This window comes from Vulpes vulpes, chromosome 10, assembly GCF_048418805.1.
Source record: "Vulpes vulpes isolate BD-2025 chromosome 10, VulVul3, whole genome shotgun sequence".
NCBI lineage: Eukaryota > Metazoa > Chordata > Mammalia > Carnivora > Canidae > Vulpes > Vulpes vulpes.
In genome coordinates this window covers 7,434,018-7,556,828 of record NC_132789.1, presented here as the reverse complement: position 1 = coordinate 7,556,828, position 122,811 = coordinate 7,434,018, and the positions used below count along the sequence as shown (strand labels likewise).

Sequence of the window (122,811 nt, the reverse complement as noted above, 5' to 3'; positions counted from 1 at the left end):
GACCTGAGCTGAAGGCAGACACCCAACAGAGTGAACCATGCAGGTGCCCCTGAGATAAATCTTTATGATCGTGGGTTTCATTTTACATGGCCAAGTCCTAGATCTCTGTAGGACACAAGTGAACTCAGTGCTGCATGCTGGTCTCACCCTGCTATGTGGGGTCCTACTGATCATATTTTGCTCTAAAGATGCTTTGGGGGGCACCTGGATGGCTCAGTCAGTTAAGCATCTGCCTTCGGTTCAGGTCATGATCTCAGGGTCCTGGGATCAAGCCTTGTGGCAGGGTCCTGCTCAGTGGGAAGCCTCCTTCTCCCTTTCCCTCTGCTGCTCCTCCTGCTTAAACTCCCACTCTCTGTCAAATAAATAAATATAATCTTTAAAAAAATTTAAAAATATAAAATGGGGATGCATAGGTGGATCAGTGGTTGAGCATCTGCCTTCTGTTTGGTTTGTGCTCCTGGAGTCCTGGGATTGAGTTCTGCATCAGGCTCCCCACAGGGAGCCTACTTCTCCCTCTGTCTGTGTCTCTGTCTCCTAGGAATAAATAAATAAAATATTTTTAAAAATATATAAAATGAATAAATACATCTGTTTTAAAAAAGAATTATTCTTTTATTGTGGTATACCACATAATATAATATTTACCATTAGTGACTTTCAGTACCTGCACAGTATTGCTCAAACTGTATCTTCTCCCAGAGCATTCCCAATTCTCCCCCCCCACCTAAAAAAAAAATCCCACAACCTTTAGCTGTCACTCCTCTGTTCTCCTGTCTTCCTCCTAGCCCTGGCAACCACTAATCTGCTTCCTGACTCTGTAGATTTGCCTGTTCTGGACATTTCATGGAAATGGAGTCGTGCAACATGTAGCTGTGTGCCTGACTTCTTTCATTTAGCATGAGGTTTTCAAGGTTCATCCACGTTGTAGAATGTGTCATTCCTTTTCATGGCCCAATATTGCATCATACACATATAATTTATCTGTTACTATCAGTTGATGGGTTGTTTTCCACTTATGGGCTACTATGAATAATCTGCTGTGGATGTGTGCATATAAGTCTTTGTGTGGGCGTATGTTCTCACTTCTCTTGGGTAGACACCTAGGAGTGGAATTGCTGGGTCATATGGTCACTCTCTCTTTAACATTTAGAAACCTCGCCAAACTGTTTTCCACAGTGGCTGTGCCATTTACATTCCCACCAAAAAGCAGGAGAGTTCTAGTTTTTCCCTCATCTTTACTAAGAGCTGTTGGCTCTCATTTTGTTGTTGTTGTTGTTGTTTGTTTTTTTAAAGCTTTTATTTATTTATTCATGAGAGACACAGAGAGAGAGAGGCAGAGACATAGGCAGGAGGAGAAGCAAGCTCCTTCCTGGGAGCCTGATGCGGGAGTCAATCCCAGGACCCCGGGATCAGGACCTAAGCCAAAGGCAGATGCTCAACCACTGAGCCACCCAGGCATCCCTCATCATCCTCATATTACAGATGGGAAAATAGGGGCTCAGAGAGGAGTCCAAGGATACACAGCTAAAAAGTGACAGAACTGAGAATTGAATCCAGGCCTGATTCTCTCCAAAGTCTATATGCTAGCTAATTCCAGCCATGTTGTCATTGCTCAGATATTTTGGGAAATGCTGTAGGAATGACCTCAGAGCCCACCAGCCTCCTGCTTTAACTCTTTAAGACCCTGGAGAAATTCCTCTTCATTTGGCCTGTGGCTAAGTGGGAAGGGCAGACTTGGCAGGGGCCAGCATGGGCCAAGGAAGGAAGTAGGAGCCCTGCAGGCTGGCACAGGGGCTCTGTGGACAGGCTAGAGAGGAGGAAAAGCCTTTGTGCAGGCGGAGATGGGTGCTCCATCACCGACTAGCTGAGAATCTTGGTAAGTCCCTTCTCCTGAGCCCAGTTTCTGTGGGGCACCCCATTTGGGTGGGTGCCAGCAGCATAAGCTGTGAAAGAACTGGCCCAAGGCAGAACAAAGGAGATAGAAGTTTACTGAATACACTGCAAGGGAACAGTGGGCAGGACAGTAGAGGAGAGACGCTCTACCACGAGTAGTGGTGAGGGGCCACAGTTCTAGGGTGGGGTGAGGACATATGGGAATACATGGGCTTGTCCCTTTTTTGGTAACTGTGCCTGGTTGTGAGTAGCCTGGTGGTTATTAAGTCCTATGGCTGGGGCGCCTGGGTGGCTCAGTGGTGGAGCACCTGCCTTCGGCTCAGGGCATGATCCCGGGGTCCTGGGATGGAGTCCCACATCAAGTTCCCAAGAAGGAGCCTCCTTCTCCCTCTGCCTATATCTCTGCCTCTCTCTGTGTGTCTCTCATGAATAAATAAATAGAAGCTTTAAGAAAAAAAAAAGTTGACCCAAATCCAGGAATTTAACCAGTCTGAGTATTCATGTCTTCTAGAAGAACCCTATCATATTTTGTGGTAATCTGAAGTATATGCATAACATTCTCTTTTTAGTAAAGCAGAGGATCCTCCTTGACTTGCACTCAGGATATCAAGGGCCATTAGGTTTTGGAGCACCACTTTGTTTTGTTTTGTTTTTGTTTTTGTTTTTGTTTTTTTTTTAAGGATTTTGTTTATTTATTCATGAGAGACACACAGAGAGAGGCAGAGACACAGGCAGAGAGAGAAGCAGGCTCCTCGCAGGGAGCCCAATGTGGGGCTCAAACCTGGACCCTGGGATCATGCCCTGAGCCAAAGGCAGACACTCAAATGCTGAGCCACCCATGTATCCCTGGAGTACCACTTTTTGAATTTGTGGGTGAGTATATGTTGGGCTGGATTAAAGGTGGTCACTGTATGATGCTTGGGTCACACTTCAACCTGCAGTTTTACCTCAACAGAGGCAGCTCCTGAGAGAAATATGGCTATGGGATAAAACCATCAAGAAGCCCTGTTTGTTTGGTGTCTAGCCTTAACAATATTCTAATTATACAGAATTGCTGACAAGTGGGAGAAAACTTGTCTGGGGGATATGAGCATCCCCAAGTGAGTCCTCTATCTAATGCTAAGGAAAGTGGGGCCATCCATTATCTCTATAAGTCCACAGTTAACCCTATGGAGTGCAGTATGCTCTGGCTTTTTTAGGAGTGAGTTTGTCATCCCAGCCATACAGAATTCGTCAAGGTGATAGTTGAGTTATACAATTGTTAGGGGAGTCCATCCAGTTTTCCAAATAATCATATGCCCATGGGGTCCTGTTATTATCTCTGCAGAGTAACAAGCACAAAGATTGTCTCTACATGAGCTATTGTGGCAATTTCTCTGAAGTTCCCTTCAAGTTGTCTAACGAGGCAAACAACAAACATTCAAAGACAATCAGAACTAGAATTTGACATCCACAAAGTAGTGTTATTGGAACATAATTTTCTTTAAATTCACCCTTATTTCCAGAGATAGCCAAATCAGGACTAATTGGTTTGGAAAACTAGTCCAGTTTTTAAGATTTTTTAAAAATTCATTTGAGAGAGAGAGAGAAAAAGTGAGCAAGAGTGAGAACATAATTGAGAGCATGAGCAGGGGAGAGGGCCAGAGGGAGAAGGAGACAGGGAGAAGTAGGCTCCCTGCTGAGGAGGGAGCCAGAGATGAGGCTCCATCCCAGGACCCTAGGATCATGACCTGAGTGAAGACGCTTCAGTGACTGAGCCTCCCAGGCCCCTCCAGCAAGCAGATTTTAAAGGATCTATATGATCAGAGATGCCTGGGTGACTCAGTCCGTTTAGCTCTCAGGGTCATGAGATTGACCTGCACCTTTGGCTGTACAAATTGGACGTGGAGCCTGCTTGGGGTTCACTCTCTCCCTCTCTGCTCCTCTACCCTTACCCCTACTCTCTCTCTCAAAAAAAAAAAAAAAAAGAAAGAAAGATCTATATCATCAATCGCTATTCTTGCTGAGCTTAGGTAAATGATTAGGCCACATTTGTTAAAACCAGACTTGTTTTCGGGGTGCCTGGGTGGCTCATCAGGCTCTGTGCTCAGTTGAGAGTCAGTTTCTCCCTCTTCTTCTTCCCCTCTGCCCTTCCCCCTGCTTGTGCTCCCTTTCTCTCTTCTCTCAAACAAATACAATTTTTTAAAAAAAAACTGCTTTGCTGGAACTTTTCATAAGGAATGTGTAGATTGCACTGTTTTTTTATTTTTTTAGATTGAACTTTTATTTTTTTTTAAAGATTTTATTTATTTATTTATTTATTCATGAGAGACAGAGAGAGAGAGAGAGAGAGAGAGAGAGAGAGAGAGAGAGGCAGAGACACAGGCAGAGGGAGAAGCAGGCTCCATGAAGGGAGCCAGACATGGGACTCTATCCCAGGACCCCAGGATCATACCTTGGGCCAAAGGCAGTGCTAAACCACTGAGCCACCCGGGCTGCCCTAGATCGAACTTTTAATAGCCTCTTGAGGCCAAATACCTGCCATCAGACATGTCTGCAATATCTGTAGATTTGGGCAAACTCCTCTAGGTACCTAAAATGTCCTGAGGTTCCTGCACCTGCCAGGAAGTGATGTTCTTTACTCATCTGGTAAGGCTACTGGGAACTCTATAAACAAGGAATCAGACCAACATTTCCCATAGGTTCCATTGGCTCCATAAAGTCAACCTTAGTTCCTTAGAGCTATCTGATCATATCTGAGTCAATGCCTATCTGTCTCAAATATGACATTCCAGTCAAAGCCTTGGTAATATAATCAATGTTTCCAATGGTGTCCTGTTACAAGAACAGATTCTTACTGAATCTGCAAATAATTATAATTGCCATGGAAAAAAGAATACTCACTGAGAGTTTCTGAATTTTAAGGGTTCAGGTAGAGAGAAAAGTGAAATGTTTCAATTTGTTCATGAAGGAGTATTTTATTTTACTATGGATATCTTAAGAGAAAGTTTCCTTCTGGAAGAGCAAACATTAGAGAGCCAGCAATGTTTCAAACAAGAGTCATAAAAACTATAATCATCTTCTTTAATTCAGTCCTACATTATTAATTTTTGTCCTGTTTGAATGCAGCTTTCCCATTAGTTCTGGAAATTCTATTAATCCAAAAAAAAAAAAAAAAAAAAAAGTCCTGTTCATGAATTCCTTGAAGACCAAACTCATTTTGCAAAAGCATCTGAACAATAACTATAAATGACCAAAAAACTCAGAAATGGACATGGTTAAAGATCTAATATGAGAGTTCATTATAATGTAGCTGACAAGCAAATCCAGTTATTTCTGTGACACCTCGCATTTTATTTTATTTAAGATTTTATTTATTCATTCATGAGAGACAGAGGCAGAGACACAGGCAGAGGGAGAAGCAGGCTCCATGCAGGAAGCCTGATTTGGGACTCAGTCCCGGGTCTCCAGGATCATGCCCTGGGCCAAAGGCAGGCACTAAACCACTGAGCCACCCAGGGATCCCGGCACCTCTCATTTTAATGATCAGAATGTCAAGTGATGATCTTATACCAGAACATATTAAAACCTTAGGGGTTTTGGGATCCTTGGGTGGCGCAGCGGTTTGGCGCCTGCCTTTGGCCCAGGGCGCGATCCTGGAGACCCGGGATCGAATCCCACATCAGGCTCCCGGTGCATGGAGCCTGCTTCTCCCTCCGCCTGTGTCTCTGCCTCTCTCTCTCTCTCTGTGACTATCATAAATAAATAAAAAATTTAAAAAAAATTTTAAAACCTTAGGGGTTTTATGTGATTTTTTAAAAAATATTTTATTTATTTGAAAGAGGATGCATGGGGGAGAGAGACAGCACAAGGAAGGGGAGGAGGAGGGGCTGAAAGAGAAGCAGATTTCCTGAGGAGCAGGGAGGTGGATGCAGGGTTCAATCCCAGTATCCCAGGATCATGACCTGAGCTGAAGGCAGGCACTTAACCAACTGAGCCACCCAGGTGCCCCATGTAATTTCTGAAACAATTATAGCATTTTCCCAAACAATACAATTTAAGGTGTACTATTTGTTTGACAAGTAGTTTAACATACCAAATAAGCAAGCCTAATCAGTCAAAAAGACTTCATTTACAATTCAAAATCTCAGAAAATTTTGTCAGAAACCTTAGAAAGTTTTAAAGTATGTATCTAAACAGGATTACAGATCATTATAAAATTTGAGAAGTTCTAACTTTAATCAAAGACCCGATAAAGACAAAACCTAGAAACTTTTGTTTTCTGGGCAGATAAAAGAAAAAACATTTGTTTACACTTTCTTATCAAGAGCAGACCCATAATCCCAAAATTTTGTCTTTTTAACAGAGACTAAAGTAGAACTTCAGTCTTATATATCAGTATACCTTTAAAATCTTTTCATTTCAATCTTAATCTATCCTGACAGCAATAAAATTCTTTTCTAAAGCTTTTCCTTCACAAACCTTCTCCAACTTTCTTTATCTTCAGATTTTGTCCTAAGCCTTTTCTGTCTAACTAGCCAGTCCCACTTTAGGACAAAATTATTTTATTTTTCCCTCAACAAAATGTATGCTTATTTTTTATACCTTTTTTTTCCTTGTACCTTTCTTACACATCTCCTACTTTCCTACATACAGAATTGCTTCCTTATTATTTCCACAAGTCTTTTTCTAATTTATTTTTAATTCTTATTTTTAAGAAGATTTTTATTTATTTGAGAGAAAGAGATAGAGAGAGCATTAGGGTGGGGAGAGGCAGAGGGGAGGGGAGAAGCCGAGCCCCCTACTGAGCAGGAGCCCAATGGGGGGGGGGGGGCTTGACTCCAGGATCCTGAGATCATGACCTGAGCTGATGTCAGACACTTAATTGACTGAGCCATCTAGGCACCCCATTTCCATCCGTTTTAATTACGTTCAGCAGAATTTTAACTCTTAGAAACCTTAGTCTCCAGTGAAAATGAAGTAGTAACCAATTGTGAACTATTACAGCAAGATTCTGTAGATCGGCAAATTTATGAATACAGTTCATAAGTTTTAGGAACATGCATTTTCCTAGTAAAATGTCTCAAGAAGGCACAAAGCATGTTTTCCAACAGACCCAAGTATCTTTAGTTTCTCTGCAATAAGAAGCCAAAAGCAGGACGCTCAGGTGGCTCAGCTGAGTCCCACATCAGGTTCCCTGCAGGGAGCCTGCTTCTCCCTCTGCCTATGTCTCTGTTTCTCTCCTTGTGTCTCTCATGAATAAATAAAGTAAAATCTCATGAAAGGGTTCCATGGAGGGGGCCATACCTCTTGATTTGAGAGTTTGTACCAAGGCCAGGAAACATTACATACAACGATGGGACATATTTCCTTAGGCCTTGAAGATCACATTTGTCCCAGTTTTAAAAACACAGCCCCAGGGTGAATCCGAAGGAATAGAGGGGATTTGTAAAGACCAGCTGCGATTACCCAAAGGGGCATCCCATCAGGGGGAATAGAGTTTCCACAAGTGGTCCTGATTTCAGGCAGGGCGTCCCACTCGATGGAAGAAAACGAACTTTACTGTGACTCGTATTCTCCAGGAAGGATTCCTGAGGTCTACGAATCATAACACTCCTGTAACTCCCTCAAGAACTTCCTTGAGTGCTTTACCACCATAGCTTTGTGTTTTTTGGTATAACTTTCCTCTCCTAACTGTAACCCCCTCCCCACCCCCACACTTGACATAAGGTAGCAATCACCTTTCAAACACACCGGCTGCTGATACACATTTAAGGGTCTCGTGACTAATGTTTTACTAAACCATGAATGCAACCTTATCTTAACAAGAGCTACCCCTCCAAGGTCCTGGAGACCTTGCTTTTAACATGCACGAATTCCTTAGAGACTTACGCTATCCCTAACCGTCACTAACTGAAAAGTCTATCATGGGTCACTCCTCACAATCCCAGTGAGGCTCTTTCTGCCCACGGGTCCTGCCCCTGGATGTTATATAATAAAAGCACCTTTTGGCAACAAAAAACATCTCAAGAATTCTTTCTTGACCATTTGTTCCTCCTGGCCCCACATCACCCCTGTCCTGAGAAAGAACCAGACATTATATAGGACAACTGACTCTCCCGGGGTGTCCCACCAAGGAGAGGGGCCTGCCAAATGGCAATAGCAATCCTGCAGGGTCCCCGCAGGTAGCCTGATGTGGGACTTGATCCCAGGACCCTGGGATCACGACCTGAGTCAAAGGCAGACGCTCAACCATGAGCCACTCAGGCGTCCCACAGTAGACCCTTTCCTAATGCTGGCTGACCCTCAGCTGCCTTGCTTCTTTTAGCCACCCTTCCCCCTTTCCCTTTAGTCTCAAGGATCCAGCCACCATCTTGATCTACTGGCAAAACACGTTCCTTTGCGTCTAGGTGGTGAGTCCCCTTCCTTCTTTTTCTGACCTGGTGTCCAGCTTTCCCTGTTGCAGGCAACTCTTGTATGAGCCATCAAATGTGGGGCATCCTGGTCGGGTGGGAGCCAGTGACTCAGGAGGTGAAAGAATTCACTCAAGGCAGAACAAAGGAGATAGAAGTTTATTGAATACACTGCAAGGGAGCAGTGGGCAGGACAGCAGAGGAGAGACACGCTGCCACGTGGCAGTGGTGAGCGGTCATAGTTCTAGGGTGGGGTGAGGACGTATGGGAATACATGGGATTGTCCCTTTTTTGGTAACTCTATCTGGTTGTGAGTAGCCCAGTGGTTATGAAGTCCAAGGACTGTTTCAAGGTGAGTTGCTTAGTGAGCTGCTTGCATTCAGCCGGGTGGTGTGGTTACTGTAGATCCTTTTACCTTGCTCATGTTTCCATTGCTCAAGCCTGTTGCCTACAAGTAAGTGGCCTCTCCAGATCCCTTCTCTATAAAATAGGAATTATAATAGTACCTCCTTCATATTGTTGTTAGGAGGATCATCTGATCTGATGTACATAGAATGCTTTGCTTGATACCTGGCCCGTAGTAAGACTTAGTTAATGGTTACTGATTATGCTGAAGATTATTAGGAATGTGGGAGGATCTCAAATGTCAAGTTAGAGTATTTGGGTTTTATCTCTGAGGTAGTGGGGGGCTTTTGAGAGTTTTATAGTTATAACATTATCAGGACTTTAAAGGTTCCTCCTCTTTTCAAGGTCAACGTAGAGAAGAAAGCTGAGCAGAAAACTCAGCTGTTCATAGCTGCTGTGCTTGGACTAGATTGGCCCAGTGGCCTATTTGTGATTCTTTATTATATTTAGAGAACATAAATAAACCAAAAGGCTTTAGTTACATTTTAAAATTGGACCTAAAAACAGCAAACAGTTCTGTGCTCTGCTTGCTAGAATCTACAGCTACAGAGCCCCTCCAAAGAAGGGAATGAGGATTCAAAGGCACATGGATGGAACTTCCCCATTCTGCACCAGGGCCTCACAGTCCTGCCAACAAAAGCAGACAGCAGTTTGGGAGCAGGTGGGGGCTGGCCAGGGGGCTTGGCTGTTATCAGGGTAGTGCAGTGGGGCAGGGGCAGCTGGGTGTGGCTAGTCTTTATCTCTAGGGTCACAGAGTCCACGTGCCTGACTGCTTTGGGGGGACAGGCAGCTGTATCACCAGGCATCAGCAATGGCCTGGAGGGCCAAGAGAGTTGCTGGCAAGGGATACAGGATCCTTGGGCTCTGGAGACCATGAACTTGGGCTACTCCCAGCTCCTCTATGAGTCTCAGTGTTCCAAGCAGTGAAAGCGATGTTGGATGAGGGATGTCTTCTGGGCTTGGCTCTGGAAGCACTGAGGAATGTCCTGGATATTTGCTGCCAGCATCCATTCCTACTCTGTCATTGCAGCATCTCACTTTTCATTTTCTTCTTTTCAAGATTTTATTTATTTATTTGGCAGAGAGAGAGAGAGAGAGAGAGCGCGAGAAAGAGAGAGCACAAGCAGGGGTAGCTGTAGGCAGAGGGAGAAGCAGGTTCCGTGCTGAGCAGGGAGTCTGTATCATGACCTGAGACGAAGGCAGATGCTTAACTGACTGAGCCACCCAGGCACCCCTACAGCATCTCACTTTTCCTTTGGAGAACCATCCTTTCCCCTTCCTGTCCATGTGGTTTGGGGGGCAGGTGAGCCAGGACCAGCCAGTGAGAAGCACTGTAATTGCTTCAGGGATGGGAGCCTGACGAGAGCTGGCCAATGTGGATTTGCTCTGGGACTTTTGCTTGAGAAAGAACCTCTCTCTGAGCTCTGTATTTGTTAAGCTTATTGAACGGTGCCTTGGGGGCCACCTGCCTCCACAGAGGGAAGACGTGCCTGTGTATAAAGTCAGCACAGGGAAAGTAGGGATAGGAAAGAAATAGGCAGACTCCTAACATCTGAGCATCTTGTTCCAGACTTGCTTCTGGGTGGGCCAGAATCTTCCCTCCTTTGCTTCAGCTGGTTTGAGTTGGGTTTCTGGTCTTTACAACCAGGAATCCTGACAAACACTGGGAGAACATTCATAATACTGTCTAGAACACTAAGAGCATTTATCCAGCATCATGTACCAAGGTGGGGGGAGTGGGAGCTGTCCACTTCAGCAAGTGGAGTGGCACAAGAAACAGCAAGTTTCTGGTGCAAAATGGTACAATAAAGTTGACAGGCCTTAGCAGTTTTTATTATTTTAAAAAAGTTCTCGGGATCCCTGGGTGGCGCAGCGGTTTGGCACTTGCCTTTGGCCCAGGGCGCGATCCTGGAGACCCGGAATCGAATCCCACATCGGGCTCCCGGTGCATGGAGCCTGTTTCTCCCTCTGCCTGTGTCTCTGCCTCTCTCTCTCTCTCTCTTTCTGTGACTATCATAAATAAATAAAAAAATAAAAATAAAAAGAAGTTTAAAAAAAAAAGCTCTCTATGGACAGTGGTACACTGCAGTAGGCAGAAAGATATGCTGTTCCATCTCCTTTTGAGGAAGTAACTGCTGCCCAGGTGCAAGGAGACTGGCTGGCCAGAAGCTCCCAAAGGACCTGCTGCAGCTGCAGAGACTTTTCCCAAAGTGGGGTGACTGAGCGCAGGAGGGTTGGAAGGTTGGGCAATTTCAGCCCAATGGGGAAAACTGGCAAACTCTCCAGGACTTCTGATGGGGCTGGCCAAGACCTTGTTGTCTTCCACCACCTATCCTCCTTCCCAATCTGTTTTCCCCCCTTCCATCACTGAAGTGGATCCCTAAGAACTTCTTGAACTCCGGCTCTGTTTCGAGTGTCTGCTTCTGGAGAACCCGTCCCATGATAACATCCTCACGACACTACATCTTCCCCACGTGATGTCCACTGCCAAGCATTGGGCCTATTTTGTCCTCTTAACTTAATATTATGTCTTCTGGAGGCACCTGGGTGGCTCAGGGGTTGAGTGTCTACTTTTGGCTCAGGTCGTGATCCTGGGGTCCTGGGATCGAGTTCCACATCAGGCTCTCCACAGCGAGCCTGCTTCTCCCTCTGCTATGTCTGTGCCTCTCTCTGTGTGTCTCTCATGAATAAATAAATAAAATATTTTAAAATACATCATTTCTTCTGTTTTACCAATAAAGAAACTGAGACTCAAGAGACTTGCCCAAATAATTTATCTGTTTTGGTCATAAAAATGCCAAGCCAGTGGGCACCTGGCTGGCTCTGTCGGTAGAGCATGCAACTCTCAAGCTCAGGGTCATGAGTTCAAGCCCATATTGGTCATGGAGTCTACTTAAAAAAAAAGTAAAAAAAAAAAAAAAAAGTAAAAACAAAGGTAATAAATGCTCAGCTTTCACCACTTCCTTTTTTTTTTTTAAGATTTATTTGTTTTTTAATAGAGTTGAAGTTGTAGGTTTATATTATTTAAATTTTTGCAGTTTTAAGATTTAATTTTTAGTAATTTAATTTTAGGTCATTCTGGTATTAAAAAGAAAAATGGCTTACACATTTCCTGAAGAATCCATAATGGGCTTTCCTGGGCCTGTAGGAGCTGTTCCACCCTTTAGTTGCCTGAGGTTAGGGAGTGGGAGGCCCTCATGACCAGGAGTGGGCAGAGGAGAGCAGTGGCCTGGAGGCTGAACAACTGCTCTGGCAGGAGGCCCAGGGCACATCAAAGGGGTTTTCTCTTTCCTCTCAGATGAAACCACTATCACGTCAGTAGCTCCATCATTGCATAAGCCAAGGGCGAGGCTGCTCAAGGTCAACCACTGATGCCTTCCAGGCTGAACCTGTGTCCCCATCATCCAAAGTCCCCAAGCTTTCAAACATCACCCCCACCCTTCAGTTCAGACTACTGACTTTCATTCTTCAAGGGCAATAAAGAAGTTAGCTTTGGCCTATGAGTTGCTGAGCTGCTGCCAATACACTGCTTAATCTCTTTAAACCCTATTTTCTCATTTCTGAATATTAGGGAGAGCTTTATGAGTCTCTAATACCTGCAGATATAGGAGTGACTTTGTGTCTAATGCTATGCATTTAACATAACAGCCCTCTAAGATAGGTATTATTATTATTACACCCATTTCACAGTTCAGGAAACTGAGGCTCAGAGAAGCTAAATGGTTCATACTAGCAAGTGGTAGAGTTGAGATTCATTCCCTTTATTCTCAGTCTTATTTTCTCATTTTTCCTGGTGCGTCCTACTGTTTCTGAAGAACCTTAGGATTTTTACATATGAAAAGGGTCTGAGAGGCCATTTATCTAGAGATGTTCAGAGAGTGTCATGAAAGAGAGAAGAGTTGCTTGGGGTTGTGGAATTGCATACTCATGTTTTGTCCATTAGGTGATGACTACTTAGCTTTAGCAGTTGTTGCCTGTGGGGATGTGGGCCAAGTTTGGCCAGATTTTGTTCAAATGAAACTAGAAATTTGAATTTGTATACGAAATCCATTGATTTAAAATTCATATATATATATATATTTTTTTTTTTTAATTTTTTGTTAACTTTTTTATTTATTTATGATAGTCACAGAGAGAGAGAGAGAGAGAGAGGCAGAGACACAGGCAGAGGGAGAAGCAGGCTCCATGCACCGGGAGCCCGACGTGGGATTCGATCCCGGGTCTCCAGGATCGCGCCCTGGGCCAAAGGCAGGCGCCAAACCGCTGCGCCACCCAGGGATCCCAAATTCATATATATTTTTAAAGATTTTATTTATTTGAAAGAGAAAAGAGAGAGAGTGCATTCATGCATGTGCACACACAAGAATAGAGGACAGAGGGAGAGAGAGAAGCAGGCTCCCCACCAAGCAGGGAGCCCAATGCAGGGCTCAATCCCAGGACCCTGGGATCATGACCTGAGCCAAAGGCAGATGCTTAACCAACTGAACCACCAAGCACCCCAAAAAGTAGTATTTTTATTAAAGATTCATACACATGGAAAAGTGCAAAAAGTATACACCCTCTGAATTTTCACAAACTGAACACACCCATTTAACCAGCTCAGATATGTGTTTTGTTGTATTCTTTATCAAAATTAATGCAAGTTAATTTAGGGGGAAAAAGAGAAGATCCACCTAATTTAAAGTTAAAAAAAAAGGAGGGGGGGAAAGAAAATACAGAAGACAAGCCCCCCGAGTATCCTTCATCCATAGACTATAAACAATCACCAAGACTGATTTGGGCATAACCATCGAGATATACATAGATAACATAGATGTGGATATAGGTATAGATATACTTTTCTGTAACAACTATTTAAACACATGCTTTGTAAACACTTTTCATGGTAATAAACACCTATGTTCATTGTATATGTGTGTGTTTCACTGAAAGGCTATATCATAATTACTTTAATCAACCCCTAGAAGCAAAATCTTGTCATTAGAAACATCATCTACAGTGATCTATCTTGCTTGGATGTGCAGTTTCTTTAATAATTATTTTCTTTATTAAATTACCCTGAATTCATATGAATAAATATCCTATTTTTTCTTTTTTCTTTTTTTCTATTTTTTCAATTGTCTTCTCTCCTGCTCCACGTTCTGCCTGGGTACTAAATATTAACAATCTTACATGTCTAATCCCCTGCCTTTCTCCCATCTCATGCAATCAATTTTATATATATGTACTGCCAATATGAGCACAAAGATCTTTTTTTCTTTTAAGTAATCTCTACACCCCAACACAGGGCTCAAACTCATGACCCCGAGATCGAGAGTTGTGTGCTCTACCAGCTGAGCCAGCCAGGCGCCCCTCACTCTTCCATGCAGTCATATACAAGCATTTATATATATATATATATAGAGAGAGAGAGAGAGAGAGAGAGAGAGAGAATATGGAGAATATATATATATATATATATATATATATATATATATATATATGGGAGAATTGACTTTGTTGTATAAAAATAGGATCATATATTCTGTGGGGCTCTGCATCTTAATTTCCCAAGTGTTTAAATATTGGCAACCCTTCTAGATATTCCTTTGTCCCTCCAAGTCTCTTCCCTCCCTGCCCTATTCTGTATCCCAAACCCCTTTGCCCTCAGCTTATCAGAGGCTCTGGCAGGAGAGAGGAGGGATATGAGGGAAATTTACTCCAGATATTTTAGCAGCAGCTGTGTTCCGCTGAACACCACACTTCTGCTGGTCCTAAAACTGTTTTCTCCCCTTGCCCCTTTAGGTCTGGCAGGTAACTGACCTCCATGGTTGCCAGTCGTACAGTTTCATTATTCCTGATTTCTCCCTTAAGTTTGCCCATGACTCTGTAAACAGACCTTTCATCAAATACCCCTTAAATATCCTATTGAGTGTGCCAGCTATATCAGTAACTAATTTAAAATTTTTTAAAACTCTTAGTGAACCAGGTTGCTTGGCTGGCTCTGTCAGAAGAGCATGTGACTCTTGATCTCAGGATTGTGAGTTCAAGCCCCATGTTGGGTGTGAAGCCTACTTTATTTTTATTTTTTTTAAATGCCTTTTTAAAAAGATTTATTTATGTATTTGAGAGAGGGAGGGAGGGAGGGGCAGAGGGAGAGAGGGAGAGAGAGAGAATCTCGAGCACACTCCCTGCTGAGTGCACAGCCTGAGTCAGACTCCAATCCTATGAGCCCCAGATCATGCCTAAGCCAAAATCAGGAGTCAGATGCCCAACAGACTGAGCGACCTAGGCGCCCCTGGAGTCTACTTTAAAAAAGAAATGAACAAACAACTCTCAGTGAACCAACTCATACAAACACAATTCACACAATTCGTACCCTGAAGTCCAGCCCTGTGGTTTACAGCTGCAGGACTGAAGGCAATTGACTTGCCAGCTTGTCTGACTCCCTAGAGGCAGGAAGGGAAATAAGGAAAATTTGCTGAGTCCCGAAGGCAGGCCATACGAAGGATGACCAACTAGGTCTTCCTGGGGTAGCTCTAGCTTCCGGGCTCTATTTCCCAATTCCTTATCTCTTGGCCTCCTTGTTCTGGAATAAAAATGAGTACAATGTGGATGTTTGGAAGAGACAAACAATTTAGATTCTCCTAGATTGTGGCAGCTTTCTAGAACAAAGGCTTTGTGGGCTGTCCGTGGCCAGTGTAGATAAGATGAACCAGAACAAGAAGGAGCAGATTGTCCTCTCAGCCTGGTCCCTTTGCATCCTCTATTAAACACTCACTCAGACATTTGAAGGTAAACAAGCTTCGGCCCACACACTCTCAGAGTCCTTAGTGCATGGGGTACACAGGTAAACACACATTTACAATACTAGCTGCGAAGTGCAGTAAGCAGTGCCCCTAGCCTTGGGGTGGACCAAAGAATGATTTCCAGGGGATGTAATGTTTGAGCTGGATCTTTGAAAGAGGAGCTGGAATCAGCCTGGCCTGAGATGGTGTTTTTTGTTTTTATTTTTAAGATTTATTTATCTAATTTTATTTTTTAAAAGACATTTTATTTACTTACTTGAGAGAGAGATCATGCATGAGTGAGGGGATGAGAAGAGGGAGAGGGATAAGGAGACTCCATGCTGAGGGCATAGCCCAACTTGGGACTCAATCCCAGGACCCTGAGATCATGACCTGAGCCAAAGTCAAGAGTCAGGCACTTAGCCAGCTGACCCCACCAAGCGCCTCCTGAGATGGTGTTCTAGAGGAGGAATGAGCAGGTGCTAAGACCCAGTGCTGAGAGACTGAGCAGTTAATGTGCCAGAAACTGCTAGAAGTTCAGTGTGACTGGAAAATAAGTTGTGTATGTGCTGGTGTGTGTGTGTGTGTGTGTGTGTGTGTGTGTGTGTCCAAAGGCAAGCAGGAATTAGAAGGGTCATGAAAGCCAAGAGAAGCACAATGGAAAGCCATTGAAAGCTTTTAAGCAGCGGAGTGACAATGCTACTCTTTGGAGAGGTTATTCTGGCTATTACATGGAGAATGGATGGGGTGACTTAGAAGCTAAGACCATGTCAGATGCTGCTGCAATCTGGAAAAAGATTGGGATGTTGGGATGAGAGTGGAGGAGGGGGTAATGGATGGCTTTGGGAGCTATGAAGGCTGTAGAAGGCACTGGATCTAGGTTTATAATAATGACAATATTGACAATAACATCATATAGTGACTTAAACAATAGCTCTGGTTTCAGATAAGTGGAAAACTTCCCACATATACAGCACATGAGGCATGGGTAGGAATCTTCACTCTGCACTTTTTATTTGGAAAAATTTTAAACCTCAAGAATTGCAAGATAGTTTCTGTAAACTTCCATATATTCTTCACTCACTTGTTACATTTTGCCTTTCCCTCAATCTATTTCTGTCTGTCTGTCTGTCTCTCTCTCACCTTATTCTCCCCCACCTTTATATTTAGGTGTGTGTATGTACAGCTTTTTTCCTGAACCACTTGCAAGTTAGTTGCAGAAATTAGGACACTACATCTCTAAATACTTCAGCATTCATTTCTTTGAATAAGGAGATTCTCTTATATAATTACAATACCATTAACTTACTGAAGAATTTACCATAGATACAATACTATAATATAAAGTTCATATTAAACATTTCAACAATTGTCTCAATAATGTGTTTTTTTAAAGATTTTATTTATTTATTTATTCATGAGATACACACAGAGAGAGGCAGAGACACAGGTAGAGGGAGAAGCAGGCTCCCTGCAGGGAGCCTGATGCAGGACTTGATCCCAGGACTCCAGGATCACAACCGGAGCAGAAGGCAGATGCTCAACTACTGAGCCACCTAGGCACTCCCTAATAATGTCTTTTAAAGCTGCTGTTTTAAATTTAATTTAATTTTCTCCTCCTCCTCCTCCTTCTTTTTTGTAATCTCTGCGCCAAATGTGGGACTGGAACTCACACCCTGAGATCAGGAGTCATATGAGTCTCCAACTGAGCCAGCCAGGCATCCCTGCTGCTTTTATTTTTTATTTTTTTAGAGATTTTATTTATTAATTTGAGAGAGAGTGTGCACCAGTAGGGGATTGGAGTGGAAGAGGAGGGAGCAGACTTCCCACTGAGCAGGGAGCCTGAGGCGGGGCTCCATCCCAGGACCCTGAGATCATGACCTGAGCCAAAGGCAGACGCTTAACCAACTAAGCCACCTAGGCACCCTTCAATTATCTTTTTAAAATAAACTAACGTTTCTAACATTGACCACCCCCCCCCCCCAAAAAAAAAAGAAAAGAGAGAGACATAACTAAATACTTGCACAATCCCTAATTGGATATTAGATTTTTTTAAAAAACAAAAATCAGGGGTGTGTGGGTGGCTCAGTTAGTTAAACGTCTGCCTTTGGCTCAGGTCTTGATCTCAGGGTCCTGGGATAGAGCCCCGCCTCAGGCCCCCTGCTCAGTGGGGAGTCTGCTTCTCCCTCTCCCTCTCCTCCTCCTGCTTGTGCTCTCTCTCTCTCAAATAAATAAAATCTTAAGAAAAAAGAAAAAGGATAATTGAACAAAATATAGGAGGCTGAATGTAATTAATTATACTTTTTTTCTGTATAAGGATTACTTTTGTAACTTTTTATTTTAAAAGAATTTCAAACTTACAGAAAAGTAGCAAAGATAGTAAGAATGTTTGTATATGTTTCACGCAGAATCACTATTTACACATTATCACATTTACCTTACCATTCTCTTGTCCACAAATATATATTTGTTCTTTTTTCCTGAACCATTTGTGTTTTTTTAAAGATTTTTAACAAAGATGTTATTTATTTATTCATGAGAGACACACACACACACACACACAGAGAGAGAGAGAGAGAGAGAGAGAGAGAGGCAGAGACACAGGCAGGGGGAGAAGCAGGCTCCATGCAGGGAGCCCGACGTGGGACTTGATCCCAGGTCTCCAGGATCAGGCCCTGGGCTGAAGGTGGGGCCAAACCGCTGAGCCACTGGCGCTGCCCTTTTTAAAGATTTTTAAAATTTATTTTCTCACGAGAGACACACACACACACACACACACACACAGAGAGAGAGAGAGAGAGAGAGAGAGAGGCAGAGGGAGAAGCAGGCCCCATGCAGGGAGCCCAACTTGGACTTGATCTTGGGTCTCCAGGATTAGGCCCTGGGCTGAAGGGGGCGCTAAACCGCTAAGCCACCAGGGCTGCCCTTCCTGAACCATTTGAAAGTAAGTTGCCTCTCTTGTCCCTAAATAGTCTTTAAGCTAGGCAATAGCCTAGCTTGTATATATGTATTTCACAACACTGACCTTTTTTGAAGAGTTCAAGGCAGTTGTTTTGAAGAGTGTTCTTTAATTTGAATTTATTTACCATGATTAGATTCAGGACAAACCTTTTTGCATAATACACGGGTGTGGCGTATCCTTTTAGTGCAATATATTAGGGGGCACATGTTTAAATGTTGTTTCATCATTTGGATAGGCTAGGTTGAAAATTTGGAAGCTTATTCTGCTGTTTGGGCAAGTTGGTTATTGAAAGGGTTTTCTCAGTTGTCACATGAGAACAGTAATAACCCTGATTTCACAAGGCTGTTTTTTTAAAAATATTTTATTTATTTATCTGACAGAGAAAGAGAGCAAGCACAAGCTGGGGGAGCAGCAGAGGGAGAGGGAGAAGCAGACTCGCCATTGATCAGGGAGCCTGATGTGGGGCTCCATCCCAGAATCCCGGGATCATAACCAGAGCAGAAGGGAGATACTTACTTAACCAAATGAGCCACCCAGACGCCCCCAGAAGGCTGTTGAATTGATACACATAAGGCATTTAGAACAGTGTCTGGCACATTGTATGAATTTGATAAGTTATTATCATCACTATTTTTGCCAAAATTTAAAGAGGCCTTAGTACATAAGAGGCATTGAGTAGTAACTCAGTTCTTTATCTTTCCAGCTCCTGGGACAGTGTATGACATATAGGAGACATTCAATAAATAGCTGTTAGCAAAATCACAGCCCTGAGATATCTGTCAATATCCAATGATTTTATAGATGAGGAAATAGGCTCAGGGCAGTGAAGGAATTTACCTAAGGTCATGTAGGTTGCATTAAGTGGCCAGAACCAGACTTGAACCTGAGCTTGTAGGGTCTGTAAAATGGGGGATAAGGGGAGCATCTGGCTGGCTCAGCCAGTGAAGCTTGCAACTCTGGATCTCTGGGGTTGTGTGTTCCAGCCCCATGTTGGGTTTGGAGGTTACTTAAAAATAATAAAATCTTAGGGGGCACCTGGATGGCTCAGTGGTTGAGCGTCTGCCTTTGGCTCAGGGTGTGACCCTGGGGTCATGGGCTCTCCGCAGAGAGCCTACTTCTTCCTCTGCCTGTGTCTCTGCCTCTCTCTGTGTGTCTCTCATGAATAAATAAAACCGGGCAGCCCCGGTGGTGCAGCGGTTTAGCGCCGCCTGCAGCCCAGGGCGCGATCCTGGAGACCCGGGATCGAGTCCCACATCGGGCTCCCGGTGCATGGGGCCTGCTTCTCCCTCTGCCTGTGTCCCTGCCTCTCTCTCTGTGTCTCTATGAATAAATAAATAAAATCTTAAAAAAAATAAAATCTTTATAAAAGAAAAAAATAAGATATTTTAAAAATGGGGGATAAGGAATCTGAATGTGTTTCGTTATCTCTCAAGGGCTGGGTAGATTTGAGGAGCTGAACTGGAGCGCCTCGCACAGCCTTTGGCACAAACATATGGTAGGCGCTCAGTACACGTCTACTGATGAATGTGGAAAGCAAATGAGTCATCGAGGGAGAGATCATCCTGTGCTGGCTGGTGACAGACCTGGAACCCATTCCTCCCCAGACTGGTCTTCCCTAGTCACCACACTTGTCCCAGAGGGGTGTGGCTTCCGGGCGCCCCGCCCCCAGCAGGCCCCTCCCCCAAGTCAGGCCGGCTGTTCCTCGAGGAAGTTTGGCCCGCGGGCGGAGCAGTAGCCACAGTCTCTTCCGGCGGCCGCATCCCGGAAGCCGGGGAGCCTGGTGTCCCGCATCCCGCGCCGAGGTCCAGGATGTCGGAGGGGGAAGCCAGGCAGGGCGAAGGCTCCCCGCAGGCCGGCGGGGTGACTGTCAGTGACATCCAGGAGCTCATACGGCGCAAGGAGGAGATCGAGGCGCAGATCAAAGCCAATTATGATGTACTGGAGAGTGTGAGTGGGGGCTCGGGGCTCCTGAGCGGGCGTGGGGGGCAGCCTGGGAGAATGGGGAGGCCGGGGCGGCCTGGGTTTGAGCGCTCAGCGGTGGAGCTCTCGCTCCCTGGGAGGCCCAAAGCGCGGCAACTGCGGCCTCTGTCGGCAGTAGGCGGTCAGCAACTAACGCTAGCACCTGAGACGACGGCCTATCACCGCAAGCGTTCCTGGAGCGCCTACCGAGTGTTGGGCGCTTGGGGGCGGTTTTATTTTTTTTTATTTATTTTTTATTTTTTATTTTTTGGGGGGGGGCGGTTTTAATTGCTTTACGTGGTTAGCTCCTTTAACCCTCGCAGCAACTTTTTGAGGTGAGTTTTACTATTCCCCCCATTTTAGGGATGGGGAAACAGAGGCGTTACTTCAACCTGCCTCAGGCCACAGAGCTAATAAATTGTGATAATCACCACCGTCGTTGGTGCTTGTTGAATGTGTACCAGAAGATCTGTGCTTTGCTAACTCACTTTACGTCAGAACTTCGTAAACTTTCATTATGTTTGGCAAGCACCTGGGGATCTTGTTAAAATTCAGTTTCCGATGAGGACGGGGCGCGGAGGTGCAGATGATCTATTTCTAGCAAATTCCCAGCGATGCTGATGATACTACTCTAAAGACCGAGCTTTGAGTGACAAGTAAGGGGACTGAGGCTCAGGGTGAGGCAAACCCTTGTCTAGGGTCATGTAACCAGAAGTGGCTGTGGTGGGGTTATTCCCAGGTCGACAGCCCCCAAACTGGTAGTTTTTCTTATGCCAATTAGTGTAGAACCACAAATCAATTTGCAGAGGAAGAATAAATTAAATACATCCTATATAGGGTGAATGGATGCAATGCATTTTAGGTGATGAGAGTAAAATCCAAGCATCAAAAGACCAGGGTATCATTTTGCAGGGTGCTGATTATTATGCCTGAAGGGTGCTGGTTTGTGTGTATGTTATATCATGAAATCCACAACCACCTTGTGAAGTTTGTATGTTACCCAGCTCAGAAAAGAGAAGTCACTTGCTTAGAGTCACAAAATGAGATTCAGATCTCAGGCCCGTTGAATCCAGAACTTGTGTTTTCAAGCATTATGCTAACAATTTTCCAAACTTTACTTTTTACCTCAAGCAGGATGCTATATCCATAATATCTCTTGTACTACTATTCCCTTGGTATTTTTCTTTATATTGATTCACCTTTTTACTTAAGTGTGTTTGTCTTAAATGAGAATTTTGTAACTTTACAGCATATGAGAAAGGGATTTTTTTCCCTCCCTTTAGCATAAGGTAAAAATGCATACCAAGGTGATATGTTTGTTCCTTTTTACCAGCTACAGTTATAGGCTGAAAGCTTTTAAGCCTGAAGCCCTCCTCTGTGATTGTTTTTTTAAAAAGGAGGGAGGAGCTAAAACCATAAATCTTATAGAATAAAGCATAGGAGTAAATTTTTGTGATCTTGGGTCAGGCAAAACCTCCTTAGATGTGATGCCAAAATCACAAGCAATGAAAGAAAAAGTAGATAAAATTTATCAGAATTTAAAACGTGTATCTCAAAAGACATATGTCATATGTCATCAGAGAAATGCCAATTAAAACAGCCATGAGGTACTACTACTACACATGTGTCTAAGTGGCCAGTATTCATCACAGTTCAACTCCGGATGCTGTTGAGGATGTGGGGGAACTCTTGATTCAGAGCTAGTAGGAATATGAAAGTTTCTTGCAAAGCTAAACATTTTCTTACCATACCATCCAGCAGTTGTGCTCCATGGTATTTACCCAAAGGAGTTTAAAACACGTCTACGCAAAAATCCTCATGATGTTTCCAGCAGCTTATTTCGCAATTGCCAAGACTTGAAGCAACCAAGATGTCTTTAACTAGGTGGATAGGTAAATAAAATGAACCTCTAAACAGTAGACTATATTACTGCTAAAAATAAATGGGCTAGTGAGCAATGAAAAGACCTGGAGGAACCCCAAATGCTTATCAGTAACTGAAAGAAGCCAGTCTGAGAAGACTGCATCAGTAGGATTTCAACCAGAATCCGGAAGGGGCAAAACTGTGGAGACATTAAAAAGATCAGTGGTTGCAGGGATCCAAAGTGATGGAAGGGATGAATAGATGGAGCACAGAGGATTTGTAGGGCAGTGTAGGTATCCCATATAGGATTGTAATGATGGGTACATGCCATTATACATTTGTTCAAACCTGTAGAATATAAAACTAAGAGTGAAGCCTAAGGTAAACTATGGGCTTCAATAGGAAATGGTAGGTGTAACCCAGTGGCTTCCAGAAAGAAAGGGAGAGAAGTGAATGGAATCCCTCATCCCAGTACATATATTCCCTGGGCAGCTTTCCTCTATGCTGACTAATAATTCAGCCATGATTTATTACTTTTACATGTATTAATTTCCTGGAGTCCCCATAACAAATTACTACAAACTGGGTGACCAGAGTGATGGAAAGTCATTCTCTCACAGTTGTGAAGGCCAGAAGTCTGAAATCTAAGCTGTCGGCAGGGTTGGTTTCTCCTGGGGGATCTGAGGGAGAATCTGTTCAGTGCCTCTGTCTTATTTTCTGGCGGTCACTGGCCATCCCTGGCTTTTGGTGGTCTAATTCCTCTGCCCCTGGTCACATGATCTTCTCTGTGTCATGGATCTCCCTCTGGAGAGGGGAGATCTCAACTAAGGGCACCCGGATTGTACACGGCACGACTGAGATTCAAATCAAAGTCTGACTGGAAACCCTCTGCCCTCCATCACAGGACGAGTTTCATTGCCATTGTGCACCATCCTCTGACTTAATGTAGGAAAAGACTTTAAAATGTTAAATGTGTCATTTTAGATAGGGAATACGTGTGCATGATCAAAATTCAAAAAGACTACAAAAAAATAGAAAATGAAGTCCCTCTGCCTTCCTTTCCCCTAGCCACCCAATTCCTTCTCCCAATGGCAGTTGATAACAGTATGCCCTTCGAGGGATGAAAACCTCTTTGAAATCCCTTTTAGATCCCTTTTTACTTTCAGGAAGAACCAAAGTCCTGCCACAGCTGGATGCTCTTTGGGGCTTTCACTCCCCTCTGGGTTTGAAGGCCACCAGCCAGGTGTCAGCTGCTTTTGGAAGGAGGGTTTGGAGGAGTCCAAGAGTCTGGCCTTGGGGATGAAGCTCAAAAGAGTCTTTAGTTTTATCTGCACTGTCTGACTTAAAAAGAGGAGCACAGATTGATGTGTTACTTGTGTTATTAAAAGTCAGTAAAAAGAAAAATAGTGTGTCGTCCCCCTGACCACAGAGGGTGGTTGTGGGAGCATTTGGGGAAAGTATGTGGCCTGTACTGTGTGATCAGTATGTGGCAGCTTTCATTCCTGTCGCCTTTATGATGGCTGCAAGGGAAAAAGTGTCTTGAGGACTTCATACCTGTGAAATCTTAACCATGTTTCTTCCCTCCAGCAAAAGGGTGTGGGGATGAATGAGCCACTGGTGGACTGCGAGGGCTACCCTCGGTCAGACGTGGACCTGTACCAAGTCCGAACTGCCAGGCACAACATCGTCTGTGAGTGGTGTGCGTGCAGCCAATCCCCAGCCTTCCAGCAAGGGAGGCTGAAGGCACATAAGCATGATCTCACTATTCCATATTCTCTGCTTCCTTCTCTTCTCCCCTGATGGGATTAGCTCACTGTCCGCATCCAGGGACTGAGTGGGGAAATGGGTTGGCCTCTAGGCTTCTAAATTTATGGTTTCATTTTTCATTTTGTTCTTAAAGACTTGACTTCACTGTGGAAACTTTTTCAAAGTGGTGATAGAAACTGGAGTCAAAAATTTGGAACTCCTCGGTGGCTCAGCGGTTGAGTGTCTACCTTTGGCTCAGGGCGTGATCCTGGGATCGAGTCCCACATCGGACTCCCTGTGAGGAGCCTGCTTCTCCCTCTGCCTATGTCTCTGCCTCTTTCTGTGTTTCTCATGAGTATATAAATAAAATCTTAAAAAAAAATTGCTTGCAATCCTGATCAAACTAGTTATGTGTTAGGAAATGCATCTAGCTGGTAAGGATAGTGCCCTGACTGCGGTCACTCACACAGGAGCCTTCAGTGCCTCAGTATAGACATTTGGAGGGAAGCAGAGCAGGGCTGGCCGTCAGATCTCAGGCTGTGCCATCCTTTGGACATGTTTTCCAACTTTAGGGTCACCATGTCCATGCGCCAAGCAGGAATGAAGGGAAGGACGAAGGTGGGAAGGGGAGAAGGTCCTTTGCTGCCCAGGACTCTCCCTTTAAGGAACTCTCCTGCAGATCCCACCCCCGCCTTGTTGCACTGCTTTCTGCTTTCACTTCCTAGGCCCCTCTGCCTGCAAGACATGTTGGGGTATGTACTCCATGGTGGTCATATCACTATCCTAAATAAAATCATTTATTTGTTTATAGTTGAGGAATAAGTTGTACGTAGCAGTTGGGTAGTATATTAGTTTTCTGGTCCTATTGTAACAAATACCCTAGACTAGTGGTTTCAAGTGTCACAAATTTATTGCCTTATAATAATCAGAGATCCAAATGGGTATCACTGGACTAAGATCAAAGTGTTGGCAGGGCTGTGTCCCTCTGGAGGCTCTGATAAAGAGCCCATTTCTTTATCTTTCCCAGCTTCTGGAGGTGCCTGTGTCCCGTGGCTCGTAGTTCCTCCCATTTCCAAAGCCAGCAGCTGTACCTCCCAACTCTGGTCCCACCATCTCACCTCTTTCTCTCACTGTCTCACTCCTGCTTTCACTTACAAAGACCCTTGTGATGGCATTTGGCCCCCTACCTGGGTAATCCAGGATGATCTCCCCAATCAGTGCGCTGGACTTAACCACATCTGTAAAGCCCCCTTTGCCATGGAAAGTAACATTGACAGGTTCTGGTGGCTACCACAAGAACATGTTTGGGGGCTTTATTCACCTCTGCCATGGGTGGGCAGCTGGCAGCCTCTACCACAAAGTCTTATTAGAGGGGAATTTATCATGCACATTTTTCCCTCATTGACCTCTGTTTTATGTGTTTGAATCTTGATTCCATCTGCAGCATGTTTTGATTATAAGGCCGAGCTTCCTTCTGGAGGCATAAGTAGTTACCACAGGAGTGAGATACCTCTTGAGGTGCCAAATGTTCCGCAAAGTTGCAATATAATCATAGAACAACATCTTAGAGCATCACTTTTCCTTGAAGATTTTGGGAAAAGAAGCATACCATTTTTCTATTGAAACAAGTGGAAGATACAGAGTAGGGAAGAACCATGTCAAGACTGGAGGGAAATTTGGGGGCTTTTGGTTTAACCCTCAGACTCCCCAGGGATGTAGCCTGCTTTCTTTGCGATTTAGGATTCTGGGGGAAATTTGAGAAGCAGAGCCTAACATGTGAGAGAGAGCACTGGCTTATTTTCTTCCAGATGTTTACCCTGATGTTCCAACACCATTTATTAAGTAGCCTATTTTTTCTCCATTAATTTGAAATGCTAGCAGTATTACATAGGAAATTTTCAGACATATTTAGGTCTCTTAGTTTTTTTGCATTGTTCTGTTGATACATCTCCTTGCTAATCACACTTTTTTTTAAAGTTTATTTAGTAATCTATACACCCAACATGGGGCTCGAACTCACAACCCTGAGATCAAGTCTCATGCTCTTCCAACTAAGCCAGCCAGGTGCCCCAATATCACACTATCTTAATGACTTTATTATATTTAAGAACCTGGTTGAGCAATTCTTATTGATCTTCTTTTTGTTTTTTTTTTTTAAGTGAACTCATGAGCCCGAGATCAAGAGTTGCACACTCTGCTGACTGGGCCAACCAGGCACCTCTCTTGTATTTTTAAAAATGGATTCTATTTTTTAGAACAGTTTTAGGTTTACAGAAAAATTGGAAAAATAATACAGAGAGGTCCCACATAGTCTGGACCCAGCTTTTCCTTATTATTAATATCTTACATTAATAGACTGCATTTGTTACAGTTGCAAGTTCGTTTTTTGAAATAGGCTTTGAAAACATTTTGTTTAGGAAAATAAATTTTTAAAAAAATTTTGGTTAGAATTGCAGTATATTGAAAGTAAAGTCATTCATCCTATCACTGGCAGCTGTGTGTTGGGTGCTTCCTGTGTGCCAGGCATTGTGGAAGGTTCTGAGGGTTCTCATGGAGCTTACTATCCAGAGGAACTTTTCTAGTCAAAGAGTGACTATATATTATACATCGACACCATTTTAAGTCTTCCTGCCCAGTCAGATGTCTCTACCTATTCAAGTTTGGGGGTTTTGTTTGTTTGTTTGTTTGTTTAAAGTAATCTCTATATACAATGTGGGGCCTGAACTTAACAATCTCGAGATCAGGAGTCAGTGTGCTCTGCCAACCATGGGCCCAGATCTGGGTTCTTTTCTTGCATCTGCTCCTGTGGGTTGAGTACCAGAGTCCCATTATATCTGAGGGCTTCACCTTTGCTCCAAGATGATAGGGGCAGAGGAACCAGGTCAGGTAGCTGTGCATGCCCACAGTCAGGGCATCTGGAAAGTCCGAAAGTCTGTGCCCCACAAACATTGGACATGGATTGGCAGGTAGTTTCAGTCAACAGCTCTGGCCTCTGAAACTCATCAAAAATGAAGCTTGTGAGTGACCTAGCTTGAATAGAGGTGTGGGATCCACAGCAATAAAGAAAATTGTTTTTAGGTTTAGAAAGTTGTCAAAATTCCAGCCACTGTGCTAGACTGGCCTGCAGCAATAACTTACTGGACTGGTGTGATTCTCGACTTTTTTTTTTTTTTTTTTTTTTTAGTAATCCGTACACCCATCATGGGGCTTGAACTCACAATCCCAGAGATTAAGACTCGCATGCTCTTCCTACTGAGCCAGCAAGGGGCCCCAGTTTGCTACATTTTGAATTAGCTATCAGAACGGAAACAAAGAGAATTTTACCCCCAGATTCCTAATTTCCAGCTCTTCTCCTGTTCTTCCAGACCAAACATCACCTGCCATGTGTTAGTGGACTTAGGCATCATTTTTCCTTGTGGGGCTGTTAGGAGAAAAGTGAAGTCCTTCTTACACGCAGCTCACTTCACTGATTTGCATGGCCACCACACTTGCCCCTTGTATGCATCTGAGGTGGTGGCTGTGGATTCACCACAGCAATTTCTTGCTTCTGTTTACCTTTTCCTTCCTTCCTTCCTCCCTCCCTCCCTTCCTCCCTCCCTTATTTCTTTCAAGATTTTATTTATTCATGAGAGACACACAGAGAGAGGCAGAGGGAGAAGCAGGCTCCCTATGGGGAGCCTGATGCAGGACTTGATCCCAGGATCCCGGGATCACCACCCGAGCTGAAGGCAGACACTCAACCACTGAACCACCCAGGTGGCCTTCTGCTCACCTTTTCAAGTCTCAGTGTTGCCTTTGGGAAGTCTTTCCTGATCTCCTAGACTAGCAAGGTCCTGTCCTGGCTGTCTAGCCCTTGGCAACAGTAATCAGATGTTAGTAATTACTTGTTCCTGACCTCTTTCCCTAACTAGACTTTGAGCTTCGTGACGGTGGCCCCCGTCTCGGCCACAGGTTTGTCCTCAGCCTCTAGTCCAGTGCGATCGAATGTGGGAGTCCTGAATTTGGGAGTCCTGTGTCTTCAGCTGGCTTCCTTGTTCCCTAATGTGGCATTCTCCCAGGCTTACAGAATGATCACAAGGCAGTCATGAAGCAGGTGGAAGAGGCCCTACACCAGCTGCATGCTCGAGACAAGGAGAAGCAGGCTCGGGACATGGCTGAGGCCCATGAAGAGGCCATGAGCCGCAACTTGGGCCAGAGTGAGGGCCGCAGCCCCCCTCAGGCCTTTGCCAAAGTGAACAGCATCAGTCCTGGCTCCCCTGCCAGTATTGCGGTAAGCCAGAACTCCACAACCTAAATCTACACCTGGAGGGTGCTATGGGTCTGGTAGCCTTGGGGTGGGGTGGGTGGGGCAGGACCGTGGATAGACAGACCCAGTGTCTGTCCATGCTGCAACTTGACTTTACCCACTTATTTAGCAAATACTGACTGAGCCCTGGGCTTCCCAGCCCTGTGCTGGGGCCAGGTTTTAGAGAGGAGTCAGCCCCTGCTGCCCACTAACCTGGTCAGAGAGAGGCCTGAGAGCCAAGGGAGAAGGTGATAAATATCCGACAGGGGGAAAGGATCTCTTCTTGACTTATTTTAGCCAGGCACTGAGTACTAGACAGGAGAAGGACAACTGTAGCTGCCATTTACTGCGTCTTTGCTTTGCACTGGCTGTATTGCCGAATGAATTCTAGACCTTACCTGGCATGTTTTTAAGTTCTAAGCAGCTTTATTGAGATATAGTTCACACACTATAAAATTTACCCATTTGAAGCATGCAATTCCATGGTTTTTAGTGTCTTCACAGAGCTGTGCATCACTATAAGCAATTTTAGAACATTTTCATTATTCTTTTTTTTTTTTAAGATTTTATTTATTTATTCATGAGAGACCTGAGAGAGAGGGGGTGGGGGCAGAGACACAGGCAGAGGGAAAAGCAGGCTCCATGCAGAGAACCTGACGTGGGACTCGATCCCAGGTCTCTAGGATCACACCCTGGGCTGAAGGTGGCGCTAAACCGCTGAGCCACCTGGGCTACCCCTTTTTCTTTTTTTAAAGATTTTATTTATTTATTTATTTATTCATGAGAGACACACAAAGAGGCAGAGACACAGGCAGAGGGAGAGGCTTCCTGCAAGGAGCCTGACACGGGACTCAATCCCAGATCCCAGAATCACACCCTGGACCAAAGGCATACGCTCAACTGCTGAGCCCCCCAGGCGTCCCCATTTTCATTATTCTAAAAAGAAACTTTACTGATTAGCCATCACTCCCCCCCAAGCCATCTCCCCAGCCCCTTGCAACCACCAGTCTGCTTTCTGCTTCATATAAATAGAATCCTATATGACCCTTATGACTAGCTTTTTCCACTTAGTATCATGTATAATAGAACATGTATCTCTATTTCTTTCTTTCTTTTTTATGGCTGAGTAATATTCCATTGTGTGGATATATCACATTGTTTTTTTATTTTTTATTTATTTTTTTTATTTATTCATGAGAGACACGAGAGAGAGAGAGGCAGAGACACAGGCAGAGGGAGAAGCAGGCTCCATGCAGAGAACCCAATGTGGGACTCGATCCCAGGTCTCCAGGATCACACCCTGGGCTAAAGGCAGGCACCAAACTGCTGAGCCACCCAGGGATCCCCTATCATATTCTTTTTATCCATTCATCACTTAATGAACATTTGGTTTCTGTTTTTGGCCATTATGAATAATGCTACTCTGAACATCATGATCAAGTTTTTATGTGAATATGTAGTTGATATTTAATCACAGCTCTAGCACAGAGCTGTAATAGGCCCATGACAAATATTAGTTGAAGGAATGAATGATTGTGATCTGTGTTCTTAGGATGAAAGGGTCATACTATTCCTGGATCAGCCTGGTATCTGTGCATGTGGAGACTTATAGAGCAAAATTGCCTAAATTCTGACCCCTGAACAAAATAGGCCCAGATTAGCCTGTCTCTTTTCGCCCCTGACCCCAGAAGATAGCATTTGGCTTTTCCCCACATTCTTTAAGGCCTGTACACCTGCCAGCTTTTATCAGACATCAGATAGATCTGGCCCCCTTTTACTAGATCGTCCTAGAAGGAATCCCTGGGAGAAAGTGACCCAATTATCCACCACCTCCTCCTGTGTGAGGTAGCTAAATCCCTGACCTCTTTGCTTTGTGCCTACCACTCTTCCCAGTAGAAAACAAGCTGTTGGCCTGGACGTTAAATTGGATATGAAAGGGTAAAGAACACCAGCAGCACATTTAACCCCTCTACCCTGATTTTCTGTTTTTCTTCTCTCTTTAGGGTCTGCAAGTGGATGATGAGATTGTGGAGTTTGGCTCTGTGAACACCCAAAACTTCCAGTCTCTGCATAACATTAGCAGTGTGGTACAGCACAGTGAGGGGGTGAGTTGGAGGTCACATCTGGTCAGTAACCCTAGAATTGCCAATGCCAGGAATTGTCTCTGGGGTCTTTCTTTGCTGCCTTCAGAGAGTTGTTGCTCAGGCACAGGGCCTTTGCACTTGCTGTTCTCTCTGTCTGGAATGCTTTTTCTCCTTTATGTGTATCCCTCATCTTGTACAAATGACACCTGGGCTAGGCCTTTGCAGCCACCCTATATAAATACCCTTTTCCTACTTCCTATCCCTTCTTTCATTCAACAGTATTTCTCAGGGAATCTTTTCACTTTCACATGCCTTGATCTTTTGTCCTGCTGCATGGCACTCCGTTGTAGGAATGGATTCCAGTTTGTCCATCCCCTGCCTTATCAGTGGACATTTTGGTTATTTATGGTTTTATTCTAGCATGAACAGTCATATATCCTTGTTCACAGATGACTTTTTTTTTTTTTTTTAAGATTTTATTCATTTATTCGTGAGAGACAGAGAGAGAGAGGCAGAGACGTAGGCAGAGGGAGAAACATGCAGGGAGCCCCATGCGGGACTCGATCCCAGGACTCCAGGATTACGCCCTGAGCCAAAGGCAGACGTTCAACCACTGAGCCACCCAGATGTCTCTACGGGCAACTTCTTGATATAAATACCAGAAAGTAGAACAAACAAACAAACAAACAGACAAAAAAAAAAAAAACCCAGAAAGTAGAATTATAGGCTCTCAGTGTATTATGCACACTTATAATAGGTAGTTCAAAAAAGTTTTGCTAATTTGTGTCCCGACCAACATTATGAGTGTACCATATCATCAGTAGTACTCTGTATTACTGATCTTTTAACATTTTTGCTAAAATGACATCTTAAATTAATTTTGTATTTTTCTGATTACCAGTGAGGTTGAGTATCTTTATTTTATATTTGGATTAATGTTCATATTTTTGTTTCTGTGGATTGTCTGTTTATATTTTTTCCATTTTTTTAATTGGGCTATTTGTACCTTTTAAAAAAATTGATTTGTTGGAATTTTTGAAAAAGGATTTTTTAAATTTATCTGAGAGAGAAGGGGAGAGAGAGAGAGCTTGAGTACAGAGGGAGAGGGAGAAGCAGACTCCCCACTGAGCAGGGAGCCGGCAGTGGGGCTCTATCACAGGACCCTGAGATCATGACCTGAGTCGAAGGCAAATGCTTAATCAACTGAGCCACCCAGGCACCCAAATTTGTAGGAATTTTTTTTTAACATACTCCAGATACTAAACCTTTGCCTGTTTTCATGATATATATGTTTCTCCTGATTATCTCCTTGTCTTTTAACTTATTTTATGGTGACTTTGAAAGTTTTTTTTTTTTTTTTAAGTTAACCATTTTGTTACATTTGTTAATATAACAACGTCTTCCCAGCCAAAACCATACCTGAGAATTTAAAGAAAGAAGGGACAGTGCACAGTAGCAAAGCACTATTCACACAGTAGTACCTTAGAACATGATTCATGTGCAGTTTGACAATTTCAATCCTTGGAAATATAATAAGGGTTGGGATTCAAAATTGGCTGCAATCCACCAGTTTCTGGAATAGTATGCCTTTAAATAGCATTTCTACCTGATCACCTCAGCTCTTGGCTCAGGAATGTAACTTTCACAAAAGTTATCTTGGCAAAGATCCACACTTTGCAGGAGAAACAGGGACTCAAAGTCCATAGAAATTATCTACAAAAGTTTTTCATTCCCAAATGAAGTATTCAGTTTGACAGTAATTCTTGGTTTGTCTTGCGCCTGCTCAGCTGTTTGGCTGCGTTGCTCATCCATGTGTAACTCTTTGGAAGGCAGGCATTAGGCTGAAACATAGCCGGCTGGTACCTGTGCCCCAGCCAGTTGTCAGGCCTTCATTCTCACACTGACACCTTCACCAAGTCTGCACTTGCATGGAGGAGGTTCAAGAGTTTGATTTTGCCAAAATCATCAGTTTTTTGCTTTATGGTTTTTGCATTTTGTGTCTGCTTAAAGAACTTCTCATGCTTTTATGGATTTGTTTTTAGTTTTTCTTTAATCCATGTGGAATTGATCTATTTATTTTTATTTTTTTAGTGAAGGGAAGAGAGAGAGGCAGGGAGAAGGGCAGAAGGAGAGAGAATCTTAGGCAGGCTCCATGCCCAGCATGGAGCCCAACACAGGGCTTGATTCACAACCCTGACATCATGACTAGAACCAAAATCAAGAGTCAGCCGCTTAACCAACTGAGACAGCCAGGTGCCCCAGTCTTTGATTATTTCTTAAACAACAGTTTTGAGGTATAATTCACATACCGTACAGTTTCCCCATTTGGAGTGTCTAGCTCAGGGCACCGGGCTGGCTCAGTCTGTGGAGCATGTGACTCTTGAGGAGTGAGTTTGAGCCCCATGTTGGGTGTAGAGATTACTTAGAAAAATAAAATCTTAAAAAAAACCCTGCATAGCTCAGTCGTTTTTAGTATATTCATAGAGTTGTAAATCTATTACCACAATCAGTTTTAGAAACATTTTCATGATTTCAGAAAGCAGCTCCATGCCCATTAGTGATCACTGCCCCTTCCCCCTACCCACCAACCCCTTAAGCACTAAACTACTCTTGGTCTGTATGGATCTGCTTATTCTGGACATTTCATATAAATGGAATCACATAATACACGATATTTTGTGATTAACTTCCTTTGCTCAACATCATGTTTTCAGGGTTTGTCTATGTTGTAGCAGGTGTCAGTACCTCATTCCTTTTTATGGCTGGGTCATATCATATTGTACGAATACACATTTTACTTATCCATTCATCAGTTGGTGGATATTTGGTTTGGTTCCACTTTTTGGCTATTGTGAATACTTTTGTGTACATTTATATACAAGATACTATGTAGACATTTGTTGTATATACAACAACTTAGTATATACCTCATCTGGAATTAATTTTGTGAATGGTATAAGGTAGGGTACCCCCCCCACAAATGGATAGTAGTTGTCCAGATACTATTTAGTGAATAGTTAATACTTTACCCACTTATTTATATCGCCACCTCTATTATCTCTCAGATTCCTATAAGTGGAAGTCTTTATTCTGTTCCATTGGTCTGTTTGTACTAAACCTTCCTGGGGTTCTCTGGAACAAATCCATTTGTTCTTTGTCAGCTTCTTTTTAACCTGTTGCCATAAAGGGTGTATTAGTTATTTATTGGTAAGTAAAAAAATAAACTTACTGTAAACTTCGCAGCGTAAATTTATTATGCCTCACGGTTTCTGAGGCTTGGACATCCAGGAGTGGGTTTTAGCTGGGTGGTTCTGGCTCGTGGTCTCAATGAGGGTGTAGTCAAGGTGTTGGCAGCGGCTGCCATTATCTGAGAGCCTGACTGAGGTTAGAAAATCTGTTTCCGAGATGCCTCACTCACATGGCTGTTGGTGCATCAATTCCTCGTGGCTCGGGCCCCTCTGTACTGCTGCTGGAGTGCACTTGCAGCATGGTGGCCACTTCCCCCAGAGCGAGCAGTCCAAGCGAGAGCACAGAGGAGGCAGTGGTGCCTTCTTGACCAGGTCTCTGAAGACATGCATTATCACTTCTACTTCATTCTGTTCATTAGAGGCGACTCACCAAGTCCAGCCCACGTTCAAAAGCAAGGGAATCATTAGCCTTTACATCTTGAAGGAATATCAAAGAATTTATGGGCATTTTCTAGAACCACTACACAGGGTGTCTATTTTCTCTACTTGCTCAGTTACCACTTGTCCACTTTCTGTTGGCTTTTTATTTTGGTGCCCTCTTTCGTCTTTGCAGTCTCCTGCCATGTTATTTATTCGTCCTGTGGTGGTGGTCTTTTGTTTCCCCTTGGCTGTCCTGTCATCATGTTAGTGAGATTTGTAGAAGCAGGTTGATTCTGTTATGTTTACCCAGAGTCTCGATTTTTCACTCTTTTTCCCTGGACTTCCTAGTGTAGTGGTTTGCTCGTGTGTCTTGTGTACTGTGGTGCACATACTTTTAAACTTGGCAGTTGTCTGGGCTCATTGTTATGGATTTGTTTTGTAAATATGTCTCTAGTTTTTTTGGGAGAGGTAATACACAGACACGTTTAAGACAGAACCAAAGAACATGTAATGAAAAGTCTCATGTCCTTCTGGGGTCAGTCTGTCCATATACCAGCATATAGAGCTATTGGCTATTAAAGTGTGATTTACCTATAGCAAAATTCACCCTTTTCAGTGTACAGTATTGTGAATTTTGACACATGTACATAGTCTGAGAACTGCCACTGTAATGAAGATATGGAGCAATTCTGTCATCCTCCCCCAAATGGCCTCATATCTTTTCATGGTTAACCCCTCCCCCAGCCTCCACCCCACCCAACCACCAATCTGTGCTCCATCCCTACAGTTTTATCTTTTCAAGAATGTCCTATAAATGGAACTGCACAATATGTATGGCCTTTTATTTTTTTAAAGATTTTATTTATTTATTTATTCATGAAAGACCCAGAGAGAGAGAGAGAGAGAGGCAGAGACACAGGCAGAGGGAGAAGCAGGCTCCACTCAGGGAGCCCGAGGCAGGACCCGATCCTGGGACTCCAGGATCACGCCCTGGGCCAAAGGCAGGTGCTAAACCGCTGAGCCACTAGGGATCTCTGTATGGCCGTTTAAATCTGGCTTCTTTCACTTGGCATCTTACATCTGAGATTCTTCCACATTGTTGTGTGTATCTGTAGTTCACTCCTTTTTACTGCTCTGTAGTGATCCACTGTGTAGATAAATGTCATATTGTTTACCCATTTACCAGTGAGGGACATTTAGGTTTTTTCCAGTTTTTGGTGATTAGTGATAACATCTACTGGTTTTTAGTCTGTCTTGTCTTGTCTTTTTTTTTTTTTTTTTTAAGATTTTATTTATTTATTTGAGAGAAAGAGAGGAGGGGCAGAGGGAGAAGCAGATTCCCTGTCAAGGAGGGAGCCCTATGTGGGGCTCGATCCCAGGATTCCAGGATTCCAGGATTCCAGGATCATGACCTGAGCAGAAGGCAGACGCTTAACCAACTGAACCACGCCAGTGCTGCTAGTCTGTCTTTTCTTTTTAAAAAGATTTTATTTATTTATTCTTGACAGACACACACACACACACACACACACACACACACACAGAGGCACAGGGAGAAGCAGGCTCCATGCAGGGAGCCGGATGTGGGACTCCATCCCAGGACTCCAGGATCATGCCCTGGGCTGAATGTGGCACTAAACCGCTGGGACACTGGGGCTACCCCGAGTCTGTCTTTTCTAGTTAAATAGATTATTAAGCTCTTCAGTGATCATGAATCCTTCTTTTTTTTTCTTATTGAGGTATAATTGACATGTAACATTATATTAGTTATGGGCGTACAGCATAATGATTCATTATCTATATATGTTACAAAATGATCCTCTCAGTAAGTCTAGTTAATATCCATCACCATAGTTACAGTTTTTTTTCCTTGTAATGAGAACTTTTAAGATTTACTGTTAGCAACTTTCAAATAGGCAATACAACATTATTATGAACTCTCATGTACAGCATGGTGACTGTAGTTAATAACATGAATCCTTCTTCACAAAAGTAGTTATTGAACATTTAAGCAACAGCACCTTTCCTTCCAATGGAATTTCTTGGGGAATTCCAATGTATCAAACAGATAAAACTTGAGCTGCTGAGGTGGGGAGACCTTACCCCCTCAGGGCCTTGGATCCTCCCAGAAACAGAGTCCAACTTGAGAATCAAGGGTCCGCTTTGTGACTTGAGAAAAATGGTAAAAAAACAAAGCAAAACAAAACAAAAGAAACCCCACCATGTTCTGTTGTTAGACGTTTAGGTAGTTTCCAATTTTATGGAAACCTGGAAATTAATACTCTGGTAGATGAATCTCTTGTAAATCTTCAATTAAAAAAAGTCTTCTTTATTATAAACAAAAGTTTTTGAAGAAAAGAACAGAAGTCCTAGGTCTCTTCCTTCTATGTACCTTCCCTGCTCTGTTTAAGTGCTGGGCAAGGTGCAGGCACTAGGGTGGCAATAGCACAGATAAACAGAAGGCCCCTTACCTCGCAAACACTTCAGCGAGGGAGACAAGTACTAATCAAACGTAATTATACACCCTCATGAGTATTATGAAGGAAAAGTTTGAGGAGGCTAGGAAGGCAATGGCTGCAGTTAGGATAACATTCCCGAGGATGTGACCTGTGAGTGTTAGGAGTTGATCAAGGCCTGGGGTTGCCTGGCTGGCTCCGTCAATGGAGCATGCAACTCTTGATCTCAGGGCTGTGAGTGAGCCCTGAGTTGGGTGTGGAGATTACTTAAAAAGATAAAATCTTAAAAAAAAAAAAAAGGTTGATCAAGCCTAGAGACTGGTAGCGAGATAAGGAGAGGAACCTTCCAGCAGAGTTGTGTCCCTGAGGGGAGAGGGCCAGAGAAGATGATTGGAGCCCAGAGTAAGGAGGGAAGGGGTAGGTGGGGAGGAGGTAGATCTGGGAAGTTGGCAGGGAACACACCGTGTGAGGCCTTGTGGTACTGTCAAGATTTCATTCTTTTTTTTACTGAGGAGCAGTAGAGAGCCATGCACACTTCCAAACTGAGGGTAACAGATGTAAGCAGCCTTGTGTCTTGGAAAGATGTCTCCAGATGCTAGGTAGAAAGCTGACTGGAAGGCTGACAGTTTTAGCACCCTGGTCAAGGGGTGATGGTGGCTTTGGTGAGTGGGCAGCAGGAAGTGGGTAAATTAGAGAGACCTTTAGGATATTAGTATATGGGCTTTAATATGACACCCAGCCCATGTCAAGCGTGACCTCTGGGTTTCTAGCTTGTCTAGGGATATCATTTTTAAAACCAGAATCACATCAGTGTATCTCTCACATATTTCTTTTCTTTTCTTTTCTTTTCTTTTCTTTTCTTTTCTTTTCTTTTCTTTTCTTTTCTTTTCTTTTCTTTTCTTTTCTTTTTTTTTTTTTTAAGATTGTATTTATTTATTCATGAGAGAGAGAGAGGCAGAGACACAGGCAGAGGGAGAAGCAGGCTCCATGCAGGGAGCCTGATGTGGGACTTGATCCCGGGTCTCCAGGATCACGCCCTGCCCCAAAGGCAGGCACTAAACCACTGAGCCACCCAGGGATCCCCCTCTCACACATTTTTTAAGTGTGGATGAATATGTCTATAGTGATTGCTTTTTGAAAAAGAAGACAAACAAGACCTACTTTACATAGCATTCTGGATTCTGTCCCCCTTGAGGGGATTTCCAGGTGGGGTACCTTCTTCATTGTATTCCATTTAGCTTGGTCTGCCATCTTTTATGTGACTAGCCCTCCATACCAGACATTGAGGTTTTATTTTATTTATTTATTTATTTTAAACTAAGCGATTTTCTCTTTCTCTCTCTCTCTCTCTTTCTTTTTCTTTCTTTCTTTCTTTTTCTTTCTTTCCTTTCTTGACAAACAAGACCTACTTTACATAGCATTCTGGATTCCGTCCCCCTTGAGGGGATTTTCAGGTGGGGTACCTTCTTCATTGTATTCCATTTTGCTTGGTCTGCCATCTTTTATGTAACTAGCCCTCCATACCAGACATTGAGGTTTTATTTTATTTATTTATTTATTTTAAATTAAGCGATTTTCTTTCTTTCTTTAAGATGTTTTATTTTATTTTTTATTTTTTTTTCTTTTAAAGATTTTTTAATTTATTTATTCATGAGAGACACACACACACACACACACACACAGAGAGAGAGAGAGAGAGAGAGAGAGAGAGAGAGAGAGAGAGGCAGAGACACAGGCAGAGGGAGAAGCAGGCTCCATGCAGGTAGTCTGACGTGGGACTCGATCCTGGGTCTCCAGGATCAGGCCCAGGGCTGAAGGCAGTGCTAAACTGCTGAGCCACCCGGGCTGCCCATTTTTTAAAAGATTTTATTTATTTATTCATGAGAGACAGAAGCAGAGGCACAGACAGAGGGAGAAGCAGTCTCCCTACAGGGAGCCCAGTGTGGGACTCAATCCCTGGATCCAGAATCATACCCTGAGCAGAAGGCAGATGCTCAACTGCTGAGCCACCCAGGCGTCCCGACATTGAGGTTTTACCCTATGTTTGGTCATCACCAACAATGGAGTAGTGAATATTCTTGTCTTACATGAGGCTTTCTGTCAGAGAGATTTCTGGAGGTGGAATTACTGGGTCAAATGCAATGCACATTTACAGATAGATGTTGTCAGGGTACCCTCCAAAAAGTTTGAATTAGTTCACATTTTCTTGAGCAGTGTATACGAGGGCTTGTTTCTTGACTCCTCTTGCCCATGCTATTGGCAGTCTTATTCTTTGACCATCTAGGTGAAAAGTGGCATCTTTTTGTTTTTTTCTTACTGCTTTACTTTGTCAGATTTAGAGATTACATTGATAGATCTGCCACAATTTTTAAAAATTGTGATAAGATATACATAACATAAAATTTAACACTTGAACCATTTCTGTATGCAGTTCTCTGGCATTAAGTACATTCATATTATTCTGCAGCCCCCTCCTCCATCCCTCAGCAGAACTTTTTCAACTTTCCAAACTGGAACTCTATACCTATTAAACACCAACTTCCCATTCTCCTCTCCCCAAGCCTCTGGTGATCACTAATCTGCTTTCTGCCTCTTTGAATTCACTTTCCGTAGAATCAGATGATATTTCTCCATTTGTGGCTGATGGATTTCACTTAGCATAATGTCTTCATGGTCTGTCCATTTTGTGTGTGTCAGAATTTCCTTCTTCCTAAGGCTAAATAATACTCCATTTTGTTTATTCGTTCATCCGTTGATGAACACTTGGTTGGCTTCCATCTTTTGGCTATTATAATGAACAGGGGTGTACAAATATCTGTTTGAGTCCCCACTTTCAACTCTTGGGGTGTATACCAAGAGGTTTAATTGCAGGATTATGTGGGGACACCCGGGTGGCACAGTTGTTTAGACATCTGACTCTTGGTTTTGGCTCACATTGTGATCTTGGGGTCATGAGATCAGGCCTGCTTGGGGCTCCACACTTAGTGTGGAGTCTGCTTAGGACTCCCTTTGCCCCTCCCCTGCATGCTCTCTTTCTCTCCCTCAAATAAATCTGTGAAAAAAAATAATTGCAGGATTATGTGATATTTCTGTTAGCAGTTTTTTGAGGAATAGCTATCCTGTTTTCCACAGTGATTACACCATTTTTCATTCCCCTGTAGCAGTGTACAATGTTCCAGTTTCTCCATATTCTTGCCAACTCTTGTCATTTCCTGTTTTTGGATAGTAGCCATCCTAATGGATGTGCAGTGATACCTCATTGTGGTTTCTGATTTGCATTTCTTTAATGATTAGGGATGTGGAGCATCTTTTCACGTGTATTTTGGCCATTTGTTTATCTTTTTTGGAGAAATGTCCACTCTAGAATTTTTTGCTTATTTTTTAATTGGATTGTTTGCTGTTGTGAGTTGTAGGAGTTCTTTATATATTCTGGATATTAATCCCTTATCAGATATATAATTTGCCAATATTTTCTCCCATTCTCTGAGTTTTCACTCTGTTGATAGTATCCTGTGATGGACAAAAGTTCTAAATTTTAATGCACCTTGTTATTTTTAAGTTTCCTTGGTATATATTCTATTTTATTTTTTTACATTAAAGTAATACATACACATGGTACAAAGTATATAAGTATATAAGTACAAAGTATATAAATATATATATATATATAAATATATATTTTATATAAAATATAAAAATATAAAATATAAAGTAATACATACACATGGTACAAAGAAATATAAAAACATAAAGCCTGGGTGGCTCAGTTGGTTAAGCGTCTGCCTTCAGCTCAGGTCATGATCTCAGAGTCCTGGGATGGGACCCCATGTTGGGTGCCCTGCTCAGTGGAGAAGCCTGCTTCTCGCTCTACCTCTGCCCCTGCCCCCTGTTTGTGCTCTCTTGCTCTCTCAAATAAATACATAAAGTCTTAAAAAAAAAAAAAAAGATATAAAAATAAATGTCATCTTTTTTTTTTTTCATTCCAAACTCCTGGTGCTTCTCTCTGCAAGTAACCATTGTTAACAGTTTTTTTGGATATCTTCCAGAAAGCTTTGTATACGTGAAGCAACAAATATGCCCTTTTAGAAGGTATATTCAGGAGTGCCTGGCTGGCTCAATTGGTAGCATGCAACTCTTGATCTCAGGGTCGAGAGTTCAAGCCTCACATTGGGCATGGAGCCTACTTAAAAAAAAGAGCATAAAAAATAAATGAATAAAATTAAACAAAAAATGTATATTCAGATGGGTTCATACTTTGCTCGTTTTGTTTTTACTAAAACGGCTTCATTCACTATCCTATATTTGACTAATACCTTATCAAGGGATGTTTTGGGTGTTTTCAGTTTTTGAATTTATAAACAGTCCCAGAAGTAACACTTTGTTCATATATTATCTTGTACTTTTGTAAAATGTATCTTAGGCGCCTTTTTAAAAAATTTTTTTGGAGAGATGTGTTTGTCCATGAGGATATTACCAATTCACAGCCCCATTGGGGGGGGGTGTCATGTCCCCCACACTGTTGACAACTGCAGGATTACGCTTATTAATATAAGCATACTTACCACTCTGACATGCAAAAAAATCAGTATCTTGGCATTTTAGTTTGAATCTCTTTTGAATACTAAACAGGTTGACTATAAAATGAGCTTATTTTCCTTTCAGAAACCCCTCAATGTGACGGTGATCCGCAGAGGGGAGAAACATCAGCTTAGACTTGTCCCGACCCGCTGGGCAGGAAAAGGACTGCTGGGGTAAAGTATCATTTCTGCTCACTTACACGATGCCCTGTCAGTTTTCACTTGAGTGTTTGTCAGCCATAAAGCTCTGGGGAGGAGGTAGGGTGGCTACTGGGAAATGATGGTATTCCCCAGATCGCCTGTAGAAACTCCTGATAAGTACTTGAAGCACGAATGAGATTGCAGGTGTGGAGGTAGAAGGAGCCCTGGTCACTGATTCTTTCACTAACTGGGCATTTGATTTAAAAGACATAGAATGCAGGTGAATCACTCAGAGGGCTCACTTTTTGGTCTTCTGATTGGAGCCACCAAACTTATGTCATTTCTTTTCTTTTCTTTTCTTTTTTTTTTTTTTTCTTTCAGCTGCAACATTATTCCTTTGCAAAGATGATTGTTCCCAGGGAACAGTAATAGGAAACCATCTTCCCTTGCCCTGGATGTGGGTCTGGTGGGAATTTCTTCCTTCTCTTCTCTCCCGGAAGCTTAAGGATTTGGAGGAGGCTGGAAGCCTGGACTTTTTTGGGTGATGGAAACGGTGTGGCCTTCCAGTGTAACCTCTTGGGATTAAGGCATTGTTAACTTGATTTGTGCTTGGCATCTTTTGCGAATTAGGCGATGGCCGAAAATGGTAGTTTTCTGGGTTGTGGGGAAGTGGGTGGGAGTTATTCTGGCAGGTGTTGATAGGACGTTATTCTTTAGGATTTTTCCTCCTGAATAAACACAGGTTTCAGTGCTGATATGAAGATGTTATCACCCCAACCGAATTCCCTTTAAAAAAATTTTTTTATGTAAATTAAATTTAGTTAACGTACGGTGCCAACTGAATTTCTTGTGAACCTCCAAACCAAAGCTCTGAGAGGAGTTAGAACATTCTTATAGAGAGTTGGACAGGGACACCTAGCTGGCTCAGTCAGTGGAGCATGTGACTTTTGATTTTGGAGTTGTAAGTTCAAGCCCCATGTTGGGCGTAGAGATTACTTAAATAAAATCTTGAAAAAAAGAAAAAGTTATACAGAACAGGGGCACCTGGCTGGCTCAGTGGGTAGAACATGCAACTCTTGATCTTGGGGTTCTGAGTTCAAGCCCCATCCAGGGTGTAGAGCTTACTTTAAAAAAAAATTTGGACAGAACAAACCAACAGTAGTTCTGAAGTCAGGATTTGACCAACACTTCAAGAACATCATCCGTTAGTGAGTGGGGTTTGCAGCATCTGCATTTTGCATTATGGCACTGCTGCTCTGGATACAGAAATTACATCCTCAGCAGCTCTACCTCCCGGGCACATCGCTCCCTTGAAGAATAGGGAAAGCCAGGAGGCTCCCCAGGTAGCCCCCTGAGGTGTCAGCTTCCTCCTCTATAACCCACAGGAGAGCAGCAAGCTCCCTTTGCTTCTGGAATAAAAAACATTGCAAATTATCTTCTAATTTGACCTTTTTAGTTGAACCTCCTGGTCATCCCCTCAAATCAACAGTAGTTTGTAAACTGCCAAGGTGTGTTTGATTGCTGATGGGACCAGCAGAGTGTGCATACCTGACTCCTTGAAAATGCTGATTCCTTCTTCCTTCCTTTTATTTTCTCTTTCACAGGGCCACATGGGTTTCAGTGATTCTTAGTGACCCTGTGTTTTACTTTCTCCCTTCACCTTATCACTATTTTTTCCCACATTTCTTGCACATCACTTTCTATTTCAGAGGAAGGATGGCCCGTTCTGCTGAGGCATGCCAGTGTTCCTTGGGAATGGATTTGCTTAGGTTGAATACAGAAACTAGGTTGTCTTGACAGGAATCAATACTTGGGCTCTTGCTTCCAGCCATGGATTCTCATGCTCAACTGGAAAGCCTTCATATTGAGTGTCTTCCCCAAAACTCTACCCTAGCAGTGCATCCACATGCATTCCCCTCTTACAGACACAGACATGCCATGCGTACCACTGTTTGCTGTTTAAATTGTGTGTGTGCGCGTTCTGATTCCAAGTATTTTCAAGTCTCTTTTTATAAGCCCCAGATTATAATAAACACAGCTTGTATCATCCAGTTTGATCCTTTTTTTTTTTAAGATGTATGCTTATTAATCAACCAGCACTGGGGCTTGGGGGTGGAGGGCAGGGAGAATCATTGACATTCTCCTAAAATGAGAGCACCAGAGTTTTCTGCATCAGTGCCCTTGGCTGCTTTCCTGCAGGTTTAAAGAAGCCTCAGGATGGCGGCGTGTGCCGTCTTCTGTGAGATTGTAGCTGAGAGTCACTTTGAAGTGATGCTAATAGGCTGAACCAAGCTGGTTTTGCAGAAGCATTTTGTGATGAGAACAGCAAGATAATGTAACCTAAATAGTGTGTAATCCCAGCTAGCGAAAATACTGCACACAGCATGTAGCGCCCGTGGGGAAAGCGTGGAGGGCCGATCTGTGTGCCGCGCTGAGACCGGGAAATGAAGTGCGCTTTCGGCAAGGAGACCTTTACCAAACAGCCCGTACTTCATCTCGTCAAGCCTTCGGAGAGTCAGAACTGCCAAGTATGCACCACTTCAGCTTCTCGGACTTCAGCGCCTTTTGGGGTGGGGGGGCGTTGGGGGAGATGAAGAAAGAGTCCCCTGGCAAGGAAGGCTAATTTCGTCCGGGGGCGGGGCAGTGGCGCGCGCGTCCCTCTGGGGACCGCCAGGGGGCGTGAGCCTTGGGCACGTGGCCACCGTCCCGCCCTTCAGCTTCACGGCGGGTAGCTTGGGGACGGAGCTTGGGTGGCAACCGTAGCTAAGCAGCGCGTGGAGGAGAAAACCGTGGCCTCTGGAGGCTGGGGAGGTGACAGAGGGGCCCAGGCGGCGGGAGGGCGCGCTCTGTGAGTCGGGGCCGGGGTCCTGCTGTGGGAGGGCCTGGTGCCCCGCGGGGGTGGGGGGCGCTCGCCCCATCTGGCGGCGGGGCGGGGGGGGGGGGGGGGGGGGGGAGGCAGGGGGGCAGCCCCAGAGATGGAGGAAAGAGCCCGCCTGGGCGTTGTGCACCCCCGCCACTGACCTCCTATACCGTCCGCCCCTACCCCTGGACCCCAGTATTAAGATCTGCCGGCAAAGTTTGCAGTCTGAGCAGGCCCCGTGCTGGGGGGGGGCTAGCAATGCTTGGTGTCCTAGCAATGCTTTTTTCAGAGGGAGGAACCAAGCGTCACAGTCTGCCTCTTTCTAGCGGTGTGACCTGAATAAGTTACTTCAACCCTCAGAGTTACTTCAACCCTCAAACTCAAGTTTGTCAGAAGGAATAAATGAGAGACCCTGTTAGACGGCCACTAAACTTTATAAACGATTGCTGCCTTTCAAGCACCCTGCAGCAGCTGTGTTGAGCATTTTACATCTGTCATCTCAACCCCAGAATTTAGGGTTCTCACTTTTATTCTGCCTGTGAGCAAATTTGGACTCTGAGGGGTTCAGTGACTCGCCCAAGGTCACAGAGCTAGTGAGTGGTAGAACTGGGATTCAGTGCCAGGAGAGGCTGACTGTAAAGCCCAGGATTTTAATCACTAAGCCACTGCTTCTGCCCTTGTTTACATTATTAGGATTGTTGTTAATGCCTGGGTTATCACTTTGCTGCCTGTGGGAATATGAATATATATAAAGTGAGTTAGAGGGCTCTAAAGTTATTCCTAGAAAGATGAGAGGCCCTGACATCAATATGTTTAAAATTTGGGACAGGCTTTCCCAGGTGTATGAAATTCTTTTTTTTTTTTTCTTGTGGGAAAGGAACAAGAGCTAGTATTGCACACTTCATCAATAGGTTAGTGCACCAGGAAATTAAAATGGGAAACAAAGGGAACTGCTGATTGTTATGGTCAAAATTTCTCTAAAGGAAAGTCCACAAAAAATAATGTCGGATGCAGGAGAACAGCCACTAGAAGAAACAGAAGAAGATGGGGAAACAGAGATGGAAGAAGATTATAATTATAGAGGAATGGAAAGTATGCAACAGGAATTAAAAGAAGATGACATATTAGTATGGAGAGAGCTTCAGCAGGAGGGGGAGCAGGAGGAGGAAGGAGAGGAGGAAGGGGAAGAGAAGGAAGGAATGGAAGAAGAAGGGGAAGAGGGAGAGGAATGGGAAAAGGAGAGGAGGGAGGAAGAAGGGGAGGAAGGGGAAGAAGGAGAGGGAGAAGGGGAAGAGGCAGAGGAATGGGAAAAGGAGAAGGAGGAGGTAGAAGGGAAGGAGGTGGAGGAAGGGGAAAATGAGGGAGAGGTAGGGGAGGAGGGGGAGGAATGGGAAAAGAGGGGAAAGGAAGAAGGAGTGGAGGAGGAAGGGGAAGAGGAAGAAGGAGAGGAAGAAGGGGAAGAGGGAGATGAGGAAGAGGGGGAGAAATGGGAAAAGGAGGGGAAAAAGGAAGAAGGGGAAGAATGGGAAAAGGAGGGGGAGGAGGAGGAAGGGGGAAAGGAGGAGGGGGAAGGGCAGGAGGAAGAAGGAGAGGAGGAAGGGGAACAGGGAGAGGAGGAAGAGGGGGAGGAAAGGGAAGAGGAAGAAGAGAAGGAGGAGGAAGAAGAGGGGAAAGAATATGGGAAGGAGGAGGAGGCTGCAGGAGTACAGGAAGAAACCACCATGAAGCTCCGAGAAATCACCAAGTCCATGGTCAATTTGGAGAGACTTACATCAACTCGCTCCCAGTCAGTCATGTCTGGAACTTTCCTAGTAAGTAGTAATTTTAAGTCATTCATTCATTGTCATTAACTGAATACTTACCATCTGCCGGGCTGTGGGGAAAATACAAATAAGATACAATCCATTCTCTTAAGGAGCTCTTAAGGTGTGTAGGGAGGCCGATTGATACCTGAACTCTGTAGAACAGTATGCTAAGTGCAGTGCTTGAGAGATGCAAGGACACTTAACCCAGCTAGGAGGATGGTCAGGGAGAGCTTCCTGGAGGAAGTGTGCAGCAGAACTGATGTAAAGAGCTGGTTGGGGTTCACTGGAGTGTGTTTGTCTTAAAGCAAAGTCTGTGTTATAACAGTAATGTAGGCTTTCCACAGACTCTTCCTGGCGCAGAGCTCACTGTGGTCCAAGAAGTGACTCCATGACTCGTCCATCCTTGGAGACGATCTGTGCCTCTTAGAAGAATGGTTTTGCTGTGTGGTTCTGCTAGTAGGCCAAGAACAAACCTGGCACATGATTCATGTTGTTTAAGTACAAAATGTCCCAGGCTCCTTTTATAAAACACTCCATGGCTCCAGTGTGAGGCAAACACCAAGGCTGGCTGATCAGGAGCTGAAAGGAGAGTGAAGGAGACAACAAACCACACACACTGTATTTGGAATACAGAAAACCCTTAGTCTAAGAGTCAAAGCATTCAATAGGATCAAAGCATTCAGAAACAAGTGAGCTTTTAAGGGACTGGAGCTCAAAACTAAGATTTCTTGATTTGGATCAAACCAGTTTTGAGCAACAACAGATTCATTTCCCTGAAACACAGCCCTCAAGCGAGCCTACAGAGAAAATTGACCAGATGCCCCAAGACGAACTGGGACAAGAAAGGAGAGACTTGGAACCGGGAAAGGAAGAAAAAAGATTATCATCCCTAAGTGAGAAAGAAGAAAAAGAATTCCAGCCCAAAGCAGAGATCCCGGAGAGTTCACTGGTATCCACCAGTGAGGACATTTTGTTCCAAAAGGATTACAGTGCCAATGTTTACCCTTTGGTAAGTGTAACATCCTTTTTAATTTCCTCCAGTGCTTTGAGAGCATGGTGAAATAAGACAATTTTATGCATTGGGGAAAAAATATCACCAGAAAGGTCCCTTTTGAACTAATAATAAACCCATACGGGTTTTTTTTTTTATTTTTATCTTTTTAAAGATTTTATTTATTTATTCATGAGAGACAGAGAGAGAGAGAGAGAGAGAGAGAGAGAGAGAGGCAGAGACACAGGCAGAGGGAGGAGCAGGCTCCATGCAGAGATCCCGGGTCTCTAGGACCACGCCCTGGGCTGAAGGCGGAGCTAAACTGCTGGGCCACTGGGGCTGCCCAAACCCATGTTTTAAAATTCAGTTCAGGGCTCTGGCTGGACATGTGTGACAGGATACAGACAAGAACGCTGCATTTGAGTCCAGTAGTGTTGCTCTGCAGGCAGGAAATTCCTTTTTTTTTTTTTTAATTTTTATTTATTTATGATAGTCACAGGGAGAGAAAGAGAGAGAGGCAGAGACATAGGCAGAGGGAGAAGCAGGCTCCATGCACCGGGAGCCTGACGCAGGCAGGAAATTCCTGGACGTGGTGTGTCTGTTGCACAGGGTGCTGTTCCTTGTGGGAATCTCAAGCTGCAACTCTCCTCCTCTTCCTCCTCCTCCCCTTCCTCTTCTATTCCTTTCCCCTTTCCCTCCTCTTTTCACCTCTTCTGCCTTAATTTGCTTAATACCTTTACAAACTCCTAAAATCATCACGGGCTCCTAAAATTATCCATTCTAAGATGGGCCGCCAGAAAGCGAAAGGTATGGAAAAAGTGAAAGCTGCTGAGAAAAGTACCAGGCGGTCCAAAGGAATCTGCTTTTGCTGCTATGACAATATTCCAGAGCACCACCATCTTTGAGAATTACAAATATTATCACGTACCAAGAGGAGGAAGAGGAGAGTGTTTTCCCTTCTTTCTCCATCTGCTACTGAAAATGCTTTCTAGGATTCATCTCTGGGTTTTCCCCTGTAGATTCTGCCTTTGAAAGATTTGTAAATGATTGAGCATAAAACATTTAATGTAGCTCCTGACACAGAGTGAGCACTTGACGAGTGTTAACATCTAGACGATGATGATGATCGTCGTGGTGGTAAGGATGGTAATGATGATGAGGATGATGGAAAATGCCTGGTGGGAGATGCAGACAACCAACAGCCTCCTTTCTGTAGACTGGGCTTACTCCGAGCAGTGGAGTTCAAGGTCAAAACTTGTGCTTGCTCAGTCTGAAAGGAAGAATAAGTTTTAGAGCCCATGAAGACTTTTGTCTTGTTTAGCCAGCTAACAAGACATCAGGTAATGTCACTAATGAGAGCAAGTGACCTTTGTGCCAGGGTTTGGGTCCCCTGTTAGCCTTGGGCTCACTGCAGAACCCAACTATTCTAGACCACCTCCCTCTGCAAATTTGTTTAGCTCTTTGAGTACACTTCTTTTCTTTTCCTGTTCCTCCATTGTTTTTTCTTTCTGCTAAAATTAATAGATGCTCTTTAAAAAAAAATTTTTTTAAAGCAGGGGCACCTGGGTGGCTCACTTGGTTAACCGTCTGAGCCTTGATGTTGGCTCAGGTCATGATCTCAGGTTCATGAGATCCAGCCAGCCCCGCTGAGTGTGGAGCCTACTTGGGATTCTCTCTGCTCCTCCCCCTGTCTAAAAATAAATGAAAATAAAAAATAAAAAAAATTCAAGCAGATTTCTCTTTTCACACAGGCCATGCCAAATCCATTTCCCTAAAGTGACTACTGTTACAGTTTAGCATAACTGTATATCTTTCCAGACCTTTTCCTGAGCATCTACAGACTTGGTATCTGTGCGCATGCACACACACCACGACACACATTAGTTTTTGTTTTCTCCACCAGTAAGATCTTTTGCCTTACTGCAAAATATTTTTCCACTTAATATGTCTTGGAGTATTTTCTGTATTGGTCCTTGTAGATCCACTTCCTTATTTTACATTCAACCGTTTCCCTGTTATTGATGGCCATTTATGTTGCTTCTGATTTGTCCTCACCAGAGGGGCTTCAGCAAGTGTGTTTCTGCATCTCTCTCCTTTCTCTTTGGGGTCCCCTGCCTTATCCCAAATGTCTCCAGCCAAGAAAACAAGGTATCATGCATTTGTGAGAAGGAATATTAAGATTGTCAAGTATAGTGAAGTCTGGTTTTGACATAACGTTTTGTGTTCATGCTTTAGAAGATTGCTGAAAGAGATGGCTGCCACCATGATCATTCACCACAAATGGTAAAACTGGTGGAAAATGCAATTACTACTTCTGTGGTTTCAATTAATGGGAGTGCTGCTTGAGCAAGGATATTCTGTTAGTACTGAGTGAATTACTTACCAAAAAATCTCTAATCACTTAGCCATCACTTTAGCCACTACCACAAGCAATTAATTCACCATAGCTAATTTTCTGAACGGACTGTTTTTTTGTTTTTAAGTAATCTCTTACACCCAGTGTGGGGCTACAACACTTGGAGATCAGGAGTCATAGGCTTTACTGACTGAGTCAGCCACACACTGCTAAATGGACTTTTTTTTTTTGAGCAGTTTAGATTTATAGCAAACTGAGCAAAAGTACAGAGTTCCCATATACTCCCTTGTGCCCACCCCTAGATATCCCTTCTATTAATATCTTGCATTAGTGCGGGGCATTTGTTACAGTTGAAGGACCAATATTGATCATTACTATTAACTAAAGTCCATCATTTACCTTAGGGGTCACTCCTGATGGTGTAATGTTCTCTGGGCTCTAAGGTATAATGAGGTGTGTCCACCATTGCAATGCCCTACAGAGTAGCATCACTGCCTTCAAATCCCTCATGCCCCACTATCCATCCTTCTCTTCACTCCCTCTCTCTCCAGCAATAATTGTGGTATGTTTGTTTGTTTGTTTGTTTTACTGTCTCCATAATTTTGTCTTTTCCAGAATGTCATGTGGTTGGAATCATACAATGTGAAGTCTTTTCAGGTTGGCTCCTTTCACTTAGCAAAATGCATTTAAGATTTCTCCATGACTTTTCCTGGCTTGCTAGTTCATTTTCTTTTTATTGCTGAATAATACTCCCTTGTATGAATGTACCATGGTTTGCTTATCCGTGATTTTTATAAAAAAACTTGGAACCCAAAATATATGCATAAGTAAACTGCTATTGGATTCAAAGCAGTGGAGAGATTTATAGTACCTCTAATTTTTCATTTCAGAAAATTTTTATTTTGGATTTATTCCTGGCAGTATGGAATCTTTAATCATAATGAGGGAATTTTGTCTCTTTATGCTTTATTCTTCCAGGGAAAATGGTGTATGAGGTCCACATATTCCTGGCTCAATAACTGCCTTTCTTATGAAGTTCCTTAGTGACTGTACTACAACTTGTCCATTCCACATATTTTCATGAAGCAAATTGAATTTCACAATATCATTGCTTACTATGTGTCAGGTACTGAGCAGTTTAGGTCCTAGGGACTAGAAGGATAGGATGTTCTTTCTGTTACTGTTGTCTTTTATTTTTTTAAAGATTTTATTTATCTATTTATGAGAGATACAGAGATAGGTAGAGGGAGAAGCAGGTTCCCTGTGGGGAGCCTGATAGGGGATTCGATCACCAGACCCCGGGATCATGACCTAAACCAAAGGTAGAGCCACCCAGGTGTCCCTCTTTTCTCTTTTAAGCAAGGTATTATTCACATAGCATTAAATTCACCCTCCTAAAATATAAAATTGTGATAAAATACACATAAAGTAAAATTTACCATTTTTAGAAAGATTTATTTATTTATTGAGAGAGAGCATGAGTATGCATACAGTGGCTGATGGGGAGGGGCAGAGAAAGTCTTTAAGCAGACTATGTGTGGAGCCTGCCTTGGGGCTGGATTCCGCAACCCTGGGAACACAACCTGAGCCAAAACCAGAGTCAGTCGCTTATCCAACTGTGCCACCCAGGCGCCCCTAAAATTTACCATCTTAACCATTTTTAAGTGTACAATGTGTAGTAGTAAGTACATTTGCATTGTGGTGCAACCAAAGCCTGAAACTCCCTACCCACTGAGCAGTTCCCCATTCCCCAGCCCAGCCCCTGGCACCCACCACTCTACTTTGTGTGTCTATGGCTCTGAGTCCTCTAGGGACCTCATATAAGTGGAGTCACATAGTATTTGTCTTGTTGTGACTGGTGAATTTCACATGTTGTCCTCAAGGCTCATCCATGTGGTTGAGTGGCTGGATCTCCTTTTTGAAGACTGAATAATCCTCACATTTTATTTATCCGTTCATCTGTCGAAACTTGGGTTTCTTTTTTTTTTATATATATATTTTTTAATTTTTATTTATTTATGATAGTCATACAGAGAGAGAGAGAGAGAGAGGCAGAGACACAGGCAGAGGGAGAAGCAGGCTCCATGCACCGGGAGCCCGATGTGGGATTCGATCCTGCGTCTCCAGGATCGCGCCCTGGGCCAAAGGCAGGCGCCAAACTGCTGCGCCACCCAAGGATCCCAGAAACTTGGGTTTCTTCTACCTTTTGACTTTGTGAAATATGCTGCTACAAATATGGGTGTACGAGTGTCTCTTTGAGACCCTGCTTTCAGTTCTTTTAGGTGTATACTTGGAAGTATAATTCCTGCATTATATAGTAATTATGTTTTCAATTTTTTGAGAAATCTCCATGTCATTTCCCACTACAGCAGCGCCATTTCATGTTCCCACCAAGAGTGCAAAGGGGTTCTGATTTCTCCACATCCTTGTAAAATTTACCCTTTTAAAGTATATGATTCATTAGTTTTTAGCATGTTTGCAAGGTTGGGCAATCATTACCACTGATTCCAGAACATTTTCATCCCCTACAAAAGAAATCTATATCCCTTAGCAGTCATTTCCTACCCATCCCCCTGATCTCCCCAACTCCCCCAAACCCCCCAACCCTCCCCCTGCAGCCACTGATCTACTTTCTGCCTTTATGGATTTGACTCTTCTGGGCACTTCATAGAGATGGAATCATGCACTGTGTAGTCCTCCATGTCTCGCCTTTCACTCAGCATCATGGTTTCAAGGGTCATCCACATGCTAGCATGCTGTTGAGGACCTTCTTGAAGTGATTTCTCTTCTTTGGATCGATGATGTGAATCCTCCTCCTCCAGAGACTGTGCCGGGGTGCCTGGCATCACAGCCCTGGGCTTGGCACAATTAGTATCTCACTGGATTTGTCTTTGTCTTCCAGACCATGACTTGGTCTTTCGGATGGAACAGTTCTCTTCCGGTTTACTATATTCGAGACGAAAACCAGAGAGTTCTTCTTTATGTCTGTGCTCACACTGCAGTCATCTACAATGTTTTCAAGAATACTCAGCACCATCTTCAGGTACGCAAGGTTTTTTTTTTTTTTTTCCATAACAAAAGAGGCTGTCTTTCACTGGAATGTAGCATTTTCTTTTTTTATTCTAAGAACTGACTTCATTATGTCACTATCGTGTTTTCCTACCTCTCTTCTGGACTATAGTAAGTCTTGTCTTTAGAAACACATTTTTAAAAAAGATTTACCTACATATTGTTAGAGAAACAGCGAGAGAGTAAGGGAGTGGAGCAGAGGCAGAGGAAGAGGGAGAAAAAGAGGGAGAGAAGCAGACTCCACACTGAGCACAGAGCCTGAAGTGGGGCTCAATCCCACAACCCTGAGATTGTGACCTGAGCTGAAATTAAGTCAGACACTAATCTGACTGAGCCACACAGGTGCCCCAGAAACACACTGTATTGTTCGTTGTCTCTAATTCTAATCAGAATCAATTTACAAACCACAGCAATTGATTTTTATTTTACAGCAACAGGAATTTAAAGCATTTGTAATTTTTTTTTACATTTCCATAAAGATGTGGTCAGGATATATCATGTTGCCGCCACAGAACCATGGGGAACATAAAAGGCTTTAGCATGGATTCAGACCTAATTAATATTTAGAGGGCTTTGCAGGTGCAAAAGGGCTTTGATCCTCATAATTGTACTGAGAAGTGGGTGGTAATACCCCCATTTTACTAGAAGAAAAAACTGAGGCTCAGAGAGGTTTAGCTGACTTACCCAAGATTGCACTGGTACATGGTGAAGCCAGGTCTTTCTTGAATGTAGGTCCCCTGACATCAAAGTGTTGAGTAGGTTGGTTGTCATCCTATGCCTTCCTCTCCCGTGTCCTCTGTGTTTGCCCTCCCCACACCACTCTGCTTCCTTTATTCCTGATCATTTACCTGATCCACTGTCCTCTTTTCTTGGTGTCTGACTTTTCACTAGTTAACCTAGTAAATAAACGTTCCAGATTACCCTTTTCAATGGGCATATATTTTAATAAGGATCTTCCTCAGTCAATGCCTACGTCAGAAACATCACAAAGGGTTTTTCAAGGAATCCACGCTGTGTGGGTGCAGCTGGAGGTATTTGCTCTCTAGGAGTCCAGAAACATACACAAAAGCAGCACGCAGCCCTTCTTGGAACTTAGTTGAATGTGCAGCACTGAACACAGGGGTAACAACAGAGGGAGATGGGAGCATTTGTGTCTGCAGAGTTGGGAAGGGGTAGGAGCGGGCAGAGGGGCTGAGAAATAGGGACTATGCCAGGCAGGTGTCCAGCCTCCCTCATAGTCACATGGCTGGGAATAGCCTTGACCATTCACCATTCATTCATTCATTCCTTTATTCCACAGATACTTGTCATCACCTCTTTGTTTAGAGTCTGTGTCTGTAGTGGTGAACGAAACAGGTCTGGTCCCCCCCCCCCCGCCTTTGTATAGCTTACAATCTCATAAATACATAATTACAAATGGTAACAAGCACTCCAAAGGAAACGTGGGCTGCTGTAGGAGAGAGACCAAGAGTGAGAGATGGACCTCTGACCGGTGGGCTGGCAATGCGGATGTGCCCTTTATGGGGAGATCTGATGGACTGAGGAAAATGAACCAACCAGGGGCAGTTTGGGGAGGAGCATTCTAGCCCAGATAGCTCCGGGTTTGCAGGCCTGTGCATCGGGCCCAGTATGGCTGGCACTGAGTGAGCAACAGGAGATGAAGAAGGGAGGAAACGGTCTGTTTCCTGGCAGGGAACAGTGCCATCTTGTTTGTGTTTCCAGGAGATTCCTAAGTTACTGGGAAAGGATTATAGGGGGATGGGAACGAAAGCAGAGACAAGTGAGGAGGCTCTTGCCCCAGAATTGCTCAGTGACCTGATGTGGACACATTTTTAGGGAGATGAAGGGGCTGGGGGCTGGGCAGAAGCCCAACATTTATTCTCAACCTGGGTTCAGAGTTGGGTACATGACTTGACCTGTAGGGAGCCCCTGTCCTTGTGAGTGTGGCTATCCTTCAGGTATGTTGAGGGAGAGAAAATCTGAAAACCACTGGCTATGGGAAATGCCAGGGAAGGCCTATAGGAGTGGAATTTTCAGCCAGATGGACCTGGAAGGAGAGCTTTGTTCTCTCTTTGGGGCTCCAGCCTCTCCTACTGTTCTTGATGTTTCAAAGCATTTTCTCTGCATTTCTGCAGGGCCACCTTAATGTGATCTCCTGCCTTTGCATCAGTGAAGATAGGCGGTGGATTGCCACGGCTGACAAAGGGCCCAAATGCCTAATAATTATATGGGATTCCTTCACAGGGTAAGCTTCGTGCAGTCATGTTTTTTTCCTACTTCATACAGTGGATCTGCTACTGTGACCAGCAACAAATGAGTAATGCTGGTGTGGACGTTACAGAAACTAGTGATGGGACGCAGGATGAGGGGTGAAGTGGCCTGGGAGGCTGGCCATCTTGTTGCCTTGAGGCCTGATTGAGTGACATTACCTTGGTGAATTTCCCGTTTATAATACTTGGCTCTTTAGACCCAGAGACTTGGTTTGGCAGTGTGCCCGAGTAGATGGGGCTGAGGGAGGTTAACCCACCCTGACCCAGCTTGGAGGCCCAGAGAAGCACCTCACCTTCTCCTCACCTGCAAAAAAAAAAAAAAAAAAAAGGAGGGCTAATCATACCTACTGTTTTGGTTTCCTTGGGCTGCTCTAAGAAATTACCACACACTGAGGGGCTTAAAAAATAGAGAGTTGGGCAGCCCAGGTGGCTCAGTAGTTTAGCGCCGCCTTCAGTCCAGGGCATAATCCTGGAGACCCGGGATCGAGTCCCACGTCGGGCTCCCTGCATGAGCCTGCTTCTCCCTCTGCCTGTGTCTCTGCCTCTCTCTCTGTGTCTCTCATGAATAAATAAATAAAATCTTAAAAAAAAAAAAAAAAAAAACAGAAAGTTATGCCACAGTTCACGAGGCTGGAAGTCTGAAATCAGGATGCCCAAAGGGGTGGTTCCTTCTGGGGCTGTGAGGGAACCTGTTCCAGGCCTCTCTCCCAGCTGCTGATGGTGGCTGGCAGCCCTTGGCATTCCTTAGCTGGTAGACTAATCACTCTAGTCTCTGCCTTTGTCTTCAGGTGGCATTGTCCCCTGTGTGTCTCTTTGTGCCTTCTCTTCTGTGAGTTCAGTAGTCATTGGATTTAGGATCCATCCTAATCCAGCATGACCTCTTCTGAATTAAGTACATCTGCAAAGACTCTATTCCCATATAACACTCACATTCTGAGGCTCTGGGTGGACATGACTTTTGAGAAGGCCCTCAGTTCACTACACTTACTTCATAGGACTATCATGAAGACCGGTAAAGCACAGTACACGGCCCATGATAGATGCTCATATGTGAGTTTTCTTTCTCAATTCCTGGTCTTAGAGGCAGAGTGCAGTGCTAGGTTAATTGATAAGATTGTAAGGCCCCGGTTCAGTTGCGGGCGGGCACTGACATGGGGGGTGGATGAGTCCAGTAGGACACAATTAGGAAGAAGTTGTGTTTAATGCTCAGGTATTCTGGAAAGTTATGTTGGATATTCTAAGATACAGGTCCTCCAGGTGACTGGTGATCTCCATAGGGCCATGTTTCCTAATCTTGGTCCTTATCTTACTGGACATCTCAGTAGCATTTGACACCTTTCATTTCCTTGGCTTCTCTGATACCACATCCCCTTGGTTTTCATCTGACTTCTGAGACTCTGCTTCCTGTGGCCTGAGCTGGTGAGGACCTGGTTGGTACTATTCTCCAACCAGGAGGGAGCAGACCTGGGGTTTTAAGCCACATCTCAGTAATCACTTCGTATTTCATCTTTTCACAAATGAGGAAGCTGCTGGAGAATATTCTACCTGGATGCCCCATGTGTATCTCCTGCTAAAATGTCTCAAAGCCCTGTTGCATTTCCTCCCAGATTCCTTCTGAATCTGGTGCCCCTGCCCATCCTCTTTCACCTGGGCCCTCACCTGACAGGGCTCCTCCTCTGCAGCTTCACTCTGCCGCCCAACCCCCAGGATGTTGATTTTGTTTTATTATAGTGAAATATACATCACAAAATTGACCATCTTCACAATTTTTTTTCCATCGTCAAAATTTTTAAGAAGATTTATTTATTTATTTGAGAGAGCGAGTTAGAGACCATGAGTGGGAGGATGAGCAGAGGGAGAGAGAATCCTCCAGCAGACTCCTTGCTGAGCACAGAGCCCAATGTAGCGCTCAATCCCAGGACCCTGAGATCATGACCTGAGCTGAAACCAAGAGCCAGCCACTTTTCTGACTGAGCCACCCAGGCACCCCATCTCCATGATCTTTAAGCATATAATTCAGTGGCATTAATTACATTCATGATGTTGTACAACCATCGGCACTATTTCCAGAACATTTTTATCACCCCCAAACCGAAACTCTATGCCAGTAAGCTCCCTGTTCTCCCTCCCCTGGGCCCCTTCTCTAATTTCTGTCTTTGTAGGTGCCTATTGTTTTATGTGTGTGGAGTTGTATGTGACTTTTTGTGCCTGGCTCTTCGCTCAGCATGGTGTTTCCAGAGTACTCCCGTGTTGTGGCATGAAACAGTGCTTCCTTTCTTTTCAAGATTCCATTGCACGGATAGACCAACTTTGTTTATCCATCTGTTGATTTTTAAAAATCTTTTAACTGAAAGCTAATATCTCCTCTGGCTACCACCACCAATCTTCATCTTCTTCCTAGAGGTAGTTCATTTGGTATGTTTCCTTCCAGAACATTTGCTGTTGTCTTAAACACAGGTACATGGACATCATCATGTACAACCACATAGTTTTTCTCCATGGCATTTTGAGTGTGATCTTCTCCCAAACCCAAAATCTGATTATGTTGCTTCCCTGCTTAACACCCTTCAGAGGCTGCCTGTCACCAACCCAGCCTGTGTTAGAGGAAGTACACATCTTGCATCATAGCCGCGGGAACATGTCCCCCAGAAAGTGAGACACACACACACATACACACACATACCATACTGCCTAGCTGCAGCTGTGGCTATCTTATGCTTTCAGCTGCAAGACTTACCCATGAGGGAAAGTTAATATAACCTGTGACAGGAAGTCTGTAAGCAGGAAGAGTGGGCCCCTCACGTGTGTTCCTTCTCTGACACTGTTGCTTATAGCTCTCCTTCTCCAGGCACAGGTGGCCCCTATATAAAGTGTTTATTCTTTGCTTCTTTCTTGCTTGTGAAGCTGTCTCCCCTACCAGACTGGGGATGACACTGTCAGTGATTTTTCTTTTTTTAATTACAAATTACAGTGCATCTGTGGTTAACAATTCAACATGTTGATATGAGTTTTATGATATAGCAAATGATGACTTTGGGATCCAGAAAAGATTATTTGGTTTTAGAATTAACATTCACTTTCAAGTTATAAACTAACAAGGATAGTTTTTCCTTAAGCTTTTCATTCAATTTATAAATCTTACTTCTTTTATAAATCTAGCATATTTTTCCAATTGCCTTTAAGGGGGTTTTGAATAATGTTTGGCCCCACTTACAAATTTGATTATTAATTCATTTAAAACATTTTTAAACTTCACTTAGAAATTGAATATATTTGGTTTTATCTTTAAGTTCTTGAGTAGTCTGATTAAAAAATAAACCCTTCACCCATACTTAAGTAATTCTTGTAAATCTAATAAATTAGACATAACTATGGCAAATCTTAAGTTCTCATAAGTATTCTAATATTGTTTATAAACCAATGCAATTTGAAATTAAAATTACAAGTCTAAAAAAAAATTACAAGTCTAAATTAAGTACAGGCTTTAAATTAGAATCACAAATTGAATCTATCAGAGGCTCTGATATGTTAAATTCTCTTAAACATCACCCATTCCTAAACAAAATAAACAAATTCTCTTTCCACCAATACGTTTATAGTACAAGCCCAACTGACATCATCATCTTTATATTTAATTCTGAATAGCCACAGGGATAAATAAGATGCTTTTCCCAGGACACCTGGGTAGTTCAGCAGTTAAGCATCTGCCTTCAGCTCAGGGCATGATCCTGGAGTCCTGGGATTGAATCCCACATTGGGCTCCCTGCATGGAGCCTGCTTTTCCCTCTACCTATGTCTCTGCCTCTGTCTCTCTCTGTGTTTCTCTCTGGGCCCAGCCAGGTATGGCCCTGAAGTGACATGTTTGCTATAACAAGGGCTCCATAATGAAAAACAGTGTTCCTGGACTATGTTCCTGGATTATGACTACTACCTGCTCTTTACCTCCAGTATAGGTCAGGGACTCCCCCCACCCCATGCTACTGTTTACTCACTTCCTTGCTTCTGCCATCTCCTGAATTTCTTTAGCTCTCTTAGATATTTAAATATCTAATTTAGGGGCAGCTGGGTGGCTTAGTGGTTGAGCGTCTGCCTTTGGCGCAGGTCGTGATCCTGGAGTCCTGGGATCAAGTCCTGCATCGGGCTCTCTGCAGGAGCCTGTTTCTCCCTCTGCCTGTGTCTCTGTGTCTCTCATGAATAAATTAATAAAATCTTTTAGAAAATTAATTCTGCATGTGACAAGGCTTTGCCTGCTTCTTACAGTTCGAGTCTTGCCAGTAACAAGTATAGAAGTAATGAAGAGAGGGGCTGAGTGGTTCAGTCAGTTAAGCATCTGTCTGCCTTTGGCTCAGATCATGATCCTGGGGTCCTGGGATTGAGCCCCATACTGGCTCCCCACTCAGTGGGAGTCTACTTCTCCCTCTGCCCCTCACTTCACTCTTGCTCTCTCTCTCTCAAATAAATAAATAAAAATCTTAAAAAAAAAAAAAAAAAAAAGAAGTGCATGAGGACAAAAAAGTGAAAGTCCTTCTCCACCCAGACACATCTCCACAGTCACCTTAGCTTACTGTGGAGTCCATTCCTCTAGCCTCTTCTCTGCACAGAAATGTGTGCACTTTCTTTCCTTCATCCAGGATGATGCTACATACACTCTTTTGTAATTTGCTTTTTTCACAAAATTTTGGTCACCTTCCAATATCTTCCTCATTCTTTTTGAAAGTAGCATAGTTTTTCATTATATGGTTATGTTCTAATATTTTTTAACATCTCTCACATCCATGGATATTTGTGTTGTTTCCAGATTTTTTTGCCATTAAAGCAATTCTATAAAAACATGAATTAATATTTATGTTTATTTTTGCTATTATTTTTCTGGGAACAAGCTGTAGAAGAGGAATTGTTGGGTCATAGGGTATATACATTTACAATTTTGATTGATGTAGCTAAGTTGCTGTCTAGAAAGCTTGTGCTTATTTACATTCCCACTTAGGTAGGAGGGTGCTCGTTTTCCTAAGAGCTTGGGTATTGTCCTAGGAGTCTTTTTTCATATTTCCATCCTTTGTGCCTGGCACCGAATCAGCGCTCAATAATGAGTGACACTAGACTTCACGAAGACAACAAAAAGCCCATTTGCATGATGCCAAGTTAATTTTGTTTTTTTAAATTGGGGTAAAATTTACATAACATACAATTCACCATTATAAAGTGTGCATTCAATGGCATTTAGCACAGTTACATTGTTATGTGATCCCCACCTATAGCTAGTTCCAAAATACTTTTTCTTTAAAAGATTTTAAGTAATCTCTACACCCAACATCGGGCCTGAACTCACAACCCTGAGATCAGAAGTCACATACTCCACTGACTGATCCAGCTAGGCACTCCTACTTCCAAAATATTTTCAACTCCCCAAAAGGAAAATCTGAAACCATCAGCCATCATTCTCATTCCCTCCTCCCCCATCCCCTAGCAGCCTCCAATCTGCTTTCTATCCCTGCGAATTTTCTAATTATGGACACTTCATTAAAAAAATATTTTATTTGTTTATTTGAGAGAAAGAGAGAAGGAGCAGGGTTGGGGGCAGAGGGAGAAGCAGACTCCTTGCTGAGCAGGGAGCCTGATGTGGGGATCCATCCTGAGCCTCCAGGATCATGACCTGAGCCAAAGGCAAATGCTTCACCAACTAAGCCACCCAGCCACCTCAAACTCTGGACATTTCATACCAATGGACTCATACAACAGGCTCCTTTCACTTCATGTGGTGTTTTCAGGGTTCACCCATGGCAGAGTAGCTTTCACTGCCTATTCCTTTCTATGGCTGAATCATAGTCCATCATATGGATGGACCACATTTGGTTCCTCCATAACTGTGATGCTTTTGAAGTGAATCCCTCTGGGAAGCAAGGAGACCTCAGCAAACAGTTGTTCCCCTGGCCTGTTTTGCAGCATTCCTGTGCACACAATATTTGACAGCTGTCCAGAAGGCAATGGCATTGGGTCCATAGCCATCACCCGGGACGCCAAGTATCTGGCAACCATCTCAGATGCTGAAATCCAGGTACAGGGCCCTTGGAATTGGCCTCAGCAGGCTGGCCAGCCTGTCAGGTGTGTCCCAGTGAGCAGCTCTGCTCTGGCCACGTGGCATCTGTGATGCTCTCAGGGAATGACCAGACCCTTTGGCACATTGGTGGGAGTTCTCTGCCTGGAGCTTTGCTTACAGTGCGGTGCTCCATTAGCCGAAGTTACAGCGTTACCACGAGAGGTGTAGGGGACTTCAGCAGCCTTCAGAAACCTTCTTCTTATCCTCCTCTGTCTGCTGTCACTCACAGAAAGTTTGCATCTGGAGGTGGACCTTAGCAGTGGAAACGCCAGCATGTACTCTTGACCTTCCCAAAGAGTATGGCTTTCAGGTGAGCTCAATTTGGGTCTGTAAAGTGATGGCGTACAGTTATACTGAGCCCAGGTCAAAACCTACTTTTGGCTTTACTGGAGTTTTGTTATGGTGCTCTAGCACTTGTTAAAAAACATTTTCATATCCATGATTTCATTTTTATTTTTGATGATAGTTAGCAATTTTTTGAGCATTTATTATGTGCCAGATTCTGCTAAGTTCTTTATATACAGTATCTCACACAATCCATGCAAACATGTTGGGAAGGAGTTATTTAGTAACATCTATGGAATGCTATTAATTACAGATAATTTGTCTGAAGTCAGAGGCTAGCAGCCTTTCTTATTCTGGAAGTATGCTCTTAACTGCTCCTAATATCTGGAAGTTATTAGTCCCAGTTTGCTTGAAGTTACTTGCCAAGGACACCCACAAAGTTTACTCTGCTGTTCTGCATCGTCTTATTCATTCTTGCATCCTCATTCATCATTCGCTTGCTGAGTACCTACTCATGTGCTAAGACACTATGGAAAGTACATACCTGGATGCCGGACCTAGAACCCAGTCAGAGGGTCTGGGTGATTGGGCTCAGCCAATCATAAAGCTGTACAGCTTTATGTCCATGTCTCTTCTGGCCCCCAGCATTTCTCTAGGTCTCTGAAAAAAATTTCCTTACGGCTTTGTAAGCTGACCTGATAGAATAGCCACCAGCCATAGTAGGTTTTTCTATTGCTGCCAAAAGCTCCTCTGGGATTTTGATAGAGATTGCATTGAATCTACGATCACTTGGGATAGTTGTCCTCTTAACAATCCATGGGCACAGGATGTCTTTCCATATACTTAGGTCTTCTTGAATTTCCTTCAGCAGTGTTTTATAGTTTGCAGTGTACAATCTTTCACCCAAGATTTTATTCCTAGGTATTTTTATGCTATTGTAAGTAGATTCGTGTTCTTAATTTCCTTCTCAGATTGTTTATTGCTAATATATAGAAACTCAACTGATTTTTGTGTGATTTTGCACCATGAAACTTTGCTGAATACATGTGGCTACTTAGATTTGAATAGATTGAAATAAGATAAAACTACAAATTCATTTCCTCAGCATCTCTACATTTCAGGTACTCACTAGCCACCTGTGACTGACTGCGGCCATGTTTGACAGCACAGATGAGTGAACATCTCCATCATAACAGAAAGTGCCGTTAGCACTGCATATGCCCCACATCTGGAAGGACTCTGCCATTAGTGTGCTCTGTGCTCTTGCCCACCCAACTGAGCAGGTTTCTTTGATCTGGCATGGAGTCACAAATGACAACTGAGCTTTCAGCATTGACTGGCTTTAGTGCTAGTAGGTTGTCTATTTTGCTTCTAGAGACACTTATCTCACACCTTCTCCTCATACGTCCCCAGTCCTTCCTCTTACTCTCAGCAGATGACCTCTCATTTTGCATTGGGGGAATGGAGGCCATCAGATACAAACACTGGCCTGTTCTCATTCCCAGGCCTACAGCTTACTTTCAACCTCCCCACCTTCTCTTTCCCCTCTAATTATGAGAGAACCAGTGCACTAGATCCCATCCCTCTCACACACTCAAGGCCCTCTCCTGCAGTGACCAGTCTATTCCTCTAATGGATGATTATCCCCTCAGCAAGTACACATGCTTTAGCTTCACCTATCTTTAGAGATCGCCATTGATGGGCCATCGTCCAGCTCTTGCCCCCTGTGCCTCTTCACAGTAATGTCTCTGAAGAGCCATCTGCATTTGCTTTCTTACTTTGTCATCTTTCTTTTACTTTTTTGTGCACAAGATATTTGATCTCTTTATGTTGTCATTGCTAAATAAGGCATACATGCAAAATGTGTACATTTTAAGGAAGGAAACAAAATGTACCTGTGTACTTACTGCTGGGTCAAGAAAGAACATCACCCTTTGTTCCCCTTCCCCAATCTCATCCTTAGCCTTGCTTCCTAAAATTAACTAGTGTCCCAGACTTTGTGTTACACATTCCCTTGCTTTCCTTTATATTTTTTTTCCAGCAATGTATATATCCCTCAGTACTCTCCTTTAAAAAAAAAAAAAAGACTTTATTTATTCATAGACACAGAGAGAGAGAGAGGCAGAGACACAGGCAGAAGGAGTAGCAGGCTCCATGCAGGGAGCCGGACGTGGGACTCCATCCCGGGTCTGCAGGATCACAACCCAGGCTGCAGGTGGCGCCAAACCGCTGTTCCACCGGGGCTGCCCTTTTTTTTTTTTTTTTTTTTTTTTTTTAAGAAAGAGAGTATATGTGCACAAGTAGGAGAGGCCGAGGGAGAGGGAGAGAGACTCTCAAGCAGACTCCATGCTGCGTGCAAAGCCCGATGTAGGGCTTGATCTCACAACCCTAATATCATGACCTGAGCCAAAATCAGGAGTTGGATGCTTAACCAACTGAGCCACCCAGGTGCCACTCCTTCAGTACTATCCTATTTTGTTTTATTTTTTTTTTTAAGATTTTATTTATTTATGCGAGAGAGAGAGAGAGAGAGAGAGAGAGAGAGAGAGGCAGAGACACAGACAGAGGAAGAAGCAGGCTCCACTCCATGCAGGTAGCCTGACATGGGACTCGATCCCAGGTCTCCAGGATCCCACCCTGGACTGAAGGCGGCGCTAAACCGCTGAGCCACCAGGGCTGCCCCTATTTTGTTTTAACTGTTTTGTTTGATACATATTTGGAATCATAACTGCTTCATCTTCTCTACCTTGTTTTTGAGATACATCCACGTTGATTTTTTTTTTAATTTTTATTTATTTATGATAGTCACGGGGGGGGGGGTGGCAGAGACACAGGCAGAGGGAGAAGCAGGCTCCATGCACCGGGAGCCCGATGTGGGATTCGATCCCGGGTCTCCAAGATCGCGCCCTGGGCCAAAGGCAGGCGCCAAACCACTGCACCACCCAGGGATCCCCCATACACGTTGATTATTGAGCTAGAATTCATTAATTTTCATTGCTATATAGTCTCTCCTTGTTTGAGTACAATACAGCTCATTTATCTATCCTACTGATGATGAACATTTTGATTCTTTTGCTCTGCCTTCTACCCCCCCCCCCATGGCTTTACCAAATCTGTGCTTATCACAGTTACTAGTGTTTCCAAGTCAAATGGACACTATTAAGTCAGTAGCACCTCTCCCAATTGGGGGTTCAAGACACCTTTTCTGCTGGCTCATTGATCTTTCCTGGGCTCCTTTTGTGAGCTCTTCCTCTTTCATTGCACACCTTTTAAATATGGGCAGTCCTCAGGGTTTAGTTATAGGAGCTCCTCTTCCTGCTATACCTTCTTCCTGGGTATTCTTATCCATTCCTGTGACTTTTAAGTGTACTCCCAAGAAGCATCCTGAAATCCTACTTCCTCTCTCTGTTTTCACTGCCACCACATCTGCCTGTGTGACATCCTCCCAGCTGATGTGTTCACTCTTGTCACAATGGACCTTCCTGCTGTAGTTAGAGCAATAATTCTCAAACAAGCAAAACAGATTATATCACTCTCTCAAAGTCTTTCAGTGAATTTCCATTATAATGGGAGTAAACCTAAACTCCCCCTCCGCCCATGTCCCAACAATTACCCTCCTGTTTATTGTTTATTAGTTTGCATACTCCAGAATTTTACAGAAATTGACTCCTTTTGTGGAGGGCTCTGGCTTCTTTCACTCAATTTAATTTTGAGATTCATCCATGTTGTTGCATGTATCAATTGCTTATTCCCTTATATTATTCTTTACGTTTCCTTTATAAACTTAATGCTGAATAGTCGTACATTGAGTGGATATGTCACAATTTGTTTATTCACTATTAAAAAGACATTGGTACTGTTCCCTGTTTGTGGCTGTTGAAAACAAAGGTGCATGAACTTTCATGCACCAATCTTTGTAGGGATATATGTTCTCATTTCTCTTGGTAATTATCTTTGCTTTTGAAGGCTATTTTCCCAAACTATAGGACTGTAGGTTGGTAGTTACCTTATTTCGTACTTTGAACATATTCCATTGTCTTCAGACTTAACACCATTTCTGTTCAGATGTCAGCTATCAATCTTACTGTTTCCTCTTTTGAAAGTTATGTATTTTTTCCCTCCCACCCCATTCTGACTACTTTTAAGATTTTCTGTTGGTTTTTAGCAGTTTTTGTTGGTGTGTCTGTATGTATATGGGTATATTATTGATTTTTAAAAAACCCAAAACTGGGTACCTGGCTGACTCAATCAGTGGAGCACATGACTCTTGATCTTGGGTCTTGCGTTTGAGCCCCACATTAGGTATAGAGATTACTTACGAAAAAGGGTAAATAAGTAAAAATTAAAAGTTTTTAAAAAACCGAAACATGTATTTTGGGGTTTTTTGAACTTGGGATGTCATGTCTTTCCTCAGTTTTGGAAAATCCTCCACCACTACCTTTCAAACATTACTTCTACCATATTTATTTCTTTCCTCTCTGTACTACAATTATGCATACATTAGACCCTTCTTGTCCTAAATGTCTTATATTGTCTTTTTTTTTAAGATTTTATTTATTCATAGAGACACAGAGAGAGAGAGAGAGAGAATGAGAGAGAGAGGGAGAAGCAGGCTCCACACAGGGAGCCTGACGTGGGACTGGATCCTAGGTCTCCAGGATCACACCCCAGTCTGCAGGTGGCGCCAAACTGCTGCGCCACCAGGACTGCCCTCTTAAATTGTCTTGTCCATAGTTTCTGTTCTTTTTGTCTTTATCCTTCAGTTTGGATATTTTCTCTTATAGTTTATCTTCCTTCTCTACTGACTAATCATTTCTTTGGCTATATTAAATTTTCTGTTAAATCCTAATCTGAGGGTTTTTTATTTTTTATTTTTTTTATTTTTTTTTTCTGAGGGTTTTTTAAAATCATTTTTTTCAGATCTAGAATTTCCATTTGATTCTTTTTAAAAAAAGAATGATCTGCTGAGATTACTTGTCTTGCCCTCTACTTCCTTGCACATACTGACCATAGATAGTTATTGTCAAGTCTGGGTGTGTTGATGTTACGACCGCATGTCCCGATGTCTCTCTCTGCTAATTGCTTTCCCCCTCTGTTATCCATCATTTGGATATGTCTCTTTCATGTGCCTGGTTATATTTTATTGAATGCCCAACATTGTGCTTTTAAAAGTATAGAAATAATTTGAGGCTCAGGATGATAACTTCCTCCAAGGAAGACTTACTATTGCTTCTTATCAAATCACGGGTTGTGGTGATTTGAGGTTGGTTTCCAGCCTTTGTGAGAGCTTGTCCACACACTTGCTTTCATCACTTTTTCATCACCCCTCCCTGCCCCCCAGGCCTTTGAGCTGCCCTGGAATTACTTCTCAAACATTGGCATTGGTCCTTTACATTCCTGGAGTAGGCAAGGACTAGGCAATGGGGTGGAAGTGGCAGGAATGGAACTTCAGACATCTTTCTGGAACCTGTCTTCCAGGGCTGCCTTCCAAAGCCCCTCCCATCCACACACCATGGCAGGGCACAGGTGAAGCCTCCCCAGGGATCTCCACTGCGTTGTTGCTGTTGTTTACCTTCTGTATTTTGTGGTTTCCTCACTTCCATAGGGTTGATTTTTGGGAAGGGAGCCAGGCAGCCCATGCTATTCACCATCTTGGAAGGAATCAGAAACTCTTTCCAGTATTTGGCATTCATTCCAAGTTCCCTTGTGGCCTTGTCAAATTTAGAAATGTTTATGCAGCAGTTTTTGTCCAAAAGGACACAGAGTAAAGGTTATTAGTGAATTTTGTGCTACTTTTGCTTGTTCCAATTTATAGATGAAAAATTATAATAAATAAGACTAAATAAGAAAGGGAACACATTTGAAACCATTAATTTAACACTCGGTGTTTATATTCCTCTTTTTTAGTGTTTATATTCCTAATGCTTATAAAATGCTATGTCTTTTCTGTTTTATATTCCTACTCAGCTATTTATTATAGTAAAAATATTATTTATTTTTAACATTTAGCTTAGCCAGAGAGAAACAGAAAATTTATTGTAATGTAATATATTTCCATACTTTATATTTCAGAACTACCTTACTTTTAATCCAACAAATAATAAAGAATTGGTGAGCAATAGTAAAACACAGGCAATTTATTATTTGTGGGTAAGTAGAAATATTTTGATTTGTCTTAAATGTATATGTTCATTCCTTGAGTACAGATGTTTTGACAATGTAGTAATATAGCATCTACTTAGGAAGCAATAAATATGTATTAAAATGTTTTGATTTAATTATAGCATTTATTTTAGTCTCATTGGAAATTAGTATATTAAATCAGAAGCAGATAATTTAAATTCCATTTAATTTTTTTAAGTAATGAGGCTAATATTTATTTGAATGTATTTAACAGGTCTAAAATACAGGGTTTTACAAGACCTTGGCTTTTATCCCCTTTTAGAAAGGGATTAGCAAACAGATCAGCAATATATATACTGACACAGGACAGAAATCAGGAGATTAAAAAACATCAAAAGTTAAACATAAAATTACCATATGACCCAGCAATTCGTAAATCCAAAAGAATTTAAAACAGGCATTCAAATACTTACATACAAATGTTCATAGCAGCATTATTTGTAACAACCAAAAGGTAGAAGCAAGCCAAATACCCATCAACTAATGAATGAATAAACAAAATGTGGTGCCTCCATGAAATAGAATATGACTCAACCATAAAAAGAATGAGGCACCAACACCTGCTACATGGATGAGCCTCATAAACATCATGGTCAATGAAAGAAGCCAGACACAATAAGCCACGTGCTCCATGATTCCATTGATATGAAACCCAGGCAGCAAAGTACAGATTGGTGGTTGTCTAGGGCTGGGGGAGGGGCACAAATGATGGCTTAATGGAGAGGGGCTTCCTTTTGGGGTAATGAAAATGTCCTGGAACTAGACAGAAGTGATGGTTGCACAACATTATTAATGTATGAAATGTCAGTGAATTGTACACTCTAAAATGATTAATGGTTGGGGGTACCTGGCTGACTCAGCTGGTGGAGCATGTGACTCTTGGTCTCCGAGTGTGAGTTCAAGCCCCACCCAAGTTGGGTGTAGAGATTACTTAAAAATAAAATCTTTAAAAAGAAAATAAAATGATTAATGGTTAATTTTATGTTAGGTGAATTTTACCTCAATGAAAAATGCAAAGCAAGAACAAAAACACTGATCCAATCACTAATTTTCAGTGGTAGTCCTTATTTCTGGTACTGTAGCTTTTAATGCCTTATAAATGTAGCAATCAGATTTGCATTAACTACCATTTAAAGTCACAATCATTTGTGGCATTTTTTTTATGTACTTGCTTTTCTTTCGAATGTTTTCAGATGTTCCTGGAGGCAGTGGGTTCTCTTACCTGTAGAAATTGCAAAGCTCTGACCCTGTTTAGATTAATTTGTTTTGATTTTGCGGTTATGTTCTACTTTTGGAAAACCAAGTCTTTTTTAAGTAGTAACTATTTTTTCTGTACTTACCAGTATGAAGAGAGAGATATACTTGCTCACAGTGCCCCACGTTTAACAGAAAAAGTGAGTATGCCTATTGCATTTTTGTGTGTCAGATTTTGTGGAGAGTAAATATGTATGTGTAAGCTTACTCACTTTGAGCTACTCTGTATATTTTGATATTAAACCATTGGGAAATCATTTGGCATTTTTACTTGGTCCTTTACCATATTGAATTGTCAGCTGAAAATAATAGAACCATTGTTCAAAATAAAATATTATGGAAAAGGGAGTTGACTACCCTGAGAAAATATTCAAAAAAGTGATGGCTTTACTAATGTATGTGTGCATATAACAAAGAATGAAAATTAGTTTGGAGTGATGTAGTAAATAGTTGAACACAAGTGGATCTTTTTAGGCTACCCAGTTTTCAAAGTAATAACATGATTTTGGGTATTTAGACGTTTTAGAGCTAGTTGAAAGACAGTGAGGCAGGTGTTGGAGGCAAGAGTTTATCTTGCCTGGTTGCCTGGAGCTGTCACATCTGATGTGGATCTCGGGTCCCGTCTCCTGCAGCATTTTCTGCATTTGACACCCATGTAGTCTGCCCTCAGTGGTGGTTTCTTCTGCTTCCTTCCTTCACTCTTGGTATGATTTATAGAAATTTCTTTTTAAAGAGGATATGCCCAAAAAAAAAAAAAAGATGAGAGAAATGAATATAAAAAGATTATTCTATCTGCAAACTCTTTTTTATAAATCAAAGTTATCAAAAAAATAAAGTCAATTCTCATTATTTGTGGCAGTTATGTTTCATAAAATCCCCACAGACCTCAGTTAGTGAATACAAAATCATTGTTCCTAGGAGAATCCTTGTTCCTAGGATTAGGTTCCTATCAGCCTCTGGTCATAACAGTTTCACTAGGAGATATATATATAACCTTGATTTCTGTATGTTTTTGTTTGAAGACATCATATTTAATACATAATATTGATTCATTAACATTGATGCACAGCCAACAGCTCTGGTACACATGTCTGAATGAAGTTTATCTAACTCAGGTATATTCTCTGGAAGATACATCATGGCGTTCTCATGCTTAGGAATGCTAGACAGCATTTCAGTACTGTGTTTGAGGCACCAACAAAAACCACCTCAAAGAAGTGAACAACATGGCACTAAGACCCTGAAAAGGACAGGTGTTTACACTTCGAGAGCTGAAGTAAGAAGGCAGAGCATGTCCTTGATCGACCTCAGCTAGGAACGTGCACACAGGGAGAGCCAAATTTTTGCCACTCTGCACATCTGCATGTCTGCAAACAATCGTGGAAGTGCCACAAGGATTGATTTCAGGGTTATAAATAAATTTTAGTGAGTAGGTGAATTTGCAAATACAGAATCCACAAATCAGAATTGACTGCAGTTTGAAATGATGAAAATGCCTTGTATGGAAACAGAGCAGCTCTTAAACCCTGATGCCCTTACGTGACCAGTCATTGTTTTACTGACTCTCTTGTGTTCAAGGCAGAAGGGTAAACCTTAGGGTCTTCTCTGTGTAGTTAGAGAACCGGGCAGCAAACTTGATGTATCACATGACAAATGGAGGAGTTTATTTGATTTATCCATTCACTAAACATTCACTGAGGGGCTCCCCTAACCACTCTGGGTTCTTTCTACACTTTGTCTCCAAGACATTGCCTAAGAAAGATGGCCCTAGTTCCTTATTGTATGTAGCAGAAATTTCATGAGGAGTCAGGGACATGTCTATGTACAGTGCTTAATTTCTACTGATGGGAAAATTGTTTATGGGAAAAGTTTATAAGACTGGGATAATTATTTTGTGATATCTTACAACTGGAGCATGCTTTTGCTTGCAACAGACATTAGTTTCTTTATCAGTTTCTGAAACCTCAGTCAGAGAAGTTGAACAGGTATCAACTAGTGATTAATCATTTTTCATTTGCTTTAAGCAAACAGTTTAATTAAGCCAGTACATAACCCTTCACTTGCTCCTAGCAAACCTGCAGAGGTTTAGAACTGCCTGCACCACGGCAATCCACGAGGGAGAGATTTCTTAGTGATTTAAAAAAAATTTTAAATCTTTTTCCTACTGTATATCACTGTAATATATGCTGCATTGATAAATGCTTTGTTTTATATTTATTACCAATGGTAACTTATAACCTGTCTTTTGAAATGCAGACATTCAACAAGCTTGTGGGAAAATTTAGCCAGACAGTCTTTCACTTGAATTTAACACAAATACTCTCAGCAACAATGGAAGGGAAGCTGGTTGTCTGGGACATACACCGCCCGTCATCATCTGCCTCCACCTCTGTGGGCTTTCCTCAAATCAAACCTTGTAAATTGGTTCATTTGCAGAAAGAGGGCATCACTGTTCTTACTACAGTTGATAGGTAATTAACTTAATTAAAAAGAAATGGTCGATGATTACAAAAGTATATTAAAACCCTTTTGGATGTACACATGTATTTTGTAAATCCATAGAATATTTCTGGGGAAATTCATTATTAACTGGGAATGTTTGTTGCCTCTGGGAAGAGAACAGAGAATTAGGATCATGGGTGGGGGTAGATTCACCTCTTCTTATAGTCTCATTTGTACTAATTGGCTTGCTGCTGCTTTTTTTTTAATCATGGGCATGTATTACTTTTTAAAATCCCTTTGTGTTGGTGAAACAAAAAATAACTTGTTTTTTCCTTCCATACTAATTAGACTTATTTTGCATCCTGAATTTTACATACTTTAATTTTAAGAAAATAACATGCATAGCTATATTATTTTTTCTGTTTACAAAATAACACCCATTATGAAAAGATGAAATATAGCAAAACTTTATAAAGTTCACTGACTTGAGAGGCTGTGGGGGCTCAGAGAGGATCTTTTAAAAGCCTTCGTCTCAGACAGAAAAGGATTCACATTCCAGATGCATTCCTTCCTTGCTGAGTGACTGGGGGAAAGAGACTTAACTTTTCTGACTCAATTTTTCCATCTGCAAAATGGGCATGACAACTCTCTCTCTCTCTCTCTCTCTCTCTCTCTCTCTCTTTCTCAGAGTGATTTCATGAGGATTTTGTAAGACAAGCCATGTAAAACTCACAGCACCTTTTCTGGCACAGGGGAGCTCTAGATGAAATAATCATTATTTGTATGTTAGAGAAGGTCCCAACAATGATGGAGGAAATTGCCTAATGACAAAGACCATGCCCATGTGTTTGGAGTCACTGTGCCATCTGTTTTCTAGGAACACTGCTTTCCTTTTCATTGATTTTAATCCAGGGAGCAGTGAAGTCCTGTCATGGCTTTACAAAGAGAAATGCAAATTGTCCTTACTCAGGGGTATGGAAAAGACAGTAGAGAATTGCAGTTGATGATGAATCAACCTTTAATTAGTTGAGGGTTAGGGCCTATTGAAGACCGGGCCTGAGTTCCCCTCTCTCCATGTTAAATAAAACCCAGCCAGGACCAGGGAGCCCATGAAGGAGCTTGAAAACTACTTGGCCTGTTTTGCTGCTTCTGTCCAGCAGAGGGCAGTGAAAGATGTTCCAGCCAATTACTCTGCCCACCTGCCTTCGTTTATTAATCAGAAACTACATTTAATCACTTTGCATATATAAGAGGAAATTCATCCCCCTACTCTCCACCCCCCGCCCCGTGATTAGACTTATGTCAGAGGCTTAAAAAAAAAAAAAAGCCCACTTGGGATGGATCTGAAGACTAGAAAGAAAAGCCATTTTGTCACGCAGCACTGTCTTTGGCTGTGATGACTGGACAGGGTTTTACCACGGTTCTGACAGCAGTGTCTTCCAGTAAAGCAGCTTGTGTGCTATTGCCAAGCTGTGTGATTTCGGAGGGCTAGTAGATGGTCTCTGTTGTCATCTGTGGTCTCACGGCAGAGGCTGTAAATCACAGCCCACTGACACTACACGTGGCTGCTCTGGGAAGGAAGGGATAGGAGAGCCAGTATGTACTTTGCATTAGGTACACCTGGATCCCTGCATAGTGTAGCCACAGGGCCTGATAGGGTTGCCATGGATAAGTATGTCCCCTGCGATATTTGGGACATACTTCTTTTTTTTTTTTTTAAGATTTTTTATTTATTCTTAGAAACACAGAGAATGAGAGAGAGGCAGAGACACAGGCAGAGGGAGAAGCAGGCTCCATGCAGGGAGCCTGACGTGGGACTCGATCCCGGGTCTCCAGGATCACACCCGGGCTGCAGGCGGCTCTTAACCACTGCGCCACTGGGGCTGTTGGGACATACTTCTACAAAAAGATTACTCATTGTTTTTTAAAGATTTTATTTATTTGAGAGAGAGAGGGTATGAGTGAAGTGAGGGGCAGAGGGAGAAGCAGACTCCTTGCTGAGCAGGGAGCCCAACGTGGGGCAAAATCAGCCTCGTAGGACATTGTTAGACAGTATTAGGCGACGTTTTTACAACACCTGGAGCCCAGAGCCTGAGGCATTAGATGGTACTTACTACTGTTAGTTAACAAATGGGTGTTTTCTCCATTTTTCTCCATTTCAGCTACATTGTCACAGGTGATATTAGAGGTAACATTAAGTTCTACGATCACAACCTGTCCATTGTTAACTGGTACAGCCACTTCAAACTCAGCTCCATAAGGACTCTGTCCTTTTCAAACACTCCAGCGGCTCCACCCACCGAAAAATCAAACTATCCTCCAGACTGCACTCTAAAAGGTGACTTTTTTATTGTGAGGTAAGTTGTTAATAGATCTAGTCATTCGAATGGCTGAAAAATGATTAATGTCTTCTGTTAGTGGGCATGCAGTGGGATGTTCACCTTGTTCACTTGTTCTGTCCAAGATAGAACTGAATTTCCTCATCAGTCCTTGCAGATGAATCTCCACTTGCTGATTATAATCACTAGTCAGTCATTTTTTTTTAATGAAGCATATTTTCGTATTAAAAATCTTTAGCGACTGGAAGCTGGAAAGGGCTTATCTCTGAGCTCTAATCTCTGCTGTGTTTGGCGTCCTTTGCCGTAGCTTGGTGTCTGTCTTTCCTTGAAGCTGAGTTTGTCCTAGCGCTGCGGTTAAAGGCATTTGATAATTAATAGCCATAACATTTCAAGACTGAATTATCTGTGAGTCTGCTTAATTACCCTTGCAGTATTTGCAGGCACATCTGTATGTGTGCACCAAACTCCATATTTGCATACACAAATGAATATTTGCATGTGCAGATTAGCTAATTGTACAACTGACTGTCCATCTGCATACTTAATGACTCAATTTACATGTAGAAATGTGGGCTTTTTCACTTGCAAATGGAGGCTGTTGGGTATTGGTAGTATATTTTTGGAGATGTTGGGTTAATAATGTCACTAAATTACAGACGACAGAGGCGTTTCATGTGCAATTAGAAGCAGAATAGCTGGCATGCCCCATTCCCTGCAAACACTGATACTGTTTGGTCTCTCCTTGGCAAACAGGAATTTTATCATTGGAACATCTGATGCAACAGTGTACCACTTAACGACAGATGGGACCAAACTTGAGAAGTTATTCGTGGAACCCAAGGATGCCATTTGTGCCATCTCCTGCCACCCATATCAACCCCTCATCGCCATTGGGAGTTTCTGTGGGATGATCAAAGTGTGGGATTATGAAAAGAAAAAATACCTTTTCAGCAGGGTCTTCGAGAAGGGGCTTGGTGTCCAGAGTCTAACCTACAATCCTGAAGGTATTTTCATTTTATCAGCCTGTCTTAGGCTCCAAATTGAAAACAGACCCAAATGACTGTGCCATTGGCTGCAACAACTCCAAGAGGTTTCCCTTGACATCACTTCCCCCCAGCAGACTAGATGAGACAGCTTGTCTCTCTGGGCCTTGCAGCTCTCCATGCCTAGTAGCATCTGAGCACTCATCCCAGAGCCTCATGCTTTTCAGCTTGTTTCTCCTGCCAGGGTTCTTGTCTGTCCTGTTCATTGTTCATTGCTGTCTCCTCAGCACCTAGAACACGTCCTGGCCTAGAGTCGATATTTTTTGAATGAATAAAGTCCTTTTCTAGCATTGTTCTCTGGATTATGATTTCAGGAGTCCTTCTTGGAGCTGGCTTCACTGAGGGGACAGTTTACATTCTTGATGCAATGTCCTTAGAAAACCAAATCCCAGAGCCTTTCAGATATTCCAGAACAAATGTGACTCACATCAGCTTCTCCCATGACTCCCAGTACATGGCAACCGCTGTAAGTGTTTCCACTGAGTGCTGTCCAGTGATCTGAGCAACCTTGTTTATGACCAAAAGGGAGAGAGGGCTGGAGAGGGGGTGGCAGGGATGGGAAGTGACTGCTAATGGATTCGGGGTTCTTTTTGGGGTTGTGAAAATGCTCTAAAATTGGTGGAGAGCCAGAGCTCTGTGAATATACTAAAAAAGCATGGTATTGTATGTACACTTTCAAGGTGTGAATTGTGTGCAGTGTGAACAGTGTCCTCACAAAGCCACTATAGAGAGAGGAGGGACTCTCACTCGAAATGAGACCAGGCCTCAGGACTTGCAGACTGGGCTTCTGCCCTCCTGACAGCTCATTTCAGTGTTGGTTTCTGGACCCCTTTCTTGGTATCCATTCTTTCATCTTTCCCTTTGATTTTTAACAAGATGATATTCTCATTTATCTCAAAGCACAGTCTTCACCCTGGTGTTTTGGATTCTGTTCCTTTCCTCTGTGACTAGGGCTCTTAAGCTCAGCAAAGATTTTCTGAGACCTTTAACCTCTCCTTTCCAGCCAGCTTTCCTGGTCTGCAGTGTGCTCATCTTGCCTTGGTGTTCGGTGAGGGGGAAGATCCACTGCTTCCCCATCCCTTCTGCTCCCCCACCCCTGTCTGGTCCCTCCCCTCCTGCCCTGGTCTGTATGCTCCAAACCTCCACGCCCCTGCAACTGCTGACTCAGGTGTCGCCTTCCCTTCAGGCTGATCTTGCACACTCTCCTACCCGGTTCACTCTCAGCCATGATGCTCTTTAGAACTCATACCATTTTCATTTTGTGTCACTGCAAGGACAAAGGTCAAAGAGTCAGGGTTTCCGTTTTCCACACAGAATGAAGTAGGGACAAGAAAGAAGAGTAAGGCCACCAGTGTCAGGTAGAGGCTTTCTACCCACCCACCATTACCTTTGTGGATTATCTACTTTTAACTAATTTTCTCATCTGTAAAATTAGTGTTATTATTTGCTTGGATAGACTAAAATTTCTTTCTGGATAAAATATTCTAAAAGCAACATTAATATGAAAAACTATGGTGATGATTTTTAAGTTACAAAACTTAAAAAGAAATAACTTCTGCTCTTTTGCTCTGATTTAGGATGTGCGTTTCACTGTGGCCGTTTACAAGGTGATAGTAAAAAATGGACACCGGGTCTGGGAATACCTGGCAAGGCTTCGATCTCATCGCAAAAGCATCCGCAGTCTCCTGTTTGGGGTTCAACTGGACAGCAATGAGCCGAGACTGTTAAGCCTTGGGAAAGATAGGCTCTTGGTGAGCTGTTCAGTGTCCATTTACTTTGCCACTGGGGCTGCGTGTGTTTCATTCTTGTGTCCCTGGTGTCTGGCATAGAACTGGGCCCATGGTCTGTGTGCTTGTTGACATAAACAAATGTACAATGAGGTAGAATAAACCTCTTTGCATTGACACTTGGTCTCAAGGATGTGCAAACGTAATATTCCTTTCAGTAGAAACTGTACTTGGAATTTTGAATTTGGGTCTTGTCCCTGGCTCGTGATCTGTGGTCCCTTCCTTTCCCATGATGCTGGGCAGCAGTCACAGCTCCTTGTTAGCCACGCAACCATGAGGGTCGATCACCAGTACACTGACTGCCACCTGCACCCACACGGCCATTCTGTTTGTCATTTTCAGTCCAGAGTTCAATACATTACACAGTATAGTCAGCATTTTGTTATAAAATAGGCTTCGTCGTAGATGATTTTGTCCAACTGTAGGCTCATGTCAATATTCTGAGCACATTTAGTGTGGGCCACTTAGGCTATAGTGTTCCGTGGGTTAGGTGTATTAAATACATTTTTGACTTAATGATATTTTAAACTTAAAATGGGTTTATTGGAATGTAACCCCATCATGAAGCAAAGAAGATCTCTATCTATCCATCTTAACTTCCTTTCTTGCTCCCTCCCTTTCTTCCATCCCCTTCTCTCCTTTACAATAGCCGTCCATCCATCCATTCATTATGGTCTGGCTGCCAAACATACATATGGGTGAAATTCAGCAAGCTGCTAATTTATGACTGTCAAGTGCTGAGATTTATATATGAATTAGTTCATATCCTCAAAGAGTTCCCAAGATAATGGTAAGGGAAAGAGTATAATATAACTGTGAAAGTTCAGGTTTTGGACTCAGTTGGACCTTAATTTGAATTCTCACCCTACTACTTCTTAGCTCTGTGGCCTTGGGCAAGCCACTGAACCTCTCTGAACATCTGGTTTCTAATCTGTCATGCAACAGTATGACTTGGCAGGGTAGGCATGAGTATTAAGCGGCATCATGTTTTTAGAGCACTTAGCTCATTGTCTTTGCTCAGAAGGAATGCTCCATAATGGCAGCTTATTAGGAGTGAGGGTCTAAGCAAGTCTTAGGAGGACCAATGCTGTCTCTCCCAGAATAGGACTATTGGCTGACTTCATTTGGCTCAGTCCTCATGTGTGTCTATCTGGGCTCCTCTGCAGATTGAGTATAATCTTCTTAGGAGCCGCAAAGACAACCTGGAAGTCTTGGACATTCACCGAACCGACCAGGGCAACTATCCCACCTGTATGGTCTGGTACCCACCACTCACCAAGGAACTCTTCCTGCTCGTTTGCAACAGTGGCTACAAAGTGAAACTTTTTAATTCTATCACAAAAATGTGCAGGTAAGCAAGAGGAGCTTCCTGCTGATGTGATGCATAAATCACTTTCTCCACCCCTTGTTTATTTTAAGTCCCAACTTACAGACCTGCGAGCAGCTTGGCTACCTTTGCTATCACTCACTATGCAGAGGAGGAAACCAAGGCACAGAAAAGTTGAGTAATTCTCCCCCAGGGTCACATGGCTGGGAAGTTGCCAGAGGCAGGATGCAAATCCAGAGCCCTTGCTTCTGAGCCCAACATTGCATGGAGATGAGGAACCCAGAGCTTAGTGTCTGAGGCTCAGTGAAGGAACCTGGAAAGTTACTGACGCTTTATAAACTCTCCTGTCTTTCCCTATGGATAAAAAAAATATTTTTTCTTTCTTTTTTAAAAAAGATTTTTTTTTATTCATGAGAGACATACAGAGAGAGGCAGAAACATAAGCAGAGGGAGAGGGAGGCTCCCCGGTGGGGAGCCTGATGTGGGACTTGATCCCAGGACCCCAGATCATGACCTGAGCCAAAGGCAGACACTCACCACTGAGCAACCTAGGTGCACCAAAAATATATTTTTACTTGAAGACCACCAATCATGCAGTTTTTAAAAAAGGATTATTTTTTAAAGTAATCTCCATACCCATTGTGGGGCTCAAACTCAGCCGCCAACCAGGTGCCCCTACTTGTGCAATTTTCCTTATTTTTGGTTCCTAAAGGAGTTTTAAGTTTACCTGATGGCCTACATGTGTTCACTCACTAAGTATTTACCCAGTCCCTACCTGAGCCAGGTTCTGTCCGAGGTGCTGAAGGTAGGGATGAAAACAGCAATGTTCCTGACGCCATGGAATTTGCATCTTGGTAGGGGAGTAGAGTTCCCAGGAGAGGCTGGGCTGGAGGTCCACATTTGAGGCCAGGAGCACACGGTGTTTTAAAGCCATGAGAAAGGAGCACTTAGGTGGCTCAGTGGTTGAGCATCTGCCTGGGCTCAGGGTGTGATCCCAGGGTCCTGGGATCGAGCCCCGCATTGGGCTCCTCTGGGGAGCCTGCTTCTCCCTCTACCTATGTCTCTGCTTCTCTCTGTGTGTCTCCTGTGTCTCTCATGAACAAATAAATAAAATCTAAAAAAAGAATAATAAAGCAATGAGAGAAGAGAAAATTCTAGAGGGGAAAAGCGTGTAGAGGCGCACCAAAGGACCAAGCCCAGGGCACCCAAAGCTCAGCATCTCAGAGCAGCAGCTCCTCCATCCTGAAATAGGTCTGTGTCTATGGTTGGCCCTTGTGCTGCTAGGCCTGGGGCCCCCAGGGTTTGCTCCCCATGATAGATACAGATTAGGGTGCACCATTCCTGCACCAGGGCTCTGCATTCATCTTCAACAACCCCACCCCCCACCCCCAAGTAGTGTCCCACTGAGGCTCAGAGAGGTGACAGAACTTGCTGCTCAGGATAAGGTGGCACTTAACCCTTGAGCCTAGTCCTGACTCTGTCCTCCACGTGACACCACTGGACCTTGGTGCAGCCCTGGCTATGGGGTCAGTCAGCCCTAGAGCGCATCCCCATTCTGCCTGTGGTTTGGCTACCTCGAAGGTACTGAGGCTGGAGAAACAGAGGTGAGAATGCATTAGTGACCTCACCTGAGAGAAGGAAGTAAGAAGCCAATGGCAGCTGGCCCCATGCTTGAGAATGATCAGCGTTTGGAAATGTCTCTCAGGAAGATAGATCCTCAGAGGCCAGGATCACCCAAGATGGTCATCATCTTCTTCTTTTTAAAAACATTTGTTCCCAGAAGGGTACAAGGAAAAATGACTATGAAATGCCATGTCATGTGGCAGGAACAGGAGAGAAATCCAGCACAATTTTTAAAAAAAATATTAAGACACTGGGAAGGAGGCATTTGAAAGAAATGAGTAGAAAAGAAATTTTAGGAAGATCTCAGAATCTTCGTACATCATCTTTAATGGGCACAAATTTTTTGGACATGGTATATTCCATATCCAAGTCCTGAATAAATCTGAGTTCACCATATGCAAGTCCTGAGTAAATCTGAGTTCATCCTACATTGGGGATGGAGGGCCCACCCAGGCTCTAAATTCCTGCTGACAGTTACTAAGCAGGGACTTCGAGCCACACAGTTTAGAGCTTCTGCCACTGACAATTGGAAATTAGCATAAGGCATCTTTTTATTTTCATTAAAAGTTTTTTTTTTTCATAAAGTGTTTTTAAAAAAATAATTTATCGGGGCAGCCCGGGTGGCTCAGCGGTTTAACACCGCCTTCAGCCTGGGGTGTGATCCTGGAGACCCGGGATCGAGTTCCCATATCGGGCTCCCTGCACGAAGCCTGCTTCTCCCTCTGCCTGTGTTTGTGCCTCTCTCTGTGTGTGTCTCTCATGAATAAATAAAATCTTAAAAAAAAATTTATCAAAGTGAAATTTGATAACATAAAAACTAATCATTTTAGAAGAACCTGGGTGGTTCTGTTGGTTAGGTATCTGACTCTTGATTTTGAGATTGTGGGATCGAGTCATGCAAGGGGCTCTCTGCACTCAGTAAGGAGGCTGCTTGAGATTTTCTTTCTCCCTGTCCCTCTGCCTCTCCACCCATGCACTCTCTCTCTCTCTCTCAAATAAATAACTAAAATCTTTTTTTAAAAACACTAATCATTTTATTTTTTTATTTTTTTTTTAAACAATTCTTTTTTTTTTTTTTAATTTTTGTTTATTTATGATAGTCACAGAGAGAGAGAGAGAGAGAGGCAGAGACACAGACAGAGGGAGAAGCAGGCTCCATGCACCGGGAGCCTGATGTGGGATTTGATCCCGGGTCTCCAGGATCGCGCCCTGGGCCAAAGGCAGGCGCCAAACCGCTGCGCCACCCAGGGATCCCAAACACTAATCATTTTAAAGTCAACAGATCAGTGGCATTTAAGGCATTAACAATGTTAAGCAATCAACACCTATATCTAGTTCCAGAACATCTCCATCACTCCCAAGTAAAGCTCCTTTGCATAAAGCATCTTTTAAGTTGTAGGAATAACAAAGCCTCATAACTGTAGCTTAGCTGGGAAGGAATTGCATTTTCATGATAAATCCAAAACAATTTTAAAATGCACTTAAAATATTTAGAACTTGAAAAGATAGCTCACAGGAAAAAGCCAGTAAACCTATGAGCAGATGTTCACTAGTGTATCAGAGATGCAAATGAAAACAAGACATCATCTTTCACGAGTCAGATTAGCAAAATAAAAATGATTGACATTGCACAGTGCTAGCAAAGGTATAAGTGGGCAGGTACTCTCACTGGCTGGTAGGGGGACATGGAAACTGGGGAGTCCCTTTTGGGAGAGCAATTTGCTCCTCCCTGCTAAATTGGATCATGTCCTCTGACGTCTAGGAATGTAGCCCACAGACGTCTTCACACAGTATGCCAAGACATAAGTAAAAGGATGTCTTGCTCGAAAATATTTTCAAAAATGGAAACAAGCCAGATGTCCATTAATAGGGGATTAGTTAAATGATGGCTTGGTACTACACTGAAACATGATGCTGCTTTTAGAAAAGAAAAAGTAAGCTCCTGTGTGTAATGTGGGAATATCTCTAAGACATAATATATTTTCATATAAAATTACATTTCTATAATTTATCTAATTTTCAAAAGATTTTGTTTATTTGAGAGAGAGAACGAGAGAGTGAGCAGGATCGGAAGAGGGGCAGAGGGAGAGAGAGAAGCAGACTCCCTGCTGAGCAGGGAACCCAATGCAGGACTTGATCCCAGGACCCCAGGATCATGACCTGAGCCAAAGAAAGGCAGACGCTTAACTGACTAGCCACCAGGTGCCCTAATTTATCTAATTTTCACCTAAAATTATAATTATCTAGGTTAGAATATACAAAAGAAATTCTCGAGTCCTAGACACCAAACTGTTACCCACGATTATCTGGGGATAAAGGGTGCAGCAATGTGGGGATCTAGGTAGGTTATCTATCTTATGCATGTCTACATGTGTGAAATTGTTAACAATGAATATGTACTACTTGTTCAATGAGAAACAAAAGATAATAGCTTTATGAAATTGTTGGATACATGTTTAACAATGCTAGGTGACAGTTTCATGGCTCCTACTATGTGCCAGAAATGGTTCTGTGTGCTGTTTATTAGCCTACCTAATGTTTCCCACAGTCTCCTGGGGTAGGCAGATTATTTTGACTTTTTTTGGGTGGGGTGGCTTTTTCTGTTTTATAATGTAAATTAAGATATAATTTACATATCGTAAATTTACCACATTCCCATGGTTTTTACTATATTCACCAAGTTGTGTAACCATCACCACTACCTGATTCAAGAATATTTCCATCAAAAAAAAAAAAAAAGAATATTTCCATCACCTCAAACAACCCCCCCAAACCCATTGGCAGTCACTCCCCTTCCCCCCACTCCTGCCCCACCCTTGGCAACCACCCAGCTCTGTTCTATCTCTGTGGATTTGTCTATTTTGGATATTTCATGTAAGTGGAATCATAGGATATGTGACTTTTTGTGTCTGACTTCTTTCACTCAGCAGGATGTCTTCAGAGTTAGTCCCTAGGTCTAGTGTGTGTCAGTTTTTCATTCCTTTTTTATGGCCAGGTCATAGTCCATTGTAGAGACATACCCTCTTTATCCATTCACCCGTTTGTCAGACATTTGTGACATCTCTGTTTGGGGCTGTTGTGAACATCTGTGTGTAGGTTTCTGTGCAGAGACCTCATCGTGGAATAGCCAGGTCACACAGTAACTCTGTTTAACCATTTGAGAAGCCGCCAGACTATTTCCCAAAGCAGTGCCACAGGCTCACGTTGCCACCAGCAGTGTGTGGCAGTTCCACATTCACTGCAGCCTTGCCCCTCTTTAAGGGTCCAAGCTGGGTTTCAACCCAGAGTCTGCCCCTAGCCATGTCTCCCTGCCTTCTGTCCTGAAGCTCCTGTTTTGCTAGCTTTAGGGAAGGTATTGCTCTGGGTTTAGGGTAATGTCCCATAACCTCACCTTGGATCAGATTAAAGAAGTCTGACTATTGCTGGGGTGTGATTCACGACCATTTGCTTCCTGGACAGGACAGTGTTTTGAAAGTCTGTGTGTTGCACTTGGACCTGAATGTCAGGTGTCTGGAGCCATGGATGGCACCTCATTCCGCTCTCTTGACCTGCTGCCGGGAAAGGGGTGTTTTCCTACGTCCTGCCAATGCATGTCACTTCCTCACCACGTTTTTTTGTCCCTTGTTCCTGTACACATTCTTGAGGCATAATGTTCTCTTTACTCAGCTGTCGAGGAGGAAAGTCAAAGCCTCCACCACAAAAAGCATTCTTCACAATCAGACTTTCCCTGGAGCATTTACTGTTTGGAGCTGTTGCCCCTTATTTATGGCAGCTGTTAGCAGAGGTTGAGAGAGAGGTTCCTACCTGAGTGACAGGACAGGAAATTGGGAATGCAACATGTGCATGGTATTATGAAAGGTAGCTAGTCATGAAACCTACTTCAGATTTGTGGAATAAAAAAAAAAAAGTGTTTCTTTTTTTCCTCCTGCAGAAAGACACTTCTTGGGCCAGTGTTTGGTTCTCCCATTGAGCAGATACAAATCCTTCCAGTGAAAACCACTTTGGAACTGCAGAAACGCTACATGGTGTTTATTAACAGAGACAAGGTATCAGCCTTTGCTCTCTGCCTCTGTGAGATGACTCTGTGTGTTTTGAGTAGCAGTCAGCTCCAAGTAGGATAAGACTCAAGGATGCTGGGTGTCATAGCCAAGCCTAGCTACTTCTGTCCCCGTGAATAGTGATACTGAAAATTGCCATAAATGAGTGAAAATTGGGTCTTAGGAAGCATTTCGGAGTAGAGTTACTGAATTTTTTTGTACTCCCATGAAGACAGCAAAGGATTTTTTTCCCTTCTGATTTATTTATATGGAAAAATCTTTTTTTTTAAATTTTATTTATTTATTTGAAAGAGAGAGAGAGAGCATGCGAGCAGGGTGAGGGGCAGAGGGAGAAGCAGACTCCCCGCTGAGCAGAGACACCCCCCCAACCCCATGTGGGGCTCAATCCCAGGACCCTGGGCCTGAGCCAAAGGCAAATGCTTAACTGACTGAGCCACCCCGGCGCCCCTACACGGAAAAATCTTATAAAGACATGCAACTAGTTACACTTCATTCTACAGTTAATAATCTTTCAATAATAATATTGAAAAGCATAAAATCATAGGATTCCAAATTATTCTGGAAAACCTTGGATGTCTGACTGTAAAGACAGGTGAAAGCTTACTTCCTGTGTCTCTACCAGAACCTGGCATCTCTCTCTTCAGGGCCCACCCCACAGGGGTCAGTGTCTGTGAAGCCCAGGCCGTATGAAATGGATCTCTCACACACACAGGTAGTTCTAGATGCACAGGTGTTTCCAGGAAACAGCACTGGAACTGACATGTAAACATGCCAGGCCCTAACCTGGGGCCCAGTTTTCTGACTCTGAATTTCCAATTACATGTTCCCCTCCAGGTTGGACTTCAGATCTTACCAGTTGATGGCAATCCACATAAAACATCTGCTATCGTATGCCACCCAAGTGGGGTGGCAGGAATGGCCCTTTCCTACGACGGCTGCTATGCCTTCACGGCTGGAGGACAGGATCGGTCGGTGGTACAGTGGGAAGTCAATGTAAGGTATGTGATGAGTGAGAAGCTCAGCCCTGCACAGAAGGTCAAGTGCAGACGCTCTTTTTTTAACCAACAACAGCAGGCCTGGCCTTCAGGTTGCTCCCTGTGACATGTCTATGTTCATGTGCGGATGAAAGGTTATTTTTTTTTTTAAGATTATTTATTTATTCATGAGAGACACAGAGAGAGAGGCAGAGACATAGGCAGAGGGAGAAGCAGGCTTTCCGCCAGAAGCCTGATGCAGGACTCTATCCAAGACCCCAGGATCACGCCCTGAGCCGAAGGCAGATGCTCAACCACTGAGCCACCCAGGCGTCCCCAGACGAAAGGTTATTATTCTGCTTCAGGGACTGATGGAATTTGCAGGGAAGGCAGTGTGATTCCACCTCATTCTCGCAAGGCCCCTGAAATACTTCCTGCTCTGTCATCTGCAAATTCACACCAGCTAGAAAGAGCTTGCCCAAATCTCTGAAGCATGGGTAACAGCAAGCATAAGAGTATTATATGAAACATGGTTTCCAGTCTACTTTTCTGACCCACCAGCCCTGAGCAGTGAGACCCTCTGCTTTGGGTGAGGCTGGAGAGGTCTAGGGTCGAGCGTTGGGAAATCCTCAGACTTTGAGGTCAAAGAGGCATGGGTTTGACTGTGGGGCCTACTTTCTGCTGACTGTGAGTCCTCGGGCATGTTTCTTAACATCTCTGATATTCAGAATCCTTGTCTGTGAAATGGGGGGAAAGGAAGATAAAAATGGGGACTCTTAGAGGATACTTGTAAAGATTGAATAGCACAGAGCTAGGGGCTCAGTACATGAACTATTTTCTCTCTTATATTCTCTTATTAAAGAGCTTTACTAGGAAAGGGGGCAAGTGCTACAGCAATTCTCTCATCTACTGGAATTCAGTGAGCTGCCACAGGGCAGAGCCGGTTGCCATCCCTGAGCCCTTCTCCCAGCCCCTGCCTTTCAGGCAGAGTCATGTTCAAGAGCTGGGCACAGACAGCTCAAAGGCACCTTCCTTCTTAAAGAATCCTTTAATTCATGTGCCAAGTGCACATCTCTCTTACAGCAGACATGGAAGCTTCTTCTCTTAACCAGAATATGAGCAAAAACAGCCAGGTAAATCTGCTTTGGATCCACACTGGTTTCAGGCTGCAGTTACAACTCTGACCTTCACCTCTGCCTTCAGCTCAGAGAGCAGATCTTGGGAATTTGGGACTTTAGAAACTGGAGGTGAGCTCTCACATTGAAAAGCACTTCCCAATTGTGCACCCAGAATGAGCTGCTTGATTCCTTGACAGCCTGTCTATTACCTGGAACAGCAGGAACAGGCAACACCCTGGTGACAGGACAAAATCTCCTTTTGATTTTTGTCCTCTTCTCGATAATTATGGTAGAGATTAAAGGAAAAAAAAAAGGTACCTGCTTTCCAGTGGCTTTCCTGTGCCTGGCCAGAGTCCAGGCTTCTAAGAATTTCAATTTAATCTGTTGTGGGGACAAAGGATCATTATAAACTAATTAGCACTTCATTGCTGCTTCTCGTGTTCAGTGCTTCAGTAATGGAAAGAAATGTAACGACCCTAAACAAGTAAACAAACAAAATTCCCTGCTGGTCTACCTATGGCGAGTTGCAGGGTGAAATTAAGATGCTGAGTTCTCTCATGTTCCCAGGATTTTCATCCATGTACTCCTGGGCCCAGGTACGCTCGCTGCAGCACATTGACTTTCTCCCTGGCACGCCCCTCCCTCCCTTGCATCTTGTCCTAGGGTTCATTCCACATACACTCAGCCTTTACCCTATCTTGGCTGGTATGCCCCTCTTCTCCTGTTTTTAAATTCCCCCATTACTTTCTTTTTTAAAAGAGATTATGTATTCATTAGAGTCACAGAGAGAGACGCAGAGACATAGGTAGAGGGAGAAGTGGGCTCCCTATGGGGAGCCCGATGCTAGAATTGATCCCAGGACCCTGGGATCATGATTTGAGCCAAAGGCAGACACTCAACCACTGAGCCACCCAGGTGCCCCTCCCCCATTACTTTCTGATGCTCAATCTCACAGCCACCTGTAGTCCTGCCACCATGCTCAGACGAGAGCTGATAAGACCCAAGTTCAAATACCACATTTCCTGCCTGCCTATTGTATGACTTCAGGCTAGTCCCTTAACTTTTGAGTCTCAGTTTCTCCGTCTGTTAAGTAGGAATATCATCACTGTTTTGAGAGTAAAGATTACCACCATTGCTGTTCCTCCCCACTACCTCCTCCCCTAGGAAGCACTTGCTAAGCACTTACTCTGTGTTACAGTGCTCGATGCTTCTCCTGATTGAGCTCATTTCCCGGAAGCACTGTATGGATATCTTGGCACACAATAGGTTTTCAATAAATGTACTTCCCCTTTGTGCCCTAATGACCCCTCTCTTTTTGCTGTAAGCATTAGAAACCCCGCTTAAGCACAACAGGGAATTTATGAGACAGTCATGGGCATCTCAGGTAACCACACTGCAGGAAGAGCAGGGACGGTGTACACTCCGTGCCCTTGGCATTCGCTCTCTGCCCGGCTCTGCTATTGGCTTCATTCTCTGTACAAAGGTTCGGTTCTCAGTGTGAACATGACCACTGACAGTCCTCAGATTTCACAAACTGGAGCTCTTACCACAGAGAGAGATCTCTTTCCTCAGCTCTGGTCGGACAACCCCAGAACTGTCCCTTTGGCTGTCTCAGGTCGGTTGACAGTGGCTAGGAAGCAGGAGATGTAGTACAGTCCTGACCACCAGAGAGCTGTTCCCAGAGCATCCAGAGTTCTTATGAGTCTTTCCCAGGCACTCCTGGTGGTGACAGGCTCCTCTGTATCACTTTTGGCCTTTACCTAGCCTTGTTCCAGAGCTGCATGGCTAAAAGTAGCCTCCCACAGAGCCTGCTGGGACTGGGCCTGGGCAAGGCCTGGAGGCCACAGAGAGGGAGTCCTCTGAACTAGACACCTGCCTTATAGCTAATATCAGAGCTGAGAGCTGGGTAAAGTGTGGGCCCTCCTGGAGAGGGGCCTCAAGCCCACCTGGAGAACACACTAGCTTCCCAGACCCTAACAGAGCTGGCTTATGCAAGGCCCTGACAAGAGGGCCAAGACAATTTTGTGGCTGACTCTTTGAAGAGAGATATAGGTGTATACTGATATGAAGTCCAACAGAAAGGAAACTGCCTAACTGCCTCATCCTGAGCCTTCTCTGGGCCAGGCCCTGTGCTGACCGCTTTCCATGCATTGTCTGATTTCATCCTCACAGCCACCCTATGAGTCAGGGACTGCTGGTATCCCCACACAATATTCCCATATGTCTAGAAACTAGCTCCCAGGTGTTTAATGATCCTCTCAAGCACTGGAGTAAGTGGTGGGGCTGAGATTTACATCCAGGTCTGTCTGATTCAACAGCACACCTTAACACTCGCCCCAGGGGAGAACAGAGGTCTTCGTGTCAAACCCTTTATATGGCTTCACTCCATTTCCATAACAGCCCTGTGAGGCAAACCTATAATTAATTATTCCCATTCTGCAGATGAGGAAACTGGAACCCAGGGAGGTTGTTCCTTGCCGGTGATCACACTGCTTGCAAGTGGCAGAGCCAAGACTCACAAGCATGTCCCTTTGACTCCAGGTTCTGGATACTTAACCACTTCCCCACTGTGGTCTATACTGACATGTGTTTTAATAACCCCACAAATAAACTAATGGCCAGATTAGCAGAAATCCAGTTAGTGGATTATTATCAATGATTTCGTGTTATTTGTGTTTCTATGGGGCAAAGTCAGTCTCATATAAAAAAGTAGGTTTTCTTACCATTTACAGTGCCTATTTTTAGGAAGCCTGACCCCATGTTAGAGAGCAGAGGGTTATTTTTATCTGACTGGCATGGGTCCCTTGTGGCCTCCCGAGTTTTTATGGAAGCAATTAGTGTTGGCAGCGTACCTGCTCTTATCCTGGTTTTTGGCTCCGGTCATATGCAGATCTCACGTTACGAGTGAAGCTGCTCCGCTGGGGAGGCCCGTGATTTCAGCACACAGGAGCCCTCCTTCCCTCCCCCTGGAGAGCTGTGCTCCCCAAAGACTGCAGACAAATTGTGAAGCTCCTGCCCTGTCATCAGTGAGTGTGTATCCCTTCATTAAGGCAGGTGCCCTATACCACCAGATTCCACATGGAAATTGAATTTTTCATTTTCAGCTTCATTTTGGAGATTTTTCTAACTGGTTTATAGAGACCCTAATTGTGTGGGTGCTGTAATACCCTACAGAGGTCTGTGGTGCCAGGCAGATGCTGGCTGACCTGCACTTACGGGTGAGCGCCTTCTAACAGTGATGTTTCTATTATTGTTCTAGTGCCCTGGAGGCAGCAGTTTCTCTTGGGGGTGAAGACTTGACCCCATTCTATGGTCTGGTGGCTGGTGGCAGGGAAGGAAAATTCTACAGGGTAATTGTCCTCAGAGTAAACACTTCCTGGTAACATCTATTTAGGTTTGTAAAACAAATGTGCCTGAGGGTGAACCTTCTCACTTTTTTCTAAAGCTCTTTTCTCCACTGAGCTCAAAATGTACTTTCTAGAAAATGTCCTTGGAGTCCTAATGGATATTTTAGACTTTAGCCAAAATGTGTGTTGTGTTTCCATTTTATTTCCACGTAGGAGCTGGAAGACTATTTTTACTATTCTCAGCTCCGTAGTCAAGGTATTGATACAATGGAGACCAGAAAGGTGTCGGAACACATTTGCCTGTCAGAGCTTCCTTTTGTCATGAGAGCAATTGGCTTTTACCCATCGGAAGAAAAGGTAAGTAGAAGAAAAACAAGAAGAGCAGTGGGATATGGTATTTATGAAAATGACCTCTGGGAACAATAAGTATAAGCCAAAGTAAAAATTTTACATTATTCTTACATAAAAGGATTGGAAAGAAGGTTCTGGGCATACCAGATGCGCTCCTCAGAAACAGACTTACCACAAAGATATTCCTTAAAGTCTTCTTCCTTAGCACAGCCTGACCAGTTTGGATTTTGAAATTAGACAGACTGGTCCTTGCTTTGCTCAAGGAGGTGATGCTTGCAAAGCACAAGAGTGTGGGGCTGGGCACATAGGGAAAGCTCAGTGAGTGAGCTCAGTGAGTCGTTATTGAAATGATTCTCAATGCTGTTGAGATGCTTGCTGTTCCTCTGGCCTGTGTGAATGGGGCGCTGCTGAAAGGTGCTCATCCTGGGCTGTAGGGCTCAGAAGAAGCCGTACTGTAGTTAGTTCTCATGACCGCACAAAACGTAGCAGCTAGAAGGGGCTCCTAGGGACCAGAGCACTGGAGGGAAGATGGTCTTCCTAGGGACCATGGTTTACAATTGCAATTGACCAGGTTTTCCTTCAGACTTGAAATGTTGTTTTTTTTTTTTTTTTTAAGATTTTATTTATTTATTCATGAGAGACACAGAGAGAGAGGCAAAGGCATAGGCAGAGAGAGAAGCAGGCATCCTGCAAGGAGAGCCCAGTGAGGGACTTGATCCCAGGACCCTAGGATCACAACCTGAGCCAAAGGCAAACACTCAACCACTGAGCCACCCAGGTGCCCTCAGACTCAAGATGTTAACGCAATTTTATTGTAGAAAGTTTGGAAAAGGTACACAAGTGACATGAAGAATACAGTTACTTATAATCCTGCTACACAGGCCTAACAGTTTTTAGTATTTTCCTTGATGTATAGATCCACATAAAATTAGGTATACATATGGGATCCCTGGGTGGCTCAGCGGTTTAGCACCTACCTTCAGCCCAGTGTGTGATTCTGGAGACCTGGGATCGAGTCCCACATCAGGCTCCCTGCATGGAGCCTGCTTCTCTCACTGCCTGTGTCTCTGCCTCTCTTTCTCTCTCTCTGTGTCTCTCATGAATAAATAAATAACATCTTTAAAGAATTTTTTGTATACATATTTTATATATATATAAAATTTAAAAAACTAATTAGTACCATGTTGAATATGTTTTTATTCTGTATTTCCATTTGATGTTACACCAGAAGCATTTTAATTTATTAATTATCTGAAAACATGATTTTTTAAAAGATTATTTATTTATTAAAATTATTTATTTATTTGACATAGAGAGCACAAGCAGGGGGAGCATCAAGCAGAGGGAGAGGAAGAAAAAGGCTCCCCACTGAGTAGGGAGCCCAATGTGGGCTCAGTCCCAGGACCCCAGGATCATGACCTAAGCCAAAGGCAGATATTTAACCAACTGAACCACTCAGGTGCTCCAGATTTATTTATTTATGTATTTGAGAGAGAGAGAGAGAGCAGAGCATAAGACAGAGAGCATGAGTGGGAGGGAGGAGTACAGAGAGAAGTAAACTCTGCACTGAGTAGGGCACCCGATATGGGGCTCCATCCTAGGACCCCAGGATCATGACTGAGCCAAAGGCAGATCCTAAACCAACTGAGCCACCCAGATGCCCCTGAAAACATGATTTTTAAAGGACGTGTCTTAATTTTATAACTTTCTCTTGATTTAGAAAATAGAACTATAAAGAAAAACTGGAAATTACTTAGAGATAATCATTGTTAACATCTTGGTGGACTTCCTTCTATTGTTTTATATATGGATATAGATATGTCGATATTTTAAAATAAAGAATTGGCATTACATGGCATATATGTGTATACATCCCTGTATATCAACAGTTTACAGAGTATATGTATGCATATGCATGCATAAGTGTATGGATTTGTGCATGTATATATGTGTATATATGTATATATTTATATCAGCATTCTCAGTAACTATTATTTTGTGAGCACGGTGGTAATAACACAATATACTTTTTTCCCCTGGCTTTATTGAGATATAATTGACATATAACCTTATATAGTTTAAGGGATACAGTGTAGTGATTTTATATATGTATTATTACAAAATGATTACCACAATAAAGTTAGTTGACATATCCATCCCCTCACATAGTTACAATTTTTTTGTGTGGTGAGAACTTTTATTTATTTATTTATTCTTTTTTCAAATTTTTATTTACATTGTAGTTGGTTTATATATATATGTATATATATATATATATATATATACATATATATATAAAATATTGGTTTTAGTAGTAGAATTCAGTGATTCATCACTTACATACAACATCCAGTGCTCATTACATCAGGTGTTCTCCTTAATGCCCATTCTCCCTCTAGTCCAACCCGTACCCACCTCCCTCCATCAACATGCAGTTTGTTCTTTTTTTAAATTATTTTTATTATTTTTATTTTTTCAGTTTGTTCTTTATTGTTAAGAGTCTTATGGTTTGTTTCCCTCTTCCTCTCTCTCTTTTTATCCTTCCCATATGTTCATCTGTTTTGGTTCTTAAATTCCACATATAAGTGAGATCATATGATATTTGTCTTTCTCTGACTCACTTATTTCACTTAGCATAATAGCCTGTAGCTTCATCCATGTCATTGCAAATGGCAAGATTTCATTCTTTCTGATGGCCGAGTGGTATTCCATTGTGTATATACACCACATCTTCTTTATCCATTCCTCTATTGATGGACATTTGGCTCTTCATTAGAACTCTTAAAATCTGCTTTCTAGATGAATTGATAAAGAAGCTGTGGTAAAAAAAAAAAAAAAGAAGAAGAAGCTGTGGTATATGTATACAATGGAATATTACTCAGCCATTAGAAATGACAAATACCCACCATTTGCTTCAACATGGATGGAACTGGAGGGTATTATGCTGAGTGAAGTAAGTCAGTCGGAGAAGGACAAACATTATATGGCCTCATTCATTTGGGGAATATAAAAAATAGTGAAAGAGAATAAAGGGGAAAGGAGAGAAAATGAGTGGGAAATATCAGTGAGGGTGACACAACATGAGAGACACCTAACTCTGGGAAATGAACAAGGGGTAGGAGAAAGGGAGGTGGGTGGGGGAATGGGGTGATTGGGTGACAGGCACTGATGGGGGGCACTTGACGGGATGAGCACTGGGTGTTATGCTATATGTTGGCAAATTGAACTCCAATAACAAAATATACAAAATAAATAAATAAAAATAAAAACCCATCTCAGTAAAAAATAAATAAATAAAATAAATAAAATCTGCCTTCTAGCAACTTTCAAATATATAATGCAGTATTAACTATAGTTACCACCATGCTGGATATTACATTCCCCAGGACTTTTTCTTTTTTTTTTCCCCCGGGACTTTTTCATCTTATAACTGGAAGTTTGTACCCTGGCAACCACTATCTGTTTTCTGTTCCTATGAATTTGGGGTTTTTAAAGATTCCACATACACAATACATGTATGACTCTGTCTGATTTAACTTCATTCAGCATAATGCCCTCAAGTTTTCATCCATGTTGTGGCAAGTGGCAGGATTTCTTTCTTTTTTGTGGCTGAATAATATTCTATTATATATACATAAATCACATTTTATGTATTTACTCCCACCAACAGTGCATAAGAGTCCCCTTTTCTCCACATCCTTGTCAGCATGTACCTTTTGTCTTTGATGAGAGCCATTCTAACAGGCGTGAGGTAACAGCTCATAATGCCTTGACTTGCATTTCTCTGATGAGTAATGTTGAGCACCTTTTCACATTTGAATATCTTTTTTGGAAAGATGCTTATTCAGGCCTTTGGCCCATTTTTAAATTGGGTTTTGTTTGTTTGTTTTTGGTATTGGGTTGTATGAGTTCCCTATATATTTTAGATAGTAATAGTAACCCCTTATCAAATATATGGTTTGCAAATATTTTCTCTCATTCCATAGGTCACCTGGTCATGTTGCTAATTCCCTTTTGCTGTGCAGAAGCTTTTTGGCTTGATGTAGGCAACATGATTTTTACAGGCTGTGTACTTAGTTGAACCAGTCTCCAGCTGACAGACACATAGGTTGTCTGAAGTGTTTGGCTGTCAGAGACATGGCTGTGATGAGCATCTCCTGTGTATAGTTTTTGCATGCTCCTCTGATTATTTTCCAGTCTCCAAGTCCTAGAAATAGAATTACTGGGTCAGAGAAGGGAACTTCAAGGCTGCCAAGCAGCTTTCCAAAAACGTAGCATTACGCAGCCTGCCAGCTAAGACGTGGTGCCCTGGGTGCATTTTAGGGATGTGAGCTGTGGTCCCAGTTATTCCTCCAGGCCCACCTAGAACCACCTGTTTTTGTGTACTCCGGGTATGACTGGAAGGTGACTTTTATTCTCCAAATAGCATCTGGAAAAATGAGCTCTGAGAGCCCATAGACCCATGCAGAGACTTGAATGTGCCCCTTCATCACAGTGGGTATTCTGAGCTCCTCAAAAGGTCTTTTGACCAAGGTACATTTTGTAAAAGTACATGCCCAGAAATGGAACCGACAATGGAGAAAGTTTGTGCAACTCACATAAAAGTGTTCCTGAGAGCTGTTTGCAAAGCATGTTCCTTAGAACTGCCAGCTCCCAAGCTGGCTCCCAAACTGGCAAATCACAGGCACCTGGAGCACTTACTAAATGGACAGATTCCTGGGCCCATCCTGGACTGAGCCAATCAGAATCTCCAAGTATGGGGCCTAGGTATCCACATTTTCCCCTTGCCCTGGCCTGTAAACTCCTGCCTTGGGACACAGGCTCCATGGGTGTTTATCAGGGCCACTCATGCTCAAGGAAGGAGCACTAGACAAAGCGAAATAGGATTATTAGTCAAGACTCCCCTTTGGTTACAGGTTACAGAAACCTATTGCAAACTAGTTATATGTTCACAGTCTCGAGGGTAAAGGTAATGCTCAGTGTGACCTAATCAGGGCCCTCACACTGCTGCCAGGAAGCATCTCTGCCTCTCCCCAGGCCTCACTTTTCTCCCTGTTGCCTTCCTTCTCAGTGGGTCCCGGGATCCAGGTTCAGTGGGCACAACTTCAGAGTCCCGGTCACTACCCCTGTCCTCGGTTGGCCAGGCCTGGATGCTCCCAGGCTCCCCCAGCTGGGATCAGAGTCAGCCACCTCGACCATGAGGGCTTGGGGGCAGCACAAGTGGGCTCCACATGGAATTCTGCATTGGAAAATGATCCTGAGGCCTTAGGTTACTGGACATTGGGAGTCTGAAGGCGAGGTGGATACATGCAGGACAACATTCCCCAGATAGACTGATTGTGAAACCTCTTTCTCCTTTCACTTTGGAAATACTGCCTTCAACATCTCACCCGAGTTTTGCTTCCACTGCATTTGTCGTCTTTATTTTATTTGGTTCATCCTCTCCTTTTTTTTTTTTTAGTCACACATTGATCTGAGGTTAATCCCCACCTTCTTGGGGTGACAGGCTGGCCGATGCCTAGTACTCCCAGACTGAGGAGGGGGAAGGCTGTGTTGGTAGGAAGTGCAGGGACCAGACCTGGCTGGCCAAGCTGTTCCCAAGTCGTTTTAACTAGAGCCTGCATTCCTGTGGCCCCTATCTGTGAGATGAGGCTGGAGGCTGGGGGTCCAAGGCGTGCCCCACCCATGGAATAGGTGCTTACCAGCTTCTCTTCTCACCTGACTATTTTCTGTCAAAACGGCATGTTCTGTTTTAAGAGCTTGATGGGACGATCCCCCTCCTTTACTTATTTTTCACTTTTTATTTTGGAAAATTCCAAACATGGGCAAAAGCAGAGAAAATAACGTAATAAACTGTTGTATATTCAAGTCAGGGGGCTCTGGGCTGGACCTGGCCTGGAACGACTGGCCAGCCATGCAATTTGGTTGAGTTCCTGGGCCTCTTCAAGTCTCTGTTTCCTCTTCTGTAAAACGGGAGTAGTAGTAGCACTCACCTCCTGGAGGGATGAAGATTAAATGACCATCTATTTAGTACATGATGTGGCACATGTTAAATGTTTGGAAAATGTCATCCAGTATCATTGTCTTTATCATCATGTCCTCATCTGTGGACATGTAATTGTAAAAGGCCTTCAGGCGAACGTTCCTCTGACTGTGTAGTTCTTTGTTCACAATTTCCTTTCTAAAACCAGTTCATTCTTTCCTTGACTCACTGGTAAAGGCACTTTGCATAAATGACTGAAAGTCATCAAACTGATGGCAGTCTTCTCATTCATGATTTGTTTTTTGTTTGTTTTTAAAGATTTTATTTATTCATGAGAGACGCACAGAGAGAGGCAAAGACATAGGCTGAGGGAGAAACACACTGCCTGCAGGGAACCCAATGTAGGACTCCATCCCAGGACCCCAGGATCATGCCCTGAGCCAAAGACAGATGCTCAACCACTGAGCCACCTAGGTGCACAGGGTTTTTTTTTTTTTTTTAAAGAGGTTTCGTTCCTTTCCCTTTTTCTTTCCCTTTCCCTTTCCCTTTCCCTTTTCTTTTCTTTTCTTTTCTTTTCTTTTCTTTTCTTCTCTTTTCTTTCTCTTTTCTTTCTCTTTTCTTTCTCTTTTTCTTTCCTCTATACCCAATGCAGGGCTTGAACTCACAACCCAGAGATCAGAGTCATGTGCTTTACCCACAGCTAGCCAGGAGCCCCACCCTCAGGATTCTTGATTTTCAGCCCTGAGCTGATATAAACGTGTCCTCCTCTGTAGTCCTGCTTGGCTGGCAGAGGAATTCAGGGTTTTTACCCTCTGTGACCATCACTATCTGCCGTATGAAGGGCACAGAGTGATCAGTCTTTTCCCGCCTCCTTTGCAAGCATGTGCAAGCACTGGAGGCATCCCCAGTTACCCAGTCATTAGCAAAACAGTAAAACCTCACAACCTCTCTAGGTTGATGAGTAAAATGTACCCAGAAAAAAAACAAAAGGTTAGTCTGCGGCAAATGTTATAAAGTGACCCTGAGCATTAGTTACAAACAATAAGAAATTAAAATGGTGATTGGAAGGTTTTCACTGCCTGACTTGTACATCTATCCTCACTGTTAAAAAGGAGAGTTTCAGTGCTCTGCTTGAAGGTCTCCATAAATCTCTTGGCTTCCAGAGTTGTTTTTGTTGTTTTTTTAAAAGATTTTACTTATTTATTCATGAGAAACACACACAGAGAGAGACATAGGCAGAGGGAGAAGCAGGACTCCCAATGCAGGACTTGATACCCAATTCCCCCGGGGCCTGGGACCACACCCTGAGCCAAAGGCAAATGCTCAACTCAACTGCTGAGCCACCCAGGTGTCCCCACCAACAGGGTTTGTTTTGTTTTGTTTTTTTCAACAGGGTTTTTAATCCACCTAAAAAAATACACACCAGGGCAGCCCAGGTGGCTCAGTGGTTTAGTGCCACCTTCAGCCCAGGGCCTGATCCTGGAGACCCGGGATTGAGTCCCTCGTCAGGCTCCTTGCATGGAGCCTTCTTCTCCCTCTGTCTGTGTCTCTGCCTCTCTCTCCCTCTCTCTCCCTGTCTCTCATGAATAAATAAATAAAATCTTAAAAAAAAAAAATACACACCATCTTTGGAGATGTTTTCTGAAGGCCCCTGATCCAGATGTGGCCACATCAGTGTGCAAACTGTGCGAGTTGATGAGTCAGTTTCTATCTGAAGCTGCGCAGGAAAAACTTTTTTGGTCTCTTGTGTTCACATAAGATTTATAGGGATTTCAATAAAAATGTTTTCAGGGCTTTGAAATTTCTAAATCCAGGCTTTGTCGTGGTTAATGAAACATTTCCTATTAAGATGCAGCTGTTCCCCCGCCCCCAAGAAATTGCATGTAGAAGTACTCAGAGCTAATAGAGTACTTCAGTACTTGGTTACAAAAAGACTCAGTTATGGAGATTCAAACCACTGCCTCCCTCAGGCCCCCACCCAGGAGAGCATTATTATTTATACATTATTTATATTTTTCTTATGTCATTTTAACTGCCTAGGGGATTTGAATCTAGTCAGTGTGGTAAATTGAAGCCAAATTATACAAAAATATAACCCTCCCTGAAGAATTCCTAACCACTCCCATCCTTTGCAGAGCTCTGTACTTAGGCATAACACAGCCAAAGTGTGGTCAGGGAGGGCTACTCTTACAAATCTTCATTTTTTTAAATGAAAGATTTGCATGGTCGGGGCGCCTGGGTGGCTCAGTCGGTTAAGCATCTGCATGCAGCTCAGGTCATGATCCCAGGGTTCTGGAATGGAGCCCCACATCAGGTTCCCTGAGCAGGGAGCTTGCTTCTCCCTCTCTATCCTGCTTGTGCTCTCTCACTCTCTCTCTCAAATAAATAAAATCTTTTAAAAAAAAAAGATTTGCACAGTTTATAATGTTATAGAAAGAACCAAAACTTAGGTGTCACAATTTTCTACAGCTGAGTTCACATAGCACAAAAGTTTCATCTTCTATCTTCATAATTTCCTTTTCCTCTAGGACTTTGGTGTATCATGTGTTCCCTGGTTACTTGTGCCTACGTTTCTATTTAGCTTGCAGAGCATTCGTTGTTTAATCCTGAAAGGCTTTTGCAGTGAATTAATAGTAGTATAACTGCTTAGTTCTATAAATGTAAGCAGAGAGGTACATGCCTGGCAAATGCTCACATAATGGACACTCAGCAAATGTTGGTCAGATGAGTGAATGAATGAATGAATGAATGAATGAATGATGGCCTTTGGTCATATCTGGTGCAGAGACAACAAGAAAAATAGAATCTCTGACATTATTATTTGATCTCAAAGTAATTAATAGTACCCCTAAAGTATTTGGTATCAGGAACTTTAGTGTTATTTAAGTGTATTTAGAGAAGAATAAACAATGACTTAACTTTTTATTTATTTTTTTAAGATTTTATTTATTTATTTATCTGATAGCATACATAAGCAGGAGGAGTGGCAGGGAGAGGGAGAAGCAGGTCCCCTGCTGAGCAGAGAGCAGGACACAGAGCTTGATACCAGGACAGGGCTCCACCCCAGGACCCTGGGATCATGACCTGAGCTGAAGGCAGATGCTTAACCGACTGAGCCACCCAGGTGCCCTATCACTTAACTTTTTTAATGTGCACATCTGTGGACCCATCAAATCTACTTTAGGAGTGTATCCTACAGAAAAACTCACACAAGTGTACAATGATGTGCATATGGAAGAGACTGTTACTGCAACATGTTTTCCTGTTAGTGAAAAATTAAAACAACCCAGGATGCCTGGGTGGCTCAGTGATTGTCAGCCTTCAGCCTAGGGCATGATTCTGGGGTCCCAGGACCGAGTCTCACGTCGGGCTCCCTGCATGGAGACTGCTTTTCTTTCTGCCTATGTCTCTGTCTCTCTCTATGTGTGTCTCTCATGAATAAATAAGTAAATAAAATCTTAAAAAAAATTGAAACAACCCTAATGTCTGTTGATAAAAGATGGGATAAATAAAATAAGACACACTTACACTTAGTAATCATTAAAAAGTGAAATTGATCAACATTTCTTGACTCAAAAGGCTTGTTTAACAAGGTTTGTTATTAAACGGAAAAGGGCAAGTTGCAAAATAATATGTAAAGCACGAGCTCATTTCATTAATAATAGATATATTCGTGCATGCCTAGCAAAACTCTTGAAAGACCATTCCCCAAACGATTAACAACATTGATTCCTGAGGGTTGGGATTTGGGAGAACCTTTACCTCCTGCTTTCTACATATAACTCAGTGTCAGCAGGGGCCTCTGGTAGCAGCTGGAACCTGGCTCTGGTCCATGCCTGTCAGAGTTTTGGGGCTCCCCTGGGTGTTTCTGTGTGTGTGCACGCATGCGCAGACTTTGTCTACCCCATGTCATTCCAAACCTGACACTCATCTCGTTCCTCAGTTTCCATGAAAACACAAAGCCCACTTACGCCAGACAACTTTCTTAAAAAGTTGGGAATTATCCGAAGAAGACACATAACTGCATTCCACAGCAATTTACCTAAAACTGCTTTTAGCTCTTTTTCCCAGTCCTGATGGTCACCCCAACAGGGGCTTCCTTACTGGCCTTCATCTCACACAGAACTCAGTGCTCTGCTCCCCCTCTTTCCTGGCATACCCCCAGGAACTCCACCAACTCCACATGTTAGCCATGGCCTTTTGGCTCTTAGCTTCTGTTTCCAAACTTGCAATATAACCCCATCTCGAGGATCTATAAATGAAAAACTTCCTATTTATCGGCTTCCTTAGATGACAGCTGTGATTATATGGTGTGTGGGGGGGGAGCTCATATATACATTTCTTCAGTATTCTAATTTTTCTTAGCTACAAGCATGTGGCTTGTGTTGCTTTTGTATCTAGAACAAAACCCAGAAAGATAAACAAACAAATCCTTCCAAAGCCGTTTGTGCTAATCTTGTGGCTAAACCATGGTCCCAGCTGGGATGGAGGGACCGTGGCCAAGCAGCACAGCCTTCCCCATACAAGGAGGAGAAATCTGAGCCAGTGGTCATGGGCACAGTTTCTGCCCTGATAAAGACCCCATGGGAACTTGGAGATTTGCACATTGAAAAGAAGCCCTCAGTATGTTGGATTGCTCTGAAACAGGAATATCAGGAGTTATTTCTGTGGCCTACTGTTCTAGGGAGACCTTCCCAGTCACCCGGGAGCCCCTATACCAGTGAACAGTATGTCTCCCTGCAGAGAGATCAGGGCAAGACAAAACAATTTCTGTTCACACTTTAATGCATTTAGAGAAAGAAATCCCCAAATGCCACACAGCTGCTAAAAAAGAATGCAGGAGACAGTAATACCATAATAACACCACCACCACCAGCAACAACTGGGCTCTTCTCTCTGGGGCTCTCGTGGTATGCCTAGTTTTATGCTAATCCAACTGATGTGTAATCCTCACGCCAGGGAGATGTTTTTATGGTCTTCATTTTCCAGATAGGGAAGTGAGGCTTAGGGACATGTCACAGCCCCCGAGGACAGAGCCCAGACCCTGTGTTCTGTTTCTACATGTGCGCTTTAGTGCAAATAAGGAAGAAACCCTGAAAGTCGGGACATCAAATGCTAGTTGTTGCTGAGGGGTGGGGAATTACAGGGCATTTTACTTCTCTTTATATCTCTTCTCTCTTTACATATCTTCGCTTGAATTTTTTATAACAAGGATGTACAAATCTTTATTGGTTTTATGACTATAATGGGATAGATCATAGTGATCGTAGAAAATATATTTAAAAAAAAAACGCTAGTGTTATTTGCTTTGTTACTTGCCTGTGCCTCAACTTCATCTCATATTATTTTTCTTCTTTTTTGACAACTTTATTGAGATACATCACATACCATACAATTCATGCATTTAAAATGGCTTTTAGGGGATCCCTGGGTGGCTCAGTGGTTTGGTGCCTGCCTTTGGTCCAGGGAGTGATCCTGGAGTCCCGGGATCGAGTCCCATGTCAGGCTCCCAGCATGGAGCCTGCTTCTCCCTCCTCCTGTGTCTCTGCTTCTCTCTCTCTCTCTCTCTTTCTCTCTCTCTCTCTGTCTATCATAAATAAATAAATAAACAAATCTTTAAAAAAAATAAAATGGCTTTTAGTTTGTTCACAGAGCTGTGCAGTCACCACCACTGTCTAATCCCAGAGCATGTTTATCGCCCTAAAAAGAAACCTCACACCCGTTAGCACACTTAATACAGTGGCCCGTTAGTAGTCACTCTCCCCTGCTCCCAGCAGTCACCACTCTCCTTACTGTCCCTATGGATTTGCCTGTTCTGGACATTTCATATTAATGGAATCATGCAGTATGTGGTCTTTTGTGACTAGCTTCTCTCTCGGAGCATTATCTTTTCAAGGTTCATCCAGGTTGTAGCAGGTGTCAGTACTTCCTTCCTCTTTTATAACTGAAGAATGTTCTGTTCATTCATATGGATATGCTACATTTTATTTTTTCATTCACCAAATGATGGACATTTGGGTTGTTTCCACATCTTGGCTATTATAAACAATACCACTGTGAATATTTGTATACAAGTTTTTGTGTAGAGCTATATTTTAATTTCTCTTGCCTACATACCTAGGAGTAGAATTGCTATACCAAGAGCTCCATGTTTGAGGAACTGCCAGATTGGTTTCTCTTTGCTATTTCTTGCTTTTTTTTTTTTTTAAGATTTTATTTATTCATGAGAGACACATAGAGAGTGGCAGAGACATAGGCAAAGGGAGAAGCAGGCTCCCTGCAGAGAGCCTGATTGGGACTCAATCCCAAGACCCTGGAATCATAACCTGAACCAAAGGCAGATGCTCAACCACTGAGCCACCCAGGTGCCCCACTATTTCTTGCCTTGAATCAGTAACTCATGTTTCTGGGTGCATCTACAAGGAAGCAGGACTTTGAAGAGCTGTGAGCACTTAACTGACAAAGCCCCAGCCATGAGTTTGGGACAGGCTGGAGGACTTGTCATTAAGATACTAAAGCCATTTCCTGGAGTGAGTGCCTGGAAGTGTTTGACACCTGGGCTCTGATGAGGGCCTGGGTGAAGGTCATCATAAAGGCCCCCAGAATGGATGGTGTCCTCGTGTCTGGATCACCTCACCCCAGACAATAAGGAGAGAGTAAGCACAGAGGCTGAGTACCAAGGGCTGGCCTGACACTGGGACTGCGTCCAGTGGGTGTGGTGTGTCCCATTCTGGGAGAAAGGCAGCCATCATCCAAATATAGTTCCTGGAGGAAGCCGGTGGGGCGGGGGGGGGTGGGGGGCAGGAGTTGTGAGTCATGGAGTGGTGCATAAATAGTGGAGCTGTCTCCAGATGTGACTGTGCAGTGAGACGGCCTGGCCCTGAAATCTGCTCCTCAGCACCTTCCTTCCCTGCCCAGGGCAGTACAGAAGCGCTGGAAGGGGTTCCACGAGAAGGCACGAGGTGAAGACATGCATTGTGACAAGACTGGCTCCTCATTTGCTGAGGATGTTCTAGAAAGCATCTTGCATGGGGCAGGCAGGCATAAGTAGGAGGGAGGGTCCTCCCGAAAAGAAACTGACCCACACTGGGAGCTTGCTTATACACTGAGGAAGGCCTCAGTTCAAATGTATCATGCTCTCCCTCTGCCTCACAGGGAGATTACAAAGCATAATTATAAAACATGATTCTAAGGCCATCAGTGGCTTTCTGCTGCTGACACCAGGCTCACACATCTAAAGGCCTATGGAAGTGAATGGCAGAGGCAGAAGTAAAGGAATCCTGGGCAAGGAGACCCCAATTCACCAGGAACAGGCCATCCTTCTGTCACAGGGCCTGCATAGCAGTGCCCACAGAGGCTCAGGGGCCGCAGGTCTAGGTGTGTAGAAATTATAAACCAAGCAACAAACTGTTAATACCTAACCTTGATGGTTCTACCTTTAATTTGGGCTCCTTCAAACTCTGGGACTCCTTGAGATTCGTGCTTAGTTGGGCAGCATGAGGAGAGCAAGGCCAGTGACTATCCCTTGTTTCCCCACCCTGGCTCCCTCCTTGGCCATCTTTCAGGCCCATGGGTGGGGGGTGCATGCCACTTGTGAGGTCACTCTCAGAGGATGACATCAGGAGGATCCCTTGAAGTCCTAGAAGTAGGGTTGGGTTATTTAGGGGAGGGAGCCCAGGGATTCAGGGTTCCCAGAGCATGGTCTATGATAGAGGGTGTGGAATCTAGGTAGGCACCTCCTATGACCCCAAGACTTCTTTGAGGAGGGGGTAGCCAAACGGGCCCCTCTTGCCTGGATGCCATGCTGTCTCTGCCAGAGAATACATCTCTCTAATGGGGATGGTTTCTTCTCTGTTCTATCTGGAAATGCATGCTTACCATTATCAGACTCCTCTGACTTTTCAAGAGAAGTCTGAAATCTAGATTTCTATATGAAATCTCCTAAGTTTTGAAGTACCATATGAACCAAACAAAGCATTTCAGCAGATTTAGCCCTTGGACTAACAGCGTGCATCCTCTGAGCTGCCGATAGCACCAAGGTCCTCAAAGCCTCAGCAGAATCCCAACCCACCAGCTCTCTCTTAGGAATTCCCAACAGAAGCAGAAGGTGTGGCAGGCAGAATAATGCCCCCAAAGGTGTCTATGTCTTAATTTCTGCACCCTGTGAATACCTTACATTACCTTACATAGCAAGAGGATTTCCACAAGTATGATTAAATCAAGGATCTTGAGATGGGGAGATTACCTGGATTATCTGGTGGACCCAGTGTAATCACAAGGATCTTTCTAAGATGGAGACAAGAGGGTCAGAGTCAGAGCAGCAGGTGTGATAAGGGAAGGAGGAGTCAGGATATGTGATGAGGCTGCTGGCTTTGGAGGTAGAAGGGCCAAGAGCCAAGGAACAATGGCATCTCTAGAAGCCGGAAGGGCAACACAAGCAGATTCTCCATTGGAACTTCCAGCAGGATCACAGCCCCACCCACCCCTGGATTTTAGCCCTTTAGACCCATTTCAGACTTCTGATCTTGAGAACTGTGAGATTATCTTGTGTGCTTTAGGCCCCTCCAATTGTAGTCAGTTGTTACAATAGTGACAGGAACATGTGGAAGGGGCTTGGAAAAGTTTCTCTGGCAGCACCCCACCCCCATCCCGCCATCTCCTCACTTGTTTCCCCTTATCTTAGACTGGCTGGATTCTTGCTGGCTGTCCTCCGGGTCTACCTCTTCTATGAGGCCTTCCCAGGCCCACCTAGCTGAGGGTTTTCCAGCTCTTCGTATGGAGCGCACTTAATCTTTTAGAGCCAAGGAATCCAAACAGATTAAGTCACTCTAGGGCGCTTTAGAAAGTACTGGTGCTAGGCTCTCCCTCCTGAGCAGTTGAATCTAGGGGTGGAGACTGGGCCAGGTAGTTATGAAAGCCCCCCAGGGTTTCTTCCTGGGCAGCCAGGGCTGAGAACCAAACCTCAGCGACAGAACCTTCCTTTTGGTTCATTCTTTCCATGTACGTTTTCTCTTGCGCATCTCTTCACAGGACCCAGACCAGTGCTTGGCACCTAGCAGGTGTTTAATAAATATTTGCTGACTGTAAAGTCCTAGAGTACAGAGCTGTTCTAGTAATAATTAAGTGACTTGTCTTTCATTCACCTAGCACTAAACCACATGCTCAGTAGCTTCTAGTAAATTGAACTAAACTAAGGCAGTAAGTGGTTATTCTAAATAAGCCTTTTGTATATTTGAAGAAGAATTCTCCCATGACCCCACTCATGCCTGCATTGTTTGCTTTGTCTTGTTTTGTTTTCATTCTTCTCTGGGCCCCTACAACACGTCAGGCTCTGAATGAAGCTGCTCAGGAAACAGACCTGAGAGCAATCGCTACAGCTTCATGGAGGAGACAGGTGTATGCCCAGAGAGAACAGAAACCACAGGGGCCAACCATCACCCCCCTCTACTGAAAATCACAAGCCCGGTACCAATTCTTTTTGGCACGGGTATCACCTCTGCAGAAGCTCTATGGTCTAAGAGCAGCTGTTCTCAAAGATGTGGCCCCCAAAACAGCAGCATTGACATCACCTGGAGACTCCTTAAGAAAGGAAGATTCTCCGCCCCATCCCAGACTCACTGAATCAGAAACTCTGGGGGTGGGAGCAGCAGTCTGTTTTAATAAGCCCTCCTGGTCATTTTGACCCCTGACAAAGCTTGAGAACCCCTGCCTTGAAGTCATGCTTCTCAACCTTGGCCATACATTCAAATCCCCTGAGAAGTCACATTTTATTTTATTTTTTTTTAATTTTATTTATTTATGATAGGCACACAGTGAGAGAGAGAGAAGCAGAGATATAGGCAGAGGGAGAAGCAGGCTCCATGCACCGGGAGCCCGACGTGGGATTCGATCCCGGGTCTCCAGGATCGCGCCCCGGGCCAAAGGCAGGCGCCAAACCGCTGCGCCACCCAGGGATCCCAGAAGTCACATTTTAAAAATGTGACTGTCTATATGCCACCCCAGACGAATTAAATTGGGATCTCTGGGAATGGGGCTCAATCTTTAAAGCTCCTCTAGTGAATCAAATGAAGCACAGCCTTCGCGGAGGAAGGGTCAGCATGAGAATGCCAATAGAAAGGCCTGGTTGAAGCCAAGCAGAGTGCTCCAGGCAGGGCAGTGGGGCCTCCACTTCCCCTCAGTCAGCTTCACACTGGGGCATAGGGAAGGCTCACAGCGTTCCATTCTGTCTCCAGGGCTCCTCTTCCAAGCGTGAACTTTGTTTAGACGAGTAGCAGAATCTGCCTTTTCAACTAACACTTACAAAGGAGACTCATGGGGGCAGCCCGGGTGGCTCAGTGGTTTACCACTGCCTTAGCCCAGGGCGTGATCCTGGAGACCTGGGATCGAGTCCCACGTCGGGCTCCCTGCATGGAGCCTGCTTCTCCCTCTGCCTGTGTCTCTGCCTCTCTCTCTGTGTGTGTCTCTCATGAATAAATAAAATCTTTAAAAAAAAAAAAAAAAAGGGAGGCTCAGGAAAAATGTCAATGATGCCAAAACTACCAACACTATGCTTTCCGAGCAGTGATTCTTGATCAGTCACATGGGAGAAAGAGTAAGAGGTGAATTACCTATTTAGTGGTTTGTGCTAAGAGTGTTCACTGAGATCTTTGGAACACTCTGAGTATGAGTAACTCCCACTTTTGAGTTCCTTTTTGTTACCTTTGGGTTAGTCTTCTATTTCTGAGTTGAGTTAAATCACATATTACATTTATAACATATATATCATGTATATTATTTATGTGATTATAAAGTATGACATACACATACTTCATAATTTATATAACTATAAATTATAACTTATAATTATATGTATTGTAATTACCAAGGGCATAGGAAGTATAACAATCACAAGAATAGTTACTGCCGACTGAGAGTTTACTGTGTATTAGGCATTAATGTTTAGCACCTTAAATACATTGTCACAGTAAACTTTAAAACTCCATTACCCCTTTTCCAGATGAGGAAACTGAGAAGGCCACAGAAAGTGGTAGAGCCAAAATGGATTTGAACTTTGAGATGGATTTGAGGTCTATCATCAAAGATCATACTTTTAGCCCTAGTCTCTACTGCCTTATAGTAAATAGTAGCACAGGTTTATAATACTACTTAAATTAATATAGTACAAAATGTAAATAATATGATACTGGATAGTGTTTTATTCATACATAAAATTATACATAATTTAACTTGCAATTGTATGTAATATAAACTCAATAAATGCTCTATGTGAAAATGTTACTACTTAAACATACTTATATAGTATCAATTAAAGTTCATTTGTGGGCAGCCTGGGTGGCTCAGCAACTTAGCGCTGCCTTCAGCACGGGGCGTGATCCTGGAGACCCAGGATCGAGTCCCATGTTGGGCATCATGCATGGAGCCTGCTTCTCCCTCTGCCTGTGTCTCTACCTCTCTCTCTCTCTCTCTCTCTCTCTCTCTGTGTGTGTGTGTGTGTGTCTCTCATGAGTAAATAAATAAAATCCTAAAAAAAAAAAAGTTCATTCATATCTATAACCAATGATGTTATGTCTAAAGGCCATCCCTGGAATGTTACATTGAAACTATATGACTTCTTTGAAAATACTAGGTGATAACTGTAAAAAAAAAAAAAAAAAAAAAAAACCCAACCACTATACAAAATTATATACATATATGATAAAAATTTTGTAGAACATATACATATATATTTTATACACATGGGGGAAAGATGGAAAGAAAGTGCCTTGAACCTTTCACAGAGATTATGATTGGTTCCTCTTTGTGGAAGTTTTGAAATTACTTTCAGTCTCTTTACTTGTTATAGGTCTATTCAGATGTTCTATTTCTTCTTGAGTCAGTTTTGGTCATTTGTTTCTAGGAATGTGTTCATTTTATCTAAGTTATCTTGTTGATATGCTGTTGTTTATAGTTTATTTATTTGGTGCAAAAAAAAGATGGTTTTATTAAAGCATGGGGACAGGATCCATGGGCAGAAAGAGCTGGCTTCCTTTTTATTTCTGAAAAGTTCGTACTGGTGTCACCTCTTTCAGTCCCAATTTTAGTAATTTGAGTCTTATCTCTTTTTTTTTTCTTGGTTATTCTAGCTAAAGGTTTACCAATTTGCTTGATCTTTTCAATGAATGATGGCTTCTTAGGTGTTCATTTTTAAATTATACTCCATAAGTTACATGTGATCTTTTGTACATATAAAATATTGCACGATGAAAATGGAAAAGAGAAAAAAGAATCATGTCTTAAGAAATTTACTACAGCCTTTGGTCCTGTTTTGAGTTTCACATGGAATTATTTTCTTGTTCTTATAAACTAATTTCCAAATTTGTGAAGATTCTACCCTCTAAATGAAATTAACATTTCTTCACAAAGCAGGGAAGCAGTCGATACACTATAAGATTGGGTAGGTAAGAGGCTATAATAATGTAGCAGTGCTAGTATTGAAAACCTGGCTGCTATGTTAGAACTGTTGTAACAAAGCATCATAAACTGGGTGGCTTAAAACAACAGAAATTTAGAATCTCACAGGATAAATCCAGTTGTCAGAAGTGCCATGCTTTCTGTGAAACCTATTGAGGAGAATCCTTCCTTCTTCCTTACCTCTTCTAGCTTCTGGTGGTTACCAGCAGTCCTGGGCTTGAACTGCATCACTCCACTCTCTGCTTCTGTCATCACATGTCCCTTCCCTGTGTGTCTCTCTCCTCTTCTTAGAAGGACACTGTTCACAATGGATTAAAGGCCCATCCCATTCTAATATGATCTCATCTTAACTAATTACATCTGCCATGGCCCTATTTCTAATTAAGGTCACATTCTGAGGTCCTGGGGGTTAGGATGTCAACATCTCTTTCTTGGGGGGATATAAACAACCCTTAGCAGACATGTTTTTAGCTAATTGTAAATGTTTATCTGTTACTGTCCAATTTTTAGTAGTATATCAAAGTGTCTTTTCTATTTTTAAAAGATTTTGTTTTAGAGAGAGAGAGAATGGGGGAGAGACAGAGAGGGAAGGAGAGAGACAAGCAGACTCCATGCTGACCACGGAGCCCAATGCAGGGCTCAATCCCATGACCCCGAGATCATGACCTAAGCTGAAACCAAGAGTCGGATGCTCAACCAACTAAGATTGAGCCACCCGGGTGTCCCTAAAGTGTCTTTTCTGCTTACCAAGATTTTTTTTTTTAATCTCTTCCCTAGATTGAAGATATGCTTAATGAAATCAGATTTAGTGAGTATGTGGATACTGGGAAGCTAATTGACAAAATCAATTTACCAGATTTCTTCAAAGTTTACCTTAATCACAGACCACCTTTTGGTAACACCATGAGCGGCATCCAGCATAGCTTTGACATTCTTGGTTTTACCAATTCGAAAGGAAAGAAGGTCATACGAAGAGAAGATTTCCTGAAACTGCTTCTAACGAAAGGTAAATCCATAAGTAGAGAGTATCTTGTCACATCATTGGGCTGTTCCCACTGGAGAGAGCTGTTTTGGGGGGAGGCAGACCCCCTAGTATCCTTAAGCAATGGAGGCGCTTCAACCATGAGGGATGCCACCTACTGATCTGCCAAGCTGGCAAAGATGGCATGCTGGGAAGGGTGTTGTCCTGGGTCCTCTGAAATTGAGTGTCCTCACTTGTAAAAGGGGAGTGGAAGGGCTAACCACCAGTCTCACAGGGCTCTTATGATGTGGGATGCAATGGTGAAGTAAAACCACACCGATGTAAAATTTTCCATTTTAACCTACTGTTTTCCTCATTATATTATGTGAGGAAGTCAAGTAGGCTTTATGCCTGGGTGATGGTTTCCTCTTTGTCAAACTGGTGGTTCTAGTGTGGGGAAAGGTGAGATGAAGCCAAATGTAGTCTTTATCAGAAAGATGCCTTATTTCTCTGCACAAGTCCTGACAGACTTCCCCCTTCTTTTTCTTTTCCTTTTTTTTTTTAAGATTTTATTTATTTATTCATAAGAGACACACACACACACAGAGAGAGAGAGAGAGAGAGAGAAAGGCAGAGACACAGGCAGAGGGAGAAGCAGGCTCCATGCAGGGAACCCGATGTGGGACTCGATCTCAGAGCTCCAGGATCATGCCCTGAGCCAAGGCAGAGGCTCAGCCGCTGAGCCACCTCGGGATCCCCAGACTTCTTGGAGCACCATTCTTAACACCCTATGAGGAAGGATATGTGAGCGTATCATGGGACCCCATAGATTGTTTTTGTGTCTCAAGAAAAGGAAATCGTGGAATAATTCTCTTTAAGACTTCGGAATGATGATACTAAGCTCTGACTTTATGTGTAGTCCCAAGAGCTGAATGGGACACTTTTTCCTTTATGATACTCAGGTGAGCACATGACAGAAGAGGAGATGCGTGACTGCTTTGCTACCCTGTTTGGACTGAATCCTGAGGGGTGGAAGTCTGAGCCTGCAGCCTCCTCTGTCAAAGGTACTGTGGCTGGGCCTGCAGCTGGGCTCACTAATTTGTTGTAGACTTAAGTGCATTTATTTCTCCTGACTGGTGCAGGCCGCTCTCCTTAATACCATGCACACAACAAAGCAAGTCCGCTGGGGACCCAACATGAATAAGTTATGAAAGGACCAGCGAGCGGTGGTCATGTCTGAAAGATGAAAGCATTTGTTACCATGTGCCATCCATCCTTTGTGCCTCCTGGTCTCGTTTTTCTCTTTATTCCCCTGACCCAGTCTTCATCTTTTCGGCTTGGGTGCATGTGTACTGGCCACCTGGAGAAGAGACAGCTTGGAAGGTGTTTCAGGATAGGCATTGTCCAGAGACTGGAATAAGGACAGGGCAGTGAATAAGCACAAGTCCAGCTTTGAGCTACCAGTGCTTGAAAGTTCTTAATGCTTGTCTTCCTCTCCTTTCCTGCCTGATGACTGCCCACCTCCTTCTTTAGTCCCCTGGAGGGAGGAACATGGACCTGAAGTTAAGGTTGTGAATTTAAGTTCTGGAGAAACCAGTCTAGACAGCTGTCCTGGTCCTGCAACGGGGTGTCTCCACAGCCAAGCCCTGGATGATGCTTGATGCCCCGTGGTGGACAGAGCCCGCCACGCTTACCGAGACTGGGGTCAGGAGCAAAGATCCCCTTGCCAGGCTTCTTTCTCCTGCTGCTTTCATTGTTCATCCCCTGTCTCACATTCAACAGCGTTCCTGAACTCAAATGGTTCTAGACTCCAGTATCCAGTTTCCAGCCTTCAATCTCCCCTACCCCAATCCTTGTGGACTCAGGGACTTAGCATGTTACTCTCCCAGTTGTTACACATAAATCAACCATACCACGTGGTTTAGGCTTTCCAGTAACATTCACTGAGATTTGGTAACAGTGCTCCAAACTGTAAAGAAGGGATTTTAGCCAACTTTCACCCAGGGGTTTTGAAGGGCCCAGAGCCAAACTATAGCACAAAGCACCTCTCACTTTTGTTTAGTATTGGTTCCTTGTATTTTTGGAAAATGCTGCTGAGTTAGAAACCTAATCATTATGGAAGCATTTGTTTTCTTTTCTTATTTGGCTAGGTTCAGAAATCTGCTTTGAAGAAGAACTTCCAGACGAAATCACTGCAGAAATATTCACAACTGACATTCTTGGCCTAACCATTTCACAAGATTTCAGGCAAGATCCTACGGTCAGTGAAGTTGTAAAGAATGTTTGAAGCACAAAGGACTTTGTGTGTGGGTTTTTTTTCCCCCAAGAAGCACTGCTTTCCCTGCATTTCCCTGCCCCCACTCTAATCTTTGGAACATTTAGACATTAAAAGCAAATTTCTGTTAAGCAATGGAATTCACAAAGTTGGACATTCCGCTGTTTCTGAAATAGAAAAGTGGGTGGAGGCAAGAAACACACTAGCAGCTGGATGTAAATGATGGCTAGATACCCTCGCCTGTCTTCCTGCTTAATCTAAGGCAGCACTGTCAGAGTGGGTTTGAAAAGGACCCAGAGGTAGCCTGGTCCTGGGGGTAGAGAGGGACTCCACCTGCAGCAGGCCTTCCTAGGGACACACATGGCTCAAGTGCCACCTGGACCTTGACCTCATGTGGCCTGATGTGGATCACCTCTGCCCGCTGTTTGACTGGGGTGGTGGTGCTCTGTGCTCTGGGGCTCCTTAGAATCCCTGCTCATGGCTTCTCAGCAGCAAAATACCTAAGCAGTTGCATGGCCGTTATGAAGAGCATCACTGGCCATGCTTAACCCTGGTGGCAACTGCCAGAGAAAATGCAAAGAAGCACCCTGGGGGCCCTGTGTGTGCTGCACCTGGACCATAAACCACCTGACCAGCCCCACAGAGGGCAAAAATCACCAGCTAGAGTCCGTGAGCCTCCCCCAACTTCCCCCTCCGCAAACCAGCCAAGGTGATTCAGGACCTCACATTCCGCTGGGCCTCAGAACATGTAGGAGTCAAGAACAGGGCCCAGTTCCCCAGCTCAGGGGATAATTTAAGGAACATAACTAAGTTTTCAGTGGTGTTTTGACCTTGAGAAGAGAGTGCCATCATTGTGTAAACAGGTGAAAGTTATGTTTAGATTTTAGAGATATGTTATCACCAATGAGTCCTCATTCAGACAAATGTGCCAAATGCTCTTCTCTACACATGCTCAGTCCATCGCCCCTCCACCCAAACCGGGTCCTTCCCCAGAGGCCCTGGCATGTGAGATGACATTTCTGTTCCTCTGAGGGCCCTTCCTCCTCAGGAGCAGAGTCCATGTGAGAGAAGTCAATGACAGTAGCGTCATCCCTCATGCACAGAGCCCTCCCTGCTGCGTGCTCTCCACTTGGAGACTTGGCTTCTGTGAGTCTTTGGAACACTCTGGAGCACAGAACAGAACTACTCCAAACCAGGCTGTGTCACTGTGACCTTGGGATTGATGACGTGGGCCAGGGTCCTACAGGCACCTGCTCATCAGACAGCATCAATCTGTTTACATTTTGCAATCTGGTTTACATTTTGTTCTTTAAAAAAAAAACAAAAACAAAAACAAAACAACCAAAAAACCCCCAAGCTTTATGAACCAATTTTGCAGCTGCTAAGGGCTTGGGAAATATATTACAAAGCTGGTTAAAAAGTTCCTGGGGACATTTTAGGGAACAGGAAACTCTCAGATGACTTGTTTTCTTCAAAAAATTACTCAGAATTGAATGCAGCCTGGACACCAACCAAGGGCTTCCTTCATTAAATTGGGTACAGTTTGGTTTTGTTCTTGTTGACTGCATGTATTGGAAGAATGGTCTTAAGCAGAACTGGTCAGTGACCAGTTGGGCCACAGTGGCTGGACCAGTGAGCTGGAACCACAGTCACACCACAGCTGAAGTGCTCCTGCTGTGCCGAACCGGCCTCCCTGGCTGCAAGTCCCCTCTGGGAGGAGAGGCTCCGGCTCTGACATTTATCCAGGAAGGCCAGAACGGCAGGGGACACAGGATTCGTGTCAATAAAGTTCCCAACCACTCCCAGCCCAGCTTGGCGGTGGGCCTCCTTCTCATCTTCAGGGCCCCTTTCTGCAGGTGCTTTTGTTTGGTTGTCTTTCAACTTGTTTGACCAACATGGAGAGGACCTGTGCACTGTTCAGCCCCAGGAGGGCCTCTTATCCCCGGCCGGCCCCACCTGCTGGCCACATGGACCTTGGAGATGTAGGACACCAGCACTCCCACCCAGGGAAGGAAGTGGAGGGCAGCCTTCCTGCCAGGTGAGCAGGGCACTTGGACACTCCAATAGTGTGGCAGAGCAGTGACACCACAGAGGGAGCAAGGAAAGACCAAAGAAGTGTAATTGTTGGGCTTGTATATCAAGACTTAGGGACAAAGCACTGAACATTGTGATGTTCCTTTGGAAAAAGAATACTGTTTCAGATGGGGCCTCCCACTACCCACCAAACCAACCATCCTGGTTTGTTGCTTCTAGAGTTCAGGGACCACCAGGAGCCTCCCCACCGCCCCCCCCCCGCCCCCTCTGCTCCAGACCCCAAGGCTTCTCCTGAGCATGGTGAGTCTCTTGTTTGCACAGCATCTGCTCTGGAAGCCCATGGGCTTGACTGGGCTCATTTTCTGTTCCTGCTGTTTCGTGGCTCCCTGTGTACACATGAGTGTGGCTCATCTCTGAAACCTGTTTTCTCCTGGAACAGCCCCTGGGTGGTTGAGAAGATTGAAGGCGAGGGTACAAGAAAAATGTTACCAGGAGGAGGCAGAGCTCAAAATAGGACAGCAGTTATTCTTATGGGACAAACCACACTGTGAGACCTGGGGAGGTTGTTGGTGAGCACTACCCTCCAACTATTCCCGTTTCAGCATCCTTAGCACTTGGTCAAATAGGAGTCTCTGCAGGTTTTGACAATAGCACCTGTGAACTGGCTGGAGAGATGAACCTGGAGCTCTTTACTAGCTGGCTTTGCCTTCAAATAGAGGCAAACACCAGGTCCTGCCAGGCTTTCTACATCAGGGTCAGCAGGCTTTCTCTATAAAAGGCCAGAGAATAAACATCAAGGCTCTTCAGGGCAAATGGACTGTGTCACAACTCCTTGACTTGGCCGTTGGAGTACAAGGCAACTACAGACAATCTAGAAATGAATGGTTATGGCTGTGTTCCAATCAAGTTTACTTGTGGACTCTGAAATTGGAGTTTATGATAATTTCCACATATCACAAAATCACCTTCTTTTGATTTTTTTCCAATCATTTAAAAATGTGAAAACCATTCTTTTTTTTTTTAATTTTTTTATTTATGATAGTCACACAGAGAGAGAGAGAGGCAGAGACACAGGCAGAGGGAGAAGCAGGCTCCATGCACCGGGAGCCCGACGTGGGATTCCATCCCAGGTCTCCAGGATCACGCCCTGGGCTAAAGGCAGGTTCTAAACCGCTGTGCCACCCAGGGATCCCTGTGAAAACCATTCTTAACTTGCAGGCCACACTGGTCCCTCAGGCTGTAGGCTGCTCTACCTCCTAGGCCAAGATCACTCATCCCAACAGATTTTTACAAATACAGGGCATGTGTACAACCAATCTGGCCAGTGCTCTTTAATCCTGTCAAAGTCATGACAAGCAAGAGGAGACTGAGAGACCGTCACACACTGGAGGAAACTAGGGAGACACCATAGAGAATTGCAGAATGAGATCCCAGAACGGATTTCCAGAAAGAAGGAGGCTGTTGGGGAAGCCATGTGGTCCAGGTCTGCAGTGTAGGGACCAGCATGGCACTGGTCACTATAGAGTGGTTACATGGGGTATACACACCTGGGACGCTGTGAGAGCTGTCCATGGGAACTCTCTGTTCTACCTTTGCAACACTCCTATAAATCTATAATTATCTTGGGGCCTCAGGGTGGCTCAGTCGGTTAAGCATCTGACTCTTGATTTCGGCTCAGGTCATGATCTCAGAGTCGTGAGATGGAACTGTGTGTCGGGCTCTGTGCTCAGCAGGGAGTCTGCTTCAGATTCTCTCTCTCTCCCTCTCTCCTTCCCCCTCCCTCTGCCATGCTTTCTCTTTCTCTCAATAAATTCTCTCAAAATTAAAAAAAAAAAAGGAAATCTGCACCACCTTTCTGACTCTGTGACCCCTGAATTGTTTCCATGATCTGCCCTATTCCTTCCTCTCCATTCTCAAGCAAACACTCCTGAAGCCGGTCAGGGCTGCCTGCTTTTGGGTCCTCTCACTTGGCGTCTCTCCTCTTTGAACATGAGCCTCTGCTGCAGTTACAGGCACTGCAGACAAGAAGGGTCTTTCTGTAAAGATCTGTGTCCTTAAGTCATGGCTGCCCTCAGCACTGGTGTTTTCAGGCTGAGCATGCTCTTTAGGGATTTGGCCAGCAGTTCTCTGGCAGGCAGCTGCTTCCAAATTGACTGTAATAAATAGATACAGGGCATTGGGAATCAACAGCGCGTTGCCACCCTACTCATATGTCCTATAACTACGCTCTGCTGGCCTAGCTTAAAGGAAAACAAAACAAAACAAAACAAAAAACAAAAACGAAAAACAACCCTGGGTTACCTCAGTTGGTGGAGCATGCGACTCTTGATCTCAGGGTTTTGAGTTCAACACCCACGTTGGTGGTAGAGATTACTTAAAAATAAAATTAAAAAAAAAAAAACAAACAAACAGGTTGATGTGATTCTTCAGTGGCAGTGCAATTCAGAGTATAGGGACCGACCGACCTCACAGGACAGTTACTAACGGGATCCCCATGTCCTTCAGCTTGTTATCCAGAGTTGCTGATACATAAGGCAGTCCTCCTGCTTTTCTAGGTCGTGGTGGCTATTTATCAATGCTCAGGTGAGAGGCATCAGGCCCAGAAAGATCGCTGGCCCCTGCTGCTACTGCTACCATTCTTGATAGTTTGGAATGACCAGTGGTGCAGTGGGGGAGTCCCACATCAAAGATGCCGCCACCTCATGGGACCGTGTCCCTCGTGTTTTCTTGTTTTGTTGGTTGGAAGTCACAAACCACATCAATGTAAACATGGTATTTATTTTTGTATATCTTACTCTTTAAGTGGGGGTGCTTTCTTTGAGAGGGGAACAAGTTTAGTTACAAGGAACTAGCATATGCTTCTTGCCAGCACTTCAAACACTATGGAGGGGTGTGCTACAAGGCACGTGTTCTCGCAGCCCACCAGCCAGCATGCCAGCCTTGGAGCGGGGAGCAGGGAGCAGTATCATGGACCTGGGGTCTAAGACACAGAGAACATACAGGTAGGTGCAGCCTCCAACGTGAGGGAGTTGAGGGGTCGTGGCAAAGCCAGAGCACACTGTCCTATGTACGGGGCTGGCTGCTGCCCGGCTTCTGCTCTCTGAGTGCCTGATTTCTTCATAGATGGGCTTTGCTCATCCATTTGTCCATTCATGAATTCAGCAAATAGTTACTGTGTGCTAGCACGGCGTAGGCGGCGGTGAACAAGACAGGCACGGCCATTGTCTTTAGGGAGCTCCTGTTAAACAAACACATCGATATGTCATTGCAAATTGTGCTCAGAGTCATAAAGAAAAAGCCCAGACCCTGTGACACAGAATACCATGAGGGGAATGTGCCTTAGTTAAGATGGTAGATGTTGACAGCCAGTCATGGAAAAAGATAGAACATTCCAGACAGGACAGTGTGCACCAAAACCAGAAGCATTCAGTGAACCAGAGGTTTGTGTGGTCAGACCATAGAGGGGGATGTCGGCTCAAGACAAGGTCCTCATGGGTCTAGCAGGCTCTTCTGTAGGATTGTGAGACTGAGAACGTTTTCATGTGAACAGTCAGCAGGAGGAACGGAGGCTAGCTGAGTCTCCAAAGTGGAAGATCTGGCCGCTCTCATTTCTTTATATCCGGAGTCTTGGTGTGAAATAGAGGATCCCAGGAAAGACCATAAAATAAGTCACATGTGTATCCAGCCCCGAAATTGACGTGTTCTTTCATATGACACCCGCCAAAGATGGAAATGCTCACAGTTGGCATCAGCTTCATAAACCTTAGGTCCTGAGTTACGTCCTGTGCTGGCATCTTTTTGTCTTCCTTAGTTTTCCAGAGATTTCAATATATTTTTAAAAGGTAACTGCAATTTTCTCAGTGATCTTTTTCCTTCATTTTTTATTTATTTATGATAGTCAGAGAGAGAGAGAGGGGCAGAGACATAGGCAGAGGGAGAAGCAGGCTCCATGCACCGGGAGCCCGACGTGGGATTTGATCCCGGATCTCCAGGATGGCGCCCTGGGCCAAAGGCAGGCACTAAACCGCTGCGCCACCCAGGGTTCCTTCCCAATCTTGTTCCTTCATGAACAATCATGTTTAACTATACATCCCTCCTAGTTGCTGGTAATTGCCAGAAGGCAGCCTGCTATGAAGTAAAACTTCAGTAAATGCATGCCACTCACCCCTTCCTTAGTGTTCGGTTGGCCACCTCTACCTTTCGACCTTTTTAGAATAAATGATGCAATGGCAATAACTTGTGGCTTACAGATCATCTTACTAAGTTACCTCAGTGTCAACACGGTGTGATAAGCCCTGGATACAATGTGGCACAAAGCATGGTTCTTGCCCTTAAGAAGGTTACATTGTAGTGAGGGAAACACATGTCAGTGATAGTTACGCTATCTTGTGATATGAAATAGGGGCATCTAGAGCAGATGGGGTGGGGAGGAGGAGGAGATTAGGATAGGTGAGAGGAAATTATATAAATGAGGTACTCTAAGCCAATATGAGGGGTCCCTAGGGATAGTGGCAGGAGAGCAACTCAGGGAAAGCAGTGGTTACATTATGGATGGCCTTATCTGTTAAATCAAGGAGGTTAAACTTGAAGTTTAAAGGAGAAGTGGATTACAATTGCTATGAGAAGCATAGGATTGGGTGATGGGCAGGAGGGGATGGCTAGGAAAGGAGACAACAGTAAGGAAACTATTACAGTTTGGGGAGAAATGAAGGATTGTAATAAGCCATTCAGGAAGTATAAATAAATGTAAAGACTAAGGGGTGGCTTAAATATAGTATCAATCAGGATCTTTGGTTTGAAGCAAAAGAAATTTGCTCTGGCTAGCTAAAGTGGAAAAGGACTTTATGTGAAGACTACCGGTAACTCAAAATAAATGGAAAGATTGGAGAAATGAGTTCTGAAAATGAGCAGGAACCAAAGAAGGCTGGATGCCATGGCCCTGCCACACCGTCAGCTCGGAGAGGTCTTGGGCTCTCCAGTGGTCACTTCTGCTGTAAGGCCTTTTCCCACTGCTCCTCAGCTCCCTCAAATATCGAAGTCAAAATCAAAACCACAGTGAGATGCCACTTCACACCCACTAGGACGTCTAAAGTAAAAAAGAAAAGAACAAGTGTCGGTGAGGATGTGGAAAAGTTGGAACCCTGGTGCACTGCTGATAGGAACATATATGGTGTGGCTGCTGTGGAAAACAGTCTGGCAGTTCCTTAAAATGTTAAACATAGAGTTACCATATGGCCCAGAAATTCTACTACTTAGTATATATAGGCAAGAGAAATGAAAAAAACACATCTGTACAAAACCCTGCGTGGTAGTGTTCATAGTAACTTGATTCATTAAGAGCCAAAGAGCAGAAACATCCCAGTGTCCACCAACCAGTGACTGGATAACCAAACTGTGATAAATGTGTGCAATGGAATATTGTTCAGCCATAAAAAGGAATGAAGTATTAACACCTGCTACAACATCGGTGAACCTTGAAAATATGCTAAGAAGCCAGACAAAAAGGACACATACCGTATGATTCCATTTATGTAAAATGTCCAGAATAGGCAAATCCATAGAGACAGGAAGTAGATTTGTGGTTGCCTGGGACTGGGGGGATTAGAGGGGGAGTGACTGCTAAAGGGTAGAGGGTTTCTTTTTCAGATGACAAAAATATTCTAAAAATAATTGTGGCGATGGTTCACAACTCCGTAAGCATACTAAAAACCACTTTAAAAAGGTGAATTTTATGGTATGCGAATTATATTTCAGTAAAGCTATTATTTTTTAAAAACCAACTGGCTAAATTATCCGCCAGCTGGCTAAGGTTGGGACCCATGTCCAGAACCTAACACCCTGGCAGAAAAGGGAGAAGACCCCACTGCTAGCTTGGGGGGGGGGGTGGCCTCATCCCCAAGGGCTCACCCAGAACTGGGAAGGACATTCAGATGCTGGGCAGCATGCAGGAAGGAGGCAGAAGGCATTTGCACAGCCTTCTTGACTCCATTTTTCTTTTCTTCTTCTTTTTTTTTCCTTCTAGACTCCTGACCAGGAACTCACCAAGCCTGTTTGTGGACAGGTCTCTCTAACTTTGCTCTAAGTCACTGGGTCCTGAGCAGACACCCTGTGTTTAATCTTTCATTGTTAGAAGAGTGTCTGGATTGCACTGACTCACCTTGGACACATCAGTATTTCAAAGCGCTTCACGTCCACTATTTCTTTATTTTTATATGACCTGAAGTGGCCCAACTTGTGGGCAAGCCACTGGTTGCGTGGACAGATATGCAAATCGCCAATCAACTAGTATTTGAACTGGTGAGCATCTGAGTTGTAGTTTCAGGCAAGAAAGATGGAGAGGGAGATTGCAGAATCTAGTTTGTCAAAGAAAAATTTTTTTCAAGACATCCCCAGTCTATCGTTTGGGACCCCATTAGGCTCCACCAGTGGTATGCTGGTAAACATTTGCCAATCAGCTCTGGGTGGAGGAGGACCAGGAGGGTCCTGATGTATGGCACTTGCTAATTTCCATAGCGTCAACATTCCCACCATGCTGATTTCCAATCTTATAATGGATGTGGAGTGAGGAATCCTGGAAACCACAACAGGAGAGCAGGGTTCTGGCCAGAAGCCTGCTAACTGGCTGCGTGACTTCTGAGTTTTAGTGTCCTTCTCTGCAATAGGTTAGGGGTTTCATACCCTGTAGTACTCCCTTTGGCTCTTGTCTCTGAGGAGGGGACTATATTCCTTTCTCTTTGGTACTCTCCCTTTGCTAATGGCCTTCTCCCCAAACACCAAAGCATCTCTGTTTACGAAAACAACTTGCTGCTGCAAGTTGCTAGGTGAGGACCAAGGCTGCCGAGAAGCTGGAGCAGGGTCTGCACTTCCTTACAATTATGTATCACACTCCAGAGGTGGAAACTTCCTCAACCCCCCAGATAACAGTGGATTAGGGGTTGAATTGAACAGCCCAGGAAAGAGAGGTAGTTGACCTAGCGTGGGTCACAATGATGCAAGGGGTCACCAGCTCCTTTATTCAACAAATACTTTCTGGTCTCTAGCACTTTTACTATGTGCCAAGCACTGTTCTAAGTCCTTGGCAAACACTGTGTTTAATTCTCATGATAGCTCCACGAGGCATGTGTTATTTCCATTCTATTTTACAGATGAGGCCCAGAGAGGTTAAGACACAAGCCACAACTAAATAACTCACTTCTATAACCCTATGATCTCTCTTTTAACATATCTAAAATAATAACCAACATTCAGAGAGAGCCTGACTTCCAGTTTCCGGTAACCAGGGTTCCAGACAACCTCTCACGCTAAAAGCAACTAAAAATGGTAGAAAAAGTATTTGAAAAGATTCTAAAAAGCCACCACATGCTGACAAAATAATAAGGAATAGCAGAAATTGAAGGAAAAAGAGGACCCTGAAAGATAATCCATCAAAGAAGCCATCTTAACCCTGCAGATAATCAGTCTAGAATATTTAAACTCTAGCATGAATGGTTTTTTGAGCTAAGAGGCCAGAAATAAAAGTCCAGGTTGGGAGATGAGACTTGCCCCACAATAATTTGAGACCCTATTGTTAAGCTGGTAAATGTTTACTAATCAGCTTTGGGTGGGGTTGGGGAAAAGATCCTGACATATAGCTTTGCCCATTTTCATGGTGTTTTCAAACCATCAACATGGGGTCACTGTACACAAAGTTGAAAAGTGTAGGTCTGTTAGCCAGCTGCTCACATCACTGATACACCTTCCCCCTCCAACATGCATAGGATACTAAGCAAACCAGACTAGCTCAATAGGGCAGCCTGTATTTGTATCATCTGGGTGGCCCAGGGACCCAGAAGCCCTGAATCTGGATGCAGGTAGTCCTGGAATAGCAGTGCCCTCAGGAGCCTGTCAGAAGCAAATGTAGGGGAGCCTGGGTGGCTCAGTGGTTGAGTGTCTGTCTTTGGCTCAGGTTGTGATCCTGGAGTCCTGGGATCGAGTCTCACATTGGGCTACCCACAGGGAGCCTGCTTCTCCCTCTGACTATGTCTTTGCCTCTCTCTCTGTCTCTCTGTGTCTCTCATGAATAAAATCTAAAAAAAAAAAAAAAAAAAAGCAAACGTAAATGTAAATCTCTAGAGGCAGGTAACTTCATCCTAAGCCTCAAATTATCACTGTAAATAAATCTTAAAATACAGTGCCTAGTATGGCCAAAGAGAACCAGGCTGATCACAAGGAAATAGGATACCATGAGCAAGAACTAGGAGAAACAGATCCTGAGATAGTTGAAATATTAGAATTATCAGACACAGATTGTAAAACAACTGTGCTTTGTTGAAAGGAAGGTTAAAAAATATCTGCAGGGGACAGGGAACTATAGAAAGTGACACTCTAGATTTACAAAGAACATTTGTAGAAAGCCTTATAGTTTAATCAAAGATCAAGAACACAAATACCTGCAGGGGCCATCTGGTAATGTGAGTGAGTAAAGAGACCTGGTGACACACTGGTGACCTGGAAAGCTTCCTCTGAGGGCCACAGGGCACCTCACCCCCAGCTGATTGTTACCATGTAGCACTGGGGGACCAGTCTGCAGATTTTCCACTACTTTTGGAGGAGCTGGATATTTGGATTTCTTCTTATTGTGGTAAATACATATAAAATTGACCACTGTAAGATTTTTAGGTGTACAGTTCAGTGACATTAAGTATATTCACAATGGTGTACAGTAATCACCATTATCTAATTCCAGAACTTTTTCATCACTCATAGAACCCCCATACCCCTTGGAAGTCCCTCTCTATTCCCACCCCCACCCCCAGCCCCTGGCAACCACCAGTCTGCTTTGTCTCAATGGATTTGCCCAGTCTAGATATCTCATGTAAGTGGAATCATATAATATTTGTCCTTTTGTGACTGGCTTATCTTACTTATTATGCTTTCAAAGTTCATCCATGTTGTGGGATGTATCAGTACTTCATTCCTTAACACCTGAATAGCATTCTATTGTGTGGTATACCCACACATTTATTCATTCACCAGTTGGTTTTTTATTTTTTTTCTAAAGATTTTATTTCTTTATTCATGAGAGACACAGAGAGAGGCAGAGACATAGGCAGAGGCAGAGGAAGAAGCAGGCTCCCTGTAGGGAGCCTGATGAGGGACTCTATCCCAGGACCCTGGGATCACACCCTGAGCTGAAGGCAGATGCTCAACCACTGAGCCACCCAGGTGACCCTGGTTTTTGAACATTTGATATCTTCCTATTTTATTTTTTTAAGTTTCATTTATTTATATAATCTCTATACCCGATATGGGATTCAAACTCACTACCTGGAGATCAAGACATGCATGCTTCTCCGACTCAGTGAACCGGGTGCCCCAAATATCTTTCTATTTTTTCAGACATATATATTCAGAAGTTCTTTGTGGGCCTTAGCCATCAGAGGGTCAAGAGTAGATAACAATGTTTTATAGCCTGCTGTGACGCATTTTCCTATATAATGTTCAGAATGATCCACTGAGGTATTATTTTATTTTTCGTATTAGGCATTCTATTCCCCCAGTAGCTTTTCTCCCCAAAACCTAAATCTCGGGATCCCTGGGTGGCGCAGTGGTTTAGCGCCTGCCTTTGGCCCAGGGTGCGATCCTGGATACCCGGGATCGAATCCCACGTCGGGCTCCTGGCATGGAGCCTGCTTCTCCCTCCTCCTGTGTCTCTGCCTCTGTGTGTGTGTGTGTGTGTGTGTGTGTGAGACTATCATAAATAAATAAAAATTAAAAAAAAAAAAACTAAATCTCAGGGGAAACTGCTTGGTTCTGGAATGAGTGGGAGTCTGGGATCCAGTTTATGACTGTGACCTTGAACTTCCCTGGGACTCAGTTTCCCGGGGTAAAATGACTGGTGTTGGACTAGCTTATCTCTAAGAAACACTGGGTTTGCTACTGGGGTCACTCAGTTTCCCTAGCAACCATCTGGGCCCGAAGTAGCTCTGGTCCAGTCGGTGTAGTGGCCGCTGAACACAAAGATGTGGCACCTGGGTTATCCTGATAATTGCAGATTCTTCCACAGAGCTGTCCTGAGGCACCATGCGGGAAGAAACCACCCCCCAAAGTCCTCCTTGCAGGCCGGCCAGCCCGGTTCACCTGCTAGGGTCATCTGTGCGCTAGCAGCATCTGGTGGGAGCCTGGGACTTCGGTCAGGAGTGGCTTCAAATTTAAATGGTGCTTTTCTGACAGCAACCCCAGAGGGAAAAGACGAGCCCCCGTTGACACGCTGGTCATCGATGAGCTGTTCCTTCGCGGAAAGCTATTTAATAGGCAAGGTCGCCCTGGGTCCTGGCATCTTCCCTCCGGCTCCAGTTTTCCGAAAGGACGAGGGAAAGGGAAGCGACGTCCCAGCTCGCGTGTCGGCGCAG

At 43.5% G+C, this 122,811-nt stretch overlaps 2 protein-coding genes across 5 annotated transcripts; both read left to right on the top strand.

Moving 5' to 3' along the window:
• Positions 1-20,103: 20,103 nt before the first annotated feature.
• PSMD9 (proteasome 26S subunit, non-ATPase 9) lies at positions 20,104-43,189 on the top strand. Of its 2 annotated transcripts, XM_026018803.2 has the most exons (6): positions 20,104-20,366; positions 23,829-23,931; positions 28,046-28,257; positions 30,276-30,377; positions 41,083-41,171; positions 41,520-43,189. In XM_026018803.2, the coding sequence occupies exons 1-6, from the start codon at positions 20,229-20,231 to the stop codon at positions 41,545-41,547; spliced, it is 672 nt and encodes a 223-aa protein (XP_025874588.1). In that variant the 5' UTR covers positions 20,104-20,228; the 3' UTR covers positions 41,548-43,189. The 2 variants fall into 2 exon arrangements, with proteins under 2 accessions (XP_025874588.1, XP_072578878.1); XM_072722777.1 differs by lacking the exon at positions 30,276-30,377 and having other exon boundaries at positions 20,113-20,366.
• Positions 43,190-43,531: 342 nt separating this feature from the next.
• CFAP251 (cilia and flagella associated protein 251) lies at positions 43,532-110,526 on the top strand. 3 transcript variants are annotated; one of them, XM_072722773.1, is made up of 22 exons: positions 43,532-43,666; positions 44,982-45,809; positions 46,588-46,812; positions 52,053-52,193; positions 54,355-54,464; positions 60,433-60,544; positions 60,816-60,896; positions 66,944-67,021; positions 68,398-68,448; positions 70,565-70,779; positions 72,913-73,107; positions 73,843-74,093; positions 74,447-74,598; positions 75,710-75,883; positions 77,086-77,270; positions 82,801-82,915; positions 83,762-83,925; positions 88,279-88,369; positions 88,580-88,723; positions 107,928-108,156; positions 109,074-109,175; positions 110,262-110,526. In XM_072722773.1, the coding sequence occupies exons 1-22, from the start codon at positions 43,583-43,585 to the stop codon at positions 110,396-110,398; spliced, it is 3,864 nt and encodes a 1,287-aa protein (XP_072578874.1). In that variant the 5' UTR covers positions 43,532-43,582; the 3' UTR covers positions 110,399-110,526. The 3 variants fall into 3 exon arrangements, with proteins under 3 accessions (XP_072578874.1, XP_072578876.1, XP_072578875.1); XM_072722775.1 differs by lacking the exon at positions 43,532-43,666 and adding an exon at positions 43,860-43,949; XM_072722774.1 differs by lacking the exon at positions 43,532-43,666 and adding an exon at positions 43,865-43,986.
• The last annotated feature ends 12,285 nt before the right edge of the window (positions 110,527-122,811 follow it).

What these genes read in the sequence shown, in the direction of transcription:
- PSMD9 (XM_026018803.2), top strand. Translation starts at nt 20,229, where the DNA reads ATGTCGGAGGGGGAAGCCAGGCAGGGCGAAGGCTCCCCGCAGGCCGGC. An exon ending in TGCCAGGCACAACATCGTCT is followed by an intron (nt 23,932 to 28,045) that starts GTGAGTGGTGTG and finishes GCATTCTCCCAG; the next exon opens with GCTTACAGAATGATCACAAG. An exon ending in TGGTACAGCACAGTGAGGGG is followed by an intron (nt 30,378 to 41,082) that starts GTGAGTTGGAGG and finishes TTTTCCTTTCAG; the next exon opens with AAACCCCTCAATGTGACGGT.
- CFAP251 (XM_072722773.1), top strand. Translation starts at nt 43,583, where the DNA reads ATGAAGTGCGCTTTCGGCAAGGAGACCTTTACCAAACAGCCCGTACTT. An exon ending in GTGCCAATGTTTACCCTTTG is followed by an intron (nt 46,813 to 52,052) that starts GTAAGTGTAACA and finishes TTTGTCTTCCAG; the next exon opens with ACCATGACTTGGTCTTTCGG. An exon ending in TCTATCACAAAAATGTGCAG is followed by an intron (nt 77,271 to 82,800) that starts GTAAGCAAGAGG and finishes TTCCTCCTGCAG; the next exon opens with AAAGACACTTCTTGGGCCAG.